The 144,179-nt window shown below is 44.4% G+C and overlaps 1 protein-coding gene across 2 annotated transcripts; it reads left to right on the forward strand.

The window, feature by feature from the left end:
- Positions 1-30,051: 30,051 nt before the first annotated feature.
- Positions 30,052-84,428, forward strand: PRKCQ (protein kinase C theta). Of its 2 annotated transcripts, none has more exons than XM_059847545.1 (19): positions 30,052-30,346; positions 46,078-46,467; positions 47,624-47,749; positions 52,051-52,250; positions 53,459-53,519; positions 55,123-55,285; positions 55,930-55,961; positions 56,058-56,143; positions 57,206-57,335; positions 58,586-58,695; positions 58,829-58,946; positions 59,976-60,151; positions 63,153-63,326; positions 73,077-73,168; positions 74,598-74,660; positions 78,222-78,360; positions 81,000-81,188; positions 81,726-81,854; positions 82,511-84,428. In XM_059847545.1, exons 3-19 carry the CDS (start codon positions 47,632-47,634, stop codon positions 82,664-82,666), a joined length of 2,136 nt encoding a protein of 711 aa, XP_059703528.1. In that variant the 5' UTR covers positions 30,052-30,346; positions 46,078-46,467; positions 47,624-47,631; the 3' UTR covers positions 82,667-84,428. The 2 variants fall into 2 exon arrangements, with proteins under 2 accessions (XP_059703528.1, XP_059703529.1); XM_059847546.1 differs by lacking the exon at positions 30,052-30,346 and adding an exon at positions 39,755-39,865.
- The last annotated feature ends 59,751 nt before the right edge of the window (positions 84,429-144,179 follow it).

Consider the following 144,179-nt stretch of genomic DNA (forward strand, 5'->3'; position numbering starts at 1 on the left):
TTTTCTTAAAAGTACAGTCAGAAAGCCTGATTTTCAGGGAGCTGCTTTGCCCCTGCCATCTGTCCCACTCCTCCAGCACCGTGGGCTGCACATCAGGGAGGAGAGATGCCTGAAACCCCCAAAGGTGGGAAAGTTTGCAAGTATCCTTCTTCAGGAGGCAAACAGCTGCATTTGGGTGTTACAATTTTCCACCTCAAACCAGCCCTCGGTGGGCCAAGCAGATAAAGCTCCACCACAAGTTACGGTGCAGCTCATGTGACAGCTTTTTCTACTGAAGACTCGAAGGCAAACGTTTGACACATGTCTGGTTTTCTAACCACAGAGACAATATCTCCTTCCTCTGGGCTCCGTGGGGAGGCAGAGCCTGGAGAGTTTCTCACTCTTCCCTCAAGTCCCCTGAATCATTCACCCACAGAGATACCTGAGCAAGAGGAAAATAAATTCAAGAAGAAACCTTGGGGTCAGTTAGTTTGTGGTCTCCTATCTCAACAAGTCCCAGCTAAGTTTTGGGGCCTTGATCCATGGGACTCTGCAGTTTTCCCAGGTGCAGAAGTCCCAAGCACCAGTGAATTCACAATATGGATCCATCTGCTGGTTTCTATCTTCCCCTTCATGCCTTCACCCCAGGGAAGAGAAATGCAGTGCTCGAGAGGCTCTTGGGGTCTGATAGATGCTACTGAATCATCATAAACAGGACCAAAGAAAAACAATAAAAATGTGTTCCCATGCTTCTTTTCTTTTGTTTTTACTTGCCACAGGAAATAGGCATCAAAGGGTGGCTCTGAGGAGGCAGAGTGAAAGCAGAGCTGCTCTCATAACAAAGGCCCTTTGTGATTCACCATCTTCAGCTTTTCCTAGAAGGAAAGTCAAATATCGTGGTACTTGTTTATGAGGAAGTTAAAGAAGAGCCAGCCTCCTGGAGGTCTGGTCAGAGGATTTGAAGCCTGTGGAAAAGTCTGTGACTCAGAGATTTCATGCCCAAATTTGCCATGGTCACACTGTCCTACCAGCTCTTGCATGGTCCCTGAACAAAACATCAGATCACATAATCTCAGAATATTCTGATTTTGAGGGGACCCAGAAGATAATGTTTGAAAACCTGCATGTACCTATAGCTGTCCCCTAAAGCAAGTCAAAACCCACTTTTTAAGTTCTGCTACAGTTTCTCTCCTTCTCATTGGAAAAGTTCTCTGCTCAGAGTGGCAGAAGGATGTAAAGACATGGAAATGCCATGATTGAGACACAGTAAAAACAGGACATTATTATGGAGATCCATTCAGGAAAAAAGTGGGGGGTTTTGGGGTTGCTTTTTTACAATATAGGACTTCTTAACCTCTTGCATAGCAAAACAAAGTTTGAATAGAACATGCACAGGAGCACAGTTTTAAATACTATAACGTCACGAGATTGGCCAACTTTCTGCTCAATTTTGCTTCATGTCCTCAGCAGTCTCACACTGTCATCCAGTATATTATAAACCTATTTCTATAAAAAATAAAATAGCTTAGTAAATACAGCATTACAAAAATAAACTGAAGAATTTAGAAACTTGGCTCTGGGAATTATACTCCCAAGAGAGTCTTGAAGAGTAAAGAATGGGAGATCATCATCTCAGGAGAGGCCCTGACTCTTGGTCCCTGGGTCAGGTCCTTCCACACCTTTGCAGCCCCCAAGCCAGGTGGTGCCAGTTCAGATTCAGGATGAGTGGGACAAGAAGTGGTGACTGAGACTGGTGGGGTGGGTTAGCAAAAGACATGGAAATGGGATCTGGCTGATGAGTGGGAGTGTGTGAGGAAGGTAACAAAAGGAAAAATTGGTGTGGCCAAAAGTGCATAGCAACCTGGGCAGAATTCAACAAAGAAAGTCACATCTAGAAAGAAGAGGAATGAAAGTGTTAAGATTTTGTATTTCTGCCTCTCTAAAAATTAAATGCTGGGGCTCTGAGCAAACTGTTTGCTCTGAGAAGCAGAGTTAACTGTGAACACAGACAGGGGGTTAAATACAGGGGAAATAAAAGAAACCACTGAGCCCGACAAGGAACAAAACATTTCAACTTGACTTAAAGAGACCTTCTCTGGGCAGCTTTGTTGATTTCCAAAGAACTCCCCTCAACACCTTCCTTCTGTGAAATCATCTCTCACTCCCAGCCTGTATATTTTTTTTATTATTGTTTATTAATTTCATTTACGAAGCCCAGAAGTTTATGAGTGCCCTGGTTCCATCCACTTCTTAATTCAACTTGAACTCCTTTTCTTTGCTGCTGGAGGGGCGGCTGGGAGGTAAAAGCCCTTCTGCACCTCTTCAAAACACAGTTCTGCACATATTCCTTTCCCAGGGTCAGCTGTCCATAATGCCAACAGAAAAATGACAAGAATACCCATAGTCAGTACCAACGGAAAGCAGAACTTGAAATGACCTCAGCTGGGGATTCATGATGTCAAGTTCAGGTGTCACAGTTCTGGCTGTGTCTCCCAATTTTTCCTTAATGTGTCGTAACCACATTGTCAAGGCTTGATTCTCAATCTGCCAATACTTTTCTTTCTCTGATGTTTCAGTTCCTGATTACCACCACGCTCTGAGCTCCTGTCAAGGGATCTAGCCTCCAACAAAGCAAGAATTTCTCTTCAATCTTAGATCAGCCATAAAGTCTTCCATGTTTTTAGCTTCTTTTGATAAGACCTGGTTTAAAGGATCACTCTCACATGTCTTGATGTGGAGTGCAGTACTCCTTCCATCCCTGCTCCACACTTTTGTCGTTAACTTCCTCTGCCTGAGTTAGCTGAAAAGCATTAAAAGAATGAAGTGTTTCACAGCCAGCTGCTGTCAGAAATGTTTTCCTTCCATGGCATGCTTACCTAGATGATGTAAAATGAAGCATTTGCTTTCTTCTCTCCCTAAAGCTGTAGTTCCACTAGTGCTTATATCCCAGCTCATCTTCCAGGCACTGCATTACTCCTTTACATTACTTTAGTTTATTCCTTACATGAATAAATGTTCACTAATCACTCTCAATGGCTGTGCCAGGGCCCTGCTTTCTCCAGGGTCTGAGTTTCAGTTATTTCTCACTGTGCAACCAGGATGTTTTCACAGTAATCCCCACGTGTGAAAACATCCTGTTACCATACATTAGCTGCTTCTGATCGATTGCTTGTGTTTCCATGTTTTCCAGTTCATGGGAGCTTGCCAAACCAGAGCTTTCCAAATGCAAGGCTCTTTGTTTCCTTTATTTAGAACCACTGAGGTGTCTCACTCATACCTGGTGGTTTTCAGTAGCTGTGATGTGGCTACATCTCCGTGTTCATCCCGGGATATTGATTGCAGGATAAAGGCTCTCATTGTTGGGAAGAAGGTGTAAAACTCACTCGGTGTATTGATTGGCTCGTTACTGTCTTGTGAAATGAGATTCATGACCTGACTTCTGCTGCTGTGTTCAATACACATGTGCATGAGACTGCTGCTGGAATAATGTTTGAGCTGCCTGCCAGCCCTGTCAGACAATAAATCAAGGCCAGAAGAGATCTCAAAAGTTTGAAAAGCTGAGAAGAGTTTCATCCTTCATTCCCAGGTTCCTCAGTCCTGGCAGAGTTAATCTTCACAAGGATTCTCCTTCAGCACATCTCCCAAGATCTGATAAGCTGCCAGTGTTTAGGGAAGCTTCATTTTTGGGTCCCCAGCAAAGAGTTTTAAGAAAGCCTCATTTTCAGGGGTTGACACTCAGCCTTTTTTGAAGATTATCTCCATCATACCCACAGAAATCCATCAGCAGCTTCAAAGTATTTCTGAAAGTCCTATCCTAAGAGGACTGCTTGGGTTCCTACTTTTTCCTTTGACTTCCAGGATTGGAGCTCTGGCTCTCCAGACATGTTCAGCATGAGTTTGACTCTGAGTGAACAAGTCTCTGACATTTCATAGTCAATCTATTTCAATGACAATTTCAGTGTGACCTCAGTGCTGCTGACCACGTCCCTCTAATGCTGCCATTTCCTCTCTAGGGCCCATCTTTCTGAAACAGAACATCACTCGTCTTAATAAGACCAAAAAGGAGAAACTCTCCCTCATTGTCAGGAGAGAAACTTTATGAAGTTCAGAAAGAAAATGAGTCATTTACATGCTGCAGTAGGTTTTTCATGCAGTGCTCCTCTGTCCCATTTAACTTTTGACAAGTTCAAAATTACCAGTTTTAAGATTTTGAACTCAGGATTTACCACTCACAGGCTAACAGCAAAACTTTGTTACATCAATTGTAATTAAAACTTTCCTTCATTCAACATGCAGACGTACAGGCAGTCTGCAAACATCTTTTATTCTCTGTGGTGTAGTTTGGTCTGTAACTCAGATGCATAATTTCCACTAAATGTGACGTGGGTTGGAACCTTACGTTGCCCTCTGAAACCCACTGAGGTTCCCATCTACAGTAATTGCTCTTATTTGTGCTTTACACAAATATTTACAGAAAAACATAAATCCAAACTCAGAGGTGGGCTGAGTGGGTTCAGAGAAATCACAGAATCACAGTAAATTGGGATCTTAAGAGATCATCTCTTCCATCATCTGTCTCCGAGGGGGATCAACCCTACCTGTTTCAGTTCTCTACAGCAAAGAATCTCAGAATGGGTTGGGTTGGAAAGGACCTTAAAGACCCCCCAGTTCCACCCCCTGCCATGGGCAGGGACACCTTCCACTATCCCAGGTTGCTCCAAGCCCTGTGCAACCTGGCCTTGGACACTTCCAGGGATGGGGCAGCCGCAGCTTCTCTGATCAACCTGTGCCAGGGCCTCACCACCCTCACAGGGAAGGATTTCCTCATAATATCTAGTCTAAATCTCCCCTTTTCCAACTTGAGGCCATCCTCCCTTGTCCTTTTGGGGTATTTTTGGGGTCCCCCATTGTGGGAAGGAAAGATGAATCTGACTCCATGTTCTTAGAAGCCTGATATATTATTTAATGAACTTATATTATATTAAAGAATGCTATACTAAAACTATACTAAAGAATAGAGAAAGGATACAGACAGAAGGCTTAACAAGATACTCATGAAAAACCTGTGATTCCTGCAGAGCCCCAACAGAGCTGGACTGTAATTGGTCATTAAGTTAAAACAATTCACATGTTGGATAAACAATCTCCAAACACATTCCAAAGCAACAAAACACAGGAGAAGCAAATCAGATAATTATTGTTTTCATATTTTCTCTGAGGCTTCTCAGCTTCTCAGGAGAAGAATCCTGGGCAAAGAGATTTTTCAGAAAGTATGACAGTGACAGTCCTATCGCTGACCTTGTTTAATTCCTCATTGAACTCTCCCAAAGTTTTTGTACACGTGCAGGCTCACCTGACTTGTTCTTCCAACCTCAGGTGATGGAGCACCTCCAACCAACCTGCTCAGATTGTCTTGGTCACCTCTGATGAAACAGCCCCAGTGTGTGCTCTAATTCCCCCTTGCTGGAGTTTAAACCCATTACTGCCAACCCTGCTCCTGTCATTAGAGCCAGTGAATGCACCTCACAACAAATCCTCTTTTGGTGTGTTAGGGTAATAATTGCCTTATTGTGGATCCTTTTTTACAAAGGAAGAAAATATAATAAGGCACTATTTTTTTCCTCTTAGGCACTTGCTGTCAAAGAGAGACAGAAAGTGGTACTCTGACAGTGTGGTGGTGTGTCATACATTACCCTATATGACTTCTTCTTTAATTAATAGCTCCATCCTGCAAACATTTGCACAATTTTATTCCAGTAAGCTTGTGGACACATAAATATTGGCAACATTCATTCAAAGAAACATATTTCCTCCTTTTTTTTAAGATTATGTGCTGTTCATGTGCTTCAGGCCTGATTTAGAAGTCCAAACAGCTGAAGTCTGAATTGATCCTCATATTTCTGTAGAAATGTGCTAGAAAACAACCTTTCCTTGAATTATTGCATTTAAAAAAAAGAATATGCACATTTATACAAAACCCTACATGAATAATAGGTTACCAGGATGTGCCATTATCCAGTCAGTTTTAGAGCTTGCATCATCTGTTTTATTTTGGCGTGTCATGCTGTCAAACAATCTCCAAAATTTCACATTTGAGATGTACCTCAAACATAAATCCTCTTTAAGTGGTTCATTTCAAGAGTCTATCAAAAAAGCCCCAGGATTCAATGTGTTTTACTGAAATTCCAAAGAAAGTACACATCCATACACATGCAAACATATATATGTATATGCATAGAAATGTGTATATATATATATATATATAAATATTTAATTTATGCATTTTGAAATACAGATTTAGCCGTAAAAACTCAATTCACTGTTTTTCTCTTGGTGTGGGAAAGGATGAGTCAATCATCAACCCAGTGCTTGGGTCTGAATCTCTTCTCCCCAAATCTGGCACAAACAGAAGTAACACAAATTAGTTATTTGGAGCTACACCAACATGAAAGTATAGCAATGGAGAAAAGAATAATAATCCTCTGTGCATGAAGCTGAAGAGGTTTATTTTAGTTTCATTTATTCCCAGGCTTTTCAGCTGGGAGTGCTGGAGTTTTTTAACTTCATATGGTGTAACTTGAGGCTGCCGTAAAGATTCCTTTATTCTTTTAAATATTCTTTCTTCTTCCTTTGTGTCATCTGTAACCCTTGACTCTCTCATGGATAATGTGTCCCTCAAAGACTCCTCACAAGAGGGATTGATTTGAGGTTGGTTTCATCTTGATTGCATTTTGTAGGACAGGAAATACAAGCAATGTTGACCTAATCCTATGACCTGAGGCATGAAAAAACAAACAAATTAAAGGGAAAGATTTGCATTTGGCTGCTTGCCCATGGGGTCAGCTTTAAGGACTTGATGGCCCCACATCCTGCAGGACCTGGGAGCAATATCTACATGGCTTTTGCATAAGCCCAGGTCTGATTTACCCAGTTTGGATCCAATGCACCCAGTGCAGATATCCAGAGCTCAGCTCACTCAGCACCCTGCTCTGACCTGGTTCATTGGCAAGTCCCAAAAATTACAAATGTCACCTTCCTCCAATTACATCCCAGTGTTGTTTAAGGCCATTCCTGCAATTTCAGGCCAAAATGCCTTGTCCTCAGCAGACATAGAGAAGAGATACATCTCTTCCTTTGCTTCTATTGAGTAATTTGGAAAAAGTTTATGTATTATGCTTTGCTGCTCACTTCTCTTGACCTGAACATCCTCCATGGCTTCCATGGCCATGTTCCCTACACCTTAATCCCTGTTACCATCCTCTGACCTCCTCAAAAAACACACTGGAACCCACCTGGCATTTACTGCAGTCAAAATAAAGGTGACACCTAAACGGCCCAGCCTTTTAATACAGGTTTCCCAGTCTGCATTAAAACAGCAGTTTTTCCTTTCCATGGAGCCTTTTACAGTGGGACTTGTCCATTACATCCTGGCTGGATTTTCACTGTTCAAGCTGCAAACTAAGCTTTGGTTGAAAGTATTCCCCTAATATTTTGTTTTCCTCTTCTGTTCCTGACTCCCTTGTTTATTTTGCTTAATCTAATCTTTCAGGATGATTCAGGAACTCCCAGGAGCCCAAGGGAATTCCAGCCACCAAGACTGATCTGTTGCAGCAGCCCTGGAGGCAGCACAGAGCACCAGGCTGGGTGCTGTGCTGTGTTCCAGATCCTGCCCTCCCTTCCTGCCTGTTGCTCTGTTTCCACCAGATATTCCCATCCCTGGAGCAGAGCTGGGGGAATGAATGGCAGGGTGGGTCCTTCTCCTGTGAAATCACACTCTGCAGGGATGCCATCTAGTCTAAAAATCTCTGTAGTGAAAGCTGTGGGGTAGGGTGGTAAATCCAGATGGAGTTTTTCGTTTTTGAAATGTTTATAATCATAGAATCAAAGAAGGGTTTGGGACCTTACAGGCCATCTAGCTCCAAGCCCCTGCCATGGGCAGGGACACCTTCCACTAGACCAGCTTGCTTCAAGTTGATTTGATATAGCATCCAATAATAATTTATCCCAAACATCAGAAAAAAAACCCAAATGGAATCTCATTAAAAAGGAATGAGCATTTTAAGCAGATTCATACACTGTGGATCTTTTTTCTTTATTTTTTGTATTTTAAAATTAATTTTATTTGCTTATCTTCTGACATGACATTCTTAGAGTATGACATGCATTTATCTCATCACCACTTGATATCAGCAGGCAGATCCACAGGTCCAAATTACTCAGAATGAGGATGCCACTGTGACACTGCTGAAGGTGCAAAGTGGAATCAACAGAGAAAAATCAGTACAAATTTTGAAAGGACACTTATTTTGATGCAGGTAATCTTCCCTGGCAGAGTAAATCCATGAGAAGAGGTTAATGGCAACCCAAAATACATCAGCCTGTCAACGAAAGACATGCACCATCCTAGCAGTTTGCATTGACAGGACTGTGAGGTTAATTAGCTTGGTAGCCAACAGCATTGCACAGCTTTTGACCTTTGCATTGAGCACCTTTTCTCTGAAAAAAAAAAAAAAAAGGAAAAGCAATGTTGGGGAAAGATGTCAAATCTTGTATGACTCCAGCTAGCAACTGGAATATAGATTAATTCATACTCACAAAAACCATTCTCAAAAGGGTTTTAAGTTGGGCTTTTCTGCTGGTGTGGTTTAACCTGGCAGGCTGAGTGAGCTGAACTGCTCACTCACCCTCAGAGGGATGGGGGAGAAAATCAGAAAAAGGGTAAAATTAATGATGAAATAAAGACAGTTTAATAGCACAGAAAAGGGAGGAAAATAAGGATAAGGATAAGGATAAGGATAAGGATAAGGATAAGGATAAGGATAAGAATAAGAATAAGAATAAGAATAAGAATAAGAATAAGAAAGAATAAGTACAAAACAAGTGAGGCACATTGCAATTGTCACCTCTTACTGACCCAGCAAGAGTTGGAGCAGCAGCTGCCACCACCTGGACAATTCCCCCTGTTCAGTTTTCCTGTTCAGAGAGTTGCTGTATGGTCTGGAATCTCCCTTTGGCCAGTCTGGGTCTCTTGGCTGTGTTCCCTCCCACTTCCTTGTGCCCCCCAGGCTCCTCCCTGCCAGGACAGTATGAGAAGCTGAAAAGTCCTTGACTTAGTGGAAGCACAGCAACAACTAAAACATCAGAATGTCATTAACTCATCTCATCCTAAATCCAAAATCCAGCCCTGTACCAGCTACTAGAAAGAAAAATAACTCTATCCCACCCAAACCCAAGAAATACATCCACAACTCTGTGGGTTTTTTACCTCTTTAAATCTATCCATTGCTCTAATAAAAACATTACCTCTCTCTGCAAATCCTGTGTTACTGATATCCTCAGGACATCAGGGCTACAGAAACACTTCTAGTAAAAAGTCAAATGAATAATACATTAAGGAGAATTTCTCTGTAAATATGTCTTTCAGGTCTTGTGTTTACTCACTTGTAAAAAAACATGAAAGAGAGAGCTTTGCTTTACAGCTCAAGAAAGGTGCAGAGAAAGATGACAAAGTTGATAAAAAAAATAACCTTGGACTCACTTCCAGACTGAGGAGGTGGCTGAGGAGTACAAGAAGGATCTATCACACTTCTATCCCTCTCCTAAATGTTTTTCCCTTGTTTGACATCAGACTGATACACTGCAAGAACTCCCACAGCATCTCTCCTGGCCCTGCAGATGTTGTAAAAAATGAAAGAGAGACAGGGAATAAGCTCAAGAATGGGCTCCTGCTTGCCAGCTTCATGCCCACCAATATATCCTCATGCCACATCCCAAAGGAATAAAACACTTGTTGACAGGTTCCTGCTGTGGAGCACAAAGGTACCAGACCCTACTGCAGTCTGATTGTTGTGATCTTGGCCTGAAAACAAGACCCTAAAGGGACATCTGAGAACCACAGGAACATAAGACACGTCATGGAGAAGAGGCAGGCCCAAGGGCAATGTAGTGTGGACATAGCTAAGAACATTCCCAGGACAGGCAAACAGTGCCTGCCTTGGCTAGGTACAAAATAAATAAACATTTTAGGTGTTTCTCCACAGAGCAACAACATCAGATGCTGTCTGGGAGAGACCAGAATTTGGTCAAAAAGACCCAGACTTAGAGAGGTCACTCTACAGCAGAAAATATATAAAAGGAATACTTTTCATTCCCCTCCCTGTGGTCTGAAGACTCTGTTAGGTGCTGAAGTTGACTCCCAGCTCCTCCTTCCAAGCCACTGCTATTTTTTAAATGTTACTCTCCTGTGTTTCCAGCCATTTGTATGTGTGCTACCTTTTGGCCATGCAAACATTTTGCCTCCTCAGGACAGACCCATGGTCCTGAGCATCTGTTTTTTATTTCAGCCTCACAAGGGGGCCTGTGATACTGCAGCAGTGGAAACAATTCATTATCACAATTGAATCAGTGTTTCATTTTTCAGTTTAATCTGATTTTTCCTGGCCTGCAAGGCACCTCTGGGATTTATTGCAGTGTGGGACACATCTGAGGAACTTTCTTTTGCTGTGTGCCTGACTTACAGGGCAATAATTCCTCTGGAGCACATGCTTGGAGCCACGCCTCAGCCTCATTCCATATAAAAATGGGGCTTGTGGAGCCATATCTTGTGTGCATCCCTTGCTGCACAACTTTGGGTCAGTTTGAAGATCAGCCTGAGAGCTCTAAGAATTTCACATTTCACAGAAATGCAGAAGATGGGGATCCATCCCCACCTACAAAGGTTGTAGCAGCAAACACAGCCTTTATCACACCTTGGAGAATCCACACAGGCAAAACCTCCGTGGTGCTCCTGGCACCTTGCAAGTGGGTGAGAGAAACAAGTTCCTACAGCAAATCCACAGGTAGTTCATGGAATGACTTCTTTTCTCCTCAAACTGTCAGCTCTGAAATAACCCAGCCCACCACACTCTGCTTCTGTGGGAAAGGGGGAAATGGGAAAGGGAGAAACTGAGGCAGGGATCTTCCTCTGTGCTGTTGAAGGGAAGAAGATCCCAGACTTCCTGAGCTGTGTGCTTTATCCCCCACCTGATCCCACTGTGCCACACCTTGAGCTGTACAATTGCCATCTCTGTTTTCATGGGACAGGGGGTGGTTACAGAGAACAGCCCCAAAAACCCCTTTTGGCAGCTCTGCTCTCATCTGCCAGCACCAGGACAGCCCACAGCTTCCCCTGTCTGAAACAATTCCCCCATCAACACCAAACACTCATTTCCTTCAGCTGGGGGGAGGCCAGTTGACTTTTCTGGAGAGGAGGAAGGCAGTGCTTGGCTAGAATGTGGGAGGAGGCCACATTTCTTCAATGGTAGAAGTTGTGGTGAAAACCCAGAAGAAGACAGGATGTTATCTTCACCAGACGTGGGTAAGAGCTTTGTTTGGATGTCAAAGAATTGGTCAATCAATTTTTTTTTGCCTTCCAGGAAAATTGTGTCACAGGATTTTGGTTTATACCTGAGAAAACAAAGTTATTTTTAACAGCAGGTGTGGGGTGCGAGGGACAGAGAACCCAAGTGATTTTCCATATTCATGGAGCACCAGGGAGCCTTTATGCAAGGGAGTTTGTGTCATTCCCTTTCAAGACTCTCTCAAGATTAGTGATGACAGGCTAGAATCAAAAAGTGTGGGGAAACATCTGGAGATTATAATTTCAATGAAGAAGATGGATCATGCTTTAACTGCCTGTTTTATTTCTATAGTTCAGTGGAATGCTCCTAAAGAAATCATTAACAAATTGAATTCTCAGGAGAAAGAGGCAGGGCTTCTTCCACTCTCCTAAACTGAGATGCCTGGAACCATCTGAGGATACCTGAGACATTCAGGTGAATTCAGCCAGGTGAGGCTGGCTATGTAGGACCTGTGCCTTTCTGGAAATGTGGCACTCGGGAACATCTAAAACTGCACCAGACACCTAAAGAGAACAGCAGTCTGACACCCTCAGAGTCCAGGCCCCACAAAATCATCTCCATTTTCTGCTGAGAATGTGACATTTCAGTGCAATGCTGAGGAAAGTTAAAGAGCAGTCTGGCACTTCACAGCCAGCCAGCAAATCCCTAAAGCAAAGCATTTTACTAACTTTTATTTTAAGCTTTCCTTTAGCAAACATAGCATGTCTGAATACAAATTATCACAAAGATCAAGATGTTCAGATCTGAAAATACCTCAAAACAACTGTCTGCTTTAACCTTTGCATATTTTACATCTTTTTTCCTGATAATCAGATTCCACCCACTAAAGGATTTCAGAAGAACCGGAAGGCAACGCTTCTATAGAGGGTATTTGTTGGAACATAATATCTCCTCTAAAATGTAGCTGGGAATTATTAAATAGCATCCTGAAATAGATGTTCCTCATTAGACCTATGTTAATTCAGAGGATCATGCCATTTTTAAACAAGATGGTACATGCAAATAACATCTGTCTCAGTTCTAGAAAATGGCCCCAAGCTTAAAAATTTAAGTCTGGATCTAGATCGTACACCTCGTGAACTGTCAAGAGCTCCAGGCTTGGGATCTTGCTGAATAAAAGAAAAAATAAATAGAAATAATATTAGCACAGAGGTCCCAACACTCAAGGTCTCTGATGAGCCCAGCAAAAAAGACAGGTGTTGGGTCACAGGTACCAGATAAATTCAGTGATCAGGAGTTCAATCATTGAGCCTTTCTCAGCTGCAAGGATTAATTGCAAATGTGCTGGACCTCTCTACTGGGTTTTTCACCATATAAGTGACATTTCTTCCCAGATTTACCAGGGATGAGGTGATATGGGGTGAGGACAACTGGAGGCAGATGACTACACCTTCCCAGGAATGGAAAAAGAGAAACCTGGTAAATTCACAGGACTTCAAATCCCTCTCCTTTTTCCCTCATCAGCTTAAAGAAAAATCAGAAGGTAAGATAAACCTCTTGTTTGTGGTGTTTTCTTGGTATCCATGGAAGGTGAGGTCCAGCCTGGAGCCTGCTCTTCAAGAAAGGTATGGAAAAGAAAAGGATAGCAAAAACACCTCAGAGGCTAAGAAAGCATAACCTACAAAAAAAATTAGAATGAGTTAGAGCAATTTAGTGTTAAGACAAATTCAGTGCAGGCAATATGGTTTCCATTCTTTGACAGTTACTAATGCCCAAAGAACTAAGAAAAATTATAATAAGCCAAACACACACATTTCCTTTGATATTTTCCACCTCCAGGAACCTGCATTTCCAGGATTTCCTAAACTAGAGAGTCTACCAGAATTTAATAGCCCTCAATAGATTTTTATTTATGCATTTTGAACCTGCCTAAGCTTTCAGTGGTCACAACATCCTCCAGTGAGAGGTTTCATAACTTAATTACAGGCCTTGCATGCTGCAAGAACTGCATCTTCATGTTTGTCTGAACCTATTTATTTCATACAATTTGATGGTAATTTGGTGTTCTTGTGCTAGAAAAGACAGTGGGCAATCATCTCTTACATGCTGTCTCAAAGACACTCATGGTTTTTCGAGGTCTGCATCACAGGATGAGAAGTCAGAGATTTATCATGATGGATTTAGATTGCATGTTAATGATAAATTGTCTTTCTAGTGGTAAAGGGAACGAGGTGGTGAAACAGATTGTGTGGTAGGAGGATAAGCTTGATTGCATGTGTCAAGAAGGCAGACAATCAATGCTGTTCATGATGCAGTTTATCCCATTCTGAAGTAAATGTCCACATTCAGTCAATTAAATTGCACTTTAAATTCCACTGTCTATTGACTGGGTCTTCAGTGACAGCCATGAAGCTCCAGAAGCCTTACCTACAGAGACATAACTAAAGTTAGAGGGGAAAAATACCACCCCTTTGGGTCTACCCATGCAAAGCAGGACTGACAAACTTTCATCTTTAGCAATGCTAAACTGTAGAATCATTGGAAGATACAAAAATGCCATGAGGATGATTTGAGTTATTGCTATAAAGCCAGCATTTCCTGTGTGTTCTTTGATGCCAGGCTCACAGCACCAGGTCAACTCCCATATATTTTGACTTTGCAAATTGTGCGAGGCAGCAGAAAACAGCGGCTGAGCTCTGCCAGGTCATGGGGTGGAAGTGAAGCCAAGAAACTGAACTGTGGCAGGAAAAGATGGAATCACTTGAGTTCCTTCCTCTCAGCAAAGCCTGTAAGAGGTATCTCTCCCATTGAGAGCCCAGTGCTGTGGCTCTGCACACCAGGATGCTCCTTCCTTTCCCAAATCTCCAGACTTGAGGGACCAACAGCTGACCTTCCCTCACAGGGGCAGGCATTGACTTTGGGTGGGCTTAGCTCACCCAAAATGATTTCCATTAAGTGGAAATGAACTAAAAGATGACCTTTGCTTTGACAGGCACCACCATCTCAGCTGTGACACAGCCATGGAGATCAGCACCAAGGACTGCTCTGGACTCCACAGCCCACATCCACACAAGTACTCAGGTTCCTAAATTACAGAATTACAGAATAATGAGGTTGGAAGAGACCTCTGAGATCGAGTCTAACCTACGCCCTAACACCTCACCTAGACTATAGCACCAAGTGCCATGCCCACTTTTTTTTTAAACACACCCAGAGATGGTGATTCCATCACCTCCCTGGGAAGAGCATTCCATTACTTTATTATTCTTCAGTGAAAAACTTTTTCCTAATATCCAAACTATACCTTCCTTTCCCTAGCTGGAGACTGTGTCCTCTGGTTCTGTCAGTGCTGCCCGGTGGGAGAGACCAACCCCACCTGTCTGCAAACTCCCTTCAGGGAATTGTAGAGAGCAATAAGGGCACCTCTGAGCCTCCTCTTCTCCAGGAGAAGAGGCTACATTCACAGCAGCACAAAGGTGAAGCTCCAACAGGTGAAGCTTTGGACAGTTCCATGCCCAAGGTCCCTCATGGATCTGATTCCTCTGCCAGTGCCATCACTGTGACTAATTCCATGCCAGCTGGTTAATTCACCACCCTTCCATTCCTTCCAGGTGCATTTCATTATCCCTACATCTAATTAGCCAGATGTAAAGAAATGCTATGTTTTTAATCTTTTTTTGGGGTGAGTAATGGCCACTGTTAAATCTGTGTACCATAATAATGGCAAGTAATATGAGCAGCATTTAACAGCCATTGAGCTCAGCACAAGCCCAATTGACTTGCAGGAGCCTTTTATAACCAGGTACTCTCTGCACTATCATCAATTATCTCCTAATTAAACAACAAAATTCCCTTGAAATGCCCTGGTTAGACATCATTACTAAACATTTTGCCATCACTTAGTGGATTAATGTGTCTAATTAAATAACTTGCAGCGTGGAGGCAGGATCATGGCATGATACTTGAAATGAGGTGTGCAAACCTCTATAAATTGTTTGAAGTCAAAACATGCTTGGTCTTGTATTGACAGAAAGGATTACTTTAAAAATCAATAGCTTTCTTCTGTTATTTTTTTTCCCATCTGGGTGAATGAAAACAAAGAAACTGCACACAAACTCCAATGACAAATTGCCACTGGAAATGTTGGATTTTCCATGCTCAGAGGAGAGACAGCTCATTTGCTCAGTGTTTTCAGGGGTGGGAGTCTAAGGATTTTACAGCAAGGATTTGATAAAATTTTCCAGGTAATTTTCCATCTGTGATGAAATCTGAATCCTTTATACACCTACTGGGATGTCACTCCATACTGGAGCCTAACTTCACCTATAAGAGGGAATTCTGCACTGTTCATATGATACTATCTACACCAGAAAGAATTTGGGGATGATCTTCTCCTGGGAGTGACCAAACCCAGGCTGGTGGGTTATTTCTAGATCCAATCTACTTCCAGGAAACTTGTGGGTTTGCAGGTACACCTTCAGCAGCTTCCAGCTTTCCAGTTAGTGATGCAGACTGCAAAAAAGCTCTTTTAGGATTAGATTCCCCTTTGGAGCTGGGGTCTGTTCACATGTCACAGTGACCCTGATGACAATGTTGACTCTCAAATCCATGACAGCAAAGGGCAAACACAAATCACTCGTCCTCTATCCTAGGAGCAATAAACCAACAGCCTGTCACTGAAAAAAAAAAAAAAATCTGAGAAAAACATGATTAGGTGGTAAGATATTTTCGTGTCCTGAGGATGTACAGAGGGTTCAGATTTGTATTCAGATAAAGTGATCACAGTGAAACTGAAACTCCCTGCATGGTAACTGCTTCTGAATAATGTCAAGGATGTTGCCTGAATTATTATGAACTCTGAGGCACCTACCAGAAGCAAGGGTGTCCCAGATGCTGGTTGATTGGATGGGGTCCTGAGCCACCTGCTCTAGTGGAAGGTGTCCCTGCCCAAAGCAGAAAGTTGGAACCAGATGATCTTTAAGGTCCCTTCAAACCCAAAGCATTCTGTGATTCTGTGATTATGTTGTTGGCTGGCACTCCAAAAATACTGATGTCATGGCTGACACACTCTCCACCAGGAGGCAGACATTAAATCCCTTTATTTTGCAGTTGATGATCTTGAATATTCACTTCATCTCCCCAGCTGGGTTGAGCAGAGGCTTCTCTGTTCTTCTCTTTCTGCCAAATTGAGAGCAGAAGGATTCAGAGTGAAAGTCACACACACACACACATATGAAAATGATCCCTTTGGCTTTCCTGTGGTCTGCAGTTTGATCACTGAACTGCTTTGGAAGGTTGATTGGCACACAAGTGCACCTCTGGCAGGTTGGACAGAGATATCCTGCTTATCCCTGGCTGTTCTGCTGTGGTTTTCAGTGTGCTCACTGCCCTAGGATGCCACCACCTGCCCTCATGCCAACGTGGTCACAGGTCACATGAGTTAGAATGAAACCTACTCATCTCCAAACAAGCACTTCCTGCCTTCCCTTCAGCCTCACATGTGTCATCATCTTCTGCTTATTGTGCTGCCCAGTGCCCTGTCACAGTGATCAGTTCCCCTTCCTCCCCCTGCACTGCAGATACCACGCCAAGAGAAAACCAGGGGACAAACTGCCCACAGGGAGGTGGTATTTCATTTGGGCAAGGGGTGAAAGCTCTTGCTAGTGGGCTCAGTACAGCAGCCTGAAGAAAAGCAGGCAAACAAACCTGTGCAATAATCAAAGGGACGCCTCGGGGTTTAGGCTGGAGGACAGAGGGCACCTCCAGGCTGTGGCTGCTGAAAGGTGTGGCAGGGTAGGTCAGTGGCACAACTCCTCCAATGTGTAGGTGACAGCCCTCTCTTCAGTCAGCTGGACAGACAGTGCCACCTCTGCTGCAGGGAACCCAGAGAACAGAGTGTGAAAGAGAACTGCAGAGGGACTTTTGACAGGGGCTTGTAGTGATAGAACAAGGCACAATGGCTTCAAACTGAAAAATGAGATATTTAGATCAGATATTAGGAAGAAATTCTTTCCTGTGAGGGAGGTGAGGTTCTGGAACAGGGTGCCCAGAGAAGCTGTGGCTGCCCCTGGATCCCTGGAAGTGTCCAAGGCCAGGCTGGATGGGGCTTGGAGCTACCTGGGACAGTGGATGGTGTCCCTGCCCATGGCAAGGGCTTGGAACAGAATGGTGTTTAAGGTCCCTTCCAACCTAAACCATTCTACATTTGGGGATACTTGGTCTGGTTAGACAGGAGTGGCCATCTCCTCCACAGCCCCACAGCCCACAGCAGGAACAGCAAAAGCAAAATTACATCAACCCTGTTCAAGTGGGAAGGAAATAGCTCAGCAACTCCAACCTGGAATAGAGCCATAGTCGTTGATCCTCTTCACCTACTTCACCCCACATCTTCTAGATTATCTCCTCAAAAGCAGGCTCTCACCTTCTGAAATGTCTCCTACATCGTCTCTAGCAGCACGTGGCTGTGCCCATCTCTGCATTTTTTCTCATTTTCCCTTGTGTCCATCAGGCTCCTCAGCTGAGGGACTGCAGCTGGCTCAGACCCTGTGCTGAGGCACTAGAGCAAGGACTGCAGGTCCAAGATGGTAGAGTCAGTCCACCCATTTCCACAGTTCTTTCATGTTAGAGAGGAGAAAATGTCTGCACAAGAATAAGAGCCTGGAACAGCTCCCCTGGCTCTGTGTCACTGCCATGGCACAGCACATCCCCCCTGACTTCCAATATCTGGGCAAATGCATTGAGAACATTTGCAAAATTAATAGTGAGACTGGCAGGGAATACAAATAAACACATGCATAAATACTCACATGGGCAGATGGGACACAAGACTGTTCTGTTCCTGCCATTCTCTTCTATCATCTGGGCATCTCTAACCTGTTGTCACCTCCTGCTTGCCCTGCTGCTGCAGGTGACAAGGCCCTCTCCTTGGTTTTAGATGTGGTCACACCCTGAGGTGTCTGGAGGTGTACATCTGTAGGACCTTCTGATACCCTGTAGATTATGCCCCTGCCACATCCCTGCATGTAAACATTTCTGCAGAGTGCATATGGATGTGGCTTGGCAGTGTTAAGGTTACAGTTGGACTCAATGATTTAAAAAGTGTTTCTCCAACCAAAGTGACTCCATGTATGAATATGGATTTGCATGCATAAATACCCTGGGGTTTGTTACTTGTATGCCTCCAGATTAATGCAAAATGGTCTCAGCATTCAGTCTTCTGGCTTTTAAAAAGCCATGTTTTTTACTCTTAAAGTAAGCTCTTGACCTTAACTCTTAAATTAAGATCTCACTCTTAAATTAAGCACTTAACTTGCTCTTCCAGCAAACCTCAAACACAAACCAGTCCATGTAATTTTTTGTTCCAGCACATTCCTTCTGTCCCTAGACTCAAACACAACAAACCCTTCCAGTGACACTGAAGTAAACTCATACAAGTATTCCTCTTGATCCAGCCTTCTAAAATGATTGGAGATGCTCATGATGTGGTTTAAATGAGCACAAACCTCCTCAAGTCAATGAACTTTTTCTGATTTGCAAGGAGCTGCCTCTTTGACTTTACCTTCTTGACAAGATGGATCTGAATCTGACTGGCACTTCTTCATGGAAGTGAAATTCTACATGAATTTCAGAAGGAAAAGACATAATTCCTGAAGGGAATACATACTGCCTTAGCATCACAGTTATTACTTAGCGTTTGTATTTCACCAGTACCTTGGTTAAAAACCCTCCTGCTAGGATGAGTCCAGATCTGTAGAAGTGAAAACTGCTGCCCCAAAGAGCTCAAGGATCCAAATCAAAAGAAGTGGGGGAAGAAAGGCACACCACTGGAATGAAATTTCAAAAACAGATGCAGAGTCTTCATACCCAGTGCTAAGTGTGGTGACATTACCAAAAGTCAAGGCCCCGTGCACCTCATGACCTTCCAATTGCAGCACAGAGCTGATTCCCCATTACTGAACGTGCAAGGGCATAAGAAATAACAGGAATTAGGAGTTTGTGCAGTGACATTTTTAAACATTCACTGACTTTTAGGGAAAACCCACAATGAATATTAAACAAGCCCCTGCCTTTCCTAGGGTTGGTGGGTGAGACCTGACTTTCTCAGTTATGTGAGGTGACCTTTCAAAATCATTTTTGTCGCTGCACCATTCTCCTGTTCCCCTGGTTCTGCAGCCTTATACACTCTTGGACTTCAAAGAATTAAGTCTCTTTTGCTGTTAATAAATGGAGCCCTGCATTCCCTTACCTGGAAAAGGACTTTTGACAAATGCTACTGTGCACAGAAGAGTGCTCACAAATTATAAGAGCGTTTGAGTGGAAAGCAGAGGTACCAATATAAAGAATTGCTGGTTTCAATTGTTACATTTAGTGCTACAGCACCTTGATGCCTTACACAACACCCAGATTAAGTCCAAATCTGCAGGGCTGTACTGGAAGATAAAACACAAAGCCTTCTTATCACCAAAGTCCCACTTGAGCCTTCAAAATAGATTTCAGGTACAACTGGAGTGCTGCACTCAGCTCCTGCGTGGGGGACCCTCTATAATGCAGTCATTTAATTTCAGGGCATGTTTGAGCTTTTTCTTATGTATCCTGAAGGAAATCATAGGATCAACCACTTGGGATCAGAAAGCAAGAAACAGATTGTAGTTTTGTTTTTGTTCTCCATCTTTTGTTTCTTCTCTCATTAGCAGGCACTGCCAAGCAGCCTTCCAGCCACCTAATCCTCTCTGAGAGCTCTCTCTAAGAATCAGACAAAGCTGGAGGTAAAAAATGATTCATACATGGATGTGTTTGTCATTGTCTGGAAAGCAAAATGTTCAAATCCACCAGAGACAAAACAGCCTGAGCTGACACTGTGATGACCTACTTTTAATAACAAATGAAAGCTTCAGGACTGTGTGTCTGGGGTAAATGTGTGAGGCCCCTAGAGCACAGCTAAGAGAGATCCTACAGGAAGGATGCTCTGGGATATTTTCACCCTTCAGGTCCTGGCCTTCTCCAGAAAGAGAAGATAATGCAGCAATACCATGGCTTTCACTTGTTACCAACATACAACAGGAGCACTGAGGAACAGAGAATCATTAAGGCTGGAAAATACCTCCAAGACCCTCAAGTCCAACTTTCAGTGAAGCAGCCCAGGATGTTTTTCATGGCAGGGGACCAGAGTACTTGCAGCCAATTGTTAGGTCATCCCAAAGTTGCATTTTCATTGCTATAGTGTCAAAGACAGTACACAAAGATTGTGTTGCAATGCACAGACACCAGTGATCAACCAGCCCTTGCTCCACATCTGTAGTGTCACAGAGCAGCTCCCTGAGCTGGTTTCAGCTGAGCTCAGGCATTTCTGCACTGCACTGAGGGCAGCAGCACCGGCATCCCCAAAACCACCCTGAGTGAGGTGACATCCTCTGTGTTCACAGTGTCCCCACTTCATGCTGCCCCAAACCCTCATCTCCTGACAGGAGCTCTGCCTGTGCCTCCCTCACAGCCCTCTGCTCTTCCCATGGCTTACACAGGGTGCTGGAGGTCACCTACAGCAATAATCTGTCCTTAATTTCTTTCCCTTTTTTCTCCCCCTGGTCCCCTAACAAGAGTGTGGTGGTTTCAGTGCTTCTGTCCCCCCTTGGCCACAGTGGACATGAGTGTCACACCAGGCTACGTTTCAAAGGGATTATGGAGTGGCCTTCAGCCATTTGTAGGAAAATAGAAACAGTGAGCACCACAGCCATGAAATGCCTGGAGATCTCCCATTTCTTTTTCTCTTTGCCAAAATCCCATTTCTACTGCAGCTAGCAATGCTGCAGACACTTGGGCACCTAGGTGGGTTACAATCAGTTGGCTGTGGACAGTGACAGAGTGAGAGGTTCATGGCTTACTTTAACTTGAGGTACCTTCCTAAAGCTGGAATTGTTCAGGACATTGCCCCAGGTGTCTCCTCCTGAGCCTAACTGAGAACTCTGGAGCATCTACCTCTGAGGGCCAGCTCTCCTGGCTGCCAGAGCTGGTCTGAGGGCACTTGGTTTTCAGAGGGAAGGCGACACATTTGACTCCCTCTTATTTTGTTCTTTTCCATACTGCTGAAAATTGAGTCTGTGTTGTCTCTTTCTGTGTGTCCCAAACCTGAGATCATTGATGGAAAAAGTATCCTGGACACCCAGTGTCTTCCAGGGAACTGAGGTTACTGTGGCAAGTCATCATTTGGATAATTTTATGGACATAATAGAAAGGATCACAGAATCACAGAACCACTTAGGTTGCAAAAGACCTCTGAGATCATCAAGTCCAATCTATGATCACCAATCACCACCTTGTCGACAGAGAATCCCAGAATCAATTAATGCAGGGTCACAGAACCTATTAAAATGTGTGGCAATGATGTGACAATGGCTCCCTTAACCACTGTTCCCTGATGTGTTTCCACCAGTCAGCCCTGATGGTAAATGCTCTCACATCAGAAATTTTCATAGCACCGAGAAAACGTATTGACCTTTCACCTTAACCACTAAGAAAAAGCAAGCCAGCAAACCCACTCCTCACCCAAAATATTCACCACACAGAGGTCAGGTCTGAAATGTTCCCGTCAGCAGCCTCTGCTCACCCTGACTTACATCAACCCCGCAGCAGAGGGGGATGATTTCTGGGAAACTTAGAAGGAGCATGCAGACAACAGCACCCAACTGAATAACCCATTATTAGCACAATTTCACTGGGAAACAACAGCCTGGCAGCAGCTTTGTTTCATGTGAGCAGGGCACTTCACAAGAATGAGTAAGTGAGCTCACGTGAGAAACACAGAGCGAATTCGGAGAAATCAAAGAGCGCCCTCACAGATCTCCTGTGGCTCTCAGCTGCCCGTGGTGGGTCACAGAGGAGAGGTAAAGCTCCCAGGAAGGGCTGGGGCTTGGCTGGCTGGTCCTAGGTAAGAGGTGGCACTGGCAAAGCAAGCAGAGGGGGCAGATCAAAGCTCACTTTGCAGCACACAGAGAGGGAGCGGGATGGGAGTGGAGCACGGGGCTGCTCAACACCCTGTGTTGGGTTGGGGGAGTCAGGGTTAGCATCTTCCAAACTGTGTCTCGGTTCCAAGGACCCATTTCCTAAACTACTGATGACTTGTCTCAAAGACTTTCTTGGAAAAAGCACTACTAAGTGTGAAAGCCTCTAAAGCACCTGATGCCATTCTGGTGAGAGGGTCAGTTTGGTGCTTACATCTCCATCAGTGCTGTGTGCACAGCTGTGGGAGCTCAGCACATCACTCCTGATGTCCAGAGCTACCGAGAGAACCCTTGGGGGGCTCGGGAGCCCTGGAATGTTGCCAAAAGCACTTGGTGGCTTGATTTTGATCCATCTAGAGATGTGCCACCGATGTATGAGGAAATGGAACATGCGGGAACCACTCAGGTGTAAATGGTGAAGGGAAGATATTATTATAGGGTGAATTACAAATTTTGGGGTTTCGGTACAGGGGGGTGGTAGAGACAAGATGGAGGAATCAGGGTGTGCCACCAGGCTTTTCCTTCTTCTTCCTGTCTTCCATCTTCTGGGGTGGTGTTGGCACCTGTGGATTGGTCTGGGATGAGGGTGTACTTAGTGACGAAGATAATAGGTATTGGGGAAAAAAATGTAAATATGATATACGTAGTTTTTGTTATAAAAGATACGGCCGCCTTAGGGGTGGGCAGAGTGCCTTTGGCTGCCGTGTTGGTCAGATCCTTCAGGCAGGGAAAAGGACTTTTTAGATAAGAGATAATAAACAAACTGAAGACCGAAAAAACCTGGCGTCCAGTCTCATCCTTTGAAGCCCAGCGTGCAAGAACCATCCTAAGCGTGTCTGGGGGCAGAGACAGACAGCCGGGCCCCCAGACACAGCTACCAGCTCCTGATACATCTCCCCAGGCTTTTCCCTTGCTAAACCAGCTCTTCCTTTGCCTAAATCTTCACCATCTGCAGCAGTTTCCCTCATTCTTTAAGCAGAGGGTGGTGAGGCCCTGGCACAAGTTCTCAGAGGAGCTGTGGCTGCCCCATCCCTGAAAGTGTCCAAGGCCAGGTGGGACAGGGCTTGGAGCAATCTGGGGTAGTGGAAGGTGTCCCTGCCCATGGCAGAGGGGTTGGAAAGATCTTTAAGGTCCTTTCCAACCCAAACCATTCTGGGATTCTGTCATTAATTTATGCCACACTCAGGAAAGACTCTGCAGTGGGACAAGTCTCCACCTTTCTCCTGTCAGGCCTGGCTGTCACTTCTCACCACGTGCCTTACAGACGTGTCCAAGTGCAAAAGACACTTGGAAATAAAATTTAGCAATACACAGCAAAAAATTTAGTGAAGTGTGGACAGAAGCACTGAAACCTCCACACTCCTGTTAGGAGACCAGAGGGAGAAAAACAGGAAAGAAATTAAGGACAGATTATTGCTGTATTTTTTGCTAATTTTTTTTGCTGTGTATTGGGTTGGAAAGGACCTTAAAGATCTTTCCAACCCCTCTGCCATGGGCAGGGACTCCTTCCACTATCCCAGATTGCTCCAAGCCCTGTGCAACCTGGCCTTGGACACTTTCAGGGATGGGGCAGCCACAGCTCCTCTGAGAACTTGTGCCAGGGCCTCACCATCCTCTGCTAAAGAATGAGGGAAACTGCTGCAGATGGTGAAGATTTAGGCAAAGGAAGAGCTGGTTTAGCAAGGGAAAAGCTTGGGGAGATGTATCAGGAGCTGGTAGCTGTGCACACAGCACTGATGGAGATGTAAGCACCAAACTGACCCTCTCACCAAATTGTGCTGTCAGTTCTCACCACATGCTTTACAGACGTGTCCAAGTGCAAAAGACACCTGGAAATAAAATGTCCTGGGATTTTTATGTAACGTGCCTGATTACCCAAGAGCCAGACATTGCCCTTCTGTGTCCCAAGGCTTTGTTCCCTTGTCTATAAAGGAGGGAAGGCTGATCCTTTTCAGGATCAGTAAGGAAAAATGCATTAAAAACTAGGAGATTATAGTAATAGAGTGGATGTGAAAACTTTTGGTCCTGCCTTAAGCATCTTTTTCTTTCTGGCTTTCCCCATCCAGATTATTTGTTGTTAGAAGCAAACAGCAATAACAAAAAAAGTGTTCCTTTTAGGACCCAGCACAAGAGGTTTCTGTATTGGACATTCAGCACTTCCCAATTATGAGTGATAAACTGCTTTGATTTACTACAGTGTATAGCCCAGAATCAAAGTTATCAGGCAAAGCCTCCCACCTCCTCACCATTACATGAGATGGGCAGGCATCTAAGATCCAAATTTGGTGTCTCACTGCTCTTTCTGGCAAACTATTTCAGCTGTGTGTCTGCTGAAATTGTACAGATTAAACAACCAAAAAAAAAAAAATTTGGATTCCTGGGAGGAGTTCAAACCTGCTGTGAGTGCACACTCACTACATCAAATGTAAGAGCCCTTACCAGCTTTTAGTTTGAAGGAGGTGACTCCAAAAACCTCTGCCCCACCTCCGCAAGCATCAGCAGCATCTTCCAGCCATGATGTTCATTTCAGATTCCACTTATGCTGCAGATTCAACCTTGATACAGACCTCAGACATGGGAGGACACAATGGTGTGAGCTGTTGGCAGAAAGGAACAAAATTCAGACATCCAAATCTAAAACTGAAAATTAAAAAAAAAAAATCAGCTTCACAGTCATCTTGCCTTTAGAGTACCCTCTAGAGGGGTAAAAAGGATGGCAAAGATAAATGCAAGCATACTGGAAATCTTGCTGATGTCTTAGCCTCTGTGACCTCCATGGGCAATGCCTTCTACTGATTCCAAATGAAATCAACCAAAAGGTCTTTTAATTGTCAAGACAGAGGATGTATAAATACACAACAAAAAGATCCCAATGTCATTCAGATGGATTCTCCATCCTTGGAGGCATTCAGAAGCTGCCTGGACATGGTCCTGGGCAGTCAGGTCTCTGTGACCCTGCTTAAGCAAAGAGGTTGGACAAGGTAACTTCCAGAGGTGCCTTCCCAGCTCAGACATTCTGTGTCTCTGTGATTTCTCAGCTGTTTTTTGTCTGTTGATTTTGCTTCAGGTTTCCCTGTGTTATTAGCTAATGTCACCCAAAGAGACAGAAGTGGTTCTGCAGCCCTCCAGGACCAGGCACTTTGTCTCCAGTTGTGGTCAAGAATCATGCTTGGAGTGGCTTTCCATGGTGCCCATTTCAGAGGGAACAATTAGGGGTGGTGTCTCTGCAGAGTCAGAGGGGGGATATTGTTTTCACACAAGTAATGGGAGAGTGTTCTCCAGGACAGGAGAGGAGCTCTCAATCACAAGTGACTTTGCATTTTTCCAGCAGTTCCAAAGCAGCTCACCTCTCATGCCATGTCACCTGGAGTGCATGCTCACACACCACGAACCTTTTGTGGATGTCTTCACCCACTCCCACCCCTCCAGCTCTTTCCCCCCACCACTCTGATCACTCAGCCCTTCACGTGGCCATTTCCTGTAAAAATGATGCCTCTTACAGGCACAGGGCAACCCTATTTTTTTGTTTGTTTTCTTTTCATTTGTTGGGTTGGCTTTTTTTTTTTTCCTTTTCAGTTTTGCTTTGCTTGTGTTTCTTACATACAGGCTGTTGTGCTGCTCTGGCTGAGAGCACTGAGGTGATGGGTTGAGTCAGCAAAGTGAGGAAACCATAGCCTGGAGTGGCAGGAGACAGGCAGAGTGTGGAAACCAGCAGGCGAAGGCAGGCAGAGGCTTTGCCTCCCTCAACCTGTGCTCTAAAATGCATTTTCTATACCTCCTTAAATTGATTATCTTGAGTGCTGACAAACCAGAGTACTGAGCCCAAACTGACAGATAAAAAGCTTTGAAACTTTATAAAGTCAGAGATGAGCAAACTTTATGGGCTGGGAACACATTGAGCACCATATGCTCAGTTGATCCTTGGCGTGAGACTAACAACCTGAAGGATTTTTTAACACCAGCACCACAGCTGATTTATTTCCCTTTATAGCTTGAGAGAGACAACACAAATCTCCAGTCAAGGAGTTCCAAGGAAGTCAAGTCAGGCTGGACCCTGTAGAAAGATTTACTCAACGTTTCCTGGGGGAGCCTGGCAGATGGGCATGGTCACACAGCATTTTGCAAGTGGTTTGATTTGCTCACTGCATTTCCTGTCCTCTTCTGGGCAGGCCAGGGAACTCCCCAGCTGGAATTGTGTAACCTCCAGCTGGGCAGATGTCTCATGGGAACAGGGGGTTTGGGAAGTGCTGGACCTGCTGCATGGTAAAAGGGATGAAGAGACCTCTCCATTCCTTTCTAAGCAGATTTTTTTTATCGCTGCTACAAGAGACTGAAAAGTAAATTAAACTTCATGGTAACATGCAGTGCACTCTTGTGGAAGAAATAGAAACCTTTGAGGGTGAAAAGAAAAAAACCCAAAAACATAAAAACTCTGAAAATAACTTGACCTGCTATATTTTTTTCTTTATTTTTCAAACACATTAATTCACTCATTTCTATGAATTCAAAGCACAGACCAAGAAGAATATTATATCTGTTTTCACAGCAGATATTAAATATATTTCCTTGTTATTTCCCCCACCTCCTCCTCTAAATTAACAATAAATTACAAACAATTACCCTTAAAAAACAAACAACAGAGACCAAATATTTTGAGAATTAAACCCTTCAGAAAGGTGAGAATTAAACTCTTCACTGCCCAGGTGAAACACTCAATCAGTTTTGGATTTTAATTTTTTTTTTCTTACTGAAAATGTGGGTGGTTTTCAAATACAGGAAAGAAAACACGATGCCTGTGGTGATATTTTCCACCAGAAAGATGCAGCTTTAAGGGCTTTTGGTTTCCAGATACCTCCACCCACAGGAGTGGCCTCGTCTGCTGTAGAAGGCGACGCCTGATTAGTTGTAGAGTCGAGTTAAATGGCAATAACAATGCTCAGCAGTTGTTCGTGTGTTTCAGTGGAAGCTCTGTGTCAGCTAGGTAATTATCCTGAGTCTGGGTAATTAATATGGCAGCTGCCTCCCAGACCACAGAGCTTTTAAATCTGATAAAAATCTGCTGTGAAGAAAAAAAAAAAAAAAAAAAAAAAAAAAAAAAAGGTGAAAAAGTGGAGAATCTGTTCTTCGTATCCCTGGTGGACAGGATGGAGTTGAAGATGTCCCTGCTCATTGCAAGGGGTGTGGACTTGAGAGCCTTTAAAGATCCTTTCCAGTCCAACCCATGCTCTGGTTCTGTGATCCCATAATGAGGAATGGGCTTAAATCCCAGCAGGGAAGGTTTAGGTTACACATGAAGGGCAGTGAAGGACAACTTTGGGACAGGCTGTGGCAGGCAGGTGTGGACCTCACCAGAGGTCTGGAGTGACAAGATGGGTGAATGTCCCTTCAGAAAGGGCTCATGCTGATTTATTTTCCCTTGCAGCAGGCGTTGGAATCCTTGGCTTGTCTTGCCAGCAATTTTCCCTGATCTGAGATCTTGTTGTTGCACAGTCAGATGTTTTGCTGGGGGAGGATGCAGGCTCAAACCTTCTGCCAGGTTGGAGGTAAGTGGCCTGGTGCACTGTTTTGTGTGTGATACATGGACAGTAAGCCTGAGCCTAAATATTTGCACATCTGCCAAATTCCTAAAGGCAAAGGGATCCTCATGGAACCACCTGCTCTGTCATGCTCTGACCCCCAGATCACAGAATCCCAGAATCCCAGGATGGTTTGTGTTGGAAAGGATCTTAAAAATCATCTCATTCCAACCCCCTGCCATGGTCAGGAACACCTTTCACTAGACCAGGTTACTCAGAGCCCCATCCAACCTGGTCCTCAGCACTTCCAGGGATGAGATGTGACCTATGTGATGAATCAATGGGGTCAGGGAATGGGGGACAGACCATGGGGCTGCATCCCAGCTGGGGATATGCCAGTACACACCCAAAGCTTGCACCCAGCCTAAGTGCAGGTAGATATGGTCCTCTAAACACCAGGTTCCTGTGCAAATTTCAGCAACTGCATTAGTAACCAATGGAGCTGGAAACTGAAGCTTGGGATGGGAATACATGGAATTTTGATTATCTACAGCTTGCCTTCAGCTGGGGTGAAAGAACTTATTCTGTATACTTTTGGTATCAACAGCCCAGTGTAATGGACTCTGATGCAGACAGGAAGGATGATGTGTAAGTTAATGGGGTGTGAGCAATTAAAATGCAAAATCATCTGCCTCACTAAATGTCTTTTTCTCTCCTGCCAGTGACAGGAATAGGTATTACAGACTAATTGTCTCAGAAAATAGGAAAGAACCACTCTTTGAAAGCAATTGATTTCCCCTGATTTCCAAAATCCCAGCAGCCTTTCCCTTTGCCTCACCTCCCTTTTCTTTATTTTAACATATAATTTACATTTTAGAGACCAGCAAAATAATCACAACAAAATAATCACAACAGTATTCAAAAGGCCATCCCAGCCTGCTCAAAGTGAATATTGACAGGCCCTAAAATTTCTTAGCACCTAATTTGGGTGATCTCAAACAAAACATCTTTCATAGAACTGGCAGGTGTGGTGTTCTGTGCCTTCCTTCTTCCACACAACAACCTGGTCTGAGGTTCCTAACATCCATGTCCAAGAATGTAACACAGTAGGAGATATGAATGAGGAAAGGACTTCTCTACAGACACTCCCTCTGCACCCCTGTGAAAAATGCCAATCACTTGTTTTTAAAATTTTAAAAGTTTAATAGTAATAAAAATAGCTATAAAAATAGTAATACCATTAGAGTAATAATAATATGGACAATTTGAATTAGGACAATAAGAGACAATAGAAACAAAGAGTTATGGATGTCTGGGTACCTTTTCTGGGCAGCATAAGTCCAAAAAAGGACCCTGTTAACAGAGGATTAACCCTTAAAAACAATAACCTGTTGCATATTCATACACCTCATACATGATGCATAAATTCCATTCAAACACAGGATTCTGTCTGGGCAGTGTCATCTTCTTCCTCTGAATCCTGACGGTGTCATCCTGCCTAAGCGAGGCAGGAAGAAGTTCGTTTCTCCTGATAATGGGGCCATAAATTCTCTTTCTCTGAAAGATTCAGGTGTCCTGTGGCTGCTATCTCACTGCGACTCCTTTCTTTAGAAATAAAAGTATCCTACATAGCATAGTTTCTATTTTAACCTTATGTTATAACCTGAAACTATATTTAACACACTACCTAAGAGAATTAATACAGCATTACTTTCTAACACAACACATATAAAATTCATTTTAATATTGCAAAAAGCCAATCATAAAATACACATTTTTCACAACACCTCAGCAACCCCCCCTGCCAGCCACGACAACAATGCTTTGCAGCCGGGACAAAAAAAGTCAGGTTGTCCTGTTTGATTATTTCGGGAGAGAGTTTCACTGCAGCCAGTATCCCCTTCGGCAACAGGGACCCCAGCCCTAAGGGACACCATGCCCAGCGCCCGGCTCGGGATGTGCGGGGGCAAACGGAGAGGACACCGGGGGCGGGGAGGGCGGTGGTGCCGAGGACGAGGAGGAGGAAGGGCAGCGAGGGCAGCCCCGCTGGTGGCTGCCGACGGCCCGGAGAGCGCTGCTTCCTTGCGGGGGCGGCGGGAGCGCTGAGCCGGGCTGAGCTGAGCCGGGCTGTGCCGGGCGGAGCTCTGCAGAGCCGGGCCGGGCTGGGCTGGGCTGAGCCGAGCTGTACCGGGCGGAGCTCTGCAGAGCCGGGCTGGGCTGGGCTGAGCCGGGCTGTGCCGGGCGGAGCTCTGCAGAGCCGGCCTGGGCTGGGCTGGGCTGTGCCGAGCCGTGTTGTCCCGGGCGGAGCTCTGCAGAGCTGAGCTGGGCTGTGCCGGGCTGGGCTCTGCAGAGCTGAGTTTGTCTGTGCAGGGCTTAGCCGAGCCAGGGAGAGCCGAGCCGGGCTGTGCCGGGCGGGACTGGGCTCAAGCCAAGCCAAGCCGAGCTGAACTGAGCCGAACTGGACTGATCCGAGCCGAAAGGGGCTGATCCGAGCCGAGCCGCGCTGCGCGGGCAGCAGGTACCGCCGGCGGAGCGGGATGCGCGGGGGATGCGCGGGGGATGCGCGGGGGATGCGCGGGGGATGCGCGGGCAGGGCCGGGCAGGGTGTCCCGCTGCAGGGACGATGTGCCAGGGCCGGGTGGGACCTCCGAGGGAGAAGCGGTGCAGCAGCACCGGGAAAGTTGAGGGCACTGCTTGGTGCATTTCAGTGTCACTTGCTCCGCTGCAGCCATCGGCGCTGCTGTTACGGGGCTTTAAAGGTGATAACTTGGCGTTTGTCCGGAGAGTTGTGTTTTATTTATCGTTTTACCCTTAAATAAGAGTCTAAATTGCTTTCAGCTTCTCCACCTGATGTGTCTTGCGAGTGTTTGTGGTTTCGCCATCACATTTTCCTGCCTTTAAAAAAGAGCGTTGTTTTCTCCCGTGTATCTTCGTGTAACAGAGAAAAAGGGAAAGTGAGAAACATAATGAAACAACTACAATGAAACACCGGCTACAAACAGTTTTAGTCAACAGAGTGAACAAACTGGGGAAGACATAGAGGGAAAACCCTTTCTCCTGCTGGGCTCAGTGATGATTTGTAGGTGTTTCATGGTTACAGCAGTGTGTGATAGGACAGACAGACAGAAAAGTAGTTTTAGAGGCTTTGCTGTATCTCAGCGGCTGGGTATGTATCACTTTGGGGTCGGGTTTGTAATGTTCTAGAAAGAGGAGCTGCGATAAGTTTGAAAGCAGATTTGGGCAGTTGAAGAGGAATGAACCCTCCATCCCTCCTCCGCTCCGCAGCGTTCGAGCTGCGTTTCCTTTCGGAGGAGGGCACTGAAACCCCAGCCCGGCTGAATTCTCTGCTACACGTTGAACTAGAACACAGTTAAACTCTTGGGTGTAATCAGATCCTTTCTACCAGGCAAGTAACCAACTTCTCAGCTGCGCTTTAATCTCCAGGAGTGTGATACTTTTCAGAGAGGAAAGCTTTTTACAAGTTTGTTTTTTTTTTTTTTTTCATTTGCACCGATGAAAGAACAGTAGCAAAAAAAAACCGACTTCAGCGGCTGAAAGCCACTCAATTGAGTCATGCTAACAGCAGATTATTTAGTAGGGTTACTAGGGCAGGAAGAGATAAAGTTTCACTGAACTTGTTATTAAAAAAAAAACAAAGGCTGGGGGAGCAGCAGAACTATTTGCAGTGAAAAGGGCAATGTTCAAACTTTTGTGTTCTTGAACAGCCAAGTCCTTGAGGCCCTGCACGAGTGGGGTTTTTTTTTGTATTTCTCTTTTTATCCTTCTTTTTTAATTGAAGAAAGGACTTCACATCCCTGTTGAGGCCACCAGGCATTGTGAGTTTCTGGGGAATGAGCTTTAGGAGCGGAGTTGAGGGACCAGCAAGGAGCTCCAAGGAGGTTCTTGTCCCACCTGGATGTGGTGGAGCAGGACTGCCTCCAGCTGGAAATACCAGACAGCCTCCTAGGATGCTGCTTTCCTGGAGTTCACCAGGGAGCTGCCCTTGCCTGAACTCCTGACATCAGAATTGAATCTGCATCCCAGCGTTGTTGCCTCTGTCTCTTTTTTGCTGTCTCGGCTGGACATGAGACTTTGGTGTCTGCCAGCCTTTACTTGCCAAGACTCCCTCAGCCCTGCTGGACCCCTCATTTTCCTCACATGACTCTTTAGCCAAGCCCTGTGTGGACATGAGGTGAATAAAGCAAGTGATGCTCAGCCTGTGCCGAGGTTTTGGCCTGGAAAGAATCCCTGCCTTAAGATGATGCCACAGTTGCACTGGCACAGGCAATGCAGAGGTTAGTTAGACTTTCCCCTCACTTTTACATGTATTTTATGATTTGTTTTTTAAGGCCCTATTGAAGATTCAGATCTCCCTCCTGAACCTCTACCCTGCAGCTCAGCAGCCCCCTGTGCCCAGGCTGGTTTTGTGCTCACACTGCTACACTGGGGAAACCTTTTCATTTTTTTTTTCCACCCCAAGGAGAGCTGTGAGGGTTATTACTCTGCCAGGGTGGAGCTAACTAGGCTCTTTTTTTCCTGCCTCAAGTGTGTTTCTTTTCAGTTACTCGGTTGACTCTCAGAGCTTCTCACAGAAGCAACATGTGCCTCAAATCCCATCAGAGGTGGAGACCTCAAAGGAAAGAGGGAGAGGCAGGGAAGGAGGGATGGAGGAAACAAGAGAAGCAGCTTAGCTTTCCCAACATGCCAATTTTTTTTTTCTTCCTTAGGATCTTTTGCAGGTTAGTCTCTGTTTCCACATTGTTCTGAAGGAAGTGATGTGGTGAATATAACTTCTGATGGCAACTTTCTGGTTTCTTCTCTTATTACCTGAGTTTAATTGCAAAGAGCTCTGCAGCAGCCTGGGAGGGAGGTGAAGTATGAAGAACCTCCCAGGGCTTTGCCAGGAGAGCTGTTCTGCTCTTGGCTTTTTTAATGCATGTGTTTATGGATCCAAGTGAAAACACTTGGCTGCAGCTTCTGCTGTTGCTTCCCATTTTGCTGAAGCCAGGATTTGTGTAAACAGTGTTGTTCTTTGCCTAAGCTTTGAGAAAGTGACTCTTAGAAAAGGAAGAGAAAGTCAGTACAGCAGTATGAACATCCAAAACCTGTGTGTGTGAAACCATGGAAAGGATTAATCAGAGCCTTGAGCCTGTAGTCACAGGTACCAGGAGCTTTGCACAGCTCCCTCCCAGGGTTGCTCACGTGCCTGTTCTCACACAGAAACATTCCCCAGATCACTCTGGTGATTGACATTGGAAGCAGCCTGCAAACACTCCCTGACAGTTTGTTTCCATCCCATGCTGCTGTTCTCTCTTTGCCTCCTTGCATCCAGCTCCTGGTTGGGAGGAAAAAGTTGGCAAAGGCAGCCCAAACTGCAAACCCTTCTCTGTAGCCAATTGCACAGTGTTTTTGTTGTATCGTGGCTTTTTTGTGTCAATTTTGTGATTGATCTGCATCGTTGCTTCCTTGTGTTAATATTGCTATTTATTGGGCCCGTTGGAGATTTTTCATCTCTCACCACCAGCCAGATCACACCCAGCAGCAGAGATAACATTTATTAACTGTGATGGTGAGAGTGGAAGGGACCCAAATTACTTTTCAAATCACACCCAGCTGTCTTAGCAATGGATTATTCCTCTGGTTGCTATCACACCTTTTAGTAACACCATTGCTTCTGAGTAGATTTCTGGGGCAGAGTGGTGACATCCATTTTGGGGGTATTTTTATTTCCACCTATGCAAAAGAACATGTGCTGTGTTTGCTCCTTTGGGGCAGAAATGCTGAGTGGAGTAAATGTACAGTTTTAAAGGATGTACCCAGGGTGAGATGAAAAGAAGCTGGTGCAGCTTTCACTAAACTGTGCCCCATCTCTGTCACCACAGTGCCACATATAGTGAGGATGTAGGGCTCAATTATCTCTCAAGTGAATTTCCTGTAAAGACCCATGAGATGTCCAGGGGATGATCTCAACATGATATCTTTCTGTTTTTTTTTTCTTTTTAAAATGGTCATTTCCACCTCACATTTGACCCATTTTGAGCTGGATTGTTTCTCAGTAATCAGCTACCTCAATTGTTACAGCATTTAATTTGCTTGGCATTCATTGTGAAGCAGTGTATTCTCCTTTCCTGATCATCCCAGTTATCTGCAGGAAATAAAACTAGTCAGAGCATTTGCATAGGAAATACCAATGCTAAAAGACAAAAAAGTTTCTGGATGATAAACAAATGAGGAGAGGGAAGTGATGAATCTTGGGCCCATCCATGGATGATATTCAGCATGATTCTGTTAGAATCATAGATCACAGAATGGTTGGGGTCAGAAGGGACCTTAAATTCATCCAGTTCCACCCCCTGCCATGGGCAGGGACACCTTCCACTAGACCAGGTTGTTCCAAGCCCTGCTGAACCTGGCCACAGACATCTCCAGGGGTTCTTAATGAGAAATCTGCATTCATTTACCAAAATATCACCTCCTGACATAGACAGGGAACCCACAGTCATGAAAAAGATCCATTTTCATCCAAGGTTAGCAGACCATGGAGAGTTAAAGGAAAGTATTTGATGTGACGTCTAGAGGAGAAAGTTAGAACATCTTCCATATACGTAAAGAAATCCAAAAATGGCATTGAAAAACTTTTTGTACTTTTCACATGATAATTATCAACAAATTTGTCAGTGGGAGGACTGTTCCCGTAATTAAAACTGCCCTGACAGAATTATCAACAAATTTGTCAGTGGGAGGACTGTTCCCATAATTAAAACTGCCCTGACAGGAGAGGGGGGATGAGACTGCACATGAATCCATAAAAATAATTAATTCTATATACATACATATTCTTACCTACAACGTGTTTGAGTGAAAGCAAACTAATGGTACAAAAGGAAGTAGAAAAGGTGAAAGAAGGAGATGGAAACAAGGGGGAGGTGTTGCAGCCTTGTGTGTAGCAAGATTCCAGCTCTTCCTGAGCACACTGACCTGCTCCCTGGTGAAGTGTTACAACAGCAGGATCTCAGCTGGAAGCATCAGGGTTTACAGACTCAGATGGCTTTGGAGAACAAGAGAAATGGAGGAGTTTTCCTTTCCAAAACACAGAAGATGCTCAGGGTTTTTTTTTTAATTTTTTAATGGAAAATATTTTGGTCCACAACAAAGATATTTTGATTCTGAGCTGTTATTGTGTCTTGTAGGAATTTAGTTAAAGATGATCTGTGCATTTCTGTTCAGTTGTTTCCTGGGGCTTCCAAAGTGCAGCATTACATCTTCATGTGGTGCAGGAAGGTGTTGGCTCTGTCTCCAGTGTCCATGGCAATAGTGATCAGGGAAGATGTGGCTCTGTGGAAAAATCTGGTTGGCAGAAAGAATGAGGATATGTGGGAACCTTATGGATGAGTCATTATGATTAGTTTGCTTTATTAAAATATTTCAGACCCTACAGCAAAACCCATCACTTTGCTTCAGAAAATACCCATATTTTTTATTTGGAGAAAAGTGATTCTTTATGATAACTAGAATTTTCTATGGCAACAAAAAGCACTTCTCACCACCTGTTTCCCGTGGGTTTCATCATTTAGAAAGGCAGGAAAATGATGTTTGAAACAGGTTTGAAAAGGTGATCCCAGACATTGATAGTAACATGAGGAAGGGTTAAGGAGGTGCATATAAGAGAAGTCTGTGGTGAAAGGGGTGTGTGGGGCTGGAACACCTCATGCAGGCCTCCCTCCTGCAGAAGGATGAAGGTTTAAGGTATAGATTCAGCTGTGTTTAGGTCTGGCAGGTGTTACTGGAGGGCTTTGGTGGTAAAGGTATGGCTGATGAAGCAGTGGGGGATCAGTGCAATCTACAGGAACAACCTGCTCTAGTCCAAAGTGTCCCTGCCCATGGCAAGTGATCTTTAAGATCTTTTCCAACCCAAACCATCCTATGATTCTGTCATGTATGAGGCATTGGGAAGATCCAGGAAGAGTACAGCAGACAACTTAAACCCTGAAGAACACCTCTAAGTCAAGCACAGACTCCTCCTCTGTCATCACACTGGGGTAATTTATTGCAGAGCAGCCACCCACCCAGGCCAGGAAGTGCAATTCCTGCCTCAAATGTCATTGCACCACATAATTCTGGACAAGCAAATAAGCCCAGTCCATCCCAACAAGCAGAAGGACTGTCCCACCACTGTAAGTGCACCCATCAGCTGAGAGTGAGGATTTGGTGTAGCTCATCTCAGGGATGCAGGGATTGAGTGTGGAAGAGGATTCTCAAAGCAGACTGGCTCTAGGGCTCTGGCTGAGTTGTTTTGTGAAGTTATTCTGAGGTTTTTTTGTGAGTAAGGAACCCTTCTGACAAATGTACTCCTAGCCCTGGGCTGACAGTGAAGTTTTTCTTGGGTTTAGTAGGGGAATGTTTTATCTCTGTCTGTCCTTATTGATGCAGTAATTCATCACTTTGTACTCAGTTCTTTCCTTGGGATCAAACACAAAACAGCAGTTGCCCATTTGGGCTAAATGACTGTTGGAGAGGCCCTAATCCATACAAACTACCCAGATATGTGGCCTTAATTTTATTTTTTAACCCAAAAAACACTGAAAAAGTAAAAGATAGAGTATTGCTAGAGGGTGGCAGCAGAATTGTTGTAGAATCATTGAATCACAGAATGGTTTGGGTTAGTAGGCTTATTCAAGACTGTTCCAACCCCCCTGCCATGGTCAAGGACACCTTCCACTAGTCCAGGTTGCTCAGATCCTGGCCTGGAACCCTTCCAGGGATGGGGAAGGAGATCACACTCTCACATAAAGCTGGAGTGACTTTCCTGGGCCATGCAGGTGTGTCACAGCTTTGCCTTGGTACAAGTGGAGCCCTGATTCAGCTGGGTCTTTTAATGACCTTTTTAATGATTTTGTAAATAGCAGCTAGCAATCCCCAGGGATACTCAGGGACATCACAGACAGCAGCTGGATGGCTGTCACTTTCCCTTTGGGGCCAAAATTTTGGGATCACTCAGTGCCATAAATCCCCAGGAACCCGACTCCAGATTGTGCTGGGAGCAGAAGCTTAACTTCTGTTTTGTTTCAAATCTAAACTTATACATGATTAATTTTCCCTTGGATCTGAGCATTTTCTTCTGAGGAGGTTTTTGATGTGGTCATTTCCCTTTGCTGTGCAGTTTGTGTGTGCTGGTGAAGCTGCTCTTTCTTACCTAAATCAGCAGCAAAAGCAGGGACAGCTGAGGTGGGAGGAGAGCCTGAGTGAGAGGGGAGGCATTTGGGGGCTGATATGTCAAGAGCAGAAAGAGCAGCTGAGGCTTGTGGAGATCTGCTCTGGCTTGTGAGTGGGATTTGAAAAAGGTTATCCATGGAAAACAGAGAGACAAGCCCAGTTGTGGGAGTCACTGCTGCTTGTCTTGAAGGACTGTGCATGTGCTGAGGGCTGAATTTACCCAGGTTTTCCCCTCCCACCCTTACAGTAACACTTGCTATTTATGTTTTGATTTACAACATGGGTAAAATAGTAAAAACTGTGCATCCTCCAGCTTCCCTTTTCAGCTCCCCTTTCCCTCCTCCCCCTCATGCCAGGGGAGGGTGTCAAGGCAACTACAGATATTGTCATTAAAACAATTAAAACATTGGTTAAGTAAATAAAAACTCCTGAGAACAGCCCTTTTTCTCCCATCAAAATGGAGTGATTCTTAGCAATGTATTTTGTAGTGAAATTGGAAAGGATGGTGCTTTTACCAAATATCTTCATGAGAAAATTCAATTTTACAGCTTCTGTCAGTTTTCCCAGTTCCTAATCATTAGCACTGTCCTCTGCCTTATTTAAAGACCAGATTCAAACCCCATGGAAAATAAATAAAGGTTTCAGTGCACTTTGATTCAGTCTGTTGCACTTAGGGAGAGCTGTAAACCATCCTGCCCTCAGTTTTGTTTTTTTTTCTCTGCAATACAGAGACAAAAAAAAAAAAAAAAAAAAAAAAAAAAAAAAAAAAAAAAGCTGAGGACAGAATGGTTTAGCTCCTGGGGGTTTCAATGCAGAAAAACACCCATGAGCTGATCTCTGAATTAACTGAGCTGCTGGCAGGTGAGAGCCATCCCCTCTGGTGTCAGAAGTGGGGTCTGTGTGAGGACACACACCTCCACCTGAACCAGGCTTCCCTCAGCCCTGGGGGAAGGAGGCATTTGAGGTCACCAGGCATTTGACCCATTTCAGTCAGCCAGATGGAGATAATGGAAACTGAAAACCCAGCAGATCTCTTTCTTTCTGCTCTTTGTGAAGGGGCCTGGGGTGAGCAGTCCACATGCAAATGGGTATGGAGGAGGCAGGAGAGTGAATGTCCAGAGCTGGGGGTCAGAAATTGGTTTATTTGGGTGAAGAAGAGAGGAAAGGGGCCTTCAATGTGTCCCAGTTTGGGATTTTGTGAGTGTACCTGGATGTCTGGGTGTGTGACTGAGCTGTTCTGTGGCCAGTGGTGTGTGAGGAGGAGCAGCACATTCCCTGTGCTCTGCACTGCCTAGCTGAGCTGGGGCAGTGATGCTGAGGTGAAGCAGACATTGCATGTTCATCATTTCCCTCTTCTCACAGTGGGAAGATGAACTCATGAAGGTTTGCTTCAGCAGCCATATGGTGATATAAAAAACCAAAATAAAACCCCCAGAAACTAAATTAGAAACTAAAACAACAACAAAAAAACATCCCAAAAACCTGATTCTCACCACTTTGGACTAAAATTAATTTTCTCTGTGTTTTTATTTCATTCTTCATCCCACTGTGTGTGCTATATCCCTCCCAGTCAGGGAGATAGCTAAGGGCAGAAGCACAGAAAGAAACTGGTGGACAAATGATAAAGTTGATGTGAGTTAAATGGTGAGTGGAGTGGGAAGATATGGAGAGCTGGAAAGTCTCCCAGGAACTGATCTGGAGCTCTGACACTGAGAATAGGACACCAGACTATAAATGGGAAGAGGACTTTCAGCATAACTGGAGTCAGAGCTTCTTTATTTAAGTAGGAGTGCAGATTTGAATTTAAATTTAAATTGAATATGACTGAGGAAGAGGGAATGATATGTCAGGCTTTATTTAAGGGGGTGGCTGGAGTCCAGAGGCATTGGGAGTGGGAAGGACACAGAAGGTGGAGTTGGGATGGTGCTGACAAGAGATGGCACAGATGTGGCACCTGAAATTGATGGGAGCAACAACAGCAGATTGGGGGTGATTGTGGTGAAGCTGTGGCAGCAAAAATTGATGGAGCAGAGAATGAAGGCAGAAACTCTAGATCTGCCAACATCTGCTGTGCAAAAGATTTCTGGTGGTGATATTTATGTAATTATATTTAGCAGAATAAACATGAAGTTTCAAAGCTGTGGAAAAGGCTGGATTACCTGAGTCACCCCTGGTGCTGTTTTTTGTAAAATGTGAGCTCTGCCAGGTGCTCCCAGGAGCAGAGGTCACTGCAGACTTCCTGGGAGGATTTCAGGCAGGGGGGAGGCAGCTGAGGGCTCTGGACCAAAGCTGGGCTGGTGGTGTTGGGGCGCCTAAAATGAATTATCTGGATGGTCTTTTGGTCTTTTTGCAGTTCCTATCTGCTGAGCTTGATAAAAAAACCATCCAGTGCTACAGAGGAGTGAGGAGGAAACAGTGATTCTCTTTAAATAATGGTGCAAGCTCTGGAGAAACATGGGACAATCCCAGATCAAAATTAGTTTCCTAAAATACATACAATTATAGAATGGTTTGGGTTGGGAGGGACCTTAAAGATCATCTCATTCCAAGCCCCTGCCATGGACAGAGACACCTTCCACTATCCCAGGGTGCTCCAAGCCCCATCCAGCCTGGCCTACATCTCCAAATTCCATTTTGTCCCACAGAAATCAGGTGTGCATGTCCAGTGTGAACTCCAGTTGTGATCTGAGTCTCCTGTGACAAATCTGCCTATTTTTTGAGGAGTGTCTGGCAACACCAAGCACAGGAGAAGCTTCACTGCTGACAGATGGCCAGACAGATACCTCGAGGATGAGGTAGACACAGTCTGCTGGGTGGCAGAGGGGTGAGTGAAATGCTCTTTTCCAGCCCAACATTTCTGTAACCCAGAGTCCAAATACCCTGAGCAGATTTCTGGATTAAACAAAGACTTTAAATACCTCCACTGCTGAGTTAAGTTCATCACAGCATGAAACTGTGCCTGCACAAGGAAGGATGTTCGTAAGTCTGTACCCCTCTTTGGGATTTTTTTTCTTTGTATTTAAGAAAAAGAAAATAAAAAATAGGTGCAGATGCTGGCACTGGCAGGAAGTCAGTGCATTAAAAAACATCCTGGTACAAGATGGTGAAGTATTTAAGGAACACTCCACCTGTGTCATTTAAAAAAGCACCAAAAAACACCCAAAAGGCCAGAGCAAGAAATCTGTGAACCAGTGCCAAAATCATGCCTAAATAGAAAAATTGCTAATGAACAAGAGGAACAAAAGGAAAGGACATATTGTAGCTACATCTCAGTTTGGGATGTTTTTATTTCCCTCATTACATTGAAAAGCTCTTGAAAGAATTTTGTGTTGTTTTTTAAACAGTGCTCTGCCACTTCTGGTTTGGTCAGTGTTTGTTAGCAGACAATTAAAACCTGAAAATATAGTATTAAAAAATATAGATAAGTACAATAGGGATAGTAACTTTGAAAACATTTCTTGTGTGGTCCAGATGTTGCAGAAATGAAGTGATACAGGAAAATAAACTAACCATAAGTTTTCCAGGAGAAGAAGGAAGCAAAATTGGCAAGTTGCTCTTAATACACTGGACCCTAAAAATGGACCAAAAAAAGAGAAAAGTTTTACAAAGGAGAGGAAATTGAATAGTTGGGCATTTTTCCCACAGTACAAGTGAGAAAGATTGCTTCGTTTCAGGACCACATGTGACAAAAATTCATTAAATGTGAGGAAAAATAAAGAGAACTGACCTGGCTTGAGGGACAGGACCTGGAGGGGTTTAATCCACATAAAGATTTGGTGGGTCTGCTCTGCTTCTCTTTCCAAATTGCACAAATAACAAGGGTTTCAGCTTTAAACACCCTGCCAAGGTAGACATTCACATTTTCTGCTGGAAAACAACAGGCTTGTCTGAGAGAGGTTCTCCTTCTGGTGGAAGAATTTGTATCCTCTGTAAGCAAATTAAAAAGTGCTCAGGGGTGTTCCTGTGCATTGGACCCTTTTTCTATTTCTAAGCACATTCCAGAGTGGATGGTTTTGGTGTGGGGTCCTCCCCCAGATGTTTTTCACTGTCTCTCCAAGCTGTCATCACTGTTAGACAGGAATGCATCTGCTCCTGGACCAAACCTAAAATCTGGGTCCTTTTTCATGGGGCAGCTGAAGCCCAGTGCTGGGACTGACCTTGGCCAGCTTTGTGTAATCATGGGGCAGAAACAGCAATTCCAGGATGGGCTTGGCTTGGTTTGAAATGGCCTCTTTAGGATGGCAAGATGCACCCCTACAGAGGTTTATATCTCTGTCCTGGGTGTTCTGGGAGCTGGGCTGGCAGCCCATGTGTGCAGTGCAGTTGTCTCTGTACATTCATGTGAATCCATCCTTAATCTCTTCACAGGCTGCAATTTCCCAGCCTCTTTATCCCAACCAAACATTGCTGCACACCACCCCCCCACCATCATCATCATCATCACTCCTGCTTAGGACAGGCCCCACATCCCTGCAGGGTCAGTCAGAGCAGGGGGTGGATGCAGCTGCAAACTTGCTGGTCAAGCAGAGAAATGAGAGATTACTTTTAGAGAAATCTGCTCTAAGGAGACCTCAGGCTGTGCTGGAGGAGACTGGGGAGCTGCAGCATGACTGGGGTAAAAAGCTGATAAAAATCCTTGGGCACAGCCTGTGTTTAGGTCAGGCTGAAGGAATTGTTGTGTGGAGACCCAAGGGGATAGCAAAGCACAAATTCCCTGGTTTTAAGGCCCAGCTACACAGGTGTCCCTAGAAAGGTTGAGGATTCCATCCTAGAGTCCATGGATGACTGTAGTGACCACTGGCATTGCCAGCAGCTATTCCTGCAATTCCCCACTGGGAGGGACACCAACCTTTCTACAGCTGTAAATCTGTTCACTTGTGTTAACTCCACTCTGGTTTAATCATGTTTAAGATCTGAAGATAGACTTGAGGTTCCATTCTTGCCTTGTACACCACAAATGCAACAAAAGAAAACCCCTGAGCTCAGCAGAATTTGTAGGGTTTTTAGAGGAGATAGATCTTGTTACCAATACACACCACTCCCTCCAAACACAGCTCCACAAGACTTCCCAGAGGGTTTTTAGGAGAAATGTCCTTCCCTGTGCCTGCTCCTAGAAAAGCCTGCAAGCTTCATTTCCAGAGAGGAAAGAAATGTTTTGCCCAGGTCTTCTGCATCTGCAAGAGATGGGAAAGGGTTTGTGTGGGGAGCATCACCTCTGTTTTGAAATCAAGTGGTTCCAGGGAGTTTTGGGGGGCTCTTCAGTTGTGTGGAGTCAGGTATTGTAGCAATCCCATCAGAGACTGCTGGTGCTGGCTTGGCTCACTCTCTCCCTCCTCTGCCTTTGTGAGGTGTTGAAGATGGGGTGGCTGAGAACAGAGAGAGGGAAAATCAAAGGGCTCTGCAGCTTCCCCTCCTTTCCCTCCTCTGATCCACATCCTTGTCAAAGGAAAGTGTGAGAAATGTTGGATGGCACCCAGAGGGGTTCTGAACTTCCTCCTTCATGAGCAGGCTGGTGTGATCTCCTTTGAAATAACAGCTGATAGGGGCACCCAAAATGAGTCACTCATGGGAGTTATTTAGATCCCCACTCCCTCCTGTTTGGTCTGTGGGATATGAGGAGTCAGGGATGGAGAAAGGGAGTTAGTCAGGGATGGAGAAAGGGACTTCAACCATCCTGCTGGTGTTCAGGGTTGCTCTTGAAATGTGCAGAAGGCCTTGAGGTGTGTAATGCTCATGTGCAGGTCTCCACCAGCCTTACACACAGATCTCTGCAGGGTCAGGACCTGCCTGTTTTGTTGGGATATGCCTTGGAAAGGGGGTGAAAGAAAGTTCATACCCTCCAGCTATAACTCCTGGATCCTTTCCCTCATAGTGATGCTGATCTGGAGATTATGAACTCGTTTTGCAAGCAGTTTTGCCTCAAAAAAAAAAAAAAGGAGAGAGCTGGAAATGTTCCTCTGACCTTGAGAAAATGAGTTTGATGACATTAAAAAGCAGCATCTCAAATCCAGAAATATTTCTCTTTTCAGCTGGCCCTTGTTCAGTAAATTGCCATCTTTACTGTGTCATACATGCATCCATTTTCAGTCAGAGAAAGGCAGAAGCACAAATGCCATCACTGGCAGCTGTCCTCCATCCAGATCTTCTGCTGTGTGGGAGCAGGAACTCATTTCTTCCTCTCTACTTAGCCACAATTCATTAAGGATGTTAAAGAGTTTATTACTTCCTAATATCATCTGGGAATGGTTTCCATGTGTTGCATTATTCTCCAGAGTGGGCAGAGCTCCCCTGTGCCAGCAAGGTGGGGTGCAGCATTGCTGAACCCCAGTTACTGGGGTTGCACTGTAGGAGAGGTTGCAGGTGGCCTCCTACAGAAAGCTGCATTTCATCCTTGGTTTCCAGATACCTCACAGGACCCTTTCCACTGGGAAATTAAGCAGACACTCTCCATATCCAGTGCAGCTGTTTGTGGTGTTAAATTAAACTGCTGCTATTACAGTGAGCCGTGCTGGAGCTGAGCTGTGCTGTTGCTTAATTGTTTATGGCCATGGATGCCAGCCAAGCAGCAGTCCTGTAGTGGCAAACCCTGGAAATCTGACCTGGAAAACAGATGTTTGGGCCAAAGCCAAGGTGGTTTCAGGAAAGACAGTGGGAGAGAAGAGAGAAAAGCAGGAAACCAGTTATCTGTCTGATTTATTGGGCAGAGTAAAGAAATCCACCCCAGAGCAGAGTGCTCACACGAGGCTGGTACAGCAGTAAACTCTGGTTTTAGCAAGCTTGAGCCAGCCTTTGCAAGGCTTGGGAGGGCAGCTGTTGGTTTATCAGCGCTGACTCTGGCTGTGCCAAACCCACTATTTGCTTTGCAGCTGGTGAAAAGTTCTCACCTGTTTGCTGGAGGCTGCAGAGCATCTCCTGCAATAAACTGGTTTATGTGGAGTCCCAGCACAAGTCTCTCAGATTTGATACATTGAAGGGATGCATTGAAATTTTAATGGTTTGAAGAATCTGATCAACACCACATCTTGCAGTGAAGGTGCTTCATGTGAACGGATCACCCCCAGGAATCCCCAGTGGCTCTCACAGGAGGGAAATCTCACACTGGTGGTTCCAGCTCAGGATCTGAGGGTGCCAATTTCCCCCTGTTCCTCTCTCAGGAGCCCAGAGGACTGCCTGACATGGGGATGCAGGTGCTGCAAACATCTGGGTTTTGGTGAGATCTATCCCCCTGTGTCTTCACAGAACCACAGGCTGCTTAAACTTCGAAGTGACCTCTTCTTGTCCCCCTGCTTGAGCTTTGAAGTGACCTCTTCTTGTCCCTCTCTCCTGCCCAAGCAGGGATACTTGGAGCTGCCCTGGATCATGGCCAGATGGCTTTTGAATATTTCAAGAGTGAAGATTCCACAACATCTCTGGGATACCTGATCAGGAGGTGCTTGCTTGCACAGAGCCAAAATGAAGAGTTGCACTAGAGGGGAGGGAGGGAACATCCAGAATTTAAGATGAAGGAAAGTTTTAAATGCCACTGCTCAGGGAGCTGATCCACAGACCTGAGCAGGTGTCTTGTAGCACATCCAAGCAGTGATTTTTTGGAGCAGTGATAGGAGTATTTATCAGGACAAGATGGTTTCACAGTTCTACCTACGTTGTGAATACATTGATTTAATTGAAGTGTGATGAATTGCAACTCAAACATTTAGTTCTCATTTTATTTCTTTAGTACCTGAGTCAATAGTGTCACCACATTTTATTGCTGAGGAGCCATCAAAAGATCTTTGGATTCTTTTAGCAGCACTTATGTTCTTAGATGCCCAACACACTGGCTAATAATTCTGACTGCCACTCTGAGCTTTTAAAGGGGAATTTGGAAAGTCCTGGTAAGGGAATGCTTAACCCCTTGCATTTCCTCCTGCTCCTGCTTGTGGAACAACAGGTCCTAAAGCCAGAGGTGTAGGAATTAGGGATTTGGAAGAGGATCATCACTTTTTCTTGCCCAGGAGTGACCAGAATTGGTGCAGTGTGATAGAGGCAGAGAGGACATTTCTGTTCCCTCTCAGAGGTTCAATGAGGATGTTTGTGCTGTTGGTTTTAGTCTTTGCCCATCTTTAGCTTTCCACATTGATGCTACAAAATATACAGCCCCTTGGATTTCACCTCTGCTGCCAGAGACCCTTTGATTTGTTTTTCCTTTTGTCTTTAGACTTCATAAGCTTCTTGTTTTCTGAAACAAAGGAAATGTCTAAGTAATAATAAATGTCTGCATCGCACAGAGAGGGGAAAAATTATATATATTTCTTTCCACTGAAGAGATTTTTTTCCCTTCTTAAGTGCCCTCTGGCACTTCTCTGCAGTGCCACAGGTCTAGCTGTGCTTGAGGATCCATCTAAATGCAAGTGGCTCTCCACAGCAGTTTCATCAGGCACTTGGCTAATGTGAAACCTCCTTCAGAGATGCTGCCCTCATCCAGAGGAGAACAGGATTGTCCTGATTGCCTTTATCCAGCCCCACCCAGTGCTTTGCCTTTCCCAGCTTCTGGGACTTTGCAGAAGCTCTGATGTTTTCCTGGTCGAGGGCAATGCCACATGCAGAGATCCATGACCTCTGCATTCCTAGAGATGCACAAACAGACATGAGCCACAGGACATTTTTCTCTTTCTCTGCCCTCTTCTCTCTTTCCAAGACACCTGGTGGTTTTCTTCTCTTTTGAGTGCAGTATCCAAGAGAGTTTGTGACTTTTTTTCTGTTTTCCTGAAAACTCAGCCTGGTTGTTGGCTAACACAGCCAGGAGCTCAAATGGGAATGAGAGTCTTCAGATGCTGTTTATTGTATAAATTGGCCTGATGTAGAGTAGTAAATTTAGGGAAACCTTCTGGGAAGGCAAATTCTTTGTCAGAGAACACGGACAGTTTGCTTCATGAGCCATCTGTGTCGGAAAATGTTGGAATGTGAGTTCTCAGTGCTTGTGAATACTCAGCCAGAAGATTTGATGTTCCAGTCCCAGCAATAACTGCATCAGTTTGTCTTTGTTTTATAAAACAGGAGGAAGGAGAAGATCTCATCAGATCCAGGATACAAGTGGAACAACAACCTGCAACCTGGCCATGTGCTGCCAGAGAATTGTTCTGGGTTTTGTAGCAGCCCCAGACATTTGTACGAGGGCCTGATGGAAACTCATCACTCCACACTGCTGGGGAAGAGAGAAGACACTCCAGCAAAGGGCTACATCTTGGTTCCTCAAGTTCTCCTCTCTCCTTGATGATCTTGCCTCCTGTGTCCTTGAACAGTGAGGCAGGTTTTGAAGTCAGCCTGGACAGAGGAGCAGATATTCATTCAGCTGAAAAAAACCTTTCCATGTTGTCCACAACAGTGATGAAAAGAGAAGTCCCTCTCAGAGACTGAACTCATCTGTCAGGAAAATACCATTTGCAGGTAAGAAAATGCTATTCCCAGCAAAAAACATAGAATTTCTTCTGTGTGGGGCTAGAGAAGCTTCCCTTCACAAAGATAATTTTTATGTGTAAAATGCAGAAGAGACTTGGCTGCATCCCACACCACAAGTCATTCATCCTTTTGCTGTTGTGCTTGAACAATGTGTCCTTGTCAATATATTTGACAGATAACAGCTGGTGATAGCACTGATGGCTTTTTACTCTGGTGGTCCAAGACAGACATCTACAGCTGAGTTCAAAGTGCCTCTTGCTCCCCATTGACAGGAAGAGAAGTCAGGAATGACAAGCTCAGATGATGAGACAAAAGTTGGGTGGTAAATCCCAGTTTTGGGCCCAGATGGTAAAATGATGGGCACTAGCTACAACAGTTAATAATTTCTGGTTTCACTAAATCTTCTCTCTGAAGGCTTTGAAAGACCTTGCAGAGAAAGTTTTGTAATGGTTCAGCCCAAAGGTTTTGTAGTGTTTCCTGGCACCTTGATTGTATTTGTTTCTGTTTTCAGCTGCTTAAAGTAAATCCTGAGGTGCTGTTTTTTCTGGTGGGGTATTTTGTTTCACTGTCTATACAGTGTGGTTCATATGAGCTGAACTTTCTCTTTATAGCTTCACTTGTGAATATGGTTCAGCACCCAGGAATGCTTGAGCTCCTTCCCATGCCATATATAAATAGTGCACAGTTATTTCACAGTTTCACATTCAGCTTGCAGGCTTCCAACAGTATTCCCAAACCCCTCTCTACTCCCATAGCATTCAGGCTCTTGATGTGACTCAACAAGAGTTACCAGTTACAGCAGAGGTTCACCCCAGGCCAAGCAAGCTCTGATTTGTGACTCCCGTGCATTGTCATCCTCGTTCCCGGCGGTCGGCGTGAAGTCAGCAGTGCTCAGGGCTGCTCCTGTGGGTTTTCCCAGCCCTGTGATGAGTTCAGCTCCGTGGTTAAGCCAAGAGCTGAGTTCCAGTACCTTGGGCACGTCCAGCAGTGCTGGCTCAGTCTGTGGAAGGAAGTCAGAGAGGCTCCAGCTGGATGGATAACTAGCGGTCGGCGTCCCGCTGCCCGACGGAGATAAGGGGCTGGTCAAAACCAGGGGAAGTTTTAGACTCTCTCCCAAGTGTTGCCTGTCTTTTGCTTGGCACAGGACTTGTCATGTCTCCCTTCCTGCGGATTGGTTTGTCCAACTATGACAGTGGCCCTTACCTGCCATCCCAGGGAGAGGTGATTAACCCCTACTGCGCCGTGATGGTTAAAGAAGCTGTGGAGTCAGGTGAGTGGGGAGGGGTTGAGTGTGGATGGGGGCTTCTATAGGTCATGTCTGTGCTTTTCTGTGTCACTTCCTATGTGTGGGTAACTAGAATGAGCCATAAAATAGGTTGGCTTGGAAGAGACCTCAAAGATCATCCATTTCCAACCCCACTTTGTAAAGATTTGTGAAGCCCTTTGTGTGTCCCGGCACAGTGCAAGTTTTGGTTTGGCATGGTCTGCAAGGCAATCTGACTTTAAGATGGTGCCAAACAAATCTGTATCTCCAATTTGAGGATATTATCAGCTGCATTACAAGCCCCAGCATGTGACAGAGCAGATGAGCTGAGCTGTATTTGGTTTCACCCTTCCAAGACCAGTTGTTGGTTTGTCAGTGGGACCCCAGACAGGTGAAATCTGAGTGAGCTAAAATATTCTGGTAGGGCCGTCTTTGTTAATCACATTTTTGGGGGAAACTGACAGATACAGCCACTTCCATAATTAAAAAAAAAAAAAAAAAAAGTACTCAAACAGCCCAGTGTCTGCAGAAATAGTTAATTTATCTGTGTGATTGCTGTGCTGTGTAAAAGGTTCGAAAATGAAACCTCCTGAGAAACTGTTTGGTGTGTCTGGATCTATGGATTGTTGCACATTTGTCCTGATTGAACAACACTGATAAGTCCTCCTTTAAAAAAAAAAAAATTATATATCTTATGCATGAAAATAATTCCACTAAAAGGATGAAAAGTTCTCCAGTTGTGCTTTTGAAGGATCATCAAGAGCAAGACCTTCAGTGTTAGGCAGTTACTTATATTGGCTGATATTTAGCTTAAATCTTTGATAAATTTCTAATTTGACTGCTGTGATTCTTTGAAAAATAAAATCCACACAGAAATCTCTATTTATTGAGAATCCCTATGACTGTAATCCCCAGAGGATGTTAAAGTAGTTTTAAAAAATTAGGATTTTGTAATAGTTCAGTATTTCACTGGGGTTCATTTTTTGTTTAAGAGTCAGCATTTATCACATTGAGCTTTGTCTTGCCTTAAATGATACTTCAAATAATAATGGAAGATTTGGTGAATAGTAAATTCAAAAGGAAAGAAAACACTGCATGACAAGATATCCCTAAGATCTCACTTTTATCCGAAAATGCATTCTGTTTTAGCTCTGTGCAGAGCTTGGCTGTTTGCTTTAATGAGGCTTTTGAAAGCCATAACTCAATTGAAATCTGTGTCAGTTCAAAAGTGAATAAATCAACTTGGTCAGAACAGTCCTATATTTATTTGTCTAACACAGAGCTGAAAGTGTTTTCTGGTATCCAACAAACACAAAAGTATTTTCTAAGGGATATAATTGTAATGCTCCTCAGAGTCAGTAATCATTATAATAATTATATTTATTTTAATTATTACTGTAATAATTATAATTTTATTATTATTATAATAAATCCTCTACCAACAAGTAGTACAAATTTGTGTTTGAGGGAACTTTTCTCCATTAATGAGGGTTGAGTGTAGGGAAGTGACTTTCTGCTATTAGGAGATTTCTGTTTGCTGGGATGAAATTTCATCTGGTGGGACAGCCAGGGGAACTCATCTCATCAGTGAACCTCCTGGGGCTGATTCACCTCACCCTCCTCTCCTGGAGGGGGCTGAAGCACCTGTGGGAGGTGTTAATCTGCTGGAGGATGTTTAAATGTGTGGATGGACAACTTTACCTTAAGGGCACTGAGGAAAGTGAGGCCACCACAGAATCCATCCACCCTTTAATTCCCAGGTACTGATGTGTGAGCAATCCCAGCCTGAGGAACACATCCATGATGAGTGTGGTGAATCACACCCTGGAAAAGCTCTCCCCTGACCAGACAGACCACTCAGAGGTCTCTGTCTGACGTGCAGGGAGCTGAGCCTGACTCCAAATTCCAGGAATGCTCTCCGTCACCATCCCAAGGAGCTGTCATGCTCTAACAGGCTTCAAGAAGGCAAAAGGTCTCCAGACAACCATTAACTAAATATATTTGAGGTAGAATCACGGAATCATTAAGATTGGGAAAGACTTCCAAAGAGGTCAAGTCCAGCTGTTAATCCACCGCTAAACTGTGTCTTATCCCTGCTTCATGATCATTTTTATTTTGGTCATAATTTGCTCTCCAGCTCCCTGGTTTAACAAAGCAATTGCTACTCCATTGTAATGACTTAAAATACATACATATATACATATATATATATATATATATATATATATATATATATATATATATATATATATATATATATACACACACCTGATATACAAATTTTGGCTAAAATTTTGGCTTGACCAAGGAGTAGGAGTGGACCAGCTGCACAGCTGATGAGAGATGCAAATCATCCTGGCCTTGTGCACTGATACTTGGCCACGAAGAAGTTTTTCAGAGCAGAAATGACTGCTGAGCAGGGCAGGACATGCCTACGTGTTCAAGGTTGGACAGGACTTGGAGCAACCTGGTCTAGTGGAAGTTGTCCCTGCCCATGGCAGGGGGATGGAACTGGATGGTTTTTAAAGGTCCCTTCCAACCTAAACCATTCTGTGGTTCTATGTTTAGCACTGGCAAAGTGTGGGGCTTTTTGGTTTTGTTTTTGTTTGGTTGGTTGGCTGGGTTTTTGCAAACAGAACAGTGATAGATGATAAAAGTGTTTCCAAAATCAGGGAGTTTGACTTTGGGCTCATGCCAAAGGCTGTCCCTTGTCAACCAGCCATAATGAAAAGGTCATTGGTCCCCAGGGATCTGGGGGTGTTGAACATCCTCTGTGGACACAGGGATGTCACAACAAGACCACAGTGAAGAATTTCAGAAGTTCTGGATAAATCTTGGGCAGCCTTTTACATTTTTTCACTTGCTTATTTTGTAAAAGGAACCCTGTCACATTATAATGCAATCTGGAAAAAAAAAAAACAAAACAAAAAAACCAACAACCAAAGAAAACCTGAAAAACAAACCACACTTCCATATAGTTGGAGGTGTTCCAGCAATTTATAACTGATGACAAAATATTTCAGAAATTATATGTGCCTCTGAGATATAAAAAGAGTCTGCCCTTTAAAAGTGGCTTCTGTCTTCACAAGCCACCTGGCCGGGTGCCATTTTGCCACCTGCCTTGGTGACATTTGCTTCATGAAGGCACCTGCTCTGTGTTTGAACTCAGCAAATCCTCCAGGAAAAGCTCTCCCAGCCACAGTAGAAGCTGCTCCCCAGGAAAGACAGTTGCAATTTCATTTTTCAGGAGCCTGGGGTTAGATTAATCCCTGGCAGAATTCCACAGCCGTCAGCAGGACGCACCAGGGGTGACTGTCTGATCCCGTATATTGGGCAGTTCATTCACATTCCAGGGCTTGTTTATTTAAGCCTGGTGTCCTGGAGTGCAACACAAATGAAAGCACTTGTTTTGCAAGTGCTGTGTTTCACATCTGTGGCTTTTTCACTGATGCAGCAAAGAAATGATGGTCCTTTACTGAGATTTCTGTTTTCCGGGATGCTGGAAAGTTTATGTCTCATTTTTGTCTTGGATTTTTTGTGGAGTAGTCCTCTAATTTAGGGAAAAATTTTCATCAGCACGTGTTATCTTCCAGCTGCATGTACTTTTCCATCTGGGATTATTGGAAATAGCAGCAGGGCCTTTAGACAGGGGTCACAGTTCTGCTGCTTTTTTTCTCTTATTCCTTCAGCTTCAGCATTTGATGGGTTGAACATTTACAAAGGGTAAGTGTGATATAGAATTTACCTTGAGTAAGCATCCAAGACTTTTACAGGGCTATATGAAGTAAAACTAGTTCTGTGAGATAAATAAATCTGGCTGAGATTCTTTTCAGAGAGACCCAGTTACAGAGAAACCTCTGCAAACCTCAGAGATACCCATTTTTTTACCCATCACCACATTAAGATGCTGTGAAGGAAGAGGAATTAATGCATTAGGGAAAGTTTGTTTCATTGAAAACTCTACATCCCTGTGGGACAGTTACAGGTCTGCAAGACAGTTCATGTTTTAACATCCCTTAGTTGGCTACTTGGCTGGACATTAATCCCAAAGTGCCCCCAGCTTTTGGGGGTTTGAAGCAAACCTGTCTCATTTTGTAGTTTCTTGGGACAGATGATAAACAAGGTAGTTGTGTGGGATGGGATTCACCTGATTAGAAATGGGTATTTATGGTGCTGAAGTCAGCATGAGAGAACTCCTCAGCAGAATTTGGAGTCAAGGGTGAAAATTACCTTTTTTAGGGTAGATGTCTGTATTTGGTCTCATGAACTGCCCTCACTGCATGGATTTGTGTTTTCTCTCTCAACAGAGAATGGCCAGGTGTATGTGCAGAAGAAGCCCACCATGTACCCACCCTGGAACAGCACTTTTGATGCCCACATCAACAATGGCCGGGTCATGCACATCGTGGTCAAGGACAAAAGTGCTGAAATGGTCTCAGAGACCACAGTGGAGCTGAAGGTGCTGGCAGAGAGGTGCAAAAAGAGCAATGGGAAGACAGAGATATGGGTGAGCATCACTCCCTTCTCCTGCAGGATGTGCTGGGGAGCTGCTGCAGGGTAAGGGGAGGTGTCCTTGTGTCCGTGCCAGGCTGTGGCTGTCACCAGCAGCACAGTGGGGACTGGCTGGAATAATGTTTTGAGACTACTTAGGTGTGACTTGAGGGAGAGACCTGTCAGAAGAGAAGAGCTTGGCACTTTTATTTTAATTGAAACCTGTCCTGTGCTAGTGAGGATCCTGCTTCAGGTGAGCTGTGCCCACGTATTAATCTTTGCTGAGGAAACCCACTGGGAACAAATGTTAGTATGACTGGCTGAACATGAGTTATTTTATGTTCTCTGGGGAAACAGCTTTAAAAATTTTATCTGATATCAAGTAGCTGATTCACGGCTGCCTGAGTTCAGAGTTATGTCAGAGCAACTCCTTAAAAATCACTGAAGTTCTGGTGGTGTAAATTTGAACAGGCTTCACAAGAATGCTGAATGTAAGGTTGTGTTCCCTGCTAGTCCAAGCAAGAAAGATCCTGGCAGAAATCTTTAAAATCCAGCTTATACATAGTCCAGTGGATTGAGATTTCCAAAACACTTATGGATGATGAGTCAGGTAGGTGGGAATTGCCAAGTCCAGAGGGGAGGCCCTAAAAAATGCCTGAATCACACAGAATGACTGGATTGGAAGAGACCTTCAAAATCGAGTCCAACCCAGCCCAACACCTCAACTAGACCATAGCACCACAATAATGAGCTTGTAGCATCCCTCAGGTTGACTGTAAAGAAGTTAGACTTGCAGAACTGAGTGCCTAAAAGATTTCAGCATCACCTGTCTGAAGCTGGCTGGGTTTTTTGAACTGCTTCCACTTTCCCCTTGCAGGATCCATTGGGAACAGGTTTTTTCTGTAGGTAGTGTTGGTCCTAATTTGGTGTCTAAAAAACTACCTACCTCTACAGGCAGGTGGATCTGTGGTTTAATCTCATTCATCTCTCCTATCATGCTGCTCTGGGTGTTTGATATGTGATCAACACTCCTCTCTCTGTAGTTGCTCCTACCCTACCTTGTTGCCTCACATGGGTATGAGCAACCTGAAAATTAGCATTCATTGCTATTCATCAGTTCCCACTGGGAAAAGGAGATAGCTTGAAAGTCATCTGAAAAGATTTTCCCTTCTCTGAATGACTGTTTAATGGACTTTTTTCTTGTTTTTCACTTATCTCAACCAGCTCGAACTGAAGCCTCAAGGGCGAATGCTGATGAATGCAAGATACTTCCTGGAAATAAGTGGCAAGTGATTCTGTTTGTTAATTTATAGCTGTGATTTCTGGGCTGTGGGGCAGACATGGTGTCTTCACTAAAAGCAGTGCCTATGTTATTACTGACTGATCCATAACAACAAACATTAACTGCTTGAAACAAAAACTCCAGAAAAGTGATTTTTGTTGTGTGGTGACTATTCTTCTGTGATTTGCAAGGCAGATTTTTTGGCTGGTTTTACCACTAAATGGCAGTTATTCCCATTATGCTAAACAAGACAGAACAGATACATAAGGAGGCTGCTCCCTCTGAAATAATTCTGCTTTATGTACTGCAAGAAAATCATGGAGGGGTTGGAGCATGTCCAGAGAAGGAAATGGAGCTGAGGAAGGGTCTGGAGCACCAGGAGTGGCTGAGGGAGCTGGAAAGGGGCTCAGCCTGGAGAAAAGGAGGCTCAGGAGGGACCTTGTGGCTCTGCACAGCTCCCTTCCAGGAGGGGACAGCCAGGGGGGTCAGCTGTGCTGCCAGGGAACAGGGACAGGAGGAGAGGGAATGGCCTCAGGAAACAGCCTCAGGTTGGCTATTAGGGAAAATTTTTTGTAGAAAGGGCTGCATTCTGCTTTGTTGGAGGAAATAGGTTTAATTCAAATGCTTGGTCTTATTCTCCCATCTTTGTTGCCAGAATTCTCATATCCTCAGGTGTGGGATGTAGCTGTGAGGTGCAGATACCTGGAAGGTTCTTCCATTTATAGAAACAGAGAAGCAGCCATGGCCATGCTGATATTTTCTTAACCATCCCTACCTTTAATGTAGACTGAACTTCTGTTTGTGTATTAAAAGGTGTTAGGGAGGCCAAAGAAGAGAAAATGCAAGTTGTGCTTCTATAACAAATATCAAGATCAGCATCAGATCACACAGGGAACCAGTTCCTACAGGTTACCTGAGTGACTCACTGTGCAGTGCAGGAGTGAAACTAAACAGAGATTGATTTTCTCTGTGAATATCAGATTTGTAGGCAGAAGCACATGTAGAAGAGCACGTGAAGTCAGAATTGGTTTGTTTGCTGTCCCAAAAAGCTTAAATAACTGTGAGTAACAGCATGGGCACAGCAAACAGCAAGGCAAGTGCTTTGGCATGGAAAAATAACAAGAATATCCTAGGACATAAATATGTGCTTACTGACACTTGTATATGCACACAGAAAGGATTCTGTTAAGTACCCATAAATATATATACACACACACATACATGTGTGTTTGTGTCCATATATCAGTAATTATTAATTTTTATGTAATTTCATCCTTTTTAGGATGGGCTTCTTCAATGCCATACAAAGTCAGAATTTTATGTTTAAATTACCTGTCCTTGGGAATTTTTGTTCTAGGTTTCAAGAGCAATGTCATGAATAGTCAAGAGAGCTCAGTGTCCCAAGTCTAAAGTCATTTTAGTGTAGGAATGGTGGATAAAAACCATCCAAGTGAGTCTTTTGTGGGTTTCATTAAATGCTATTTCTTTGAGTATTCATTACCATGAGTAAATCATCAGCTTCAGTCACGTAGTATTTGAGCAACTGCATTTTCTGATGCACCTGAGCAGGACAGGGTACACTTAAATACCTTTCCTCTCCTCCCAGATGCAAAGGACCTGGCTGACTGTGAGACTGAAAGCTTCTTCTCCTTGCACCAGCGCAGGGGAGCCATCAAACAGGCCAAAATCCACAACGTCAAGTGCCACGAGTTCACAGCCACCTTCTTTCCACAGCCCACCTTCTGCTCTGTGTGCCACGAGTTTGTATGGTAAATGGAGAAGGATCTGGGCTTCTTCTTCTTCTTTTAACCCCAGGAGCCAGTTCTGGTGTCACTGTGGCACTTGGGAACGTGGTTTAGTGTTGGACATGGAAATGGGCAACATTTGGGCAACATGGGTGAGATCTGGATTAATGGTTGGGCTGAATGATTTTTTAGGTCTTTTCTGGATGATTTTAAAGGTCTTTTCCAACCTAAAACACTCCATGATTCCCTGTTAAATATCTGTGCTCCTCCTGTAAGACCCTTGGCATCTTATGTGTAGAGTTATTGCATCACTTTAAGGATGTGGTTTGCAGTTCTAATTCCAACTGTGAAAAATTCCCCTCACTTTTTAGTTTATTTTTTACAAATATTTTTTGGTTTGGTGAAATGCACAGGCATTTCTCATTGGTCCAGTTTGCTGTTGGGATATCATGAAATTCAGGATGTGAATGTGGCCTGAAAAGGCTGTGAGAACCATAGAGAATCACTCCACCATTAGATTAAATGAGGATAATGAAATTAAATAATCCCTACAAAGAGTGATAAAAAGCAAAGCAATTTTGTTCTCCTTCTTTGATAATTATTGCTCTCCTTTCTTCTACTGAGGCTTTCAGACAACTCAGGATTAACCACTGCTCTGTTCATTTCAGGGGTCTGAATAAACAAGGCTATCAATGCAGACGTAAGAAACTTTCTTTTGTTTTCTTATTGTGATTATTTACTTAATCTTTTCTTAAGAAATTTCTTTATTAAAACCATGACACCCTTGCTGTTGCAGAATGTAATGCTGCCATTCATAAGAAGTGCATTGACAAAGTAATAGCCAAGTGTACAGGATCAGCAATCAATAGCAGAGAAACAATGGTAGGTTGTATTACTATTATTATTATTGTTGTTGTTGTTGTTGTTTTGTTTTGTTTTGTTTTATTTTATTTTATTTTATTTTATTTTTCTGATTCCCTTTAAAATATCTTGAGTGTCATTCAGATCTCTCCTACACCACTGCAAAGCAGCTTCTGATGAAGCAAAAGGACCTACTGAGCTAAGGACTCTGTAATCTGATCTGTGCCCTTTGTTTTTTATGTTCCCAGTGATTTCATTACCTCCTACTTAAGATTTACTCAAATGCAGCTGCAGAATAAGCAGTTGCTGTATCAGAACTAACATTTTTCTAATGCATAAAGTATAACTCAGAGGGAAGTCATGGACATGAGGTGGAGATTTCCTGGAGAAAACTCTTCATTATCCAATGTTACACTGGACATGAGGCTGAATTTTCAGATTTGTGCCAGAACAAGTCTGTGCTTGTGTTATCTGAAACAGTCAGTGGGAGATCTGATCTCTCCACTGTTATTTGCTTTATTTTTCTCATGTTCATTTATTCTAAAATTTTCTTTTTGGTAGGCAAAAACAGATCTTAAACTCCTGAGAGGACTATTCCCTTTACCTTGTGTCCTACATCTCTACAATTTTTATAGATGAGATTGCTCTCCCTTCTCTTCTGACACCTCCAGGGTAGATGTAACCAACTTTGTCATCACCTTTCATACTAAAAGAATTACAGCAGGCTCTTCCAAGGAGTGTTTCATGACAACATATGTAGGCATCCATTGCAGAATGAGGTGAATGATTTTTAAAAGAACCAGTGTTTTCCCACTGAGCATTAGGGGAGCCTGGGTATGTTAATGAGGCACAAGCTGTCCTTTGGTCAAGGCCAGGGATGAAATGACCCAATTCCCTCTGAATTGCAGTCACTATGTATCAAAATTTGGGTTTGTGTGCCTGATAAACAATTTCTGCTTGGCAGTCATACCCAAGGATAAAAGAGCAGTATTGAAACCAGCTTCTGTGGTACACGTTTGATTTTCCACACGGAGCTGAGGTGGAAATGAGGAGTGGATTTTCAGCTAGGCTTTTGTCTTGCAGTTCCACAAGGAGAGGTTCAAGATCGACATGCCCCACCGCTTCAAAGTGTACAACTACAAGAGCCCCACCTTCTGTGAGCACTGTGGCACCCTCCTCTGGGGCCTGGCACGGCAGGGGCTGAAGTGTGACGGTGAGTCCCTGGCCCAGGTGGCACCAGCTGAGCATGGGAGGGGTCGTTGTCTTTGGAGGGTGGCAGTCTGGAAATCCAAATCTCATTTATTGCCCTTCTCTGCAAAAGCAGTATGAGGTGGCACCCAGGAGGGTTTCTGTGGTTGAGATGACCCCTGAGGTATTAAAAGTCTTTTTTCTCAGCCCCACGACCTAAGAAGAAGTCGAGATTCCTCGGCTCTGCATTTCAAGGTTGTTTATTTTCTCTTATCTGTTCCATTCTTTCTCTGCCCTGCTGAGATCTGCCCAGCAGGTCGGGTTGTGGCACAGTCCCTGCCCTTGGGCTGGTGTTGGCTTTTATACTAAGAACTACGTGTGCTTTATTTACAATCATTTCCCAATACCTGTCACCTGTGTTAGACAGTCTGTCTCTGCTCTAAACCAGTCCAAAAGTGCCACCATCACCCAGAAGATGGAGGACAAGAAGAAGAAGGACAGAACAGGCCCAGATTCCTCCATCTTGCCTCTTGAACCCCCATTCTAAATCCCCAAAATTCTACTTTTTCACCCTGTGACAAATTCACTGTCATTCTACTCAAACTCTTGTGGCTTGTAACTCCTCACACAAAGTTGGGAATTGTTTCCACAGGTTAAAATCAAAGGCACAGGTGGTTTTGACTCTGTGCCAAGGTCTCTGAGCCCCCTGCCAGGGTCTGGAATAACCGAAGGCAGCCTGAGGAGTGTCCTGGGTCTCAACAGCACCCAGGAGGGTGAAGGAGTGGTCTACAGGACTGTCCTTCAAGGAGGATCTTCCTTCAAGAATGAGGACAACTGTCCATGTGATGAGACATATTTGATCCAGAAGGATGATGAATTTCTTCCCAAAGGGACAAAGAACATCACAGTGACATTGTTCTTCTCCCCAAATCACCCCCACTATGAACTTGCAAGCTCAATTTCCGCTGTCAGACCCAAGACATTTCACTGTCTTCATAATTCCAAACCAATGGGAGGATCCTCCTCTGTGATTACAGTTCATGTCTGAGAAAATGCCTTGTAGTTTTAGTAACCTGTATCTGCAGAGGCTGATGGGTGTGGAAATGCAACCTCTGCCCAGAAGAAAATACAAAAATAGTCTCCATAGGGAACCAAAAAACTAGCTGAGTTCTCAAGAACTCTTTGGGTGGCTGATCTCTGTCCCTGGCCAACACTTGCTCCTGCCCAACCCTTTACAGCCTTCATTGTCCTGACAGCTCGTGTTCTCTCTTTCAGCATGTGGCATGAACGTCCACCACAAGTGCCAGGCAAAAGTAGCTAATCTTTGTGGAGTGAACCAAAAACTGATGGCTGAAGCTCTGGCAATGATAGAGAGCACTCAGCAGGTAAATAGTACAAGCATTTTTAGATGCTCTTCTAGATTTTGGCTTTTGTGAGTCACACTCAAGAAGTCATGGTGCTGTTCATAAGCTTGGCACGTGATTTTGGCTCAAAAATTTGCTGGTTTCTGTGCCCCAGGCTCGCTGCCAGCGCGACAGTGAACAGATCTCCAGGGATGGACCTCTGGAAATTGGCTTCCCTGTTCCTGTGAAGGATGTGACACCACTTCAGGCCTTGCCAGCATCAGGAAAAAAAGGTAATTCCTCCTGGTGATACAGGGGAGAGCTTTGTTGATGTTTGGTTGGTACCTGGGGAGTTGGAGGTGACACGAGTGGGGAATTTATTGCCAAGCTCTAAACAGGATATTTGGAATCCTTCTGATCACCATGGCCAATTTTCTTTCTGATTTCATATTTTTGGGTGGAGGTTGAATTCCAGTAGCTTTGAAAACCACTGATAGACCTCACTTCACTCACTAGGAGCTGATCTAGGTATCACAGCCCTCTGTGGTACAAGAGCAGATGTTTGGGAGGGTAAATGAGAGACTGTGCCCTTTGGACCCCAAGGATAAATAAATGATGTCCCCATCTGTGTTTATTTGTGTTCTGTTCTACAAGTAGAACTGGCTGTGCTGATGTGAAACAGCAAAGCCTCAGGTGGTTTCACATCTGTTTCACATGTGGGTCAGTTTTTCTGCTGAGTAGTGTTCAGCATTTTAGAGCAGTTGCAGCAACAGGATAAATCCAGTGAGGGACAAAATCTCTTACAAGTTCTTGTAAATCCAGGTTAATGGAGTATTGAAAAAACTCAGAGTGATTCCTCTCCAGGCTGGCTGGAATGGTTCATCTGGAATGCTTCAGATCCAGAGCAGGAGCACAGTATGAAAATGCCATCCCACCTTTTCACCTAGATTTGCTTAGGGTTTTGAAAATACCTTGGAAAATGAAGCTGCATCATAATGGCAAGCAGCAAGAAGGACTGGAGAAGACAGGTGGCCAGAAATTAAGGATTTGGTGCCATAAAACAGAAAGACAGATGAAGGAGTTTGTAAAGTAGTTTGTAAATTTGAAAAAAGCAACTCAAGAAGATGCAGTTTCCACTGGAGTAAAGTTTCCTCTGGAGAGAAAGCAGTGTGGGAGCAGAGCCAATCTACTCAGAGATGGCCACCACACTTCCAATTGTCTAAAATACCCTTTTAAACCTCTAAGCAGAATACCTGTGAGTGTTCTGGGGATTTTCTGCTCATGTCCAGGGGTTTATTTGAATGCTTTGATGTGTGTTGCAGAGCCACAAGGCATCTCCTGGGAGACTCCAGTGGAGGGCACAGTGAAAGGGGAGTCTCTCATAGAGTCAGACTTGGGAGAACAGTCCCAGGAACAGCAGGAGCACCAAGTGCAGTTAAAACTGACCATTGAAGATTTTGTCCTGCACAAGATGCTGGGGAAGGGCAGTTTTGGCAAGGTAAGCAGTGGGACTGGGACACCACTGTGTGCATTTGCATGTTGCTTTGTGTGGCTCTAAATAGCATCTGGTTTGAAGGGACACTTAGGGAAAAACATGGAATGGAATCATTTGGTTGGAATGAAGGGAATCATTTAGGTTGGAAAAGACCTCCAAGGTTAACTGCTAACCTAGCACTGCCAAGTCCACCACTAACTGTGTCCCCAAGGGCTACATCCAAGTGTTTTTTGATCACTTTCAGAGATGGTAACTCCACCACTTCCTTGGGCAGCCCCTTCCAATGTCTGATCAGTGAAGAAATTTTTTCTAATATCCCATCTCAACCTCCCCTGGAACAACTTGAGGCAGGTCCCTCTTGTCCTGTCCCTGTTCCCTGGGATCAGGGCCTGACCCCCTCAGCTGTCCCCTCCAGTCAGGAGTTGTGCAGAGCCACAAGGTCCCCCCTTAGCCTCCTTTTCTCCAGGCTTAGCCCCTTCCCAGCTCCCTCAGCCCTTTCTATGCTCCAGACCCTTCCCCAGCTCCATTCCCTTCTCTGGACACCCTCCAGCTCCTCAGTGTCTTCCTTGTAGTGATGGACCCAGAGCTGAATACAGGATTTGAGGTGTGGCCTCACCAGTGCCCAGTACAGGTCACTGCCCTGGTCCTGCTGCCACACGATGGATAAATCTCAAGTCTTCAAAGAATCCTTGCTCTGGCATGGCTGAATCCTGAACTCCATCTTCTCCTTGCCTTGTCCTTCTCCCTGCCCCCTTAGTTGCTCCCTCATGACAGGACAGGAATGCCCCAGGTAGAGTTTCAACTTCCCCTTCTGTGCAGGTTGATGGATCCAGGATGTCCCCAGAGAGCTGGTGGGAAAGGTCTCTGTGCTCTCCCTCTTCACAGGGAGGTGGAAGCATGAGCTGAGAAGCTGAGTGTGGATCAGCTCTGCTCTCCAGAGCAGCAGGTCCCAGCTGGGAGCAGTAACTGCTCTTTCCAGCTCTGATCTGTGCTGGAGCCCAAAGCAAATTTTGCAGCAGCCAAGAATTTGTGCTTTTGAAACAAGAACCACCTGTTTTCAATGGATTCATTAATCCTGGTGAATTGTGGGTTGTTCTTCCCCATTGCAGATATCCCCTGGGAGGGGACTCGTTACTCAGTGCCAGCACAAAGCTGAGAGAAGCAATTTCAGAGGGACTCCCCATTGTGTTTTCACAGCCAGTAGGGAGAAGGAGTATGGATCACATTGCCCATATCCCGCATCTTTCCAAGGGGGAAACTGTGCCTTGACAAAGGGCTGCTTTTTGCCTGCTAAATGATCTGGAGAAATTGCTACAACCAGTTCCTCAACTGGTGAAATACTTCCTGTGCTGGCCTTTCATACTAGAAAGTAATAAACTCATAGAATGGTTTGGGTTGAAAGGGGCCTTAAAGACCATCTATTTCCAACTCAATGGACAGGGAAATTTTCCACTAGAAAGTGTTGTGTCTACTTGTCATGTCCACAGTTTGCATGGGAACCAGAGCTGAGGCATCTCACAGCTAAACCTGAGTGTCCCAAACCAGCATTCCAGACTAACCTAAAATCAAGAGCATGGATATAATAGAAACATTTTTATTGGAAGGAAAGGATCTCTGGAGGTCTTCTTATCTAAACCCTTCCTCAAGAAAGGTCTCGTGAGATGAGGTTGTTCAGGTGTTCATCTACTCAAGTCCTGAATGCCTCCATTGAAGCACATTCTGTACCTTGTTGTAGCCCTCGTGCTGACATGGACTCTTCAAGCTTCTGCATCTCTCTGAAGTGCACAGTGTGGGTGTGGAGAGGATGGGCCATTTCATGCCTTTTTGCAACAAAAACTCACCCACGAGTTTCCTGTGCTGGTGTCGCTCCTGGTGCCCTCATTTGCTTGGAGAGAGATTCACTTCCCCATAGAGGGGACAGGGTGTGCACATCTCAGTGCCTGAGGGGTCCCTCTAGCCCTGTGTGGTCCTGGGAGGCTGAGGGACAGATCCATGAGGATATCTCCCACCACCACCTCTGGATGTGGTCTGGCATTGCCTCCCTGCTCCTTGGAAGCCACAGCCCAGGTCACAAATGCAGCACATTCATTCCCCAGGAGAGCAGTGCCCAGCACAAACATGAGGGTAAAAAGGGTGCCTGCAGCATCAGCACTGTGAGCATTTCTGGTCATTCAGTGCAGAGACAGAGGGAGGCTCTAGGCTCTACTCTCTGTCTGGTGCTACAAAGTGAAATGCAGCAGTAGCCAAAAGGGTAAATAAAACTTTTGTCAGGGCTAAAACGTGTCTGAGCTTACTCAGTAAATAGTGTCTGGCAGAGAACTTCAAAGACCTCTTTGATGAATCTTACACATTTATTCAGTCTATAGGAACAGGGTCAGCAGGCTGTTAGTGTGAAGATCAGGGCTGTCACTGCCTTCCAGGAGAGACTTCTTTGCTCTGTGGTCTCTAGAAAACCCTTCTCTGCTGTTCTGGGTTTCATTTTCCCTGCCTATAAAAATAGACAGAGATTGTAACTCCTCTGGGAGGTGTTTTCCTATTCTCAGAGAAGAACTCCTGCAAAAGCACGGGGGACCCAGCCTGTGTGCTCAGACCTGAAAACTCAAAGGAAGGAGAGAAAGATATCTGATATAAAACCAGTCCAACTACTGGTGGACATCATTTTCCACCTGCTGAAGATCTGGTGCAGGGTATTTGCATTTCAAATGCTGACAAAGCAAAATTCTGTGTTTTATTATTTGAAATCAGAAAACAGGAAATGTATCTGAGGAGCATTTGCATGAGGATGGTTTCTGTTATCAGAGGTGTTTGGCTCTCTGGCATGTCCTGTCCCTCCATCCTGCTCCTCTAATTGCCAAGAACTTCACATCCTTCTCCAGGGCTCAACTTCATAAAACTATTCTGGGTGTGGGGAGCAAACTCAAAGTCCTTAATAAAACTATTCTGGGTGTGGGGAGCAAACTCAAAGTCCTTAATCCCTCTTTCTGAGCAGCTGTTTCCATTTCAGGTGTTCCTGGCAGAGTTGAAGAGCACAGACCAGTACTTTGCTGTGAAAGCCCTGAAGAAGGACGTGGTGCTGATGGATGACGACGTTGAGTGCACGATGGTGGAGAAGAGAGTCCTCTCCTTGGCTTGGGAGCACCCATTCCTCACTCATGTCTTCTGCACGTTCCAGACCAAGGTAAGACAAGCATCTGCCACCTTCTTCCACAGGCTGAGAATGCTTTACTGAAATACAGATGCTTGGTGAAGGGCTTCAGCCTGCTGGGGTCTACCTGGGACATGAAGTGGTGCTCAGGAAAGGGATCTTCAGATTAAGCACTGGGGAAACAGCTCAAGAAATTTAATCTACTTTCCCCACATCAGTCTGGGGCTGGGATGATGTATTTGAGGATTATGGCATCCAAGAGTCATTGAGGTAAAACCTGCTGTTAAAATCTGCATCCTGGTACCCTGGGCCAAGGATGTGCCAAGGCCACACCCACAGCCAGGGTAAGGATGTGCTCACACTGACGTGTTATCTGAATCTCTTGGCCCATGGAGCATTGTGCTGCAGCTAGCCTGGATCAAAGCCAACTCAAGAAACCCATGTTTTGGAGGATAAACATGCTGTCATTCACTTCTCTGCCCCAGTTGCTGTTAAATGGTAGCAGACACTGGTGGTTCTGCAGTTCAGAGCTCCTGAAGTCTCACTTGTGACTCCAAACCAAAACTGAAGTGACATTTAAGTAATACACATATTTTCATGGTCCTACATACCAACAACTGCTCAGCTTCCCAGAGCCACAACCAATAGCCTTAACACCAAAGCACACACAAGAAAGAAAAAGAGAGAAAGAAACCATGGAAGTTTTAGAGTTTGTCTTCTCTGTCCAACCTACTCAAACCATTCCTGAGAGATGGCTGATAACTCTTATCTCAAATTCAGAGCAGCACTGTCTCATGGCTGCTTGTTCAGGGTTTTGTTTGGATGCTCCCAGTCCCTGCTCAGCCCCAGGGTTTGGTGGCACAAGGCACTGCTCAGTGTAAGGTGAGGACCTGCCCAGTGGGAGGTTCTTCTGCTGGGTCAGGAGAAACAAATACAACCTCTGTGGTACATCCCAGTCATCTGTGGGATGTGACACCTGTTTAAAGACAGGTTAAATTTACAACAGGCAACATCTGGGAACTGCTGTAGGTGATGTGACACTGAGCCCAGGCATTTGTGTTTAACCTCTTTGGGATTGACAGTGGGGATAATGTGTGCTGGGAATGAATCCTTGACTGGCAAGGAAAGGAATTAACTCCCTACTTGAGGAGAGCTGGTTCTCAGAGGAAAATATAAATGGCACAACTCCAAAAGCAAAGAAGATCAAGATTTAATTGAAGAGAAAAAACATTCACAACAGTCACAGCTCTATGAGGGAGTTTTACTCCGGGGAATCCTGTCTGTTTCTCCAGAGGGATGCTGACTGAAGCCAGCAGCAGAACCATGTTGTCTGTGCTCCAGCCTGGTCTGGGAGCCGTAGGTCAGGGTCAGGAAGGTACAGCAGGGACAGTCTGCAGCCCTGGGTTCAGGCAGTGCAGGCATGCAAGTGTCCCCTTCCTTCATGAGACCTCAGGAAAAAGAGGAGAGACCAAATGGAGTTGTGTCAGGATCCAGGCAGGATTTACTGACTGTTTAGGGGGTGCTTCCAGCCCCTGAAAGGAAAACCTGAAGGATGGAAAAGCAATGAAGGATGGAAAAGCAATGAGTGCCTGAAAAATTCACGGGTGCCAGGCTCAAAAAGCCAGATGATTTTTTTTCAACACCTCAGGGCAGCAGCACAGAATTGCCCTGCTGTCATGGAGAAAGAATCCCCATCCATCTCATCCCAAGCCATCACTGCCTCTTTACAGCTGTGTGATCTGCCCATCTTGGCTCCACAGAGAGAGGAGCTGGGATGGGCTGCCCAGGCCAAAGCTGCTCTGCGCTCTGGTTGATTTTCTTCCCTGATTTTTCTCCCCTGACCTTTGCAAGCCAGCAGTGATCACTCAGGGCAGGAAAGTCACCCAGAGCTGGGAGCTGTGACAACCGTGGATGGTCTTCCAGGGCTCAAAGCACGGTGGTTGTCAGGATGTCTTTTATGGCAATCATTTTAGGATCATGGAGTGGTTTGGGTTGGAAGGGGCCCTAAAGATCACCAGTTTCCCACCCCCCTGCCATGGGCAGAAGCCACAGCACTGCTGTGTGGAGTCCCTCTATGGATTTTAATATTGAAAATACAACATTTTTTTGTTTCTTGAAGTTTCACTGGATAGATAAGTAGTTTCAAACTGAAACATATGTGCCAATGCCTTTCTGAATCCCTCATGCTTTGGCTTACCTGAGCTGCTCCAGGTGCTGAGTGTCTCTGCAAAAGACAGTAAAAACAGGAATACTCCTCCACCAAAACAAGGATCTCAATAGTCCACATGTTTCCAGAGGGGGAAAAAATGTCCTTTAATCTGTTGGCAGCTCTCTGAGCTCTGGGATGAGTTTCTTCCTCACTTCCACCCAGGTAATGAGTGGCATATAAATCTGGATAACTCTTCAGACAGGTTTTAGATGGCACCAGGCACTTAATGCCCCTCCCTGTTCTGGTGGAGTCTGAATGATCAGTGCTTTCAAAACTCAGAATACTTTTCTTATTTTATTGCATGAGAATAAAGGCAAGCCCACAGTGTTTGGGGTTTTTTTGTCCAATCTCTTTTTGAAGTTTTTTCTGTTTTATTTTACTGCAGTCATCTTTGTATCCAGATATTCAGCTGTCATAATTACATACTCTGAATGTTAACAATAAGCTCAAAGAGCTATTCTGCTATTCTGCTGTATTAGATTTAAAGGGATGCTGTTATGTTAAAGAGGAGGAAAATTATGTTTATAATTCTGTGAAATCCCAAAATCAGTAATGCCAAAAGAGTGACTAGCATCCCAGAGCTTATGTTTTATTCTTTTTTGCATTTCACTGATCTTCTGCCATAAAAATAGGCTTCCCCTTTTTGAAAGTCACTTTTATTTCTGTTTCTTTACTTCATTGACCAAGTTTTATTAATACCCTTTACCTAAATGCAAATTAAATCTTGAGGCATTTTGACTTGCAGCACAAAATAGCAACAGAGAAGATTATCTCAACCCAAAAGAGAAGTAATCGTTACTGCAATTTAAAAGAAAATATTACAGAAATGTTTATTTTCTGCTTTACTGTTGCATTATATGTTTTCTCCTGGTGGTGAGCCTTTTTCACACCCTCTGTTGCCCTTGTGTGCTTAATACTGACTGAAAAATCTCTTACACTGGCAGGGAGGAGAAAAGAATTGTAAAACAGGAGTGTGGTCCTAATTTGAAAATTCTTTGTCTCTGTTTTCCATGAGTATTTTCAGATTTCTCAGTAAAATATCTCCTCAGAGGTTACTTCAATTCCTGAATTTTTTTTGTCCATGCATGATTTCAGTTTTCTTTTCTCTGTTACTGGATCTTGAGGGGCAGGGCTGATTTCTTTGCCCTGGATCAGAGCATGGGGTTGGCACGTGGGTATTTCAGACCCTTTGGATGTTCAGCTCCTCTGCCTGGTGGTGCCATGGACCTCCTGAACAGCCCTAGCTCCATCCTCCTACATTTTCTTGGGGTGAAACATCAGCCTGGAAACATCTGTCCATCCCTGTAGTATTCAGAGTACTTTGAGCTTGGAAAAAATCTGATTCAAGGCCAAATTTGAAGCAGCTGATGGGAACTTTTAGGAAAGCTTTGAGGATTTTGCCTCTTGCAACCAACAGGCAGGAAAACTAGCAAGGTCTTGTTGGATCCTGGCCAAAATTTCCACATGGTTTAGCAGAAATAGCAACACCTCAGCAGAGCTTTGGGATTTCTACAAGGTTGTGCCAGAGAAGGTGTGAGCAGCTGTAATTATAACATCAAATATGTGAAGTTTTTGTAAGACATTTGTAGGTGATGTCAGCCCACGTGTTGTGAACTGGGGGAAGGCACTGGCCAGGAAAAGAGAAGAACAGCTCAGCTGTGGTGTTTTTTAAGTAGAAGATGATTGCCATATTCAATACACATATTGTCATTGCCTTCCCATTGTCCAGCCTGAGGGAAATCAGCCCAAAATGCATTCAGCTTTGCCTGAGATCTCTAAAAATCTGCAGTCTAGCTGCACTTTATCCTGAAAAAAAAATTACTTCCTAAAATAAAAACATTTAATTTTTTTCTGTTTTTCAGCTGCTAAAATATTTACTTTTCATAGATTTGGCTACTTTTTGTTTCGTTTTTGGTCTGGTGATTTTTTTTTTTTTAATGTGCAAAACTTCAGACAAATCTTTCTCTAGGCTTGAGAAAATCAGTCTCTCTTTCTCAGTTTCTCTTGAGAAAATCAGAATCTCCAAGATTCTGCTGGACACTGATAGGGAAAACCACTTCCTCTTGCAAGACCCGGGCTGATAGTGCCTCAGTTTATCAGTGAGTGATGGACTCTGTCTGCTCTGAGTGTGAGTAAAGGTCTTGGGATCTCAGAGCTCAAGGGGAAGCCAAGTCTGCACCTTCCTCTCTGCAAATGTGTTTTATTTATGTGAATAAAAGCAGATGGGCACACCATGCTGAGCATCCCAAACGAGCAGCTCAACACACAGCTGGGAATGCTGACAGTGCAAGGATTAGAACCAGGAATAAACAGTGAGAGCAGGGGCTGGGCTGGATTATTGGGCAGCTGTAAGAAATGCTGCCATCTCCAGAAGATAGGCTGATATTACACAAGAGAGGGGGGAAAGTCTTTAAACCAGAGAACAGAATTAAAGCTTGGATTGCTCTGGTGCTCTGGTTACTCCTACTCTGGAAGGAGTAACCCTGTGTTAGCTGTTCCTCGTGACAGTGGACACAGTGAGGACTGCATTGCACTCTTTCCCACAGGATGGGATGTTCTGATGGGTTACAGCACCGAGTGATGTGGTGGCAAAGGCTTGAGAGGCTTTTGGCTGCCGACTATCCCATTAAATAAAATAGACCCAAAGTGTGGATCAGCACCCAGACTGTGCTGAGCTGCATGAAAAGGTGAGACCAGAGCCAGCTGCAGGAATTTCATCATGTCCAGCCTTCCTCTTGGCCAGGGACAGCCTAGTTCAATGGGAATACAGGATTAGGTCACTTGATCTGGAGCCTTCTCCACATGGAGATATTTGTTAGAGTAACTGATCTAAACACAGGTAAAGCCACACTGTCCTGCAGCATTAATTATTCTGACATTCATCCTCCTGGAAGCCCTGGGAAGAAAAATTTTTGCTCCTCAGTAAATGGTGTTAAATTGTGTATTTGTATGTATGCGAGCGCTTTCAAAATGCAAAGGAAACAAAATCTGAAAATCTCTGCAGAAAAGTGCTCTGGAGGGCTTCCAGCTGGTTAAAGGATTTTAAGAGCCTGTTAAAGGATGTACCTTCAAAAGATCAATTTAAATGCTGCCTGCTTTATACTCATTGTTTATAAAGTTGAAAGCATCTCTGATAGTGCCTATTCATTCTCCCAGCAGTGGCAGCAGAGCAGGAGCAGGTTGGTTTAACCCCATCCCTGCCGGGTCCTGGAGAGGCAGAGGGAACAGGTGGCTCTGTGGGGAGGAGCTCAGCTCAGGACAGGCACTGAGGGATTGAAAGGGCAGGAAAGTGAGTTCCTGCAGTAATCCAGGCTTTCAGCACCTGGCAGGACTGGCTGGGCTGGGGAGCAGTGTTATTTTGTGTGCAGGAGCTGTGTTATTTTGTGCAGGACACTGCTGCCATGTCTACGTGTTGTACAACCTCGTGTTGTAGGGCTCTGCTGTAGGAGCAGCACTTCACCCTCCCACAGAAGGGTTTGTCCTGTTCCCTGTGCTGGAGTAGAGAAAGCCCCTGGAAGATGGTCTAGAAGTAGGGAATAGCTGATACATGGATATTTGTTGTTACCTTATTGCAGGGGATCCATACTGCTGCCTCCTTGTCACAAAAGTTTCACACCTTCTCAGTGTTTCTCGTGGGCAGCTCCTCAGAGCACTGACTCTGTTCTTCACAGAGCAGCCAACTGACTCCAGTTCCCTTCTCACCCAGCCACCCCACTCTTTTACAGCACTCTTCTTCTCTTTGGTCACAGCTGTGGCCTGTTAAAGTCAGGCCTGTTCCTAATCTTTGATAATTGACCCAGCTGCAACTCCTTAGGGTAAGATTACTTTCTACACCATCTTTGTTTTCTTATATTCTATCCCCCTACAGATATTCTTAAGACAACTGGTGCTAAATACATCAGGAAGTGTTTGGACAATGCTCCCAGGCGCATGGTTTGATTCTCAGGGGTGTCCTGTGCAGGGCCAGGAGCTGGACTTTGATGATCCTTGTTGGTCCCTTCCAGCTCAGAATTTCTATGATTTTATAACTACCCTGGTGCAGTGTCCATCCTTGAGTGCAAGAAGGGCCTTTACAATCCTCCTTGAGCTCTGTGGTCACAAAAGATGAGGTCTGCCATGAGACCAAACTTTTTCTCTTGTGTGAGTCCAGAACCATGACCAAAAGTTTGGCTTGAGCATTTGCTACCCAGGGATGTCCCACAGGTGGTCAGCAAGCTGTCACCTTCCTGCAGGGCAGAGGGGCAGGGCACTCTTTCCAAGCCTCCTGCAGAGCTCTGAGGGTCTCACCACTGAGGGACGACGTTCCTGCTCATTTGCTCGACATCCACAGGCAGGAGTGCTGAATTTGCAGGCAACTCCAACATGGGAAGAGATAAGAATCTTGACTCCATGTTTCAGAAGGCTGATTTATTATTTTATGATATATATTATGTTAAAAGAAAATGATATATTAAAACTATGCTAAAAGAATAGAAGAAAGGTTTTAGTCAGAAAGAAGGAAAGGAAAGGGAAAGGAAAGGGAAAGGAAAGGAAAGAGAAAATCTTGTGACTGACCAGAGAGTCCAAGACAGCTGGACTGCGGTTGGCCATTAATTAAAAACAACCACATGAGACCAATCAAAAATGCACCTGTTGCATTCCACAGCAGCAGATAGTTATTGTTTACATTTTGTTTCTGAGGCCTCTCAGCTTCTCAGGAGAAAGGATCCTAGCAAAAGGATTTTTCATAAAATATGTCAGTGACACAGGACCACTGCAGGGGTTAAGGGCATGGCAGAACCTTGAGAATCAGAAAATGGTTTGGGTTGGAAAGTTTGGGTTTAAAGGTCATCTAGTCCAGCTGCCCTCCAGTGAGCAGGGACATTTTCAACCAGATAAAACCACCTTGCCTGCTCCAAGTGCTGACAGGCTCCAGAGCCTCCCAGCAGCAGGCAGGAGCCATCAGCTAACTTTCCCAGGACAAGGGGAAGTGAAGCTGGAGCCTGTGTGCAAGAACATCCCCTGAGCCACTCCAACCCTTTGACCTCCAGCACTCCCTTGAATTTTCGGTGGTTTCAAGAATGGGTTTTGCCACTTCCCATATTTAATGTGTTCTGTGGCTCTGTAGATCTCAGATATAGGAAGCAAAGTTGTTGCACTTTGCCTTTCTTGGTTACACCTCACCACTCATAATGACATAGGGCTGATCTCAACCAGTTCTCCTCCACGAGCTATTCCAGGAATCTGCACTTCTTAAGAAGCAAGGGGAACTTCCAAGCCCCAAAGAAGGAGAGTCAGTGTGACCCTGTCTGTCTTTTCAATAGGGTTTATGTACCACTCTATAGCACCTGATATATCATAAATTTCAGTACTAAACATTCCTAAGTAAAGTTTGTGTTCTCCAGCTCCATGGCTTAAGGCAGTTGAGAAACAGGGTTTGTATATGTGGATGTAAATTAATCTGAGGGGTTGCTCCACCTTTTCTTCCCTCAAGGATGCTGCCAGAGCTCCCAGTTTCAAGTCAGGGTCCCTGGGTTCGGTGAAACAGGTACAGCAGAGGGTTACTCAAGTCCGTGAACAAGCAGAGCATGACTGCTCATTCTACTTGATAAACAAGGATTTCAGGTTGCAGTTAGAGATGTGTGATGAGGTATAGCCAAAATCAGTAGACTTTACAGAGGAACTGAGGGGTTTTCTCCTTCCCAGCCCACTAAAGGTGAGTCTGGCCCATTTCAAGACCCCCTGAGGTTTCTTCAGTCCCAGCAGGACACATGTGGTTGCTGGTGTGTTGTTGGCTAAATCCCATCACCTCCCTGTGTACCTTCCCAAAGAGCATCTGTTCAAGTATTTTCCTGAATGGGCTCCTGAGCTCACGTTGCTTCCAAGATTTATACATTTCTTCACTAAATTTCCCACCTTCCTTTGGCCTTTTTTGCTTGCTGAAACTCATTTATGTGCACAGCCCCCTGCAGGTGCAAGAAGCACTGAAAACCTGCACCCATTTGGTTTAGTGATGGAATTTATATTTTTTCCCCAGGAGGCCAGATCTGGCTTTGAGCTTGTTGGATGACAGGTGGGGTTTCCAGTGAGTCCATTTAAATAAGAGTGCTGTAATTAAGAGGATCTGGCTAAAGAAATTGCACAAATTAGAGCAGACAGCTGTTGTTTGAAAGGAACAAGCTCTTGTGTGGTTTTTAACATAGCCAGCCCTTGGCTTGCTTCCAGAGATACTTACATTAGATCTTATGGATAAAAACCTTCAACTGTTGAAAATATAAGTGAAAATAACTATTTCCCCCCCCAGAAAAAAAATGTAACGGGCAATAGGCAACACAAGGAAGATATTCATAAACTTTATAGCATAGCCTAGAGATGACTGACTTGAGGTGTGTACAGAACAGAGAGAGGTTTTTGAGGGGGTAAAAATACCACATCCATTTTGTTTTATTCCTTATTTTGTGCAATTATGCACAAAAGGTGAGATTCCCACAACAGAAGCTTAAACTGGGACCATAACTCAGTGTGCAGATCCTTTTCCTTCAGAAAAAGGCGTCCTTTCTGCTTTGTAGAGACAGTTCAGTGTGGAAAGGATCAATCCATGCCAGCTTCTGCAGGGTTCTGGTGGTGAGTTTTGGCTCTTGAAGCTGTGAGAGGATCAGTGTCACGTACATGAGCAACCTGGTCTTGTGGGAGGTGTCCCTGCCCATGGCAGGGGTTGGAACTTCAGGGGTCTTTAAGGTCCCTTCCCACCCAAACCACGCAGTGATTCCATGATCCTGTACCAAGGATTGGAAAAGAAACCTTAGTGATCAGTTCTGCTCATTATATAAAGGGAGATTCCATCATTTCTATGTGGCAGGAAAAGAGTTTTTCACTGCCCTAGTCGAACAACTGATGGTTGCTTGCAACTGGGGATGAGAACTTGACTTTTTCCAGGCTTCTCTGACATGCAGGTGCTCAATGGGTATCTAGAAATGTGATTAATTCATTACTCTCCCCACCAGCAAGTTACATAGAGCAGCTTTCAGGCTTAAAATCAAGCATGTTCTTAAAACAAATTGCTGTGTCACGTTGGTGTCTCTGATGACTTGACAAAGTCAGGCCCAGGTGCCTCCACAGAAGCTGTGCAGGAATGCAGGTGACACCAGCTTGAAGTCTCTCCACTGGATGGGTACTGTACTGGGATGGGGACCAGAGGAGAGCTGGGAGTGACTTTTGCCTTTTCCACTAGTCCCCTGAGAAGCTTGTCCATCTGTCCTGCTGTACAGGCACTGCTCACTGACCCCTTTCTGTGAGCCTGGAGCTCTGCTGGTAAAAATCCACGGCCCCAGCTGGTTATGAAGTGGCTTTGCAGTGTTTGCTAGTGGTGTTTATAGAAATCAGAGCAGGGAGTGTGAGTATGGGCTTAGGGAACCAAGAGGAGAAATGAGGAATCTAAAAAAGGGCTGCTTTCTTTCCAAACCCCTCACAGTAATACTTTCCTTCCTCTTTTTGAGTGCTTTTTGCACGGTTTGATTTTTTTTTTTTTTAATAGTTATTATTTCACTTTGCTCTTCACCACCCCTTATTTATTCTCACCTTGTCTCCTTCTCTAGGAAAACCTCTTTTTTGTGATGGAATACCTCAATGGAGGAGACCTCATGTTCCACATCCAGAGCTGCCACAAGTTCGACCTTCCCAGAGCAACGTAAGACATTTTCCATTGCCTTTGGGCCTGGCCTGATTTTATTCCCAGCTCTGCCACTGCCCTGTAGAAGAAATCTTGGGCAGATTTTTTGACATCTCTTCACCTTGCCCAGCTGAAAAGTGGGGATGATGCTTGTGCTGAAAGCTTCTCTATCCCTGCTGTCTCCAAACCCAACAAAACCATACAGGCCATCCTCCCAGCTCAGTGGGGGACTGGAGTGAGTCACTTCCCATCCTCTTTTCCCTCCCACAGAAGACTTCTACACTCCATCCACACACTTGGTTTCATTCAGACATGACCTTGCTTCTTTTCAACACTCTGTAGCCAAGCTGCAGGACCTGCTTAAGCTGAGGTTCCCAGCCCAGTGGTCAGAGGTGAAGCTGTTGTTTGTTAAAAGTAATGGGATTTTCCCTTTTTTCCCCATAAAGTTCAAGGGGGTGGGGTGAAAACCCATCAAAAGCACAAAAGGTAAATTTAAACAAAAAATTAATATACCAGCAGAGAATTAAATATGTATTTAGCTTTGATTAAAGTAAATAGAAGAATTAGAATAAATGAAAGGTGCTTTTGATCCTTCTGCAAGCAAAAGGTATTTTGAAAGTCAATATTGAAACCACTATAGGAATTACTTTTTATTTAATAATTTAATAACAAAAAACCCACTCCACCTTTTAAATCAGTGTTTGATTATATTTTTCAAATGCATTTGAGTGTCCAGAATTAAGGGCCAATGCATTGAAGACTGAAGGAGCAGAGCTGTGCCACACTGGAGGGGGATATGATCCTCTGGTTTCATTCCCTTCTGGGACAGCACTTTCACACTGATGCTGCCTCTTTGCAGCAGGATGTGGTGGTGTCCTTTGGGTCAAAATGTGCTGAGAACAACAACTTTAAGCTCAAAAAAACTCCAGAGAAAGGCCACCAGCCTGCTGGATAGCCCATATTATGGATAAGCTTTCAAAATCAGAAAAAAATTTCTTCACCGAAAGTGTGGTCAGTCATTGGAACAGGATGTCCAGGGAAGTGGTGGGATCACTGTCCCTGGAAGTGTTCAAGAAATGTGGATGTGACACTTGGGGATGTGGTTTAGTGGTGGTTTTGGCAGTGCTGGGTTAATGGTTGGACTTGATGCTAGAGGGGTTTTTCAGCCTAAATAATTCCAGAATTCCAGGATTCTTTGAAATGCAGGTCATAAATCTGAGCAGGGAGTCTGTCTGTGCTCCCCATCCCAGATTCCCCCCTGCTTTTGGGAATCTCACATCACCCATCAGTAAAACACAATCACCCCAAGCCTTCTGGAGACACTCCAACTCTTCTGGGAACCTAATGGAATTTTGGCTCTTGTGGGGACAAGGTTTCCATCCTTTTGGGTCTAGTTGAAGAAACCTTTGGGAAGCTCCTTTTCTGACCTGTGCCTTCTGTCACTCAGGTTTTATGCTGCTGAAATCATTTGTGGGCTCCAGTTCCTCCATTCCAAGGGCATCATATACAGGTAATTTTACTCTTTAGTGTAATTAATATGCTACATGCTAAACCTTTTCTGCTTTTCCCTGAAAGCACCAATGGCAGCAGAGAGGCTGTTTCTTGTCTGTACTTACTGGCATTACAATTCCCTGCAGATTTCCCTTCTACATAGTTTGGGTGTTTTATTTTGAAGAAAGAGTGTAGAAAAGGCAGTTTTGATCTTTCTGTCAGAACCCAGTTCTATTTCAGTTAACAGTAAAACAAATGGATCTATTTGGATTTTTTTTTTTTCCACGTTTTACATTTACACAGAGCCATTCACACAGCACCCAGTGTAGGCACCTGGTTTAAACTTTCAACATATCAAAGTCAAGTCAGACACAAGAAATTTGGTCCATCTGCTGTTCTGGTTACCTTGGGACAGTGGTGACAATCTCAATTCAAGTAACAAAAGCAGGGAGACAGTGATATATCTTAATTTTGGATTAATTTTGTGCACAACGGGGAGATGGGATTCATCTCACCAACATGAATCTGAGTTGTCTGTTAAGTTCTTCTTGTTGTAAGAAGAGAGCAGAGGACATCTTTAGGTTCATCAAGCCTGTGTTAAAATGTCTATGGGAAGTGCCCAGTTCTACCAGAAATTAGGCCACAGTCTGATTTCCCATTGCCAAAAGGAGGAACTGAATTTCTGGGAGCTCTGGTTAAGCTCAACTTCGTGACAAAATTCAGTTACTACATTGCAGCCTTCTTTAAAAGCAGAAAACAAATAACTTGTCACAAATAAATGAGAAAGCTCCCTACAGCAATAATGTTTGCTGAACCCAAAATGAGCTTATTTCAGTGTTTGTCATGTAGCATGAACATTAGAGCAAATGCTGAAAGTGGATGACTTGCTCACAATCCATTCTCCCTTTAAAACACGTGGTTTGATTCCTATTAGTACTCATGTGGGAGCCATTTATAGTCTTTATTGACCAGTAATGGTGATTGCATAAACATGAGATCAATATCAGTGGCATTCAGCTAAGATGATCTCTGGGGCCTCAGCAACTTTTCTGGCTCTAATTTTTATTCTCCGTGAGTGAAGGGAAAAATTTTCTGAAGTGCCCAAATCACTTGGCCATGTCTTTATTTTTAGTCAGTCTTCTCAGAAAATCTGATTAAAAATATCTGCAGGACATGGTGACTTAATGGCAGAGCTCCTAATGCTGACATTTTATTTATAATCCACATTTTTCCTTGGAATCACTGTGCCAGTGCCGAGCTGGGGTTTGGTACCCATTGCCTCCTGAAAGGAGAGGGGTGCTTAGAATCTGGAGCCTTGGGAATTGAGGGAAAATTGGGACATCTGGGCACTGGTAGCATGTGGATAGGAAGAAATATCTCATTCCCAGGAGCTGGTGATATTGCTTTGGCTATCAAGTGTTCAGAGAAAAGGTTTAACCAGTCCTACTCTCTTCCCTTTTTCACTGAAGACAATGACAGCAAGGTCAGCTGAGAACACAGAGTCATCAGTACCTCTGTCAGAGCAAACTAAGCACTTACAAAAGTGAACAGGAATAATTTTTGAAGCTACATCTCTTGTGGTGTCGTAAGAATAATGAATCCAGCTGTTCTGTCTCATGCCCCCACATTTGGAAACATTGGCTTAAATTTTAACGAATGAGTCAAGGTGTTTTTTGGCAGAAACTCCAGTCCCTGGAGCCAATGAGTTTGAGACTCATCAAAATAATGAAAGGGAGCTGTAGGTGATGGGTTTCTTTGTTTTGCTTCGATCTACTGGATGAATAAAAGCAGTGCTGGCAGCCTGAGACTGATCTCAACATTGTAACTAAAATAAGTCATTCCAGCTGGAAATTGTGACAACATGAGTGTCTGCCACTTGGAAGGCAAATATCTCGGTTTTCTCTGTATTTCTCTTTGATTGATGACTCCCATTTTGTCTGGGGCCATATTCTTGCAGCAGTGAACAATTGCCCCGTGACAACAATTTAATGTGTGAACACCACAATGTCCCCTACCCTGATGGGGACCTGGCCCAAGCAGGACAAGGAGCTTTGCACAGAGGGATTCTGAAGAATCATCTTCCCTGCAATTGCAGGCCATTATCCCAGGAGCATCAAGCAATAGAAATTACCTCCTTTGAGGAATATTTCTGAAAAAACCCCACATTGTAAAGCAGTTGTCAGAGGGAGGGTGTCCCTGCAGTAGCATCCTTGTTAGGCCTCTTGCCTGAGAAGTGGAAAATCACAGAATCACAGAGTGGTTTAGGGTTCCTTCCTTCCTTTAGGGTTGGAAGGAACCCTAAAGATCACCAGCCCCCTCACCACAGGCAGGCTTGCCATCCACAGGATCAGGCCCCATTCAACTTGGCCTTTTGGCCAAAATATATGTAGGTGGTGAATTAGTGTGAAAAATAACAATTACACCCTCAGCTGTGGGTACAAGCAAATGTGCCTGGGTGCTTTGGGAGCCCTGAGAAGGAGCAGTGATTGCTAGCACAAACCAGGCAGTGCAGGAATGTCTGTGCTCATAGACCAGGTGACCCAAATTCTACCCACATCCCCAGTCAAGTGCAGCATCACTGATCCATACATTTTACCTGGGTCATTATCTCAAATAAAACCAAAACCTTTAGGAAAGATTTAAGAAAATTAGCATAGAAACCATGCCAGCCTTCCTTTCTTTCTGCCTTTTCTACTTCACAAGCTTTTTTCTCCTTTCAGAGTTAGTTCCCACTTGAGGACCTCTTTGTTCTCCACCAATGGTCATGATTCATCAGCTCGTTTGCTTTTACTTCCTTCTCTGATAATTTCTGTTTTCTTCCTCTCTCTGGGCTCTTTGCTTCCCAGAGTATCTCACAGCCTGAAAACTCAGACAGCAGCCTGGCAGCTGAGTGTGAAAGGCTTTGTAAATCCCAGGGTACAGATGGTGCAGCCCAGCAGTGGTGGGGGCTCTGGGATTATTCTGGGATTATTCTGACCCTCTGCAGGGCTTGTGGGTCCTCAACTCTTGTGGCATTTGTAGAGTCTGCACTATAAGGGAGATCTGGCAGCAGCTTCAGAGAGAATATTGAGATTCCCAGGGGAGGAGAGAGTGAGAACTACCTGCTCTCATTCTTCAGGCTCTCTTAGGGGGCAGAAGCAGCAGCTGGCACAAAGTCCCTCTTAGCTTCACTATTCTGCATCCTTGAAGGAAACAGCTTTTAGAAGATGTCTTGGGTGATGTGATCCCTGGAAGTGTCCAAGGCCAGGCTGGATGGGGTTTGGAGCAGCCTGGATAGTGTGAGGTGTCCCTGCCCATGGCAGGGACATGGGAGATCTTTAAGGTCCCTTCCAACCCAAACCGTTCTGTGATTCCATGATTCTTTGTCCTCGCCAGCAGATCAAGCAGTGCTGGGAGACAAGAAATGCAGAAGAGGGATGCTGAAGCCCAGGAGAGCAGCTCCTCATTTATCCCTCAGCCTTCCTTTGTATTTCCAGCATGGAGGCACTGCACAGAGGCAGAGAACAAGTGTAATGAGTGTAACCTGCTAAAATAACTTGTGTGCTTCACACTTTGAAGAAATTGTTTTCTTCCTCCACAGAGACTTGAAGCTGGACAATGTCCTCCTGGACAATGAGGGGCACATCAAAATTGCTGACTTTGGGATGTGCAAGGAGAACATGTTTGGAGATGCAAAGACAAGCACTTTCTGTGGGACTCCTGACTATATTGCCCCTGAGGTAGGTGGGGGGCACAGGGAGTGCTGTGGGACAGGGAACACATCTCCAGACATGACTGTTGTGCAGTGGTGGAGGTTGCAAAGAGCAATAACCTGGTTTGGAGCAGTTCCAGGCCAGAAACTGGATTTCAGCATGGCTCAGAGTCTGTGTTACTGTTTGGCATTGTTTATTTTTGTGGCTAATTCATTCTTTGGTGCAAGTGGAACTTGGCTTAAACCATGAAAGAGAATGTTTAATGGAAATTGTTTCTGGGGCATGGCAGAAGAAACTCCAAGAGGTCCTGCAACTGAGGGACAGACACAGCCTGAGAAATGCTGGCTGTGCCCTTTCCTTTATTTCTTTCAATTTTTAACCAGACAGAAACTTGTTGTTTTTTCATTTTTCTCTAGAAAATTTAGGTGTTTTGAACTAGATCTCTCCAGAAAAGAGAACGTTTCTTTAACCTGATGACTTCACACAATGATAGATTTTACCATGGAGAGGCTTTGACTAATTAGGTGGCCAAAGAAGATACTTTTTTAGCTCAGAGAAAAACCTACAAGTCATCCATGCATCATGTCTGACATCGGTCTGAAATCCATTTATTTACCTTTCAAGACCCCATTTTGTAATTTTAGTGTTTTCATGATGGATATTGGTATTTTCCAAAGAGTTGTCACAGCCTTTAGGGTATTTTTTTCCCTCTGCTACAATTCATTGGTTCTTCACTGTGCACTAAGGGCTCGAGTCTGGCTCAGGTTACATCACTGCAGGCTCAAGGGTCTCTTCAAATCAATTGGATTTCTATTGCCTAAGAATGGGTGTAAGTGTGCTCTGCAATCAAGCTGCAATTGTCTTTTATTCCACTTCAGTATGCCTTTATTTAAGGAAAAAAACCAAAACTATTTTTTGCTCCTAAAAAAATATAGCCAAGAGTTGATCCATTATCTCTGATTTTATTTTATAGAAAAGAGAAAAACTGAAATAGTTCAGAGTTTTATTTCTACACCATGTTTATTTTAGGGATTCAACGAGTGCATCTAAAACATTTTATCTCTAAATTGAAAGCACTTCTGGAGTTTATGGATCATCTCTCCTGCCACAGGCAGGAGCACTGGACTCTGTCAGTATTTCACTGCAGCTGCTGCCACATTAATTTTTTACAGACCCAGCACCTTGGCCACAGCCATGCAAATAAGGGGAGTTTGGGTCGGTAGACAAGCAATTTTTCTTTTCATTTCAAAAATATCTGACCAGAAAAAAGATAGCCTGAAATTAAATTATTGAGTTTATTTTTGTCCCAGAGAATTACAAACAAAATAAACCTTTTTATTTCTGACTGCCATAAACTACTTCAATTTCTAGATACTTTATTCTTTTAAAGATAAAGCCTAATAAAAATATTTTCTCTTTTCAGAAGGAAAGGTAGGGATGATTTTGTTTGTAAGTGATCCAGAAAAAATATATTAAAGAGTCTTGCTGATTTTTTTTTGGCTCTGAGTGGAATTGCCTATATTACAGCATATTGTATATATTACAGCTCATTGTATATATTACAGCAAATATTCAAATCTATTTTTTATCCTTTTGTCATCTCCTCTTTTGGAGAGAGATGTAATATAGAACATCCCATTGCAACCAAGATGTGGGCTCAAGAGTAAAGATTGTGCCTCAAAAATAAATTTTCCCCTCTACAGCTCTAGAATTCTGCTAAGAATCCTACACACCACAGTCATCATGTGAACCTTTAGATATCTCCAATGTAAAAATCTATATATGAGCAAGTTTTTGAGGCTCTTTGAGAACCAAAGAAGACAAACAGGGGTTATATTTTACAGCAGGTGGATATTTAATTAGATGTTTAAAACTGGGTGAAATCCCTTCCTTGGCTATAAAAGAAGCTAGTGATAAGTGGTCCAGCTCTAGATATCTCCACAGATATCTAAAGGCAGGTGAGATTAATTTTGCTTCTGCAGAGAGGAAGTTTGAGAACTTGGTGATGGTCCTTTAGACCCTGGGAAAGTCATCATTCCAGCTGTATGTCACTTTATAGGTGACACTGAAAGGCACAAACCGAGGGACCGACTGAGGACAAATTCCCATTCCTCCATCTAAAACCCAGCTGGTCTCTCAAGAGGACAGACCAGCAACCCCTTTCATGTTTTCCCTGGGGAAGATTTTCCTGGGGTAGAGTCACCACCTTTTAAGTGACTGATAGTCCTGAACTACCTTTAAGCTGCCACATTTGTGATTTTAAAACTCAGCTTGTGTCACTGGAATCAATCCCAAGATGCTGATTCCTGACCATTTGTCTTCTTGGACTTCACAGGCCTGATTTGAACCCTTGGAGAGCAGGCTAAAAATTACTTGTCTCATCTTTTATATTTGAGATCTCTCTGGCAGCCAAGGATTTGTTCAAGTAATGTAAGAATTACATGCAGCCTGTTGTCTGTAGTGCCAGGACTGTTTTGGCACCCAGGTGTGGCTGTGCCTCGTTGCTCCAAATTTCCACTGGCAGAATTCTGGCTCCTGCTGCAGGCAGGGAGAAGCACCTCTGATAGAGCAGCTGTGGCAAGGCCATGGTCTGGCCACCCTCCTGAAGTTGAAAAACTCATGTCAGACATTTTACTTCTGCCTTTGTGGCTCCTCTTTCTGGGCAGATACTGCTGGGGCAGAAGTACAACACCTCTGTGGACTGGTGGTCCTTTGGTGTCCTCCTGTATGAGATGCTCATTGGCCAATCCCCCTTCCATGGCCAAGATGAGGAGGAGCTTTTCCAGTCCATCCGTATGGACAACCCCTTCTACCCTCGCTGGCTGGACAAGGATGCCAAGGACATTTTGGTGAAGGTAAGAATCACCACCCATCAAATGAAAGCCTTTCTGCCAGAATTACTGTCTTCAATTTGTTTATCTTCAGCTCTTGTAGAGAGGAACAGATGTAGTTTAGTCACTGTCTCTCCTGTACGACACCTCTCCCATAAGGAGATTTGGTGTATTCCTTCTCCTGATTTGTGATGGTGGCTCCTCACAGACACCAGCAGAGATCAGTTTATTTGCAGAGTACTCCCTAAGGTGCAAAGCTCATTAACTCCTGGGAAAAATACTTCAAACTAAGAGTTACATCAGACTGAGATGTGGAACATCTCTTTTTGGGGCACTTGCTGCCACCTTTCTGCTCAAACACCCTGTACTTCTGTCAGGATTAGGGGTAGTAATCATCTTAATACCAATCAGTAAACTTCCTTCTTTAGGAAAGAAAAAATCCCAACATTTTCTCCATTACGGCCTCTTCTCATTGCACTGACTCTGGATAATTACACATTCCTCCCTGCTTTATGCCTGTATTATCATCAGAGAATTTAACCTATGGGATCAACATTCCAGCTTTTTGTAAGAGAGCCTGAGAGGAGACTGGGGGCGAGAGGGAACATCCGCCAGCACGCCTTCTTCCGGGAAATCAACTGGGAAGCTTTGGAAGAGAGAAGGATGGAGCCTCCTTTCAAACCAAGAGTGGTAAGGATGGATCTTCTTTCAGTTCCACCCATCTCAGGTCTTCTAAACTGTGCATTTCTGCTGGATGCCTGACCTGATCCTCACAGTGCTGCTTGGTGGTGGCTGCGAGCCCAGGTCTGGCACGCCCACACCATAAATTACTCACTGCTTTCTCAGTTACTGCAGCAGGGCAACACCTTCCCTTCACCTCAGAACTGCAGCCCATTCTGAAGGGATTACCTTTCATTGCACTGCAGAAGGTAAAGCAGATCAGGAACCAAGTGTTTGGCTACATCAGAATAATTCTGACTATTAATAACAGTCTCGTTAAATTATTAAAGTCCTGTTAATAACAATAACAGAATTTAATTTGACAAGCACATCATACTTTAATTTTACAGTCTTCCACAACTGTTATCCAATTCTGTTATCCAATGAGTTCCAACTGTTATCCAATGAGTTCAGTCTGCCATGTTACAAAGCTGTAACATCCCTGCCTGGCAGAATTCCTGGATCACAGGCTCAGTGCCTCCTTTATAATATTTATATTTACTGGGTCCCAGCTGAAGGTTGAACTGAGCCCATAGGAAACAGCCTGATAGGGCCAGTACCACGGTAATGAAGATCTGACTATTAGTGACTATTTGACATCATTTTTTTTTTTCCTTTTCTTGAAGAAATCTCCAAGTGACTGTAGCAACTTCGACAAGGAATTCCTGAATGAAAAACCCAGACTGTCCTGTGCTGACAGAGCACTGATTAACAGCATGGACCAAAATATGTTCAGCAACTTCTCTTTTGTGAACCCTAAAATGGAGAAAATATTTTCCTGAGATCTGCCTTACTGAAGGAATTCTCTGTAATGATTTGAGTAGCACTTTGTCGACTGAAGACTGTGCATGGTTGTTTTTATCAAGAACCCTCCAGAAAGAAAGCATCTCAGTGTAAATTTGTACCATGCCTGGAGGCTTCTGACTTTTTCCAGTCCATAGCAGATGCCAGCCCACTCTTCACTGATGATAAAGTTTCTTTGTGGTATCTTTTGGTGTCTCTTCTCTCTCTTCCCAATGTTTGTGAAATTGAAAGCATCTGAAAATGAGGAGATGCCAAAACTTGTTCCCTACTATTGTACACACAGCCAACAGGTTTCTCTGTAAGGAAAAATATTTGAGCTTCTGGTGATGTCAGTGCCCATTTCTGCAACTCTGACCCAGACCCACATTCCTCTGAAGGAAAAGTGGTTTGCTCAAGGCCTGAGGGTATCAGGGAAGACTCAGGGTGAATGCTTTGGTAACCTCCACTTGTCCATGTACAAAATTGCCAAAGTGTGCACAGCTTTGAAGAAGAAATTTGCTCCGTACACCCTTTAAAAATGCTGTTCACAGGTGTTAGGACTCAATTTTTCTCCATGGGACAAAGAGACTTTTTTCAGGTGCCCATTCCACCATCTGCACATCTCAATGGATCGTTACCAAAGGGAGTGCCAAGATTGGTACAGAAAACCAGAGGGTTACACTTAGTGCCTGAGCAGGAAGGATGGGAAGTTGCAGAATGTTTCAAGAACCCTGTTCTAAAGCTTTAAGTGTCTCCTGACACACCAGACTCAGGGCAAGATCCTGATGGGGCTTTTTGACATTTTACCCTAAAACCACATGAGAAAAGTGCAACACATTTCCTCAAACCATCGTTTAAGCATTGTAAAAGTGGCCTTCCAGTCACAGATTTGGGGTATTTAAGTTGAAAGGTGCTAACTGGTCCTGCAAAGGCTGGTTTACTTTCTATTTCTCTAAATGATGTCCCAGCTCTTGGGCACAGGTCAACAAGCTGCACACCATGGTCACAGGGCAGGAGTTATATCAGGTGATGGTGGCTCTTACCCCCACCTAGTGACATTTTGCTGTGTGTTCTGTCCTTTTGCAGTCCATGGGAATGTGGGTGGATTTAAAAAAATGTCTTTTCCGTGATCCTTTCATCATGGGATCCTTTTAAATAAAGGTGCACTGTTTTCTGAGGTTGGAGATGTGTGAAACCACTTGTCACTGAGATACCTGTGCAAAGCTGGGTCAAAATCAAGTCAGAGCCTAAAAAGATTTTGTAACAACTTAGACTTGGGCAGTCATTCAAGTTGGTGCTGGGATCTATTTAAAGAATGTACATTTGCAGCTTTGTTGCATCAGCCTCCAGTCCATGGAGAAGAAAAGCTCTAGCAGGTGAGTTACCCCAAAATCAGGTTCCCTTCAGAAGTGCCTTCCTGGTTCTGCTGGTCCAGGCTGCCAATTTGGACCTCCTAACAGGATGAATGCAGCCTTGCAGGCAGTGTGGGACATCACTGGCAGTGACTGCAGGCACAGAATCCAGCAGGAGCAAGGGCTGAAGTGCCTGAAGTCAACAAGAAGAGCAGAACACCCTGAGAAAGGTTTCAGTCCAGTGACTCTGATGAAATCCTTGTTTGTGCTGTATAAAATGCATTAGGGGGCAGCTGTGCTCACAGTTTGTGGAGGTGGTCATCGTGTTTAATTAGAATGGTTAACATGAATCTTTTTAATGCCAGTGCTGTTTGTACAGTTTAATAAAATGTTGTGTATAATTGGCAAATGGGCATTGAAGTGATTCAATAGGGACAAAGAACAGAGGTGCTTAGAAAAGCCATTAAAATGGCTCTGTGCTGTCTGGGGAACATTCCCCAGGGGAATTTTGACCCATAAATACACAGCAGCAGCAAGCACTTGAACAACTACTACTCCACAGGGCAATATCTAAACCAAGGATTTGGTGCTGTGCAAAGGTACCCAGGAAGAGAGTGAAATGTTCCTTCTTACTACCAGAAGGTGACACAGCTCTGAATGGGGTCTGGTATCTCAGAGGGGTTGCAGAGGAGTTGTGCAGAGGTTTTTATTAAAAGAGGGTGACTTAGGACATCTTCCTTTGACACCCAAATGAGGGTCAGCCAAGTCCTGTGAGGGCCTGAGTGTGTCCATGACTCTGATGGAGTCTGGCCAGCCTGATCCAGACTAGAGACTGCATTTCTAAGCATTTGAAGACTGGCAGCATCCCTGGAGGACTTTTAGGGATGTTCTCTTTGCTGCAGCACAGCATTTTGGTCCTGCCACCAATGCAGGGACAACCCAAGAGCATAGACTAAGGAAGGAGGGTGCTGGTTCACCTCTTGTGGTTAAGTCACTGAAGAGAAACAGGTTTTAACACCTCTCTGATCAGAAGGAGGGCTCTCTGCACTCCAGCTGTGGTCCCATAGAACCACAAGCCTGACTTGTGAAGGAACTGGTTGAGTAACTGCTAGAGCAGGCACAGCATTAGGATTAGTGTGAAGCTTTTGATGCAAACCACAAGAAGCAGCACCTGCTTCTCTCTGCAAGGCACCTTCAGCTTGAAAACCCCATAAACCCACAGAGGGAGAGGGGGGAGGTGGGTACAATCCACCACAAACGTGCTCACTGTGTGTCCCAGCTGTGCCTGAGGGTGTGAAGAGTGACGTGGGAAGCAGCAAACGCTTTCCTGTGGTGACAGTGATTGAGAGATATCAGCCTGGGAGGGCTGAAAGCACCCACACAGAAATGAGCAGGAGCCCAGGTACCCACAGAGATGCTCCTTTGCCTTAGCTGAACCTGGCACCTCCATTTCCACCCTATTTCTCTTTCTTTCTCTCCCCTCCTCCATAAAATATTCATTTTATGGCATGCTAGATGGGGCTTGACAGGTTTGGTTATGTGTTTGCTGAAGGCTCAATCCTGTTCTGGAGCCCCATGGGATCACAGCACTAGTGCAGGACCATGGCACCAGCGAACACCAGGTCTGACCTCCAGCACCATCTGCTTCAACTCAAGTTTTGGGAGTCCCCAGCACCCAAGTCTCCTTTCTCAGTCTTGCTGCCTCACCTGATGGATGTATGGATTCCTACTTGTTGGCATCCACCAAATCAGGATGAGTGGGAGTCACCTGTAAATGACAGCCCTGATTTCAGCACTCCTGCAAAGAACTTCCAAGAGGAGCTGGGTTGGTCTCACAGCTCCTCAGCATTCAGAAGAGAAAACCAAGCTCTGTCCTGCACCCCACCATGCTCTTTGCAGCCTGTGCTGAAAGGAAAGACAACTCTGCCCAGTTGTTACGAGGCACTCTTGCAGTACAGAGGTGTCACCAAAAGTCCCTGTCTGACAGCACAACTCCAAAGAGTGGGTCCTGGCAGTTGAAATTCTCCTCCCTGTGTAATTCTATTTGTTTCTTGGACATCTAAAACCCACATTAGAGATCCCAACTGAGACCTCACTCCAGGGATGCCACATCCCCTGCAGCCACCAGATCATCATCAGAGTGTGGCTCAAAGTGTGTCTTGTGATGTGAAGCCAGCAGAGGTCTCAGTGCAGAGCTCAGGAAGCTTTTCTACCTTCCTTGCTTACAGAGAAATTTTATCTCTAGTCCATCACAGCACAAGCAGAGCTGGTGAAATACAGGAAGTAAATGTATTTTTAGCTCTTCTGTAACTGGCACTGGGTGCAGCCCAGACTGTAACCCCTGTAGTGGGGTCCATTCCACTGTTGGTAACAGGAACTTTGGAGTCCTTTACCTTCTACATCACCTCAATATTTATGTACACAAAGATAGAATTGGAAAATAGATGAGATGTGAAACAAAGGAAAAAACAGCATCAAGTTGTGGAAGGTCAAAAAAGCGCAGAAAGGGCAAGTAAGGAAGAAAAGGGATATAGGTTGGTGTAATGTTATGTAACACTTCACTTCATCCATTGGTCTCAATTAGAGCTCTGCTGTTTTCCTTCAAAGCCATCAGGACCATCCTAGAGTTGCTTGTGTAGCCAAAGCACAGAACTTTTGGAGATTCCAGAGGATGGGGCAGCCTGAGACCAGAATGGCTCTGATCTGGCCTCCCAGGTAGCACAGAGCTGCCACTCCTGCTCTGACATCTCCCCTAAAAATCCAAATATTTCTGCCTTGAATCTGGATTCAGATCCCAGTTCAAGTATTTTAATTAGGCTGTCTATAGCAGAGGAATGCAGTTTAACTCTTTGCTTTTAGTCAGGTAGCACCCCTGAGACACCCTGGGTTATCTGGAGGACGTTTGCTAAAAATGGGTCTGTCCTACAACCTGTGACCTATCCCACAGCCCTATTTCCCCCAGATACCCCAACAGCTGTGGACACCTCTCTGTAGGCAGTGGAGTCAGGCCTGGAGCTCACCCTCCAGCAGGCACCTGCACTCAACCAGTCAAGTCTTGTCAGAAGATACATCAAAAATTAGTTATCAACATGTTTTCTGCAGTTGCTAAAGAAACTTCATGAAGGAAATCCTCCATCCTCCTGGTACATCCTCATTAAGGGGGATAAGAGGGCACTGCATTCCCATTTTCACTGGCAAGCACATTCCCTGCTCCCATACTAAAGCAGTGATAATGAGAGACACACCAAGCTCAGTAGTTATGGTGTTTTGAGAACTATCTTTGCTCTTGAAGGGAAACTCTTATAAGCTAAAATAAGGTAGGTTTACATCAAATGTTAAGAAAATTTAATTTTTTTTTACTCAGTCAGTAGTGAGGCCCTGGCACAGGTGCCCAGAGAAGCTGTGGCTGGCCCTGGATCCCTGGAAGTGTCCAAGGCCATGCTGGATGGGGTTTGGAGCAATCTGGGGTAGTGGAAGGTGTCCCTGCCCATGGCAGGGGATGGAATGAAATGGGCTTTAAGGTCCTTTCCAACTCAAACCATTCTATGATTCAATCACAGGAGACACATCACAGGAGGTGCTCAAGGGCATCAGCTCTTTCTCATTCTGCATTTTCACATGTTGAATTTAAAAAAAACCAACCCTTAATCTCTGTTCCAAGAGTTACCTGGATTCTGCCTGTCTGGGACCCAGCAATCTCCCAACTCATGCTGCTCCTCTGCCTAAACAAAAACCTGCCAGTGCATAGCAGCTGGGGAGGTGAATCATTATTTTAATAATCACCTAGAGGAAAACATGCTGCTTGAGTGGAGAGAAAATAAAAATTAAGTATCACATTTAATTTATGATGTGGCCTTTTATTTTAAAGGAACATAAACTGAAAATATTCAGACATCAAAGGAAGAATCTCAGCTTTCACTTCTAAATTCTATTTTATTATTGCTGTTAGCCTCCCAGTAGCAAAGGAAATGAGTTCTTTGGTAATCATTTCCATTTAATTTTCAGCTCCCTTCTGTTGATAGCATCATGTGTAACCTTTTTTCTAACAGTTACTTTAAATTGTGTATTTTGATATTCCATTCAGCTGGTGGAGAAAAAAAAATCAGTTCTAAAAAAGCCATTTTATCTCTGCTGTACATGAGCTCAGCAGGATAATGTGATATCTCAGTGAGCATATTTATTTTAAGTTATTGGTATTTTCCACCAGGGTGAAATTGTTCAAGATAAAACCTCTCATTGCCTCCCCTCTTCCTGCCCAAAAAATGTCATGGGGCCAAAGCAGAGGAGAAAAAGGAACAAAATAGCAACGCTCATTGAAAAGGAACAATAATCCACCCAGCAAATCAACTCAGTCCTGGTCATTCTGGGCAGGATGAAAAGAGTGAAAAAACCTGAGAAAATGGGGGAAATGGAGCACACAATCATCCTAGGGATAATAAATCCCCAGGCCCAGTTTTTGGGGCAGTGAGGGAGAGGTCAGCAGTGCCACCGAGGGACCTTTCTCATGAAGATGTTAAAGCTCAATCATGTGGTTTGGTTCTTCAGGAGATCCAGTGACACTGGAATTCAGATGGGAAGAGGAATGCTGGTTGTCCTTTGTGCTGGGCTGTCTCCACACCAAATCCCAGACTTGCTTCTTTTTCTTTGGGCGTACTGAAAAGAATGGAACAAATAGAAAGCCTCCACAAAAGACCACAGCAGCTTTGGCTGATAAGCAGCCAAAAGCAGGGCTTGAACCTTCTGAAATAAGGACTAAATGCCTTAATATTCCAATTAAATTCCTTGTTGAGAATCAGCAACACTTTCACAGACATATGTGGAATAACCACTGAAGAGAGACAGCTGTAACAGCTCAAACCACTGCTTTTAGCAGCAGCATCCACCTTGCAGCACTTCCCATGTTCCAAATGGAGAGTCTCCAATGGAGCTCTGGGGAGCTGTGATGTGGTTCTTTATCAGCACAGGAGCATATGGGAAATTAGGATCTCGTGCTTCCAAAGTCTTCCAAAGTTTATGCCTAGACATAGTTGAGAAGGTGACAAGGAAAATTCAAGGCTGGGGCTGCAGAGGGCCACTGCAGGAGAAAATATGCTTTTTTTTTTTTTTCTTGGTATAAAGAAATAATAAAGACTGGTTGCTGTGGAGTCACTCTCTAAAATGCACAGTTCTTACTCACCATCAGTGCTCAGCCAAACCCTGACACTGGAGTGGTGAAACTCTGACCAAGCTCTTCATTTTCAGAAGAAATAAGTCAGCATGCAGTGGAGGCAGCTTTCCACCATGACTTACCACAGGTGTAGCTCAGTGTCCTGGCACAATTCCTGATTTACACCAGGGAATCAGCCCCAAACATCTGTCTGTCCATTTGATTAGAGATTTTGGATTAACCTGTGCTGCTTCTGCTGCTACAGAGGAGAGGTCTGGAAAGTGCTTTTATTTGAGGGTGGCTCTGCAAATGACATCAACCTTGCTTCATGTGGTAAGGATCCCTTTTCTTCACAGTCTGTACTCTTCTGAGCTGGATTTTTAAGTTTGGAATCTATTTTCCATGATAGGACAAGCCTTATTTTCTTCATCTGACTTTAGCTATAGGGATGGTGGAATCACAGGATTGTTTAGACTGAAGGAGACCTCTAATTCCATGGATTCCAGCCTTTAATCCAACACTGCCAGGTGCTCCAAGGGTCCAGCTCAACAGGACAGGGAGTTTCCCACACGATCAGCAGAGGCACGTGGAGAGGGAGCTTGATCCCATCCCAAAAGGGGGATCAACAAAAATTCCAACAAAACACTCTCCAGCTGCCTGTAAGACCAACACCAGGACTGAGCCAATATTGTGTCTGTGACACACCTGCAGCCCAGGTGACATTAAAGTGCTGTAGAAATCAAGTCTGTGATTTATACCTGTACTAGAGTGTGTGGAGTGTGGGTGTTTGTACCTGACTGAGCACAACCTCAGCTCCCTCTACAGTCACTATGGACTAATTATTACTGTCAGAGAAACTTATAACCCTCTTACAGCCTGCCCATGGAGTGCTGGGGGTTTATTACCTTGATGGCAAGCACCAAAAATGCTGTGAAGTGTTGGAATCAGAAATGTGGGGAGTTCTTAGAACTTTGTGCCTGTAAACCAAAGCTTAGAATTAAACACAGGATTTAATCTGAGACTTTGGAATAGACTTCCAAACTAAAGCACTAGAAGAAAGTATGTGGATTTATAGTTTAAAGCAGAGACATGTGAAGTTAAGAAGAGGGAAGTTAAGACATAGAAAAAATAAAAGTAATTACAAAGATAAACAAGAAGTTTAGAGTACAGTACTGTAAGTTTGTGTATCATAACATGATTGACTAAGAAAACCTACACTGTAATATGAGTCTATAAGACACAATATTTAAGGATTGGATCAAAAACATAAATATTGCTATTAGCAGTGTTTTATTAGTCAATAAATCCTTAAAAGGTCTTATAACTAAGGGTCGTGTAACCTTCTGAGCTATGCAGTAAAGATGTGAACCAAACTCACACTTCCTGTCTGTGTAGAAGATAAGAAAAATAAATCACATCATCTTAAAAGCTCAGAGATCCCATCTCTAACTCATTCAAAATTCCTTCACACACCCCTATAGTGAAGTAAACCCAGGTGTGATCTCTGTGATATCCTGGCTAAGTCCCTGATGATAATGCCAACAGGCTGAAGGTATTGCCCTGATCCCTCCCTTCCTAGATCTGCCATCTCCAAATAAGGAGAAATCAGCCCATGCTGAAGTGACCTCATCCAAAAAAATTGAGTGTTATTATTCCAGATTCACAGCACTGTAAAACACTCCTGGTATCTCCTGAGTCCCTGACAATGGCAGGGCAGCAAAGGGCTGAGACCTCTTCCCTTTGGATCAGCCCTCTGCTCCTCTGCACCCCTCTGCACGTGCAGATGTTCATCCCTTCTCACCTTTCAGCTCTCAGAGGGGGGATTTCATCTCTCCAGAATTATTTCAGAACTTACTTTGTGCCAGTTGTCCCCTCTGAAGTGCCTGGGGGAAGCCTCTGGGTCTGTTCCAGGGCAAAGTAAAGAAAAATCCAGCAGCCTCAACAAATTAACTTGAAATAAAATTTACTCAAGTAGCTTTAATGAATATCAAAATATTCTTCCTGTGAGAGAAAGAAACCACTTTTATCTGCTCTGAATCCTTGTATCTTCCTTCAGTGCTCTCAGCAATGTCCTTAGCAAGTTGAGGACTTGGATCCACAATTCCTGCATGTCTGGCCATCTTTGGACATGGAAATTTAGCTCATCTCAGTCTTTTTCTCTCACTCACTGACTGTGTTTAAATTATTCCTTCCTTTTACTCACTCAGCAGAGAACTGAAATTTGCTGATGTCAGGATCTCGGAACAGATGGGAGAGCAGTATTGATTAGGCAGTTGAGAGGAGGACATAAATAGCTTGTTAAAAGTAAATAATAATAGTTTAAATGCTGTGTACAAACCTTTATAAAACCTAGTGAAGCAAATGGAATAATCTTTCCAGAAACCCATCCAAGTTTTTTAGCAAGGTGATGAAATTCAAGAGACTTTTTCACTTCCTTATGTTAGTGCTGATATAAGAGCTGATTGAATCAACAGTCTGGAACTGCCAGAGATGAGCCTGCCTTCAGCATCCCAGCCAAATGAGATGTTTGCAGCTGATGTGTAAAAGGGAAAAGAGAATTGATGAGGGGGAGAGAGCAGGAGGACAGGAGCTGCAGAGTGTGAGCCAGTTTTGTTAGCAGTGGGGAGGGAAATTTATTTTTCATCATAAATTCAGAGTCTAGGCCCAAACTCACTGCTGTGTGTGACATCCAAATTGGGGTCTAAGGCAGGCCATGGTGTAAAGCCATGGATGAGATGTATCCTTATTGATTTTGGTTCAGGTTTGATATGTACAAAGTCCTTCAGAACTGAGAGCTCTGTGAAGTCCATGCTTAAAATCCATCTGTTCCTCCATCCACAAACCTCACAGTACCCAGCTGGTTGAGGCTCCCAGTTATCATGGTAGATATAAAAAACAAATTAAAATTCTAAGGTTATGTATCAAAGTCTGGAGAAAGAAAATTCATTTTGAGCTTGGGCTGCCATTCTCCCTCAGATAAATGCTACATTTTCCTGATCCATGTCTCTGCTGATCAATCAGAATCTGGACAGAGTCTGCAGCAGAGACTGAGTCGCTTCAGGAAAAGTGTTCAAAATTATAATAATAGCTCAAGATGAAGGACAGGAGGTTAAAAAATAAAAAAAAACAAAGAGGGAAAAAAAAAAGAAAAAAAATTCATTCAAGTTATTTGCTAGGGAGAAAAGAGGATTTTCCTGTGGATCCATTCCCTGTTGCTGTCACATTGACCTATTTCACCCAAGAAGGTGCACAAGGGTATGGTGCACCCACACTGATGGCAGGGCCAGCCCCTGGAATGCTGGAGATGCCTCCTCTGGAAGGACATTGCTTCCCTCAAGTGTTCAGTGCTTCTGCAGAAGGAACTGTTGGAATCTCACTGCCTTCACCCCCTGAGCCCTGAATTTGACCCACCACGGGTTGGGCACCATGAAGGGAGTCCCTGCTTCCTTCCCACCCTGGGGCAATGGGCCAAGAGGAAACTCTCTCCTTTGCACCTATGAATTAAAGGGTTCCAGTGACTGATTTCAGAAAAACTGAAATGCCCTGTGCTGGAACCCAGGACATTGCTCTGTCTGCCCTGGAGGACTCCAGACCCTGGCAGGGGGCTCAGAGACCTTGGCACGGAGTCAAAACCACCTGTGCCTTTGATTTTAGCCCATGGAAACAATTACAACTTTGTGTGAGGAGTTACAAGCCACAAGAGTTTGAATAGAATGATAGTGAATTTACCACAGGGTAGAAAAGTAGAATTTTGGAGTTTTTAGAATGGGGGTTCAAGAAGAAGAAGGAGAAGGACAGAACACACCCAGATTCCTCCATCTTGCCTCCTGAACCCCCATTCTAAATCCCCAAAATTCTACTTTTCTACCCTATGGTAAAATTCACTGTCATTCTACTCAAACTCTTGTGGCTTGTAACTCCTCACACAAAGTTGGGAATTGTTCCCATGGGCTAAAATCAAAGGCACAGGTGGTTTTGACTCTGTGCCAAGGTCTCTGAGCCCCCTGCCAGGGTCTGGAATCACCCAGGGCAGCCAGAGGGATGCCCTGGGTTCCAATAACTCTGAACAGATTCCACTGGGATGTTTTACATGAAATTTCTTACAGCTTCAAGGTGCTGTGGAAAAATCCCCATTTAAAGAAAAAGTGAGAGATCCCAATGACTTTTAAAGCAGATTCCACCTCTCAATGTAGAGACAAATTAAATATCTGGCCCCAAGACTTTCAGCAGAAGTGACAGCCTAGGAATTTGAGACATGGGCACACTGGAATACACAGCACTGCAGGGAAGGAAAGTTTCTTACACAGCCTCATAACCAAAAAGACAAATCAATTAAAGATTTTGCAACAACTACGTGCAATGAATAATTAACTTGTGGAAATCACTGTTGAAGGATAATGTGGAGTTTAACAGCACACCAAATGTCTTAGTAATCTTGAACAAAAACACTTGTGAAGTGGAAAAAGAATAAAAAGAGAAATTCAGAGCTGGGTCAGATCAATAGAACTCATGGTGCACAATCAACTCCCCAACCACAGCGAGAAGTCCTTGTGCAGGGAAATCTAAGAAAAAAGGGATCCTCCTAATTTTCCCTCTCTTTTAGCTCCAAACTTAATGAAAAGAAGGAATAGAATACCAACAGAAAAAATAATTAGTGGCAATGGCAATCCAGAAGAGATTTGGGTATAATCCCATTTTCCAGATTTGCCTTTAGCAAAGGTCAAATATTAACTCTGCACACTTCCTTTCCTATGAAAAAGAGATTACCAGTCTTCCTAAAAAAGCAGGTGTGCTAATATAGAGCCAGAGCACTTTGGAGATTATCTGCTGATAGGATTATGAAAAACACAGATTTTAGATAAAAAGACCAATAAAGGAAAAGTTGTTTGTGTTACTGCTGATTCACATGAAGAAAAGAAAATTCCCACAGTGAAGAATTTTCCTGATGAGCAGAAGGTTGCTGTGTAACAACATTAAGGCATCACAGCAACATTAAAGATAATTGCTGCTATAAACAAGTTATTTGATATATTGAGAATGTTTTGTTTGCCTTAATTATTCACAAACAGGTGGTATTTTTACTAATTTGTTCTCTGCTCAAAATAGTTGGTTTAAACATATTTTTGTCTCTCTGATAGCACATCAGCAGTGTTCTTATTAGTCCTTCCTGGCTATTTGTGTCTCTGTTGGATATTAAATCACACATCAGAAATTATGATTTTGCCACTACAGCATCAGCTGCCTCTCAAAAATAAAAAAAAAGGGAAAAAACATCCTTTCCTTTTTTTATTTTTTTGTTGGCAAATTATCTGCAAAAAGCTCAGCATTGTTTGAATAATAAAAAAAGCTTTTACAGATGGCCACAAAAGTGTTTGAAACGAGAGTATTCTCATGAATATTTATTCTCACCAGTTCTCCTGACAACTTAACTTTCTGCAGACATTCTCACAAGTAAACATTCAAACTGTCTCCAAAAAGCAAATAAAAAGGGTTTGCACATAAACAGAAGAAAACTCACAGATCCTTTATTTTGCAGCGGTACCTTGAAATCTCACCCAGAAGAAAAGCCCTCTTGTGTTCAGTTCTGTAGAGGCACCCATGAGAAATTTCCTCCTTACTGGAGAGTTTGGTCTAAGTGCACATAAAAAAGGATCTAAAACTGTCCTCATTTTCCAGACAAGAAGCTGATGCTGACCACGGAGGAGACTTCTCCTAAATGAAACAGCAAATAGAAAAAAAAATCAGAGAATTATCCTCTGCTCTCCCTGCACACCCAGCCTTGCACGAGGTTCAGATCGAGGTGCTTTTTGCCAGGCAGTGATTATGGGGGATTTTAGAGTGCAGATTTTTGGCCTTTCACTCTTTGAAAACTCCAAACAATGTACAATCCCTACAAAGGGCTCCCTATGCAAAATCTAAGAGTCATGTTGGATAGGAAGACCTGAAACCATTTTGTTCCACACCTGCCATGGGCAGGGACACCTTCCACCAGCCCAGGTGGCTCCAAGCCCCATCAACCTGACCTTGGGCACTTCCAGGGATCCAGGGGCAGCTGCAGCTTCTCTGAGCAACCTATGCCAGGGCCTCACCACCTTCACAATAAAGAATTTCTTTCTAATATCTAATGTAAACCTGCTCTCTTTTAGTTTAAAGCCATTCCCTGTGTCCTGTCCCTCCATGCTTTGTCCCAAGTCCCTCTCCAGCTCTCTTGGACCCTCTTTAAGCACTGGCAGGGGCTCTGAGGTCTGTCTGGAGACTTCTCTTCTCCAGGTGAGCACCCCCAGCTCTCCCAGCCTGGCTCCAGATGGGCTCCAGCCCTTGGAGCATCTTCATGACCTCCTCTGAACTCACTCCAACAGCTCCATGTCCTTCCTGGGCTGGGGGCTCCAGAGCTGGCAGCAGCACTGAGGCAGAGGGGCAGAATCCCCTCCCACGACCTGCTGGTCACCCTTGAGATGCAGCCCAGGGTGTGTTTGAGCTCTCAGGCTGGGAGTGCACCTTGGCCAGACATTCTGAGCTTCTCATCATCCAACACCTTGAGTCCTGCTCAGGGCTGCTCTCAGTCCTGTGTTTGTGCTTGGGGTTGCCTCCACCCAGGGGCAGGACCTTGCACTTGGCCTTTTTGAACTTCACCAGGTTTGCAGAGACCCACATCTCCAGCCTGTCCTGGATCACATCCCTCAAACAAGCACTTTGTAGTTGCTGTCAGTACCCTCCACATCCTAGCAGAGGCAAGAGCTGCAATTCTCCACTTTAATGAGCACAGGCTCTTTTGCCTCAGCCAAATTCCATGTCCACTGCAGGATTTTTGAAACAAAGGCAGAATCCTTTCATGGACTGCCACAGTGAGCAGCATTTGAATGGCACAGCAGCACGTCGGGTGCAGCTATGGAGGGTGACTGTGAAAAATGCCAGTCACTTGTTTTTAAAATTGTAAAAGTTTAATAGTAATAAAATGGTTATAAAAATAGTAATATAATTAGAGTAACAAAAATTTGGACAATTAGGATTTAGGACAATATGAGACAATAGAAACAAAGAGTTACAGACAGTCTGAGTACCTTTTCTGGGCAAAATAAGCCCAAAAAAGGACCCTGTTAACAGAGGATTAACCTTTAAAAGCAATAACATGTTGCATATTCATACAGCTCATCCATGATGCATAAATTCCACTCAAACACAGGATTCTGTCTGGGCAGTGCCAGCTTCTTCCTCTGAATCCTGACGGCTCTTCAGAGCTGAGCGAGGCAGGAAGAAGTTTGTTCCTTCTGATAATAGGGCAATAAATTCTCTTTCTCTGAAAGATTCAGGTGTCCTGTGGCTGCTATCTCAGTGTGAGTCCTCTCTTTAAAAAAAGTATCCTCCATAGCATAGTTTCTATTATAGCATTATGTTATAACCTAAAACTATATTTAACACACTACCTAGAAGAATTAATACAGCATCACTTTCCAACATGACACATATAATATTCATATGAATATTTGTGAAAAGCCAATCATAAAATATGCATTTTTCACAGTGGCATGTTCAGCTGGGATGCTTTTCCCCACATGGTTCTTTTACAGGAGTTGAATCACTGCAGATTATGCCTGGCTGAAAGGAAACAGTATATTCTGTGGTGTTTAAAGATGCCACACTCATTGCAGAGCTTTTGCAAACCAGTGAGTCAGCAGGAGGAACACAATGCTGGTTCCAGCTATTAGGCAGTTATTTAAAACAAAACAAACAGAAACAAAAAAACAAAAAAAAAAAAAAAAAAAAAAAAAAAAAAAAAAAAAAAAAGCCAGCCACTTGTGAATTCAACAGATGCAGTGAATTCCCTGCTTTGCAAAGGCTAAAGTGTTTGCACAGAGGAAAGGGGCACTTTTATTAACATAAAGGTCACTGCAGTTCAATTCTTCCTTTGAATGAATTATTCAGTATTTCCTTTTAATCTCGTTTAATGTGGATGTCTGTAAACAAATTCTGAAGATGCAGAGAAAATCAGACTAGCCAAAAGCATGTGCAGTGATGGGAAAGAAACAGAACTGACAACTTCTGGGTGCACAAGGAGCACAGACAGATTTTAGCTTAATGGAGGAATCGCACATGAGAGCTCAAAAATGCCATCTGACTTCTTCAACCCTTTTCATACATATCCTGCCTTCCCCATGCATGGATGGCTTGTTGCAGATGTTTTTCCAGCAGTGCCTAGAGAATGGAAGGGCCTGTGATCCAAAAAACCCATCACTGAACCCTCTAGATATCCAGGCTCCCAGGTAAAATAGGATTAAATTTACTCAAAATGGGATTAGGCAGCCCAAGTTCTCCTAAATCCATGTGTCCTGTGTTTCCTAGTGGTGTTTCAAAGCCTTCAGAGATGTTGTCTACTTAGAAAGACTGATTTCATGTAATTAGGCATAATTTCAATATCAGCTGTAACTAACTGCTTCATATTTTCAGAATATTGAGATGCTTAACTTCCTTTAAGAAACAGGAAACCTGAAGCCACCATAGATGACATGGCACAATTTAATTACACCAAGCTCTCTGGCACAGATCTACTCTCTCCCTTTCTGTACATCTATAAAATCTCAGAATAGATTTGGATGGACTCTCCAGACATAACTGGAATTTAAGAAATAATGTTTTTCACTTTTTCATGCATAGTAATTAATACATGCAAAGACAGAAACTCCAGAGCTGTACATCCAGCATCTGGATGTTGGAGCTCTGGAACCAGCTAAAAATCAAAATAGAGGAAAGGAAAAAAAAAAATCACAGCATCTTCTGATTAAGAATTGTCTGTTCACAGACTTTTAATTTTCACCAACTCATTTGTCAGTCCCAGCTATTTGAGGAGTGCTTTGAGCAGCCATCTCATCACTGATCTTTGTAGCTTATTCTTTTGCAACATCTGTATTTATTTGGATTTAATGGGCCTGGTTGGGTGGTGGTCTCACTGTGAACATTCCCTTTGTTTGCTGGTTCTGGGTCTGAAACACTCTTCACTTTTAGGCAGCTGTATTTAGCAAAAACCTGGAGCTAGCATCTCTTCTGGTTAAAGGGAACACTGTATTTCCAGGAATAACTACATGCTTTGTTTTCATCTAATGAATTCCTGGTGTTCAGTTACTAAAGCCCTTGGGTTTTATTTGCAGCCCTGCCTGAGCACAGAGATAAATCTAAATCCAAGACTCATGTCCACTGCAAGCTTCTCCTGGTGGATAGTGATTTAGGCTTGCTATTTTGATCTATGGGTTTGTCTCTCCTGAATTGGTTCTTCTCAGATTGAGAACAGGGTGAAATATTTTTTTTAAGGTATAAAACAAGCTAAAATTGCAGAGATTTGCTCATTGCCGGTCTCAGCTTGTTAGCAAAGGAAGGTATTGCAGAAAACTTATGAGCTTTTAAGTTCTTGTGGGCCAGAGAAATGTCTTATTTTCTCAGAACTCCTCTTCCTTGTAACTACAACTTATTCCCATGGCAATGGCACAAGCCTTTTCTTTTTTTTCATAGTTCACAGAATTTTTTTTTTCTCTGAAACAGAAAACCACATTGCAAGTTGATCACCCTTGTGTATGCTTGAGTCAGATTCAAAAATAAAGAACAGGCAAGTTCAGACCCAAACAATGGCATGAAAGAAGGCTCTCCAAGACAGAGCTGGCTCACAATCAACCAATTTCCAGTCACATTTCAGAGAAAGACTTCAAGGAGACTACTCCCAACCATATTTGGTGCTACTGGACTGGCTCTAAATTGTTCTCTCCTTAAACCCTTTGCATAGAAAAGGACAGATCCAGCAATACCCAACTGTTGTCACCTTTTTCTCCTCAAATTGCTCTTGTGTCAGTGCTTTCCTGACAAAGGAAAGAAGGAATAACAGAGAGCAGCCAGGAGAGAGGTGGGGCTCTGACTCAGGACAGGAGCCTGATCCTGAGCCTAATTTCACTCACCTGGATAATCACCTTTCTCACAAAGTTAAACACTGACTAGGTCAACATGGCTATTTAATACCTCCAGGAAGTGATTATGGCCACCTAAAACACAACTCAAACAGATTCTGCCATCCTGGACAGTCAAGAGGAAAAAGCAATTAAAGTTCAAGCACCTGAGCTGAATTTAGGACATAACCCAGAATTAAGCAGACTTCATGTAACGCAGTGCACCCCTAAAAATACCATCTTGGACACTGCATTGAAATCTATTTCAGTAAAGAAAATATTTCAGTCTTCATTTCCCTCCTCCTTTTCTAGTTAAATAAGACAACAATCCTGTTCTCTGATTTCTTCTTTGCTTATCTTTTTTTTTGTAGTGCTCCATTCAGCTTCTGCATCTACTGAAACCAAAGTTAATAAGCAGAAAAAGCAGAGTGCCTACAAGGAAAGTCAGCGTGGTCAGGGCCCTTCCTGTGGCCCTGAGGTCCCAGACACCAACCTGTTCATCTCCATCAAGTGCAACTCTTTCACCTTCAAGAAAGGTCCCATCAAAACTGACTTTTGAGTTGCCCTTTGACCCATGTTAAGTTTTGGATGGTGGAAGTTGTCTGGAAGAACCTCAGCCAGCCAGAATTTCGTTTTTGGGTTTGGGTTTTTTTTGTTTTAATCATTCTAGTAACTGAACCATTGCAGTCCAGGTCTTGTGCAATTTCTTGCTATGGACCCAACCAGACAGATGTGATTAAAATGTGCCTGTTTGTGGCAAGTCAAGAACCATCCTTGTACTGCCAGATTACTCCACATTTCTGCTTTTGAGCCATCAGGGCCTCAAAGGTTCACACAATCCTGAGGGGGGAAGAGAAGAGCACATCTGAAAGAAGCTGATCCTTTCCAAACTGCTCCAAAGTGAAGGACAGTAGGAACTCACAGAGCCAGCAATGGCCAGTAATTTAAAATAGCTTCTTTTCCACTTTTCCCTTGTTTTTGCAATCAGCAGATGAGGATTTTCCTTCAGACTTGAATCCCAGCTGATGGTCAGGCATTGCCCAAGTCCCTTGAATTTTTTGTAATTCTTCCACAAGCAACACTTCCCTGTCACAAACTCAGTCTGACTCTAAGTTTGGACCTCATTAATTGGGATCAGATGCCCTGGAGTTGAAAATAGCTCTAAGACCATGACCTTCTGCTGGAGCTTTTTAGCAAAGATTTTTCCTGAGAAAACAAGGAATTAAAGAAGATATTTTATAGCTCTGGGTGACCAAGCCTGCTGATTTGTGCTCATCCTTGAGAGACTGTGAGCCCCATCAAGGTCACTCACAGCATTTTTATTGTGCCCACCTGGGTAAGTGCTGCACTTAGAGCACTTTCCAGCATTCCTGCTAGATTCTTGTAAATTTGAAATCTGCTCTCCAAATGAGTTGCTTTAATTAGCTGTTTGAGTGGAGTTTTCTGCCAGCAAACTCATTTGCTAAAATATGCATAGAAGGTAAATGCAGAAGAATATCTCTCAGTTGTGAGCGTGTCTAGAAATTAGAGTGAATATCCACTGCACTGATTTGACAGTAATTGCTATGATGCATTAAATCTGGGGCATTTTTATGCCTGGAACCATGATTCCTGAAGTTGTCTGAGTCTGTTCTCTACATCCACTTCACTTGTACAGCTGCTGATTCCAGTTGAGGTCGGGTATGAAAGGAAGTCATTTTTATCCAACAGCCATTTGTTGGCAACAATAAAATCAGCTGGCAATCCCAGCTCATTTCCTGCTGCTGAGAGGCCTCACCAATAATTCCCAACCCTCACACGATTCCCTGCAGAGAAGCCTCAGGATGGATGAGCAAAGTTGGTCTCAGATCCACGGGGTGGGAATTGTGCACCATCCCAGGCCCCTGCTGAGCTCAGAGGGAGCAAAAGCTGCCACCCCTGCTCAGGGCAACAGAACAGGGCACCCACACCCCCCTGGAATGCTTCATGATTAAATGGTTGGACTCAGTGGGGTCTTGTTTAGCCTAAATGATCCTAGGATTCCATGATGATGCACTCAGGGAGGCCAAAAATTGACTTTTTTCTCTCTGAACCTCCTGTGTGCTGCCTGTGCATGAGCTGCATGGCTGGGAAATATGACAATGTATATCACAGCCTAAATCTTTCCAAACTCTTTAACCCTCTCCTTGAGGTGCCTGTCTCGTGAAACACAGTTCCCAAACCCTCTGCCTGGAAAGGAACAGGGAGACTTTTCCAAAAGTTCTCCAGCTGTATTATCTTTTCCCACACTGATGTGGCTTGGTAGGCAGCAGGGCAGGCAGTGCCAGTGCCAAACCTTCTTCCCAACTTCTCATGGTGTTTGTTTGCATTTTTCCTGCCCCTGTATCAACCTCTCCTCTCTTGTTTTGAATCTGGATTATAAATCTTCCATCTTTCCAGAGCACTGGGGTTAAAACTGTTCTCAATAATGAGTGAAATAAATGAGCCAGGGGATGCTCCCATGTACTGGGGCCACCTTGAATGTCGTGGCTTGACTCTGTGGCACTGACCCAGCAGCCAGAGCAAGGCTGTGAGCAAACTGCCAGATGGAAATGGTCCCTGGGCTGGACTAATTGCCAAATGTGGGAATGGTTTGGAGGTTACTTAGTAGAAATAAGACAAATTTGTGCCAGGGAATGTTCTAATATTTCACAGACATTGGCAGTGGCCAATTATATTTCCAGCACCCTTGACCAGTGTTATCTGCATAATCATACCTGGGGTGTATACCTAGACTGGTGTGCTTGTGTCCAGGGGGACCTGGCCCACAGTGGGAATTCCTAATTATCCCTCAAAGCAGGTCACATGAATGAGTAAATGATGATCAATCTCATCCCCCTCTCAGAACCATGGTCTCTGATCTCACAGTTTTCCCAAAGAGCAGTTGTGACACACGTGTATTTTGCAACCAGCAGCAAATCTGTCACTGCTTCAAATCTGCCCAAAAGTCACCTGGTTTTTCTTGCAAATGTCTAGTGCAGGTCTAGGTCAAAAAATGGGCTCTGAGGTGACAGTGTGGTAGGAATTATAGAGAATGACAAATACAAATCTTGCTGTGAGCAAATTTTTTGTACATGTATGTTGACTGGGCAAGATTTAATCTGGCAGTGCCTTGCTTTTTAAAAAGAGGCCAAAACTGTCTTTAAAAGTTTTAAGAGCTTTTTCTGGGAGAGAATTGCTGGTTGGATTTAATAACATGATAATCAAGCTCAGATATAGCCCATCAGACTAGATAATGCAAAGTCTCCATGCACTGAAACTTTACAGGGTGGGGGAAAAAATCAGATGTCTGGTTTTAAAGGGTGGTTGTTGGGATTTGCCAGACCATTTATGATAGGAGTGAGCACAAAGCTGAAGCACCTCCTGGGATATGAGTGCCAGACACCTTTAATCAACTATGATGTGCAAAAAAAAAAAAAAAAAAAAAAAAAAAAAAAAAAAAAAAAACCAAAAAAAAAAAACTATTACCTGGAGACCCTGGATGGGATGGAGATGGAGCCTGGCCTAGATTTTCTGCCTCTATCTTGTGCTGATCCAGTGTTTGCCAATAGTTATTATTTTCCTCAGGAAAGCTGCCAAAGAGATCGAGAATCTGTAGCCTGTTCAGTGAGGAAAAAAGCCTCTGTCCCTTCTCCAGAAGTGAACACAAGATGGTGCTGCCATCCACCAGCTGCCAGCCTTGCCTGCAACCTTACACTGCTTCTGATCCTTGGGATGATTAAAATGGGAGTTATTAGACATTCCTGAGCATGCTCACGTAGAAATTAGGGCTTCACCCTCACAAATGTTGTGGGGTCAATAACCCAAATGAAGTACATCAAAACCCAGTGCCTCAAATTGCACCAGGGGAGGTTAAAGCTGGATAATAGGAAAAAATCCTTCACTGAAAGGCTTGCCAAGCATTGGAATGAGTTGTTCAGGTCAGTGGTGGAGTCACCACCCCTGAAGGATTTAAAAGATGTGTAGAAGTAGCACTTAGGGACATGGATTAGTGTCAGACTTGGCAGTGCTGCATTAATGGTTGGATTCGATGACATTAGAGATCTCTTCCAAACTAAATGTTGCTCTGATTCTGTGAAAATCCTCATTAGTTCAGGCAGAAAGTGCCAGATGGCAAATGCAACACGAGCTGAGCAAAAAAACTAGCAACAAAAAAATGCACTATCCAGGATTATGCTGTAACCAAATTCAGAGCTGCTGTGTCTGCAGTGTTCCCACCCCAGTCAGCATTTGGGAAAGACTTCTCAGTCCACTGTGGATGCTGTGTAAATTCCCAGCTCCTTTCTCCTCTCTAAGGAAAAGCTCTGACCAATGTGTGTGAGGCTTGAGCCGCTGGACCAGACTGAGCCAACATCAAAAGGAACTTGAAGAAAAGAGGCATCAGCTACCAGGGAGCTGGAGCAGATGGCAACTCACTGCTCCAGGAGTCACATGATTATATGAGGTTCACTCTGAAAAAGATGTGCCAGACTAGCAAATTTTAATGAAAATGAGGAAACCAATTCCTCAGAGCATCAAAATCCTTCCTCTCTTGGCTCCTGAGGCTGAGCCCTGCAGGCACGTGACAGGGACATTTATGAATCACATTTCTGTTCATGGCTCTTGCACAGGGCCTTTTGTGCCCCATGACTTTGTGTCCCCTTCATTAGAGGCTCTCACAGAGATTCTTCTTCCACCCAGCCCCATGCTTGCAAAATCCACGGGCATGTCAGTTCCTGGGAGACTTCTCCCTCCCTCCTGACTGAGATTGCAACCAGCCAAGTGGTTCAATGGTTCTTGGTGTGACCCACAGCACTGAGGAAGCCTCTTTCCAAAGGAAACCAGGCTAAAGGGAGATTTCTTTCCTTGCTGGGGAGACTTTCCCAGACATTAAGAACATCATGCAGATGTTCTTTCCGTGAGGAGGGAGAGAGCTGCTCTGTGGTTTTGGACTCTGAGTGCCCTGTCCCACACCTCATTTCTTGGCTTCCCAGTCCAGAGTAGATCATTTGGATCTGTCTTTCCCATCTTCGTGGTGCTGTGGCAGGACCAGGGGCTGTGGTTTCTACAGATGTGGCTTTAACATTTTCTTAGGGTTTTTTTTTTCCTTCCCATCAAAATCCAAATGGTTTCCCCTCACACAGCCATGCCACTGGATCTTGGAATATTCTGAATATCCTGAGTTGGAAGGGACCCACAAGGATCATCTGCTTCTGTGGAGGTGTCTTGAGTTGCCATCCTGGTATCATCCAAACTGCAGCTCATGTGGGTTTCAGTGACACAGGAAAAACCCAGAAGCTGTCGTTGATATTTCTAACCCTGAACCAAACCAACCTTCTCCTCTCAGACCCCTCAAACTGGTTTGAAGCCATTCCTAGAGGTGCCCACTCCAGGTTTCCTCCTCCAAGGCATTGACACACATTACCAAAAGCCAATCCTCCCCTGGGAGTGCCTGGAAATTTTCAGCCTGACATTTTTCAGTCTGGGCTCTGAGATTTGCCTGCAGTTTGACAGCATTGATAGCTGGGTGGTCAGAGGTGAATAAACCAAGCAGTATTAAACTGCAGGATGGCTCAGATGTTCACCAATTCAGTGGGAGGGCATTGAATCCTGTAATCAAATCCTCATCCTTCTTTAGATCCCCACTTAACAACCACTTCCCTGCAATTACCTTGATCTTTATATTTCTTTGTGCTCATTTACCTTCAGGATCATTTGTTTGGAGAGAAATGCCCCTCCTGGAAAGGCCTTTCTGCTGTCACATGAGCATCCTCCTTTCTGTCCCTATTTCTGTGATATCCTATACTTTAAATTAAATAAGGTATGCATGGGGATGTGCTGGGGAAAGTCACTCACAGGCAGGCTCACACACAGCTCACTAGTCCAAAACTCTGGATTGTTTCTGAGACAGATATTTGATACCAGCAAGGGTAAATACTGGATGGGATGGGAAATAAGTGGGAAAGGTACCCATGTGAATTTCAAGAGCCAAAAAGCAATTCCAGGCAAACAGGCTGGATGTGATTCCTCCCAACACCACAATTGCACATCATGTCCTACCACTGTGTCCAACCCTTCCCAGGGAGGAGGATGAGCAGGCTACAAACCCAACAGAACTATCTGATGATTCTGTGAAATCAGGGAAGTTCTCAATACGTCTGTCCTGGATTGCCAAGCAAACTGTATTCTATTTGCCATCAGGATGGCAGTTGTCTTCTGTTCAGTGGGCAGTTTTCCTTATCTCTTCCACAACCACTCCTCCCTCTGGGGACACATCTGCTGCTAACAGGCCATTGAATGTCACTGCATGGCTGATAAGAACTACAGCACCCCTTTGGGAGATGTGAGCCCAGAGGGAGGAGCCAAGCATTCCTACCCAGATATAATCTGGAGATTCTGGAACACTAGCACAACTTCTCCACTGGATTTTCCCAGAGGAACAGCTGCCTCTTGCACTGGATCTTCAGAGGAAGACTCCACCTTTCTACAGGATCCCTGGTCCAACAGAACCACACCTGACACTCCAGGAGGGCTGCAGCCACAATTCCAATGGGATTGCTGCCAACAACCTGACCCACAGGGTGTCAGGCTGTGTTCTGACTCTGTCAGCATTGTTTTAGTTAACTGCATTGTTTATTTTATCTTTTCATTTTCTTCCCTAATAAAGAACTGTTATTCCTGCTCCCATATATTTTGCCTGAGAGCCCCTTAATTTAATATTTATAGCAATCTGGAGTGAAGGGGCTTACATTTTTCCATTTCATGGGAGGCTCCTGTCTTCCTTAGCAGACACCTGTCTTTCCAAACGCCTGAGCAGTGAAAAGTGAATATCAACTCGAAGAGCATCAGCTCAGGGGTCCAGTACACACCTAGAGCTGCAAGGATGTCCACACAGCTCAGGTTCTACCTGTTGGAGTGGAGACAGGCAGCAACAGGGGTTGTCCAGGAGGAGACACAGCTGTCAGCTGGATTGGTCAGGAATTCAGGTGCTTACAGCTGCTCATTTATTCTGTTTATCACCAGAGGCTGAGCAGGAATACATTTTCCAGACCACATCAGTGGTCAGACAAATGAGTGGAGGCATCTTTCTCCAAAGGCCAAGCACTTCTGTGCTCCCTGTCAGCAGGTACCACACACCTGGGATCACTGCCAGCAGCAAAATGTTGCACCTCACAAGTCCCCTTGAGTCCTAAAGGAAGGCACAGAAGGCTGGCCTTGCAATGATATGGACATTTTCTGTTCAGGACCGTGCCAAGAACTGTCAAACTCATTCATCAGCTGCCTCTGTACAAAGGGCAGCAGCATTCACTGGCCAGAAGCTTGGCAGGGCTTCAGAGCACTGACCTAGAAGCTAAAGGCTCTTTGTTTATCACTAATCCCTGGAGCTATACAGTCCCAAAGCCATTCCCTTTCTGTGCAACACAAGACCAGCTTTCAGAGCCCCCAGCCTGAGCCCAGTGAAGCCAATAGAAAGGCTGCCATTGTCTCTGGTGACCAGTGCACTGTCCCTGCACTCTGCAAAACGAGACTGGCTCCTGCTTTTGTTGAAATCAATGCAAGTATTACCAGTGGCCACAGCTGAATCCAGACGGGGCTGTGGCACGTGTCCCTCAGGAGCCTGAAACCCATGGTCACCTTTTTCTGAATATTTCAGAGAATGCAGGATAAAGGCTTGGGTTTTCAGCAGGTTTTTAATATTTTAAGTGCTTTTTATTCCCAGAAGGACTTCTTACATCATGTACTCCTTTGTCCTACTCCCACATAACCCTTTTTGAAAGCCTTACATCTCCCAGAAGCTCTTCTGCTATGATGTGGAATCACTGTCTGGGTATAGCAACACCTTTTCTAGTGCAAAAACTGAGCTGGGAAATGAGAGATCCAGCAAATAAACAGCAGCTAATTGTTTGAAACCATCCAAGAATCTGTTTTCATCTTAAAAGCAAAACCCCTGGGTTATATCCTTGAGCAAGGCTCCTCCTGGGCTGGGATCTCCTCTGCTCCCACTGCCTTTGTGTCATTTATAAAATCACTGCTATTAATTGGTCCTTGATAAAGATCAGAATGATTCTCAGATTTGGGGAAAAAATAATAAAAATTTAAAAATAAAGCCTTTAAATCCTGAGCCAGGTATCCAAGAGGAGGATGAATTGCCCTCTGGAATTATCCTCTTCTCCATATTGACCACAAGGAGAACCAAACCAATATTTTACACTAAGTCCTTGCACTTTCACTGACAGAACCCAGAGGAAAACTGACCCACAGAAAGCAAACCCACTGACCATAGCAAGCACAAGGTTAAGCCACAGTGTTTCAGGCCCAATTTTTCAGATCTTTCTTGAATTTTGGATAATTATTGCCGGTAAAATGCTTTTTATGGGTCTAAGCACCAAAAAAAGTCTGCATATTATTATTTTCTATGTTCAAAGAATTGTTTTCATTGGAATTTTGAATGCTGAGAAATGACAATTTGCCTCTTATTTATTTTGGTTATTTTTATTAGGAAAAATGGCTGAGTGGGACATTTTTATGCTGAATTAACTTTGTTTAATGTCCCCCCAGAAGGGACCAAGACAGATGGTGGTGGAGGACTGACATTTCCCTTTATGGCAGTAGATGGAGCTACATCCTCAATAATGTTCTTTTCCAGGAGAGCCCAGAAAAGGAGTTGTGCTCATCACTTCTCCCAAAACTTCCTCCAGAAGGGGACTGGGTGGACAAAGGAGACAAATAAGCAGGGGTGGAAAGAATGAAGAAATTTCCAGGACTGGGATCATTACCCATTTCTCCAAGGGCTTTATTTACCAAACATTTACAGTGGGAGCTGAGACCCCCTTTCACTCCATCCACTGTAACCTGTGCTAAAGAAAATCCCCTGTTTTACATGCTTGAGCAAGACTTCTCCTGGACAGCTGGAAGCTCCTCTGCTCTCGGTGTCTGTGTGTCATTAAAAACATCACTGATATTTATTAGTCTTTGATAAAGATTGGAATGATTCTCAAATTGGGGAGAGGGGGGAAGAAATAATCATCATCATCATCATCATCAAACTCCAAACAAACAAAAAAGAAACAGAAACCAAGGTCAAAGAACTTGTTTGTTGCACATCCAGGTGTTTGCATTTCCCCACCACCTGGCTGCTGTCAGCCTTCAGACCATCACTCTTCTCCCAGAATTGTTTTACTCCCTCCTGTTGAATGGAAGAGCTAGGGCTCTTCATTAAATTCCAGGAATTCATCATTTAATTGCCTTAAATTAGTTTATTAGCCTGTGTCTTCAATGCCCAGATCTGGAAGACCCCCCATCTCCTGCCAGGAGCTCTTGGCTTCTTCTCCTTTCCCATGAACAGTTTAAGTCCTGCAGAACTTTTTAATTTATATGGATTAAAACCTCCTCTGGCATAGGTTCATGCTTCATCTTCAGGTCTCCAAAATTCCTTCAACATTCTCCTCCAGACCTGCTCCTCCCAAGTTTTCAGGTATTCTCTCCAAAGGAAGAATAGAGACTCCTTTCTCTCCCCCACACTGACAGAAGCCATAATTTTGAATATTATTTCCTTGAAGTGGTTGAAAAGTGAACCATTGTGTAAGCACAACACCTTGTTATTTATGAGCAGGCAAATCACAGAAAGACATTTTAATAATACCATGTTTATCATCACAAAAACTTCAGCAACGTTTCCACAAGACTGAGCAGCTGCAGCCTAGAGCCTTCAGGTTATTGTGAAAGGCATCCATGAAAATGTAAAATCATCTCAGGCTCTAGCAGAGCCCAAGCTGGGTGGGGCAGGAGGGAAAGTTTATTTATTATTTCTAAATCCATTTTATTCTAACCAGGGCTAAACAAGCTGTTCCTGGATGGCAGAGCCTGCCTGGATTTGTTGTTTGGAAGCTCATGGTCGGATTTTCAACGCCTGTGAGCTTCCAGTGGGGCTTTCCCTCTCCCTCAGGTTTTAATTTGAATTCTTTGGTGCCTTGTAAGGAATGATTTCATGGCACAGATCTTCCTTCAGTGGCAGAATTGATATATTCTCTGTCTTCCTTCGGGCTACCTACTTTCATTAAACTCCTTGGAATCAGTACTTTTGCAGCCTTTTTCTCTCTGGCAGGTTCAGTCTAAACAGTCTGTAGCATCCCAAAGCTATTGGGATGGGAGAACTCACAGCTAGAAACCGGAGATGCAGCTGGAAAAATGTGGGATTTTGACATGCTTCAAAAACAAGGCAGTTCCCATGAGTGTGTCAGTGTCACCAGCCTCACGAATTCCAGGGGGAAAAAAATAGATTCCCTGGGATAAGAGCTGCAACTGTTGCCTGAGTGTCTGCTTCAGCTTGCATACCTGAGATGTTTCTGATTTGTGGACAGGGAGACGCTGGCAGAAATTGCCATTCTCTGGTGAATTCCTCCCTCTCTTCCCTTGCTCCTGCCAAGAAAGCAGGAGTGGAGTGACCACTCCCTGGTAATCAACCCACATCTCTGCATGAAAAAGGCAGCTTCTGTAGCTTTTAATCTGACCTGAAACATGTTGGGACCGGGCAGAGGGAGCTGAGCTTCACTGCACTCGTGGGGGAAGCTGGCAGACGTGTGCTTTGCCCTTGTTGTCTCCAAGCATGGAGACAATTTTGAAGGAGCTGCTAGTCTGAAAAACACCCAGGCATTTCCAGCTGGGAGGCTTTCCAATGCTCTCCAGCGAGGTGGAGAGAGGAGCCAGGTAAGAGAGGGAAAGCCCTGGAGTTTTTCAATTGTTCCGCCCACTGCAGAGCGAGGCAAGCGCCAGGAACACGTTTCATAACATCTCTGATACTTTCCCCTCTGCCAGAAAGAGCTCTGAGCTGTGGCTCTCACACATTCAGGTAAGATCACAGGGTGCAGTGGCAGAGGGGAGGCACTGACTGGAACTATTGTAACCCTCTCCAAAACTGCTTGGTCTCAGGTAGGAGCCACGTGAGAGCCACACGTGCCATGGGAATCCATGCAGGAGGGGCACTGGGGGCTGGATCTTGTTTATTGTTCTTGCCTGAGCCCAGCCTGGAAGGTGAGGGGGAGCTCAGGAGGACACAATGTACCCTGCTCCCTTCCTGTGTCCACCCAAAGGCAATTTATTCTCAAGCTGAGCCATGGCCCCAAAGCAAAATAAATTCCAGTGTTTGGCTCCGAACACAGAGTACACTGCAGCTAGGGAAACCTTCAGTGTAAAATGCTTCCCATATGGGAAATGCTGATGGAAAAGGGCTTGTCCCAAATTATTGGCACTCCTGGCTGTCACAGAGGGTTTCTTCAGCCCTTAGGAGGGATTTCAATAGGGTTCATGCTCTTGTCTCACCTTCAACTCCCCCTTTTGGGTTTCCCCAACTATCCAGCTTGTGCCCACAAAGCTCCCTCTGTCCTGGAAAGATTCTAGACAGTTTAAGAAGGTCATGAGAAGGACTGGGAAGGATCCCTGGCTGTAGGGATGGGCTGTGTGCCCCCTAGTCCTGGTTCCCCAGTTACCCAGGCCAGGGCCTCATGCTCTTGGTGTCACATTGAACCTCATGTGCCAACAGGAAACAAAGGTGTGTTGGCAGTGACCAGGGCTTCAAGCAAACCATGAATGGTACTAAACACTCATCCTGTGTCTACAGGACCTGGGTCTTACTCATGTAGGATCAGGTCAGTGGTTTAATATCTTCTGGAAATAAACATAAACCACAGGAATTTATAAAACTAATTGAAAATGGAGCACTGGCAGAGAAGATTTCCCCACTCAAACTCACTTTGTCTCTTAAAAATATTCCCTGTGGATGTTCAAAATTCTTTTTTCCCCCTTGGATTTAGAGGAAGGGGGAACAGGAGATATCTATCCCTAATTATCTAAGCAGCAAAATGAAGATGAATCTCTTGCTGTCATAAGCTGAAGAGAGGGTCAAGCATCTGTCTGTCCTGTACATTTGTCAAAGAAATGCAACCGAGGTTGTTTGCTCTGTCACCTCCACTGTGATGAGCTCATCAAACCAACATCTCTCAGATGTCTTCTGCAAAAAAACCCACCAGGGTTAGACCACCTCCAGAGTCAGGGAACACTTCTAGCACACAATTTATCTGCATTTGGAAAACTGAATCGAACATCACAGTCGATAATCTGGGCAGTGACATAACTCACTCTGTGTCAGGCACCTGCTTGTGACTGGCTGGATCCCTGCCCAGATTCTGTTGGTTATCTAAATCTCCTTTGGGCTCCTAAATCACAAGGAGATGACTCTGAGTGCCTGCACTTAGTGCCTGTGTCAGTAAGAAGGATCTGATCTCTATGTTGGGTTTGTTTGTGAGGTGGAAAGAGCAGCATGGAACACCCCTGTGGTCTCTGATCCCCACTGAAAGGGAGGAAAAAAAAGGTAAATGGAAATTTCTCCTGCCTTGCCACTGGCCCTGGAATTTACAGGTCCCTCAGTGTTCTGTGGTCACAACAGGTGGGTTTATCAGCACTGCAAAAATAGAAGCCATTTTTAGACCAGATTAGATTACCTTTATGGTAGGTTGTGTTACACTATTCCAACAGGACTGGTGCAAGTAGCCATCTCCTTCCTTGAAATGTTAGCACAGAGCAAAATACCTTGATATTCTCTTACTTGGAAATGGGTGGAGGTGAACTCTGGAGAGGTGAAACTACACAGAATCACGGAATGTCCTGAGCTGGAAAGGTCCCTCAAGGATCATTGGGTCCAGCTCCTGGCCCTGCACAGGACAGACCCAAGAATGATACCACGTACCTGAGAACAGAGCTACACTTCTCCCAAGGGACATCCAGTTAGCTGGAAAAGGTCATTTGGTTTCTAAAGAGGCAATGAGGACCAGGCAGGTGCTCCAGGTATCCCAGATTGTGGATAACCATGGAAACTGCTGTCAGATCTGCTGGCACATCACACCATAACTTGTATCTGAAGAAAAAGAACCTGCACTTCACCCCTAGCTGCACACCCTGCCCTGAGCTGATCTCCTTCACCCAAAAAAATGTTTGTGGGCTGCTGGGTTTTGATATGTTCAAGTGGCAGAGTTACAGTGTGCCAGCCCTTGGGCACCAGCTATTGAAAAGCAGCCCTTCTGTTTATCTGATCCAGCTCTTACCAACCCCTCCTTCTCCACAGGATGGAATTTGCTGGCACTACTGCCAGCCTATTCCATCTTTTCAATAATTGCCATGACCGTGCAGCGTCCCAGGGTGTTGGCAGATGCTCTTCAGAGGAGGAGGGCATTGCTCTGCATGCCTTTGCTTTCATTAAAAAAATTCCCCAGAATTATTATATTAGCCCCTATTCCCAAAACATGTCTAGACAGAGTTATTTAGGGTGGGCTGTATTACAGAGTCCTGCCTCAAAGAAATAACCAGTTGTTCATTATTTGTTTATTGAGAGTATCGCAGTCAGAGATCCCTGTCTCCCTACATGCTAGTCAACAAGAAGAAAACACTTGAAATACAGATATTCATCACCTAAAGCATGTACAGCCTGAAAAAGATGAAATAAATAAAGAGAGAAAAGACACCAGTGCATGAGTGCAAAATGATTTAGGTTTTAAAGATCTTGGGGCTAACACAGAGAAATTCAAGAGCAAAACTGTGTTTTCTCAACCCAAAAATTTAGAAATTGGTTTTCAGGGCAGGTCTTTAGCAAGAGGGAGTGGAGAAAAGTATGAGGATTGTTCAGGTATTGTGAATCTTTTGAACTTTCAAATTTAGAACAAAGTGTAGCCGGATTTGAAATTGGGGGTATCACAAAACATTCCTCCTTGGAATTTAAGACATTGTTTGTACAAGTGAGATGCCCTGATTGATTTCTTTGACTTTGTAACTGAATGCAAGACTGTGTTATGCAAGCTTTAATTAGTCTTATTTGGAAATAATTTTCTCTTTTACTTTCATGTTTCTGGGGAATAAGAGGCAGCTCAAAACAGCAGAGTTTGCCAAAGCTAAGAAAATCTTCCAAAAAGTTTCACTCTGTTCTGTGTTGTAGCCATTCTGATAAACTTTAATTTTGGCAGAAGAATGTGTCTTCTCCTAATCTTCTCCTGGGTACCAAATATTATCCAAGCACCATTGCTTCAAAGAAAAGCTCTCTGGAGTTTAGGACACATGAACACTTCAGGGTCTAACAATTTCAAGAGAGTAACACCAAGTTCACTGAGATTGGAGAATCAAACTTATTAACCTCAGGGTTTACACATTTTACAAGAAAAACAAAAGAGTAAAAAAAAGTCAGGCTGGCTAGGAATTCAACCAGAGTTGAATCCTAATTTAAGCCACTGCACCAAGGACTTGTCCACACTAGAATTCTAGTTAAAATGTCATTCTGCTGCAGCCATACTGATTTTGATATATGAAGCAGTTCTGTATATGGTCAGTAACATTTATTCTAAATACCATGAAGATATGTCCCTGAGAAAGCAGAATCATGAGTATTTAGTCTTTCCACTTTGAAGTGTGCTGTTCAGATGGAACTGTGCCATCCTACAGCTGTGGGACAGGTTAACCTTCAAGATCAATAGATAGAGGGGAGATATTTTTAATTTGAAAGTCTCACTCCAGATCCCACTTCAGACTCAAATGGGTATCATTACAGGCAATGTGGGTGTTTTTTGTTCAGCATGAAAGTAAACTCATCTGAGCTTTCAGGTTGTTTCCATATTGGGGTTTTCGTTTAGTTTTTTTCTAGAGGGAAATTCATAGAATCACAGAGTGGCCTCAGTTGGAAGGGATCTTAAAGGGATTTCTGTTCCACAGTCTGAAGTCTGTGCACAGCCTTGCAATCAGTCCCACCCCCCTTGTATTCTGCTCCTAATGGCATGGGTGCAATTTTCTGAGAAAAGCTATGGCAAATGGGAGCACTGGGAATGTCCTGGAGGGTACTCAGGTTCTCTTATATCAACCTCTCTCTTGTCCACCAGGTAACTGTTGCACATCTGGGCAGTGTACCTGGAGGATCTGTCTCTACACCACTGCTGGGGGAGTGATGCCTCCCAGTATGGACTGGGCCAGACATAACCTGCTATGGAACATGATGTGTGATGGTGTCTCAATGTCCTGACAAGGTTTTGCAGTTGAGTTCTTCCTTTCTTTCCCATTTTCACAGCAAACAGCAAAAATATCAGCCCCTCCTTATCCAAATTTTGGACATTTCCTACCATTACATGCTGCATATGACTGGGCACACCCAGCCAAGGGAAGACCGGGAGCAACCTGGTCTGGAGGAAGGTGTTCCTCCCAATGGCAGGAGGTTGGAACTAGATGATCCTTAGGGTCCTTTCCAACCCAAACCATTCTGTGATTCCATGATACTTTGATCCTATGATTCTATGACCAGGGTCAGCTGTTCTGGAGCTCATTTCATCCAAGATGCTTCTTGCAGCCCCATCCCACATATCCAATCTGTGCTTTGCAAAGGACACTACATTCATCCCCTTCATGCCCCTACCCACCCACAGCTGCAGCACCAGGAAATTTTGGACCAGACCAAGGAGGGACAGTCATCTCCATGCTGTCCTGTGCCAGGCAGCCTTTCCCAAGGTTCTTCTGAGATCATGAGCCTTTCCATCCTGGGCATTGCTGTCTCGTGCCTTCAGGGTCTGGAGCATGAGTCTTATGAGGAGCAGCTGGGGGAACTGGGGTTGTTTAGTCTGGAGAAAAGGAGGCTCAGGAGGGATCTTATCACACTCTAGAACTCCCAGAAAGGAGGTTGTAGAAGGTGGGGGTCAGGCTTTTTTCACAAGTAACAAATGTTAGGTCAGGAGGAAATAGCTTTGAGTTGTGCCAGGCAGGGTTTATACTAAATATTAGGGAAAACTTCTTCATCAAAAGGGTTGTCAAGCACTGGAACAGGTTTTCCAGGGAAGTAGTGGAGTTACCATCCCTAGAGGGATTTAAAAGAAGTGTAGATGTGGCACTCAGGGATGTGCTTTAGTGTTGGGTTATTGTCACAATCACATTTTCTGAAAAATCCCTTTGCCCAGGATTTTTCTCCTGGGAAGCTGAGAAGCCTCAAAAAAAAAATGAAAACAATAATTATCTTATTTGCTTCTCCTCTGTTTTGCTCATGTGGAATGTGTTTGGAGACTGTTGACTACAGGTGATTGTTTCATTGGATTCTGGTGTGAGTGTTTTGACTCAGTGGCCAATCAGGGCCAAGCTGTGTCAGGACTCTGGAAAGAGTCAGGAGTTTTCACTATTTTCTTTTTAGCCTTCTGTAAGTATCTTTTCTGTATTCTTTTGTATAGTTGAGTATAGCATTCTTTAATATAGTATCATAAAATAATAAATTAGCCTTCTGAGAACATGGAGTCAGATTCATCATTCCTTCCTGCCATGAGGGTCCCAGCAAACACAATAGGGTAATGGCTGGACTCAGTGATGTAAGAGATTTCCTCCAATCTTAATTATTCTGCAATTCTACAAGTACATCCCCCCACAGAGCTGTCACCTTGGGAACAACCCTACCCCTCTACCCTTACCCCTCTGCCTCCCCTGTGAAATGACATCACTGCAGCCAATTTGCTGCTAATCAATAGGATTTACCAGAGGCAGATACAGCCCTGAGAGAAGCTGCTGATGCAGCTCTATCCCACCAGCAGCGAACGCCTCCATGCCAGCAGAGCATGCTCTGCCTTTGTCGGCATTTTCTGCTTTGTCTCCCACCAGCATTTGCATCTCCTCATTAAATAAGTATGGGCAACTGTATAAATATATATATAGCATTGCAATAAAGCCCTGGGATCTGCCTGACAGCCCAGCATGATGCAGCAGCATTAGCAATGTTTGCTGTACTGTTTCAAATGACCTCATTTGGAGGGGAATTGCAGCCAGTCTAACCCAGACAGTTGCAGGCACATGGGTTTTAGCAGAAATACATCCACTGAATTTCGTTTGGCTGTCCTTTTCTTTGTAAAGGCCATGAGTGCTCTTAGTGAAGTTAATCTGTGCCTGCACAACTGTGGATTACATTCTGATATGTTCCATCAGATAAGTGAGCTGTCAAGCTGTGATGGCAAGCTGTTGGAAGCTGACAGATGATTGATGCTTGGGAAACTGCAATTTGGCCTCCTCACACACCAGGACTAGGTTTTCAGCTTCTTCTCCCCCAAAACGTCTTTGTCCTCCATGCACAGGATGAGCAGCTCTTCAAGGATGGGTTAGTGTTCTGTTGGGGAAGGAAGAACTGAGATGAAGTAAAAGTGATAGGAGCAACTACTTGCTTTGGAGGGTGGCCTTCTCCTGTTCACCTTTCCTTTGAGGAGGATGATCTAATCAGTTCTACAAAGTTTTGTGTATTATTTCCATATCACACTTTTCTAAGCAGCCAGTGCAACTCCAGGCTCATTTACACACAGATCACTCTGGTGCAGGGTAGTGTCATGCACAGCCCAGGCTGGAAATGCTTTTCCACTGACATCAAGAGTTGAATTTGGTCCAGAGGTGACTTTACAATCTCAGGAGTCATCCCTCTTCTCCACTGAACATGGCCTCCATTGTTCACTGAACAGCATGCCCTGTGTCATCTATTGCTCAGCAGAAAACAAACAGGGAAGGGATGATTCAGATTTCTTGGGTTACCTATGTCTGGTTCTTAGAGTATCAGTGAGGCTGACAATTAACCCTACTTTCCCAGCTGCCAGTGTTTAAATATGTTTCTTAGTCCTCCAAGCAGGAAGCAGGATGGTAAGTTAGATTATCTCATCATTATCTGCAGGAAGGAGGCCAGCTGGGTCAGTGCAACACTGCTTAGCATGACAGCCGGGGTATAAATAGGATCAGGACTTACAGATGGTGACCAAGGTTAAAAGAATAACTAGTGTATAAATATACTGTGATCATGCTCAAATTCTGCCTGTATTTCCTGTGCAGGGGCTGAGCACAACGAGCATTCATAAATGACCTTGTTAGGAGCATCAGGGGATCTCTGAAAGCACCATGGGCAGACAGGAGAGGGCTGGGTGGCTGCCAGCTGGGCAGGGGGGATCTGTGCCCCCCATCAACTCCCCAGGCAATGATGGAAATTGGCAATCAGCTTTCCCCTCCCTATGACCTGGGCCAGACACAGCACAAGACTGTCATGAGGACCAGCTAGTTAATAAGATGCCAGTGTCCCCAGGCAAGCAGAAATGTGCACACATGGACCATGCAGGCATGCACTGTCTGTGGAGGATGGAGTGCTGGCATGGATCTGGAGGGTTTTCTCTGGCTTCATGCCTCAGTGAAAGCCAAACTAAAGTGTCTTCTAGAGTTCACAGCACCATCCACACAGCACAGGAACCTGCTTGAATAACTGACATGGCTGAGGAGATCAAGATGGATGGAAGGGGAGGCTCAGGCTGCTCCCTGCCAAGGAGCAGACCTTGCTCTTCAACACTCAGTTGGCAAAGGTAGGGAATAAGGGTCAAAACTCTCCCTGGTGGCTTCAGGAGGATTTTAGGCAGGTGAACAAGGTGACAAAGAGCCGAGCCTAGCCCACAGTCTGCATAGGCACTGTGCCTTGGGAGGTCAAGGATCATGTTTTCTCTTCCAAAATCCATGGGCACTTGGGGCTTGTTGCCACGGAGGTCTCGAGCCTGTGCATTTCCTGAGAAGCCTCTCTGCCTTAGCAGTGACCTGCAGCAGATGAGAACAGCCTTAGCTTTTGATGGTGATTTTCCATCCTTTACTTCCCACCCCACCAAAAAAATTATATAACCCCATCCATTTTTAGAAATGTAGATCCAGGGCTCAGCAGATCAGGCTAATATTGATTGTTTCAGCCTTTGTGAATTCAGAAAGACTCCACGGGGTAGGGCAGGGCAGGGGATAGAGAACAGAGCACTTGGGGGGTATGGCAGCAGTTTCTGTGCTGCAGCCATGTGCTCTGGTGGAACAGAGGATGTGTTATCCTGCTTGCACAGCATCTTCTGACCTGCTTTTGACCCAAGAAGCATTTACATTCATAAATACTGGAGCTGTACCCCTGGGAGGTGAGGGAATAAGAGGGAAGGAAAAGAGTGGGTTTATCAAACCAGAGATCTGGGATCGCTGCAGGGTCTGAAGAGAAAACTTTCTTCCTCTCTCTTCCAGCTGTAAACCACACTGCATCCAAGAGGGCTGGTTTCTTAGCCCTTAGATTGGACAGTTTTCACCATGACTGCTCCCCTCCATGCCTCCAGAAAGGTGTTGACTAAGCAACTCAATTCTGGAAGATTTTACTCAGTGCTGCTGTTCTTTTGGGCAGAAAAGGGCCTGAAAGAGTTCTATATCAGAAGCTACTCACCTCTCCACTCTGCCATGTGAGAACCCAGAGAGACAGGGGAGAAGTTTGGGGACAGCTCAAGGTGGGTGGTAAAGAAGGACATTGGAAGAATGGGAATGAAAGCCAGCATGTAACTGGAAAGATGAGGGTACCACAGATATCCAGATCTGGAATATGAATCACAGTTCTTGTTCTCCAAAACAGATAAACAAAACTGGAAGAGATACAGAGAGGAGAAATGGGAGGGCCCAGATACAGATCTGATTTTGCATTTCAAGAAATAAAGCATTTCAGCTGGAAATGGGGTGTTGTGAGTGAAATAAAATGCCAAGAAGATCATGAGTGGCCTGAAAGACAAAAACTCAGAGGGAACACCAATCCTGCTTCCAACTCCTGAGCCTTGGCTGTGCCCTTCTGACTGACAGAGCTCTCAGTCCCCAATCCATGTGTTCTGACTAGTGGTTGTTCTTCACAAGGGATTGCACTTGCTAAGTCAGGCAGGCATAGCTGAAAGATAATGGTTTTTTCCTGTTGAAAATTATTTTATGCCTGCAAGAGCATCCAAGGCACGCTATGGAAAACCAACCAGAGAGCCCTAAGGATGCATCTAAAGGACAGCTATTCACAAATTTAAAATCTATAGGAACTTGCTCTTGCTGTAGAGGTTTTGTGGCTTTTGTTTAGGGTTTATTAAGATAAGGCAGCTCAGTGGTAAGCAGAGATCTAAGTTCCATTCCCTGCATTCTTTGGTGGTTATTTCCTCTGGGATCTTCATTACATCTCTCTGTGCACTTCAGTTTTCCCAGAAATAACTCTAACTACCTGCCTGAAGAGCTGGGGGAGACACAATAAGGGCTATAAAGAGCTGAGATAATGGTGTAACAGGAGCTGTAACAATACCTACAGAAAATAGAGATCTCTTTATATACCACAGGAGCTGATATGTGATGCAACTTATGGAAAAGGCACATGGCTGCTGGAGTGTCTTGGGCTCACTGGGGGAATCCAGTTACACTCAGCACTAAAATCACATTGTGTTGTTTCCCAACCTCTGGCAGAGCAGCCAAATATTTACACACAACTTCCACTTTCACTTCAGAAACTGTCTGAAAGCTCACCCCGTGCCTGGGGAAGCAGCTCACACCTGAACACACAGCCCTTTGTTGTGTTGCTGGTGGTAATTTTAAGGGACTTTTGGGGGTTTATTAAAAAGAGGGAAAGAGTCTTCTTATACAGGCAGTGATATGATAGAAGGGAACAGTTTTAAACTACAAGAGAAGAGATTTAGGTTAGAAATTATGAAGAAATTCTTCCCTGTGAGGGTGGTGAGGCACTGGCACAGGGTGCCCAGGGAAGCTGTGGCTGCCCCATCCCTGGAAGTGTTCAAGGCCAGGTTGGATGGGGTTTGGAGCAATCTTGCCCTGGCAGGAGGGTTGGAACTGGATGGCCTTTAAGGTCTCTTACAGCCCAAACTATTCAATGATTTTGTTACTTTTTTTCATTTAGGTCAAAGTGAATTTCGCTTACACAAAGTCATACACTTCACTTACGCAAGTCATACACATGAGGACGAGGGAAAACCTGATTTATCATCACCAAAATATTTTCTTCCCCTCTTTGAAGTTCTGTCTGAGATGATGGGCTCCATTCAAGGACACATTCCTCAATGCCAGATCGTGTGCTGGGAACATGGAAAGGAGTAGGAAACATAATCCTCTTTCACTTACAGGCATTTCACCTTACCAGAATTTGATTTTTTGCCCCCCAAGGAATTTTGTGCACCAGTAATTTACCACTAGGGAATGTGCCATAAAGCCTGGCTGTGAAAGGGCACAGTCCCAAGCCGGATAGAACCCGAAAAAACATCCAAAGAATGGCAGTGCTCCCCAGTGCGTGTCACCTGAGGGAGAGGAGAGGATGGTGCAGCCTTGGGGACAGCCACTAGATGGGGGCACAAACACACAGGTCCACAGGTCCCCAGCTGAACCCCAGAGCACGAACACCAGGAGGTGACACCCCACCGACCTTCCCTGCCCCTTGGCACGGAGCAGGATTCTCCAGATTTGGCTATTGTCCTGGTTTAGGGCAAATTTGGGAGAAAACCTCCAAAGGGGGTCCCACCAGAAAGCAAACCTACACAGCCTCTTCCCCCAACCGGTTTGGGAAGAATTCCTCGGAGAAAAGTGGAAAGAACCACAAAATGAACAACACTGGGTGACATCACTCTGTCACCACTCTGAAAAAGATGACAAATTCAGAAAGTCTCTCCTGGGGTGGTCGCTCTGTTATCAGTCCCTCCGGCCCTGGGGCAGCTGCTGCAGCCACAAGGTGCAAACTCTTGGTGTTTCTCAGGTCCCAGTCTGGAGCAGGTTCGAGTGGTTCCACAAAAGGGAAAGGAAAAACAGTCCAGGGAAAAATTCAGACTGCTTAGCTAAACTAACTGATGAGCATAAGCAAAAAAACAAGAGCAAAGCAGGAGCAAAGCAGAAGAAAGAGCAAAGCAAAAAGCAAAAGCAGCACTATGTACTGTCCTGTCTCTGTGTCCTGCCAGCCGTGGGGGAGCAGGCTGATAACAAAACCAAAACATTCGCTCTTCAGAGCCAGTCTTGAAGGCACAGAACATAATATCCAGCATAAACAGAACACACAAAAGCATCATAACGTCACCCTAGGACAGCTATCCACCAAATTCACCTGAGTGAGCCATGCAGGCATCCACCCACAGTCCCCCCACTGGGGTGATGGGACCTGACTGTGTTGTGGCTTTGGGGAGCTCAGGCTGGGCCATGGACAGCAGCTGGACACCCCGCGTGGCTCCCACTCGAGGTGTTTATGGAGCAACAGCACTCTGGTCTTGGAATCTGCTCCAAAAGATTTCTTTGTTCAGTACTTCCAGCCAGCTGATTCTCCCTCACAAGACAAAAAGGTGCCTGCCCACTTCTCTGTAGACCTCAGCTCTTCCAGACCATCACTGGAAACAGCCTGTGGGTGCTGTCTGCTGCCTGCCTTTTGACAGGGTGTCCCACAAATTGGCTCTGACTGAACACAGCGCTGCTTTCACAGAGCCTGGAGCATGTGAAACCTCCTCCTGACCCCGACATACCCAACGTGTTCTCTTGGTGAAGGACCAACTTCAAGAGGCTGCCAAACACATCAGCCCTGGAGCCTGAGCAAATCTGTCATGAACTGCAGTTTATACACTCACAAATATATTCCCTCCTCCAAAAGTGGAGGGAGGGGGAATTTTTACCCTTCTGGGAATGCTAAACCCTGTTTGTGTGATCAGCTTTGCAGAAACATAAAGAGGCCTAAACAGCTGCCACTAATGATGTGTCATCAATTAAGCAGTTTTATGAGGGAAGAAGATTTGGCTAATGCATAATCCTGATGACATATCCATGGAAAGGCTCCTTGAGCAGGCACCATCCTTCAGATGAGGAGCAAGCCAGTGAAACTGGGAGCCACTTGGCTTCTTGACCCAATGATGAGGCATAACAGTGGAGAGCAGCTTCCCTGCATCCTCAAGGATGCTCATAGCAGTTTTTCTAGGCCTTGTGCTCTCAAGGATGCTCACAGCAGTTTTTCCAGGAGCCCTTGGATGGGAGCCAGCCTGTCTCCTGAAATGACTTTTCTCACCCCCAAAACAGAAAGGTCCCCATCACTTCTTGTGTCCCTGCTGACTGACATTGGTCCAGCAGGTTTTCCCTCTGCTCTGAGGCAGAGAATCCCTGCCATTCACTTTGAAAACCTCTGGAATTCAGTAGTATATGGCAAGATCACATATCACACAGAGGTTACAAAAGTCCACATCCCTTTTCATCTTCCAGCACTTCATGGCCACCACAGTTTAGAAGCACTTGATCTGAGATCTGGGAGTTGCAAATAATTCTGTCCAGACACTTCCCAACCAGCCTGACCCTTGATAGCCTCTGCCAGCTGAGGAAACAGAGAGTTTTTCAGATGATATTGTTTTCTCCCTGTAACTGAGGCTCCTTGTTCAAAGCAAGAAGAAAATAGCTCATTGTCAAGCCTGTCTTTGCCACCAACATGTGACCAAAATATCAGTTTCTCCTTTCTGCTAAGGCCCAGTTGCTCCTTTGCTGGTAGAAGGGAAATCCCTGGAAACAGAGAGCAAAGTCAACGACACTCAGGCTGCACCCTGTGAGTCAGCATGGCAAAGTCCTCCTCACTCCCCCTCTGCCAGCCCAAAGCTGCTGGGAAGATGTTGTTGTTGTTGTTGTTGTTGCTGTTCTTGGGTGGATTTGGGTTTTTTTTAATCTCAGCATTTTCTGGAGCAGGGCACCTGACCCTGACTTTTTCAGTTCTGCTTGTAGTGTCTTCACATGCAAGCACTGAGCAGCTCTGGGTCTACTTAGCATCTGAATTCCAAGAGAATGCTGGTTTCAACCCTACATGGCAAAGCACCAAGGAGTCTCAGTTCTGTAAGGTTACATTTTACTTCGGGGTGAACTTAGCAGCAACTTGTCCTCCAAGACCTTCTCTTGCCTTGAAACACCCTTTTCTCTTTCTCCTATTTTTTTTTTTTTTTTTTTTTTGGTTTTTTTCTCTTTTGTATTGAGACAAAATCTTTACTGTGGCAATGACAGCTGAGGATGGCAGCTTCTGTTGAAATTTTGGCTACACTCCCTTCTTGAGGGATTCAAAGGTCTTAGCTCTGCATGCTTGGAAAGCCTTTCACCAATAGCTGGGCACTGCATGAGGACTGGCTGGGCTTTGTGCCCTGAGATGGACAAAGATTTTCCTCCTTGATCCAAGACTTCCAGGAGAGTGGAATGGGCTTGTTTGGCCAAGGTCACCAGCCTCTTTATTTTCTTGTTTACAGGCTGGCAGAAGGAAAATGCTGATTCAGCAGGCACGGGAGAAAATGTCAACAGGGGAACATGCACGAGGGGTATCCTGGCTGCACTTCTGCCAGTTATTTCTCCTTTTTTTTTCAGCCTGATTTCCTTGTTTCCAGCACCCAACAGATACATTTGACAAAGTCAGGTTTTCAAAACCAGCCATACTCCACTTGGTCCATTTTAAAGACTTCCTACCCCAAACCACAAAGGGGGTTGGTAACTGTGCCTGGAGTCAAACTCAAACAGAGCCAGTATTTCTCAGAAATTTGAGCAAAGTTGCAATACAATCAGAGAATAAAATTGGTGACAGCAGCTTTTGTGAAGATTTTTGTGCTCTGAGGCTCTTTGGGAGTGAGTTTCTCTTGATCCTCCTAGGTAGGACACAGACAGTAGTGGTTAAAAGAGAGGCTGTATCCACACATCCTCCTGGAAGTCCTGAGCTGATTTTCAGAAACACATTTTGTGCTCCAGCTCCGGGTGTCCCAGTGACCCACTCCTGGCCCTGCCTCTTGCAGACTGCCAGTCTTGGCTTGTTGCTTGTATTCATTTCCAAAAACAACTCAGTGTGAGCTGTCACATGCTCAGGGCAATTGTCCATCTGAAAGACTTCATTAAACATTTCTGGTAAAACGTGTGTGTCACTAAATGGCTTTAAGATGAGACTTTCAAAGGAGTCTATGTCTTTCATCAGGTCTTTGCTCTTAAAGTAGGCATAAATATTTTTTTCTCACATAAATAAACTCAGATATTTAGGCTGGAAGTGACATTCGAGGAGTTCAGTTAGGCCAGGAGGACTTGGATAACCTCCTCTCTTCAAGTTTTGAAGAAATAGGTCTTTGCTAGAAGCAGCACAGGCAAAGCATCAGCTGCAGGAAACCTTCAGGGTGAACTTGAGAAGACTTTTTACTTCTCTGTGTTTCTGGTTTACCCTCTTTAAATTGATGATCTGGTTCTTCCCTCCTTTCTTTGTAAAGGTCTTTGAGCTCGGGGGCTGAAAATTCTGCATAAAACCTTGTCAACATTATTATTTACCTACTCAAACAAGGGAACTTGGTTCTGCAAAGACATAATTTTGGTTTTAAGTCATTCCCCAGCTCTTCAGGAAAACAGTCTGTGAACAGGCACAGAATTAGTCACACAAGGAAAACAAGCTGTTGGGCAAGTTCTACTTTTTTTATCTCCACCTGCTACCCAAGTTTCAGGTGTTTCTCTTGGGGAAACATTGTCAGCCACTATTGCTGCTGTTAGAGAATCATGGAATCCTTAAGGTTGGAAAAGAGCTCTACACAGTGAATGAGAGACTGTGAGAGCTGCCTTGCTTTTGTTTCAAAACATAATGTATTAGTGTTTCCAAATGTTTCAGGCCAAAAGAGGTAAAAGGAAAACACTCCAGAAAATACTCAGAAATAACTGACATCCTTTTGGATATTACTTGAGGCAGCAAAGGTGCCTTGTGTGTGCATGAAATGTTTATCTTTGCATTACTTTCTATTGCTTTATAACCACACAGCTCCTTTGCCTGCTCCTCTTGCCGTGCCTGCCTGTGCTGGGCATGCACCTTCTGCATGGCTCCTGCCTGCACAACTGGGCAATTAAACTGAGATTGTCTTCTGTCACCCGTGGCATTTGGAGCTACAGAACCATGCTGCAGGATTTTGAGAAAGCAAAGGGCAAAGACACCAAGGCAGAACTTTATGGGCTCATTAGAAAATTGCCCCTTATTAATCCTGCTGAGAGTAAAAACCAGCCTGGTGTAAAACAGCCCAGCAACAACCCTTCCAGCCAATCATGGTGATTTATTCCAGCGTGTTGTCTGGGCCAAACTCAATCATGGTCAGCATTGCTGGACCCTTAGATAACAGGTGCCAATCTGCCATGTGTGAAACATCATCAGCTTGAAACCTGAGATTTAACTGAAGCAAGAAAAATCAGCCTGAAGCTGAAACCACTTGAATTACCAGATCTAATCTGAGGGAGAGCAGGCAGCGAGGAAGATGACAGGGGATGCAATGCTCCATGGCACTTCTTCAGAAGCTTTTTCACACCCCTATGAATATTTGTCAAATCAGACCATAAATCAGACCCTGCTTAAAATTTTTATCTGCTTTTGGCTTCAGGCATCTGCTAGAAAGGACCCCTTGAGTCTGTGTTATGTACATCTTGTGAAATTTGCAGTGGTTTTATTCAGAATCAGGACAATACACAATTCACCCTTTTTTTGGTGTGTTTGTGTGTGTGTGTGTTATCAGCCTGCAAGAAAGGGAATAAATTAACAAAACACTGTGAGATCATTCATAGCACCCTCATTCACTAAAAAAATGTATCACTGCAGCCTGACCCGGCCAAGGAACTCCAGCACAGCTGTGGGGCAGCCACTCCAGGTCAGTGCCAGAGTGCAGAGCTGCAGGGCAAAGGCAGGAGGGGATTTCACCCCGTGGAGCCCAGGGCAGGTACTGCAGAGCCACCAGCCCCTCCACGGAGCCACTGCTGCCCAGCACACTCGGGATTGTTGACTTTGCTGCAGACAGTCAGGCTGGGGCAGACTCAGACAGCAACAAACCCTTTATGAAAGCAGCTGGGAAAGAGAATCAAAGACTTCCAGTAACCAGCAGCCAGTTCCTGCTGGAAAAATTTAACCCATTCAGCATTCCCAGACAAGCAGTTTTCCTGATTGGCACCTGCTCGGTTCTTGCCTTGGCTCAATTAGACACCTAAATTCAATATCTCCAGAAACACAAAGCCACAAAATATTTCCAGGGTCCATCCCATAATCCAATCCCCACCTTCAGTTTCTACAGCCTCTTTTTAAAAGCTGGTGTGTTTTTCACCTGTTTTTCACCAGGATCAATTTCCCCACTCCCCAGGCTAGATGAGGAGCTATCACAGAGTTCCCTGTCCTGGTGAATAGGACATGTCCTTGGCCCTAAGGTCTTATGGATAAAAAACAGCTGGGAGAACATTGGGACTAGGGTTCCATGTTGTTTGTTTTCTTCAAGCCAAGATTGCTGCACAAACTGTGAGCCAGGGTGGCCCCAGCTGCAGGTGACATCAGTGAGTCAGAAGGATTGGAGAAGAGAGTAGGAAATTAAATCAGAGCAGAGCTGAGGGAAGAGGCAGAGCTGCCTTCAGCCTTGGACACCATCTGCTTGGACCTTTAGCTTCTTCCACAGTGCTATGGATGTAAATATTGGCTCTTAGGAAGACAAAACACAACACAGTTTATTGTGAGCTGGGGTAACTCAGTGAGTGCAGAACCAGCATATGGGTGGACAGAAGGTGACATCCCAGACAAAGCCTGGCACTCCCACAGAGCTCCCCTGGGAGGGACATGTGTCTGCATTAGGGGTGACAACATGTTTGTGCCCATCTGCTGCAGATGGCACTGTGCCACTTCACAGCTTCATTTCGCCAAGGGATGCTGGACTGGGGCAGCAACTTGCTCAGCCCTGCCAGGGTTTCTGTCCCAGGGGCAGGTGGTGACCTCTGAGCAGGCAGAAAGCCAAGCAAAACCAAGGGGGAACTGTGGTGGGACTGGCCAATGCAATCACAGTGAGATGCTGGAGGACAACATATCCTTGGGGACCGCAGTGCCTGTTTCCCTCAGTCCTTGTGAGGGATCCCAAACCCAAGTTTGGGATTTTTGCCAGTGCCAAAAGCCTGGCAATGTTCTCCTTATCTATGTTGGTTAAGGTTTATCTGTCCCATTTTATTATGTCTGTAGTAGCTCCTTGCCATTAAGGCCTTTAAGAGTGCACACAAGCCCTTCTGTACTCTCTGTCTACTCTGCTGAGGAAAGGTTTTCCATATTGCAGCATCTGCTGAAAGCTGTGGAACTGATGTTCCTCTGAGTCAGGTCCTCATTTTAAGCTTCAGTGCAGTGCTTCCTCTTCCTCAAAAAGGCATGAGATGAGATGAGATGAGATGAGATGAGATGAGATGAGATGAGATGAGATGAGATGAGATGAGATGAGATGAGATGAGATGATGGATGTTTCTTTCTGGATCACAGCAGACATCAGTCTGCAGGAACCACTTATATAAAACACAAGTTTTATTAGAAATCCTGTGCTTTGAACTAAAATTACTGCATCAGGGGCTTAAAATATTATTCTGACTTTATAGACTGATCAGAAATGAAATATATTACCAGATATTTAACCACAATCAGATGTATTTATATATATATACCCATGCAGAGTTTGCATGTGTAAATATCTGGCTAACTATTTATATATCTACATATCTATCTGTATATATGTGTGTGTCCATGGACATCTCACTGTTTTTCAGGAGACTTGACTTATTTATATCAAGGAGATTCTAACTGGGGCTTACCCTTACACTTTGCCTAGAAGCCTTTAGGGGATTTCAACATTCATGTTCCCGTTCCTGCACAACATGTAGATGCAGAAAAAAATGGGGTTTAATACTTGCATCTCTACTTAGGAGATGCCATGTGCTGAAAAGCAATTTTCTGAAAAGCTGAAACTGTGATCTCAGGTGTATTAACATTGATAAATGCAATGATAAGAAGACTCAATGCTCTTGGAGGCCTTTTCCACCCTTAGTGATTCCAGGAGAGAACTCCTGGCCATGTCACAGAAATCCAGGTATGTCCTGGTCATTTTGGCACAGGAAAGGTCAGCATGGATGTGTCCCTCAAGAACAGCAAAGTCCCCCCTGCTTGTGGGATCTCCACTTCCAGAGACAGTCACACTCACACACTTGGGGTGGACTTTTGATTGGAATTATTTACCCTTCCCACTTTCTTTCCAGTAAAACTGGGAGACTCCACTGGCTGTCTGACAGCCACAGGAGGGTTTTGTTTAAATGCACTGGAATTAATTTGTCTGATTGGTGTGAGCTGTGTTAATGGCCAGGCCAGGAGGCAGCCAGTTATTTGGATATTTTTTGGCTCTGGGAGAGGTGAAGTGAGGACAGTGCTGAGAGCTGCATTGAGATTTGGCAGCCCCAAAGGGGAAGCCTGTCTCAGAGAGCAACTGCCTGTTTTTCAGCTGAAAATATATTTCCTCAGCTGTCTCTGAAAGTAAAGGTTAAGTTTAATTTAAAGCAGAGCTTTAGCAGCCTGGAAAATTAAAGTAGCAAGAAAAAAAATCTCGTTTCTCTTTTCTACTGCTCTTAATGTCATTTCCTCTGTCATTGTTTTCTGTCATTGTAGCCACTCCCCTTCTTGCCTTAAGAAAGATTTTTTTTAAAGTCTTAGTAAACAAGTCATGCAGCATTTCTTCCAGCTACCATGAAGAACTTCCAGATTTCCTCACTAAATCCAGGAAAACAATTCACCTGAGCTTCCTTGTTGCTCCTGACCCACTGCCTTCTTATGCAGAGCAATAACCATCCCCATCTGATTGGGTTGTTGTGGAAAAAACAAGGGAAAGGCAAAAAAAATATGTAGGAATTGCAGCTTGTAGCAACTGGAAACTTGTCAGCAGTGGTGATAAACAAGATTTGAACTGGGATGATTTGAAATTTTTTGTTTTACTGGGGGATGAAAGGCAAGGCAAGAGGTCTGCTTGCACAGAGTCACACTTGTGCCAAAGCATGGAGCTGAACCCATCTGGAGTGGCCAGGAAAAGGGGAAAGAGAGGGACAAGTGAGGAAAGGAGATGACAGGTTTCAGTTTGACCTGATGTTAGAGTGTATAACATCAGGCACTCTCAGATCCAGGACATGATGAAGAGGAAGATAAATCCAGCAGCCTTTGATGGGCCTGCCCTGATGGTGGTTATGGACAAAGTCAGTACTATCAAACACCCCACAGTGCAGATAAGACAAGAAAAAGAGATTTTTTTAAAAATAATTTCCTAATGCAGAAAAACTGACAGCAAGAATAAAATAACCACATAAACAAACAAACAAATAACCAAATAAACACACACACAAAAATGTAAAAATCTTAGAATTTGAGGTTTCCCCCTCTCCCTGTATAAACTTGTACAGTAAATCTAACAGAGCAGGGACAAATGAGCAGGGATCTTGCCACTGCTGGTCTGATCACTCAGCTCTGCAATTACTGAGTGTAACTTGCACTCAGGGTAGATGAGATGCAGGACGACAACTGACCTTTGAGAGCCAAAGAAAGCAACCCTGGATCTCATTAAAACCCTGAGTTTGCTACTCAGCAGTGATTATTCACAGACACAAAGGTTGGAGCCTGAAGGGGGTTGTTGTGACCATCTCATCAGCCTGGTAGTGACTCAGCTCTGCTGTCCTGATAGAGCCGGACACTGTAGGAAAATAATCCTGCTTGGTTTAAAGTGTAGGGATGGGACTCAACAGCTCAAACACAGGTCTATCAACATCTGAGCCAGTTGTTTCCAGTGTCAATAAAGAGAAACTGTCTGGACTGAAGGTTATTGAACCTCAGTAGGGCAAATGAATCACACTTCCAAGTGCCTGATGTCTCCCAGGGGCTCAGAAGGAAGCCGTCAGTGGTTAACTCAAGGTGACATCTGCACAGCAGACACTGAAAGTGCAATTTAACACTAAACACTGTTGTCTGGGGATAATAAGTGAAGTAAATGTTGTCCCCCTGCATTTTCACACATCATTTCAAGGGTGTGTGTATTTTCCTGGGGTGCAGGAGAGTCAAGTGCTCATCACAAGTGAAGCCCTGGAAGGAAGCACAGGTGGGAGCTGGACAGCTGGGTTTCAGACACTGTCCTGTTGGATTCCCACAGATCCACAGATTTTGGAAAGCAGGTCCAACTTGTCCTTGCCTGCAGCTAGCCCCCCACATCCCTTGGCTTCCCTCACCCAGGACAGCAGGTAAGGACACAGCCTTCCCAATGTGAGTAAAATCAACAGGTGTGGTCAGCAGTGGCTTCTCAGTGGAGATCCCTCTTCTTGGGATGGGACAGGAACCATGTGGATGCAGTGGGATTGGGAGAGAAGGAAAAGAAAACCTCTGTCTCTTTACTTCAGCTTTTGTGGTCCAAAATTCCTTCTCACCTCCTGGGAAGGTGAATATAGCAGGTTAGAGGTCAGGAGAAGCCTTCAAGTTTCTTCTCTGGTTCTTCGATGCCTGGGGAGAGAGAACTTTCCTGTTCTAGGCCTATCTTGGTTTGGAAAGCCAGGTGTCTGCTAAGGAAGACAGGAGCCTCCCATGAAATGGAAAAATGTAAGCCCCTTCACTCCAGATTGCTATAAATATTAAATTAAGGGGCTCTCAGGCAAAAATGTGGGAGAAGGAATAACAGTTCTTTATTAGGGAAGAAAATGAAAAGATAAAATAAACAATGCAGTTAACTAAAACAATGCTGACAGAGTCAGAACACAGCCTGACACCCTGTGGGTCAGGGTGTTGGTAGCAGTCCCATTGGAATTGTGGCTGCAGCCCTCCTGGAGAGTCAGGTGTGGTTCTGTTGGACCAGAGATCCTGTAGAAGGGTGGAGTCTTCCTCTGAAGATCCAGTGCAAGAGGCAGCTGCTGTTCCTCTGGGAAAATCCAGTGGAGAAGCTGTGCTAGTGTTCCAGAATCTCCAGATTATATCTGGGTAGGAATGCTTGGCTCCTCCCTCTGGGCTCACATCTCCCAAAGGGGTGCTGTAGTTCTTATCAGCCCTGCAGTGACATTCAATAGCCTGTTATCAGCAGATGTGTCCCCAGAGGGAGGAGTGGTTGTGGAAGAGATAAGGAGAACTGCCCACTGAACAGAAGACAACTGCCATCCAGATGGCAAATAGAATACAGTTTGCTTGGCAATCCAGGACAGGGCCATAGGTTCAGCTGCAATGCCAAGGAATGCTGATCTAACACCATGCTGCAGGACTGAAAACACAGGGTGGAGTCACTTGTCTTCTGACAGGTGTGAAGGCCAGATTAGATCATCATGATGCTCCTTTCTGTCTTACAAAGTTGTGACTATTTAAAAACCAGCATTCCAAGAGGAGTCAGAGAGCCCACACTGACGGGTTGGTCTTTCAGCGCTGAAGTGCAAAGACAAGTCTGAGCCTGTGCTGTTTCACCTGACATCCAGAATGTCAGTTATAGCAACAAAAACTAAACCATTGCTTTCCCTTGATCTAAGGGAGGTGACAGTAATCACAGCATCGTGCCCAGAACCTGCCCAATGGTTTTAGGCACTGAAAATGCTTGGATTGAGAAGGGAGACAATAAATCATGGAAGTCACAAGTGTGTTGGATGTGGCCAATAATCTGATAGAGAGCAGGTTTGGATTAGGTATAATTCTACAGTGTGAGGGTGGTGAGGGCCTGGCATGGGTTTTCCAGAGAACCTGTGATTGTCTCAACCCTGGAAGTGTCTAAGGCCAGGTTGGATGGGGCTTGGAGCAACCTGGGATAGTGGAAGTTGTCCCTGCTCACAGCAGGAGGTTGGAACAAAATGATTTTTCAGGTCACTTCCAACCCAAACCATTCTGTTATTCTGTTTGCCTCATAGCAAGGCCAAGGCACTCCAGTGCCACAACACCACAGGGAGTTCATGTCTGTGAGTGCTGGGAAGGATCAATCTTCTCCTTCCAGCCCAGAGCAAGGTCTGTGTGATCATGCCATGCTGTCAGTGTGAGCTACACCAGCCACAGTGGGACAAAAAGGATGAAAACCTTATTAGTATTGTCCATCCCTCATCATCTGTCCAGGTAATCCTATCCAAAACAGTGCAGGGAGAAAAGCTGATTTGTCTTTGGGTCCATCCCCTCCCATTTCTTCCTTCAACCTCTTAGATTCTCTTCTCCCTCCTCACTGCTCTCCTTGGCCTTTCACATTCCCGCCTATCTAGGAGGTTGTTGTTGATTTAATTTTATTTCTCCTAATTGCATTCCAGGTTGCAAGGGAGGCTGGCAATCTGCTGTTCTTCCTGGATAAAGAGGCTTTTTAATTTTTTGAATTTTCATTAATTTCTCTTGAATGCTCATGAAACCAAGCATGTCTGAGAAATCCTATCACTCCATCAGCCTGAGGATTTTCTACCCATTTCTGTGCATTAGATTAATGGAAAATACACTCTCTGTATAGCTGGAGGTTCATGTAATTTGTCAGCAAATTTGAATTCCCACATGTACGCACAGTTTTACTCTTTTCCCTTGGGGAAAATGAAAACAAACCACTTCATTTCTGCTTAAAATCACTTGAACCCATTTGTTTTGTTTTGTTAAGCAGAAACGAAACATTTTGCTTGGGTCATGCTGACCTCATGTTCTGCCTATTTTCATTATACAGGGACTTCATAAAAGTGCTTTCCAGTGTCTTAGACCTTTTTATTCAGCTGGGAGGCAACATTCCAGGATGGACAACATTTTCCTTGGTACACCCTGGACCTTGACTTGCACAGTGTCCATGTTCATCCCGTAAAAAAGGGGAATGCAGTGCCTGGCTGGGGGTAGAGGGGAGCGTGATATCATTAAACCCAAACACAGATGGTCTCTGAGATCTCAGAAAGATTCAGGTTAATTGTTATGGAAAAATACTCCACCAAAAAATAACAACAACCCACAACAAAAAATAATAATTTAAAAAATAAAAAAAACCAAACAAATCCAAACAAATGGAAATATTATTAAATCCAGGAATTTGAAAATATTTCCTTTGGACTAGAAATACCAAAATGAGGTATTTACAGAGACATGTTTAAAGAGAGGGACAGCTGTTCTGGAAATGAGACTATTTCAGACTGGTTTTTGACTAATTTGGGAAGAAAAAATGGCATTTTACTGGTTTGACTGCCTCTTGGTTCAACTGCCTGTAATGCAGCCCCACATCCAGCATCTCCAGACCTTCTGGGAACTGGGCAATCCACTCCTTTCATGAGAAACACAGTTTGCCCAGGCTCTTTGGAGGTTGGCTCCTGTCCTGGTGGGTGCAAGAAGAGACAGAGCAGGTTTGGGGAAAGCACTGCAAGAAAAATGGGGGAAAAGGATCTGTGGAGAGCTTGTAGAGCCAAAAGATGAAATCATGAGAGTGGACTTGTCTTTGTCTAAAGGGAGGAGGCTCAAGCTGAAATTAGAGAGCCCAGCTGAAGCCTGCACCAACGATTCCCTTTCCAGGATCATATGAGAGGCATGAGTCACACACTGTCCCCATCCCTACCTTGGAGGGATGAAGTGCAGCATGGCAGTTTGCAGGGCACTCAGCTGGAAATAATCTCTTGAGGACAAAAAGGCGTTGTTGGAAGCAGCTGCCATTTCCAAATGCCAGCATTTGGAAGTGTGCAAAAAATGACAGTCACAAGAACTGGGATTTGAACAGGAAAAGCAGTGCCAAGTGCTATATTTGGGCATTATTATTGCTGTGTTTGTTATTATTATTATTATTATTATTATTATCACCACTCAAATTATAGTTCTGGTTGGAGACCGTGCATGAGATCAGGCCTCCTTTTAGCAAGGGCTGTCTGAAAATATTGTGAGAAATGGTCCCTTCTCCCAGGGCAAAAATAAACAAAAATGTTTAAAAACATTCTTTTTCAGTAACAGCAAGGTTGCCCTGTGTGTACAAGAAGAGGAGACTTCAGGATATGCAAGAAAGTTCTGAAAAGTGCAGCCCAAATCGTCTATCTGAGAGATAGCTCCTCTTATCAAGGAGTTTTATCTCCTAGTAGATAAGAAAGAGTGAAGTACTGCCATCTCGTTCTGAGGCACAGGGAGATGAAGCAACTCACCCCAAAAACCTACCAGAAGATCTCCCTAAGCTCAGCCTTTCTGGTTCAGAGGAGCAGAAACCTGGTTTCTTCTAAGCTGGAGTTTGGTCACAGGTGGTTTTGTTTCCAGATGTCACTGCCTGGACCACCTGACCCAGGAGAACCCACCTCTTATAGTCAAGAAGACTCACTAAGGGCATCTGGTTGGGCTGGTCTCCTTAAGGATTCCATGCCAATCACAGCCCAGCTGGTGTTTTTAGGGACTACTTAAAAACAAGTAACTGTTTTCTAGGGCACCAGAGTATTGGGGTGTACAGGAGACCTGCAGTGCCCAAGGTGACACAGGGACAGGACTCAGCTGAGTAAATATAAGCATTGTGTGTCATTCTTTCCACACCACAGCTTCCCAGCAGCTCTCCAGCTGCTCCTCCTCAAGGCATGGATCTATCCCAGACCTCTGTCATATCTGCCTGCCCCATGTGGGGACATCTCAAGTGACAACAGACACCTCTGTTAAAGCAGAAGATCCTTCTCTACGTGCAGGTGTCTCCCAGCCTCCTGCTACAGCCAACAGAGAGAGCTCCACCAAGCACTTGGAGCTGCCAAGAGCCAGGTGAGGTGTTCTGGCTGTCCTGAAACATCTAAGCAGCACAAAACAAAAAAGACATAAAAGCTTCAGGAAAATTATTCCCTTTTGGAGTGGCAGCTGGAAGGTGGGAGGTCCTCACATATGGCACAGGACACTTCTGTTGGGAAGCTGAATCGTGTCCACATCCTCTGAGAGAAATCCCTTCCATCCAGTGCATCCTTCCCTGTTGGGACTTAAAAATCTCTCATCACCTTTCTTATGATCTCAGCTGCTCTTGTGACTGTTTTCCAGCAGCATCCCAAATCACTTTCCACAGGAAAAGTATTTGTTTCATGGGTGAGGGAAGTGTGGCACCGAGAGGGGAGCTGAGAAGCCTGTGGTCATCCAGAAGGCAGGGCTGGGAACAAAGCCCAGCTCTCCTGACCATCAGTCCAGGCCCTCTACCCAGGAGGTGTAGCTCTGCATCCCAGGCTCTGATCCTCAGATCCAGCACAGGAGTCAGTGCACTCCAGCTGCTGGCTGAAAGCTGCTTTTTTCCCATAACCAGAGGTTGAAAAGTAGTGAAGTTTCCAACATTCATTTTATCTAAACCCCTAAGCCTCACTCCTGAAGTGACTGGAGGACATGTCCATCCCATTTACATTTTGGGAGGGTTTGAAGCACATGACTATATCCCAGTGCTTTGATGCACTCAGAATTCCCACTCCCATTTGCTGCTGGGTACTGAAAATTTGAAAATTCCCTCTGCCACTTCCCCGTCCAGGCTGTGTGCATTGATATTCTCCACCACCCAGTGCACTGATGTGACTCTGTGCACTGAATTTCAATGAGTGGGTAGGGGGTACAGTCCTCATGCAGAAATCCATTAGAAGCTGCTTGCTATTGAAGGGCAGTGAGCAGATAAATGTGATTGTCTGCGAGTCTGAAAACAAAGGGAATGTGCTGTGATTCCACTGGAAGAAAGGTACTGTCAGTGGAAATGGTTCAATATGAAAACTGCTCTCAGCTGCTGCGTTGAAAAGTCTGAGAAAACTGAGATGACTAAGAAAAGCAATTTAGCTAGGAGCAGGGGAAAAAAAGGAGGGAAAGAAGAAGCTTTATTTTATTAAATTACAGCTGTAGCTTCCTGTTTTTTAAATTCATGGGATGGTTGTAACAAAGGTCAGGAGCCTCATTTTTCAAAGCAAATGTTCAAGCCCCATGTACATCAGTTCAGAGCAGAGATTGCCTTTTCACACTTTGTTCCTGATGTGCCAGACATCCCTGGGGCTTCCTGGGCAGCTTCCTAAGAAATTTCTGACAGATTCTCTCAGCTTTAGCTGGAGCAGATACTTTTTTCTGGGTGCAGGTGAGTCAAATAAAGACTCAGTAAAGACCTCTGGCTGGCTGAGTGCTAGAGGAGGCACCACACTTTGTTATCCCTGTGGTTCCAGCCCTTAGAATTCCACTTTTGCCACCCTTGAGGTGAGGAAGTCTCTTGAAGGGGACACCCAGTGTCAACCAACACAACCTGGCTGGCTTCCAGCTGCCAACCCCTAAGGCAGCCTTAGTCCTGTAGGTCCTGGGTCATATCCACAGCTCCACATGGATGTCTCATACCTGGGGTGAGTTTGAGCTCATGAATCAAGGCTCTGAAGTGGGCTGAGATTATTGCCAACCCCATCCCTAAACAACTGGGCAATTCAGCTGGAGCTGGTGAGTGCAAAAGTAAGGCAAAAGCCTTGCCAGCAGCAATCCCACAAGCTGTGCTGGCACCTTCACCTGCAGGTCCTCAAAAAGGTGTGGTATTAATTTAGTTTTAATTCTCCATCATGCATGTCAGTGATGGAAAAGTCCAATTCCCAGCCAGGACAGGAATAAGCTACAAACTGACTCAGACTCATCTCTGCTTCACCTTCCTGCTCCCTCCAAATGTGAGATTTCAACTTTTCTGCCCTGCAGGCTCCATTTCCCAGCCTTCAAACAACAGCCACAGCACAACATATCTGTCTCTAAGTGTCACAGCTATAATTTACACTTTAGTGCAACCCTTCAGGGTTTTACAGAACCACTAAGTAGCAGGGATGACTCTTTAAAGTGGGGAAGGCATCCATTGATGGTGTTTTCTGCACTTTGTCCTCCTCTGACTTTTTCACAGATTGGCAGGAAGGAAGTTTGTCATTCCAACACAAACTTTAGGCCCAAAACACACAGTTTTCTGCATGGTCCATGTTGGTATCAGCACCAGTGCTTGAAACAGAAAACAGGTGAAATGAGGAAGGAATCACAGAATGAGTGTAGAGAACTGCTTGAACTGCCAGAGCACTTCCCTCCTGCCCTTTATTTCTGCTCACCCATAGCTGTGTGAGAGCACAGCTGCCTTGAGGCTCTCAGACACAAAAATCCCCCTTATGGTCCCTTCTGCCTTGCGGAGTTGGCTGGGACCAAATCCAGGACCTTGATGCAGTTTGTTGTTCCAACAGCACAGAGACACCCAGGGACATTTGAGACACCCATGGGTGACAGAAATACCTGCAAAGGACTTGCAGAGGTGACACATCATGTCTGGGAGGTCAGGAGCAGATGAAGAAGGTGGGAAGTCCTACTTTGGAGCAAATATCTATGAAAGTTCAGAATCCTACACTAGAAGATACAAACAGTTCTTTAGTAGAGACATAAGTGGTAGGCATCAGAATGAAAATAGTGTGAATGCCTATTGCTCTTCCTGCCTGTTCCCCCAGATTTCTCCATCCAAAACACATCAGATGGTGCCCATTATTCCCTTGATTTTTAAGTTTCCATTCACCTTCTTCAGGACAGTGTTACACATCTGCTCTCATTTCTTGCCCTTCCCCAGCCTCACAGCTTTTTCTGCTGGAATAAAGCACCTCCATGCCTCCATCCACACCCCAATTCCTCCTTCAGGACACCCTGTTCCCTGCCTGGCAGGTCTTCACTCAAACACCTCCTTAAAACAGACACTGGAGTGTCAGTTTTGGGATGACACATCCCATAATGGAAACAAACAAGGGGAAAAAGTTCAACAGAAACTAAATTTGGATTGGTGCATGCTGTGTCACCACTTAAAGACCTGAAGACCTGGTGGGGCGGAAGGAGAGCCCAGCCTTCAGTGGGTTTTTTTTTTTTTTTTTCCCTCTGTTTTTGCAGAGAGCACAATTTTATGGGTGCTGATTTTATTTCAAAAATCATGTGCTAAGAAATATGAGTGTCCTGCAGGCTAAATAAAAGCACTGAGGAACTCCTTGTGTGTGGCTGATCCTTTCAGAAGGACAGATGAGCAGCTGTGACCAGTCAGGTCCTGGTTTCACCTTCCCACCACTATCAATACAGGGTGTGTCACATTTTTAGGCTCTTTACTAGAGAGACAACAACCACAAATGCTGTTGTGTCTCCCATGGCTCTTTTTTTCAACTGGGCTACAGCAAAGAGAGATAAAACTGAGATTGCAGGGTGGCCAAAATATTGGAGCAACATGAAGTCATTAATGCACCAGAGAGCTTACTGTTAAACTTTTCCTTTAATCATTAATCATCTTGTAAATAGCATTAATCTGAGTCTCTAAGGAATTACTCTGCAATAGGCTTTGATCCCAGCCTTTTTTGGGAATAAAGTCCTTTGGGAGTGATTTTAAAATCACTTTCATTCTATCAAATATGATGAATTGAAGAGAAGCAGCACCTCCAGTCGTTTCCACTGTGCTTTAAAAGAGGACAAAGATTTTTTCAGAGTTAGCCAAGAAAGGGGAAATTGCAAACACCTGAATTCTCCTGATTTTATTCAAAGTTTTTATTTCCAGACATACTTACAAGAGATTATGCCAGCCTTCACTGCCTTATCCAGAGTCAGCTGTTCCAGCTTCCCAGAGCATATCACAAGTTGGCATGAGGCAGAGATAAGCCTCGAAGGAGGTCAGAGAGAGTTCAAAAGAGCAGAACGAGGACAAAAGGCAAGAACCATCCACGATAAAAAAATGCAAATGCATGAGGCTGAGCAGAAAGGCACATGAAGTGCAGCTGCATCCTCTGACTCTGAACCTTGTGGAAGGGCAGGTTGTCTAGACTGTGCAGCTGCAGTGAAGGATGGAGCCACATGTGATGGAGGGAGAGCAGCAGGAGAGCAGGGGGAAGAGTGGTCTGGTAACAGCCCCTGCAATTCCCATCTGCCTCAACCCATTTATATCCAGAGAGCTCAGTTTAAAAGAGATGACAACCTAGACATAGCATGAACTTTGGGATTTCTGAGAGGCTGGACATTATAAAAATGTTATTATAAAAAACCTTCTCTCAGTAACTTTGAGAAACTGGAGAAAAGGTTCATGATTTCTGGTGCAGGCTAATCCCATTGGCACATCCCTCTTCAATTTGTTCACACACCACTCCATCACCTCTATACTGCACACACACATCCCTCAGAGGCAAGAGATGTTCTTCCTGGCTAAAGAGTTTTTATTTTAGACAAAAAAGCTGTTTAAAAAGTGGCAAAGATGGGCACAAAATGAGTCATGCTGTGAAAGGACTCATCTGAAGGGAAACTTAAACCAGGATCTTCCTCCTCATCACAGGCTGCAGTGTGCTGCCACATACAAGGAGTGGAGAGAAAAGTGTGAATGTGGCCTTTCTGCTCCATGGCCAGGCTCATCCAGTGTAGGAACCAAAGTCCTGGGCTCTCCCTGTGCTCACACTGCATTTCCCCAGCCAGGGCTGCAGTTGCAGAAGTGAAATTAGATAAAATTCTGCTGTGCTTCAGCACAGGCAAACTAAAGCTTTGTATCAAAAAATACATGATGCAAACTCAGGCCACAGGCAAAGTTCCCACAGCAAAGTGAAACTCAGATTTCTTCACCAGATCAAGCAAAAACACACCAGGTTTACCTTAAGTCATCAGACAGACATTTTCTCTCACTGATACAGGAGAGGACAAATCTTTTCTTCCCCTGTCTTCTGCTTGTCCAGACAAAGCCCTGCACCCCTGTAACTAAGATGACCTCATGAGGGAAAACTGGAATTTAAAATAAGAGAAAAGTTTTTAAAAAAATAGCCTTGGGGTTTTGTTCGTGGGTTGGTTCTGTGGGTTTACTTCAACTTTTTTCAGAAGCCACAGTCTGCCTTTCAGACACTCCACCAAGCCACCTGGAACAGGGGCAGCCCAGTCTGAATTTGTACTCAGTGAAGAGCATCAGGGTCTCATGGGTCCTTGGTTTCTCTTTTCACCCCAAGATTGTCCCCTCTCTTCTACTTATCTAGTGACAAAACACCTGCTACCAATACAGCGGGTAAAAATGAGGAAGAAAAATTAAAACTGCCTGGATTTTAGCAGGCAGTGACTGTTAAGAGATGCCTGCAGCCCAGATTTAAAAAAAATTATGTTTCCAAAATCTTCTTCACCTGTGATCATTTGCTGAATTCATGCAGAATCCACAGCAAGCTTCTGCCCATCTGAAGCTCTGATTCATGCCAAGACCACCCTCCCAGCCCAAGTCCTGAGCCTTTAAAGTCACTGGGACACCAAAGCCCAGTCCTAACCCACATAGCGCAAGGCTGGGTCTGACAGGAAAATAAACAGAGATGGAAATGGGTTCCCCATCCCCCCACAGAGGCTCTGATTCCTCTCTTAATTATCTGAAGTGGTGAAGGAAAAGGACAGTTTACAATACAGGGCCTTGGTCACATATGAACATGTTGCCTCCCTTTTCTTTTACAACCTTAGGGAATCATCACAGGCAAATATTCTGCCTTAATTTGCCAACCAAGCTGCATATTGACATTTCACCCAAGGCCACAGTTTGTTCTGAGCACTGTCCAGCTTCCCACAGGAAGCTGCTCAGCTTCTAACATCTTTCACCTTAATATTTACTCCTTTTCCTTCTGCTGACATTTCCTGGCTCTGCACCTTCCTCATGACTCAGAGACTTCCCGGACCCCAACTCGGTGGTGACATCAGCTCTGAGAGCTGAAGTTAACAAACACCACTCGTTATTTCAAACTGTAATTATGGGGGAGGCAGGGGCAGAGGTTGTTTGGCTTTTTTTTCAAGTGAGGATGTTGAGTTTCCTCTAAAACCATATTTAGACCTGAGCTGCAGCATGCCTGCTGTAAGGAATCCCTGTGATTTTAATGACCAAAGGACAGAAAGGAGATCACAGGGCTTTGTTTTGGTCCTGGGTGTCTCAAGAAGTATGTGTAAAGCAAACTGTGCTGCAGAACACCTGGTACAGACATAAGGCAAAAGTCCAGCAGAGCTTCGAGGTGATTTCCGTGTCCTGAAGTCACCTCTGAGAGTGACTTCATCTCCAGGAGACTCGGTGACTTAAAGAAAAACCAAACCAAAACAAAACAGTGAAGGTATTTCAGGCATGCCCAGCATCTGCCGGCTCAAGCAAACATCAGCAACCCTATAAATACATCTGCTTTCCCTGCTTGATGTTGTACATTCACTTTTTACTTGAAAAAGGAGCAAATATCTCATCCTACATGAGCAAGGTGAAGCAGTGCTGGGGCAGCATGTGAATGTCAGAGAATCATAGAAAAGTTTAGGTTGGAAGGGACCCTAAAAATCACCCAGTTGCAACCCCCTGCCATGGATGTCACCCCCTAGATCAGCTTCCTCAGGGCCCTATCCCTCCTGGCCTTGAACAATTCCATGGAAAGTTGTAATACTGATGCTGATTACAGTGGGTTTCAGCACAGCAAATTTTAGGGGAAACAAGCGCCTTAAAATCCTTCATCATTTTAGAGATTCTGAGTTTCCACTGAGATTTACTTGAAATCACAGCTTTTCTATTTTTTTTTAATAATTTTATATTATTTTTGGTGGGTTTTGAGGGTTTTTTTTTAATTTTTGCAGGGTTTTCAGGTTCACTTCCCTGATAACTCAATTCTTCAGCCAGACTTCAAACAGAGCCACTTGCAACCACATCACCTTTCCTCTCCAGGACAAGGTGACACACCTGCAAGCACTACCTGGGGCTGTGACTCAGCTCTGCCAGGAGTCACGAGCCCCAGGGACCTGCCAGGCCCCAGGTAACACGTGTCCACACAGGGGGTGAGCTCTCAGCTGGCACCAGAACAAGGCGTGAACCTGTTGGAAATTCAACCCAGGCATTCTCCTGTCAGCACAGGAACCAACGAGATTGCAGAGCTGGGGAGGTTCCTGCAAGACTTCCAGGCTTGAACAGGTGACTTTTAATCTGGTTTATCAGCAGGTCATATGAATTTCAGCAAAGTAATTGAATCTACCTCACCCCTTTAAAAAAAAATAAATAAAAAATCAGACTTCATAACATAAGCAAGATGTTATGAGAAACGCCCTGGAGTACTGGTAGAGATATTTGTTTTTTCAGCCTGGATTTCTTCTTTTTTTTTTTTTTCTTTTTTTTCCTTTTTGGGTGTGTTTTTTAATCTTTTAATAACTCTGTCTGGAATTATTTCTCTGTGAAAACTGCCACCCTGCTCATAAAAGGTAGAAATCATTTGCTAAACAAATGCAAACAGGCACTTTTTCAATGTCTAAACTATTTGGGGAATTTGGGGTTGAGGGATCAGAGCAGACACGTCCAGGTAGGGAAACCTTGCCCAGCATTTCAAGGGGAGGTTTTGGCATATATCAAACTTTCAGGGCAGGGATTTTGGGCTGGCTTTTCCTCTAGGGCTGGTGGTTTATTGGCCAGATATGGCAAAAATGGATCAGCAGCACCTCTGCCCCTCTGTCATGGATGCAGGTTGAAGCACTTCCTCCAGATGCTTCCCACATTTCTGGGCCTGGGCTTGAAGGTGACCAAACACCTCTTGAGTGCCTGCAGAGGTGAACCTGTCCTCTGCCCTGAGCCCTCTCAGCTCTCCCAGTTTATCCTCTCCAGTATCTCTTGTGGACACAACTGTGGCCACATTTCTCTTCACAGAGAAAAGCAAGGCACAACTTCCCAAGAATATTTCTGAGAATCGCAGCGAAGAACCTCAAAGAAAGAAAAAAACAATCCTTATCTCAACTGCTGCTCCTCTTGTTCACAAGTAAAATACATTGTAAAAGATTATTTACCTAAAAGGAATTGGTAATGAGATTCTGGTGTGAGTGTTTTGATTCATTAACCAATTGAATCCACGTGTGTGGTGTGTGTGTTGGGACTGTTGGGTGACAGTCACGAGATTCTGTTCAGTAAAGTAGAGTTGAGTGCTTGTGCAGATTCAGTTTAGATGTAGTGTAATATAGTATAGAATAATATAATATAATTTAGTAATTAATTAGCCTTCTGATATCCATGGAATCAGATGCATCATTCATCCCCTTGGTGGGGGTTGCCTTGATTTACTACACACCACCACCTCAATGCCTGTTGTTCGCACTCCCACAGGTCCCCATAAATTTCTGCACACTTTCCTTGCTGATGTTTAAGGTCAGGCCTTCACACTGAACAGCTGAGACCCAGTGTGGAAGAAACAGGATCCAGAACAGCCAGCAGCTATGTTCAGAGCTGTTGAACCTCACTTTCCAAGCTGCTCAGACCAAGACTTTCCCTCCAACCTCAGCCTCTCCCATGAGTGTTCTGTGACTCACAGGTCACTGCAAGGCTGTCCTAGCAGAGGGCTCCCATATTCTGCACAGTCACTGCTGGCAGTGCTTCATGTGGACCATCAGTGTGATCCTGTACAGCTGCTCTCATGCTCATCCTGTCCTTACATGTTTGTTTCCTTTAATTTGAGGGATGACACTGGCCTGATCCTCTCTCATCCTACTCTTGAGCTCATCCTGTGCACTGTGGGCTGCAATCAGAGTGTGCAAACACAAGTCTTGTACTTATTTGTAGAAAACAACATAAAAATGACTAGCCGAGGGCCATCTAGCCCAGAATTTTGGTTTACAGCAGTGATCTAAGGGAAAATATGACAAGGTAAACACATGGTCACATTTTTCCTGAATGCTGTCCCAGTGAATTTGTGCAAATAACTTTCAAAACCCTGAAAGCAGCAGGACTCTGTCCATGGCATATTTGGTGATGGAAAATATGTCCCTGGCAATGGAGAACATCTGTGGATACACAAAGCTCTGCTTTTCCATCCCCTGTGCTTTAAAAAGACTGAGGTGAAGGTGCTGCAGTTCCAAGAGCAGCACCAGGAGAGGGGTGAAGGTCTCAGGGAAACAGGAGAGCAGCACACAGCCCAGAAAAGCCTCAGATGCTAATACTGTTCCTTTTCTATAGTCAGATTTATTTGGGGATGTCTAATAGGACCACTACTATAAAATAAATTGGATTTTGCCTGAGCTGTGTTAATGGAATAACACTGTGAAGGATACTCCTGCTGCATGAACACCAAAGGGTGAATCAAGATGTTTGATGTGCTGGATAAAAAACTCTAAATGTCCCCAAAATTGTCACCCCAGAGTTGTACATCCTCATGGGCAGACTTTAGATTTTGCTGCTAGGTATGTTGGTTGTTTTAGTGTTTGCAAATATCCCAGAAGAGAGACTGAGACTCCTGGAAACAGCAACAACAACATCAAAAAATCTGAGGCTTTAAAGGCAACTGAATCATTTTGGAATTTAAATGGTGTTGGAAAAAATCTTGAGGAAGTGTGAAAAAGAATCTGGAACAGGCTTCCCAGGGAAGTGGTGGAGTCACCATCCCTGTCAGTGTTCAAAAAACTTTGTAGATGTGGCACTTCTCAATATGGCTCAGAGGGCATGGTGGCATTTGCTTGAAGGTTGGACTTAATGATCTTGGAGGTCTTTTCTGACCTTGATTCGATGACATTACAGGATCAATTAACTCCTCTTGAAACCTTAAAAACTACAGG

The sequence above is a fragment of the Haemorhous mexicanus genome, chromosome 5 (assembly GCF_027477595.1).
Source record: "Haemorhous mexicanus isolate bHaeMex1 chromosome 5, bHaeMex1.pri, whole genome shotgun sequence".
Taxonomy (NCBI): domain Eukaryota; kingdom Metazoa; phylum Chordata; class Aves; order Passeriformes; family Fringillidae; genus Haemorhous; species Haemorhous mexicanus.

What these genes read in the sequence shown, in the direction of transcription:
- PRKCQ (XM_059847545.1), top strand. Translation starts at nt 47,632, where the DNA reads ATGTCTCCCTTCCTGCGGATTGGTTTGTCCAACTATGACAGTGGCCCT. An exon ending in TAAAGAAGCTGTGGAGTCAG is followed by an intron (nt 47,750 to 52,050) that starts GTGAGTGGGGAG and finishes CTCTCTCAACAG; the next exon opens with AGAATGGCCAGGTGTATGTG. An exon ending in ATGGGAAGACAGAGATATGG is followed by an intron (nt 52,251 to 53,458) that starts GTGAGCATCACT and finishes TATCTCAACCAG; the next exon opens with CTCGAACTGAAGCCTCAAGG.